General features: G+C 38.2%; 4 protein-coding genes and 1 non-coding gene across 10 annotated transcripts in view; 3 read left to right on the top strand and 2 right to left on the bottom strand.

The window, feature by feature from the left end:
* Positions 1-36039: 36039 nt before the first annotated feature.
* Positions 36040-36675, top strand: LOC121863630 (myomodulin neuropeptides 1-like). Its single transcript, XM_042362383.1, has one exon. It carries the CDS (start codon positions 36040-36042, stop codon positions 36673-36675), a length of 636 nt encoding a protein of 211 aa, XP_042218317.1.
* A 14391-nt stretch (positions 36676-51066) lies between these two features.
* Positions 51067-51139, bottom strand: Trnav-uac. Its single transcript has one exon. It is a non-coding gene; the product is annotated as a tRNA-Val (tRNA).
* Positions 51140-53733: 2594 nt separating this feature from the next.
* Positions 53734-93448, top strand: LOC121863513 (V-type proton ATPase 116 kDa subunit a1-like). 2 transcript variants are annotated; one of them, XM_042362192.1, is made up of 17 exons: positions 53734-53833; positions 56617-56773; positions 57160-57336; positions 57725-57853; positions 67846-67952; positions 78531-78657; positions 78981-79157; positions 79260-79472; positions 79664-79811; positions 80285-80424; positions 80832-80968; positions 82301-82513; positions 82710-82890; positions 83627-83797; positions 86310-86517; positions 88154-88331; positions 88840-93448. In XM_042362192.1, the coding sequence occupies exons 2-17, from the start codon at positions 56657-56659 to the stop codon at positions 88943-88945; spliced, it is 2529 nt and encodes an 842-aa protein (XP_042218126.1). In that variant the 5' UTR covers positions 53734-53833; positions 56617-56656; the 3' UTR covers positions 88946-93448. The 2 variants fall into 2 exon arrangements, with proteins under 2 accessions (XP_042218126.1, XP_042218127.1); XM_042362193.1 differs by lacking the exon at positions 67846-67952 and adding an exon at positions 72942-73027 and having other exon boundaries at positions 53789-53833.
* Positions 93449-95162: 1714 nt separating this feature from the next.
* Positions 95163-109281, bottom strand: LOC121863514 (guanine nucleotide-binding protein subunit beta-5-like). 3 transcript variants are annotated; one of them, XM_042362194.1, is made up of 10 exons: positions 109139-109281; positions 105376-105715; positions 102232-102368; positions 101262-101380; positions 99726-99852; positions 98771-98914; positions 98382-98522; positions 97907-98003; positions 97110-97276; positions 95163-96767 (listed from the first exon to the last, which is right to left on the bottom strand). In XM_042362194.1, exons 2-10 carry the CDS (start codon positions 105494-105496, stop codon positions 96756-96758), a joined length of 1065 nt encoding a protein of 354 aa, XP_042218128.1. In that variant the 5' UTR covers positions 105497-105715; positions 109139-109281; the 3' UTR covers positions 95163-96755. The 3 variants fall into 3 exon arrangements, with proteins under 3 accessions (XP_042218128.1, XP_042218130.1, XP_042218129.1); XM_042362196.1 differs by lacking the exon at positions 109139-109281 and adding an exon at positions 108884-108901; XM_042362195.1 differs by lacking the exon at positions 109139-109281 and adding an exon at positions 106332-106429.
* Positions 109282-112048: 2767 nt separating this feature from the next.
* Positions 112049-144179, top strand: part of LOC121863515 (neuroplastin-like) — a 33567-nt gene continuing 1436 nt past the window's right edge. Inside the window, exons 1-9 of one of the 3 annotated variants that reach the window (XM_042362199.1) lie at positions 112049-112217; positions 118285-118323; positions 132049-132154; positions 133984-134153; positions 134889-134999; positions 136215-136397; positions 137443-137578; positions 137844-137888; positions 141438-144179. The exon at positions 141438-144179 is cut by the window's right edge and continues 1436 nt beyond it. In XM_042362199.1, the coding sequence (XP_042218133.1) occupies positions 112166-112217; positions 118285-118323; positions 132049-132154; positions 133984-134153; positions 134889-134999; positions 136215-136397; positions 137443-137578; positions 137844-137888; positions 141438-141441 (846 nt within the window). In that variant the 5' untranslated portion in view covers positions 112049-112165 and the 3' untranslated portion in view covers positions 141442-144179. Of the gene's footprint in view, positions 112218-117460; positions 117601-118284; positions 118324-132048; positions 132155-133983; positions 134154-134888; positions 135000-136214; positions 136398-137442; positions 137579-137843; positions 137889-141437 lie in introns of those variants that run through there. The other 2 variants (XM_042362197.1, XM_042362198.1) reach the window with 2 other exon arrangements.

Genomic DNA, 144179 nt, shown 5'->3' on the forward strand with positions numbered 1-144179 from the left:
AAAGGGTAGTTCCGTTGTGCCAGTAAAATGAGTATGCTTAGTTTTTGATTATGAATATTTACTGCCGATATTTTTTTAGTTTGTATCTACAGTATATACCTAATACTGCATCATAAATGTAAATGAATAGAGATGAGAGACAAGAGTTGAGAGGACAGTTGGAGAAAGATATACAGTATAAGGGAAGACAAATACCAGCTTATCAAAATAATGAGAGAGAGAGAGAGGGGGGGGGGGGAGATGTCAGTATGGGTAGGTAACTTCGTAAACGATTGTGGAGATAGCCATGAGTGATGGTGTTATTCTTGGCCGTAATGTAAATGTTATCCGAGGGCGAGGCCCTCGACGGACGCCCGCTATGATGCACCCAGTAACCTCTTTAACCAAGACCGGAATGCTCAAGGTCCACGCGTTACATATTAATTCTAACTGAGATTTTAAGTGTGGATTTAGTTATCATTTAAGTCAAGGCATACTGTTAAGAGGTGGATATATAATATATTTCAACATGAATAAAACTCCATGAAATCAAATGTTACCCATTCCTCTCGTGCACATCAAATTTCTCCACAAAACGTCGACGAAAAACAAAATTAACTGGTGGAAAGAAAATAAACGGACAATGGAGAAGAAAAACCGGATAAGTGTGAGTGAGAGCTTATCTAGGACGATCGACGCCAAACCCCCCTCCATCCCACGGACACAGGAAACGTGTTACCACCGGAATTCTTCACCTTTTCTCAGAAAACTGGAAAAGGGAATCTTCTGAATGCGTATTTCAATGGGATGATCGATTACGTGCCCCTTTAACGCGGGTTTTAAAGTGCTTTAGGTAATGATAAAGTTTATTTATTCCGGATATTTGGTTAAACATACAATTGAATTGGAGATGAATATCCACAGAAAAAAACGCAATATTTAAATTACAAGTGAAGTGAGCGTCAACAATTTCTCAAGCTACAGTTTCAACACTTGGTAGCCGAGTCACTTTTTTTTAACAATGTTTAGTCGACATATACAAGATTTACTGAAGTATGAAAAGCTTTCAGGGCACTTATAAGCCCTTGACATTTTTGGTTTTCTACAATCTTTAAACTGTTTAAAGGTAACAACTATCGGTCTTTACAAGGAAGAGTGACAACGAGAACTCTTCATAACATTAGCACTTGGTGAGGCAGGACTCTCCATGGTCCGTACGTTATATTTCCCTCGTAACTGGATATGTGAAAATGCCTCTAACTGGCTGGCTTAAGCTAAAAGTAAGAACATAATGCCTAAAGTCCCATCAAAATTGCACTGAGACTGTCCCTCAACCCGAGATGTTTGCTGAAACCAAATACGATACTAAAATAATGTACAGAATATTTGCGGATCTGGACCCAGGGTAGGCTTGATAGAGCCAGCAGGCAGTAGGGTGATAAATGTGCGTGACCTTCGTGACCCCCATGACCCACGACACCGACGCGTCACCCTTGCTACACCTAACCTGGTCGAATGTAACACCCACACTATAGGTCGAAGGAAGGGAACACCGACACCCAGATGGACTAAGTGCAGTGAAATGTTGCTCTGTATATCTACCAATATTTAATGTTATTCTACCGTAAGTATTTCGAATGTTAAATTAGGATCACATGAATAATCTCCATCCAGCTTATTTCACCAAAAGATTAATAGCCACTCTAATGCTAACTTAACTAACCTCACCCCTCCTCCCCCCAAATAGCGTTAGGGTGGTAATCTTTAGGTCAAATAAGCAGGGATGGAGATTCCTTAAGTAATTCTCAAATTGTTTTAGTTATTTTACAGTCTCCAAGTATTCCAATAATGACACTAAGACACATCAATATGTTTGAAATTATACAACGAAATAACTCACCAGAGTAAAAGGAAAACTGAATTGAATTTGAATTATGCTCGATATAATTTTGAAATATTGGTTAGACAATTGTATTCCCCCATATTGTATAGCGTCAGGTCTCAATAGAGTATTTCTTTATTAACGGGAGACTGGTTAAAATACTGGATCATTTTAATATATACGCGATAAAAAAATTACTTTCTTTTTCAAACAAATTAATTAGTTGTGTTGCATTTTTTTTGCATGTGTAATAATAGTCTGGTCATTAGTTGATTATACAGTAATGGGGTTCTTGACAGAGGAGTGTGGGGAACCTGGTGGGTGTTGTGGCTTATGGGGCGAAGGGAGAGAGGGAGGGAGGGTGGGTCCTGACATGGGGTAATGAGGTTTTCTACTCCGCTCTCCTCTCCACCGTCACCCTCCCTCCACACCGCCTCATCCGCCATATTAACACCCCCTACACCACTACTTTCTCTCTACACCATCAGCCTTCCATCCTACAGTACACATCGCCTCCTTCCCTCCACACTGCCTTTCCCCAAAACTGCCTAAATAAATCAAAAGAAAATGGCGGTCAACGGAGTAACCCTACTGACCGACCGATACCATATGTGTGTGTGTGTGTGTGTGCGTGTGTGTTTTAAAGTCTTCAAGCCGATTAGCAGTGATGCAGTCACATAAAGGAATATACAAATTACTTATATATAAAAAAAGTTTCTTATGTTCTTAATACACAACTTGAAAATAGGAACGGGCAAGTAGAAATAACAGTACACAATGATTCATATTCTCAACTAATAGTATATTCCTTTCATACAATTCCTTCATACACACTGTAAATCCGACAGTTCGTATTAATTCACTGTGTATGTTAGTATTTACTATATTCTTTGATTACCAGTTAAAGGACCGTAAATTTCCACCCTCCCGTGTTAAATTGCCATGAAGCGTCTGCAGTTTTAAAGTATCTTCACTGGAAAACAAGGAGGTCATTTAACAGCCTAGGCCTCCCTGAGATGCACTTTACCAGTCCCCTAGATAGGCTTCCTCGCCCACCAGTTTGAATTTAAAGGTCCCTGAGGAGGCCGTTGGGAGGTGTGTGTTGGGGGAGATGAAGGGAAACACCCAGCGGCCAGGCAAGCGGTGTGTATGTGTCTGCCCCTGTGTGTGTGTGACGTGCACAAGTACAGAAACTTAACATACTGTATATTTCGTTATACCTACATACTGGCGATGGTACATTCGGCGATTTAATAAATAATGTGTTGTCTATATTGATAAAATGACGTAAGATCTACCATTCAGAGCGTTTTATTTACGTTAAAAAAACAAGAAACATAATATTTCTCAGCCTCCTGGGTGAGTGCATCGACTGGGAGGAGGGAGGGCAGGACACGTGTTGTGGAGCAGGCTGTTGGCCCAGCCCGTGAGAACAACAAGTGGGCACAACAATACACCTCGCCCAATGCACCACACACACCACTCATAACATTACACTAACTTTTCCGTTTCCTTTTCGCATAGTTTTTTGTTATGTTTCAATATTATTAAAGTATTCAGCCTAGGTGAGTTTTAAGTACATAGAGGTTATTATTCGAATTTAGATTTAGGTGGAATTAGGTAAACATTGTTTTGGAAACAGTTGTGGATGAAAGGAACAAGTCACCAAACTAATATGTTCTTATATATATGCAAGTAAATCACTGTAGGTGCGCGTGATCTAGGTATATGCTGATAACCACAAGGAAAGAAGAAAACACGAAGTTCCCAAGCGCTTTCGTGTAATTCACATCTTCAGGGGAGTGTGTGTGTGTAATGTGTAAACAAATACAGATCACTATTTCCCACAGGAGCGCATCAAGTGTTTAAAACCCTGGTAGGCTGCCCCATGCGTCTTCGCCCAAGATTTGAAATTAAAGGTCCAGCAGGACGGTCAGCCACGGCCACGCACTAGGGAAACTTGGGCCACGCGCCTCTCAACAAATAAACAACAAAATAAATATAATAAATCCCCATGTTTCTGTAATAGTAAACAAAGTTATTGCTTAATAAAACGAATAAGGTTTAAAATACTGTGGTGTTTCTCATAAACTGTGGGTGAGTGACATTCGGGCAAGCTTGTTGGAAAATGTGAGGGGTGTGTGAAGGCAGAGAAACTGTCATGGCCTCCCTCCACCTCAACCACCACACCCACCGTAATAATAATAATGTACAAAATACACACGTGAGGACACGAGTATTTTCAAAACTCTAGATATGTCAATACTATTAATATAAATTGAAATGATGCCTTAGCGTTGCTATATAGATGTAAAAAAAACACACAAAAAACGACGCACGGATTAACTTTCACTTAACGAAATCTGGGGATATAAAGGAAGGGTGTGGGGGAAGAAGTAGGGTCGGACCGTTTTTTTGGCTGTGTGGGCCACTTTACTGTGGGCAGCACCACAGTATTAGTGTGGGCGGCGGCTTTCCTCTGAAGTACGTATACATGCCTAGACCAGTTTTCACCAGCACGCATTGTAAAACGCACATATTTTTATGCAAATTCGCTTTATATTCAGTACAGTATATGCACGCACACGACACTAACAGCAGTCATTTACATTACTCCAATTTCCGAACTACACCTTAATGGGGTATAAGAGGAAATGCCACATGATCGTGGGACCCACACCGGTGAATTATGAATCTCAACCTTACTAACATGAGGTTTATGATCTGTTTTACTTTAAAAGTACATGTAACTGGGCGAGACTTTTCATATTTCATGCAAACAGTTGGCGTAGTCCCTTGCAGGCTGACCAGTGACTCTTGGTAATCAATGTCTCGTCGGTGTGGTGTACAACATGTGTGAATATATTATTTATACTGAAGCCAATGGTGGCAAAGTAAAATTTGTGAGCAGCACCTGGGGAAAACAGTAGGGTGGATCTAATAGATATGTGACCATGTACTTAAGTGAAAAATACTTGGTTTCTTATTTATAAACTTACCACAAATGTTTTTTTTAAACAAGTTTGGGCAATTATCCAAGCGAAACAGACGAATTGATGTAACTCACTCGATCCTTATTCTTCCTGAAGTTTGTATTACTAAGATTATAACTTTTTTTTTCAATAAATACTCAACTCGGACTATATATAGATTTTAAAATTACAAAGCAAAGGAATCTTTCTTTGTCAAACAGCCCGTCGAGCCGAGCATGTTGCAGACTGTTGAGCAGACATGATTAGACACGAACCTCAGGTATTTCCTACGAGGGAGCAGGTAGCCGGGTCCCAGAGTCTACCTTTTTACCTTAACTGTCTTACCTCAATTAGGACTGAGAACATTTTAGTTAAGTTAAGGTCTCTCCTCTGGTTCTTTTTGCACTCTTTTATTGAGTTTTAAAATGCAACAATGGAGAAAAATTCAGTAATTTTTATTTATATAAACGTTGTTTAAATTCATCTATGACGATAACATGTTTCGTGTAAGGACGAAGTGCAGAGAAAAAATAGATTTTATTTTCCTCGGGGTTTAGTCTTAGATTCAACAAAATCATTAATAAAAGCCAATATAAAAAGGTGCAAGCATAGTATGTTCACATAACTTGGCTCGGCTCAGAGCCAAAAGAGTGAAGCCCAAAAATATTCCCCTTCTCTAAAGGAGACAATAATTTGCAGGAAGTGGTTACAGCCCCGTCGACGGTAGTCTTGTTCTGGGGCCTTGATTCTTGGCCCGCCCGGTCCTGACTTTTGCCCCCAGTTCCTTTGTTGCCTTCAACAATTTCGCTGTGTTTTTGTACAATATTCCTGAACTTTTCTTTTTACCATGGAGGAGCCAATATGGCCGCTGCAGTTTCCTTCATCCTTATGTTCTTAATAGGTTAGCTTAAGTAGTAAATGCCAAGATGGTTGGTTAGCACAGTACAGTATCAACTGAAGGCAAAGCACTGGGACGTCCCCGAGTTATAGTTATAATACATTAAGTTTACCTTAAGCTTGATCTAGTTCAATATATTTGCAATTCTTCTAATTGAAGTTTCATTGTGATATCCTGTTTTTAAAGCAGAATACATGAGCCAACACACCTACCCTAGCAGGGTTAGGTCAAAGTTTGAACGGTTCACATTATCTGTTGCCATCTTGAGAGGCATTACTGAAAAAAACACTGGTCTATTTTTAGAATCCCAAACTCCAGCCCCTACTGCCAGGTGTTCACGGTGTACCAAATTCACAAGGCACGTCAACCAACACATTCTTTCAAACACAACATCGCTTTATGTAATATAATTATATACCCTTTACTATGGTTTAAGTGAGTTTAAAAAAACATGCATCGGAAACTCATTATGTATTAATAAATTTGTCGAATAAAATTCTAGTTTAGAAATAAGACTAAATTGAATAAGACTTGTAAATATGTACCTACACTTCAAAACGAGTTAAAAAGTCCTGTTGATCCCGGAGAATACAAACGTTTTAACTGTAGGTATAAGAACTGCTTTATTGAATGTTGTGTTACCTATTATAATTGTTATATACAGTGTATGCCTTGTATTTCATAATACTGAAAATATAACACGACTTTATGCTTCCAGACACATTTCTTACTTCTTGCTTTGGTGTACCATACTTTAACTTAGGGAGTTTTGTCCGGACCCCATACTAATTCCACCTTACTCTTCGGGGTTATTTCATGCGGTATTCCAGTGTTTTGTCAAGGAAATCGACCACTTCTCTATTCTCGTTGTGTTGGCGTGAAGGCGGAAAGAATAAACATTAATTAGAGTGAAGGAAGTGAATCTATTAGCTAAGCAGAAAAGAATGGCGTGGAAATATGAAATGAGATGCTGCAGATAGACTTTTGTTGGCGTTTTTAATTCATTACTCATTTTACCCTTTACATATGATTGGATTTTCTTTACATACGGAAAACGTTAAGGTGTGTGTGTGTGTGTGTGTGGAGTCAGAGCAGGCCAATAGGGGGTTGAAGCCATCCGTCTGTGGAGGTATAGTGTTCTGGTGGCCAACACTGTCTGACCACAAACCGCACAACAACCTCAAGACGAAATATTATCACCTATTTCTTTCTAAAGGACAACACAGGCGAGCACATCACTGTCAACTTTTAAATAGGTGAGCTAATTTATATCCCCGGACTTCACCGTACAGAAATCTAGACGCTAATGAACAAAGTTTATTAGGAGAGAGATCTCTAAAAAATGGTAGCAGTGTCAGCTGCCTGCTCGCTGCCGGGTTACGGGGGGGGGACATGACACCTACCGCAGTGACCCAATAGTAATAAAAATCCCTTTGTTCACTTTATGGCAACCAGAGGCACAAATGTCATACGTAGTTCCGTCAATAAATGTGGAAGATTAGATTCTATATTTGAAGTGCAGTAATAACAGTACAACATCAACGATCTTTGCAGTTTAAATGTTTTATGATTGATAGGCTTATTAACGTTGTGCTTTGAAACTCACAATGCTCTTCCAGATATTTTTGAAGTTGCGAAAAAAATACGTGTTAGGGACATGACGTCATGTTCCTGAAGCAGATTACACGACCCGATCAAACGTGGCTCATGGCACATGCTACCATTTTAAGAGACGTAGATAAGAATCTCTTACCTATTTTTAGAAACATGATCTCACGTTGAGGGACACTCAGTACCTTAACACAAACGGTTTTACTGCTGTTTGTGTAAGATTTATTAGAAATTGTTAACTCGGTTTTCTCCTGTGTTCGTTGTGGCCAAACAGGGACACCTAACTTTTCTCACCGAATTTGGGAGAATATTTTTTTTGTGTGTGTGGGATAATAAATAGTTGGAAAAAAGCAAGAATTAATTTTGAATATTTTTATATACTAGTGACAGATAATGATATGGTACAGAAGCACGACAAAATCCGTCCACACACGTTCAAACAACATACTGCATGTGTGTGTGTGTGTCCAAACATTGAATCGTACGTTTGCAGGCATGTGTGAACACGCGCGCTACTATACAGGTACAGACAGGCATGTACTTGTGAATACCGCTGTTGGAACATTAGCACAATCGAGTGTAAAGCCCCAGCAGCCACCTTTAATCCCCCCAGCACCAGTAGTGGAGGGGGAGGGAAGGAATGGTCAATACGCTGGAATCACAAGACATTGTTTCCAGATTAAGGCCTCAATTTTAATGTTGTTGCGGTAAGGTAGCAGCGCTGTACTGTACAACACCTGCACTTCATATTCTTGTACCTAACTGTATGACGATTTTGATTGAGTCTCAATGATCGCCTTTCTTGATAAACTGACTAACGTTATTTTCCCACTTTAACCCCTGGTGTATGTGCTCTCCTCTCAGCTGAATAAAATCGTCTGGCATTAACCAAATAAATATCAAAAGTGGAGTCCCCGAAGTGAAGGAGTTGAGGGAGTTTTTCATACAGATATTGGATAAAAAAAATCGCACCCCAGTTTATTTTACCCGATGATTCAACACCCTAATTCCATGGTGGGTTAGTTTAGGTTAGATTAGATTGAGTTTGCCTTGGCTCAAATTAGATTAAGTCAGGTTAGGTTAAGTTTCCACGTTGATTGGGACTCATGCAGGGAACCACTTAAATTACCCCTTGCCAGTACAGTATTTAGACGGAAGGTGGAAGTCGAGTTGTTCCACAGGAGAGATAAACAGTCGTGGCCAGCTGCCGGGAAAACAAGGCGCCAACCAGGTCAAAAACAGCTGACGGGGGGAGGTCAGGTCACCCCCAACGGTTATGACCGCCGTTACCCGGGGTTACAATGACCATTTTAAACCGTTGGTGACCTGAGAGAGAGAGAGTATAGTATGCGAGAAAGAGAGACGTTAAAATAAATATAGGAAGAGGAGTAAAAATAAGACATAAACAGACCGATGTAGAAACACAGAGGAAGGAGTGACAGAGATTAGGGACATAACCAAACAATCGGACATAATTAGGTATTCGGACATAACTCGTGCTCTGGACACAACCACAACATTCAGATGACCTTCCGTTTAGTGTGTGTGTGACAGTTTGGACCATAGGTTTGGGCCATAGGTCAGCCTAGTATAAATAACCTAACCTAACAACTCATTAGTGACCCGAATCTCAGGTCACGTTTCGTAATCTGCGATGTGACCTATTAAGACATTATCCACCAATATAGAAGAGAAACACTTGAAGCTCCACACCCTCGCTTAGTTCACCTAACCTGAGATGTGACTTGACCTGAGATGTGACTTGACCTAACTTAACCTGACACCTTACAAAATAGGGGCTTATACAATATATCTCTATCCCCTGTACGTTTATTCCTATTTATTTATTTCTATAACTTATTTATCGTTTCAATTGTATATTTATTCTTATTCCAATTCTCTTTTATTAATATAATTCGTGGCTTTATTCTTACGTATCTACTTATTTACTTTTTATTTTTCAATCTTATTTGAATTAGTCGGGTGTTGTTATAGTTTAACAGTTTGCTTTAAAGGATTGATTTTGAGTATTTAATTAATATATAATATATTCCTGCATGTGGGTCATCTTCTTTAGCCACCTGCTTCACCTTAGTTGACCCCCGTTGACACAGCTAAGAGAGGTCACGTCTAGGATGGGTCTGTAAAACGTTGCGTAATGGTGGATAGTTGAGTAATTGCCTGGTATATTTCGACGCACACACACACACAATAAACGCTATGGGCCCCACAACAAGCATATGGTAGACACACACACGTACCAATTAAAAGACTGAACTAGTAATTGTCTATGTAAATAAAGAGTCCCGCTAATTGGTAATGATTAATTATTCCCCCAGGTGAGAGCGTCACGTGTAAGGCGAGGGGAGAAGTAGGAGGAGAGGCGAAGCGGGAGGAGGAGAAGAAGGATGATAAGAGGGGCGAATGGAAAGAGGAAATGTTATGACCAGAAAAGACAACATTTTGGCTTGGTTAAGTGACTTTTTTACCTGTGAATAAAAATAATGATAATCTATTTTTAGTATTCGTACCAGGACTCATCGTTACCTACTGAAGGCGACACAAAACACACACACACACACACACCTCCACTGATCCTAGTGATAACGCACATTACAATATAGGTCACTCGGCTACCTTACCTTACCCACTGCTGTTGACTTTGAAACTTGGTGTTATAATGTATTCCTGAGCTATGTACTGTATGTATAAAGTCAATTTACAATGTACCTGAAACCAACTTAAAGCTACGGGTTATAGAATAGCTCCTTCAAGTGTTCATAATCAGTCTAATATTAGTTGTTGATATATATGGCTACAGTAATCGAATCGAATCACATTTTAACTCCAGGTCAAGAAGAGGTCATGGTGGATCTCATTAGTCACCTGAATATTTGCTCCTCCACCTTAATTCACCTGTAGTTTAACCACCTAACCTAACCTTGATGGAACTACAGCCCTCTTCAGACAATGGTGGACCTCAATAGTCACCTGAAGATTGGACCCCAAGCGTATCCCACCTTATTACACTGACGTCACTAGGGGTGGTTAACCTTCATGTCATATCATTAATCTATACGAAGATAGATATTCCGATAGACAGACAGACACGTTCAAAATTACACCAAGATCATAAATATATTCTTTGTAACTATTAATAAAATCTATATTGTGTTTCATGTTCCCTTGTGTATTATTATTATTATTACCGGACAGTTAGAACCCCCCAAACTGTAAACACAATAAATTAGAAAGTTAGAGAAAGTTGAGAGAGAGAGAGGGTAGGAGCGGTTAGTTGAGGAAACGGAACTTCTTACTGCCTAACTGATGAGGACTGAATTACAATATTTGTTCGGCGGACCTTGTTATTACCAGAGGTGAGGAGTTGGGGGAGGGTTACTTAGGGGGTAAATGAGGAGGAAGTTGGGATAGGGAGAGGAGAATTGAAGGTTATAAAGATACTTACAGAATATCACATGGAGGTAAAAATATACATGTTAAGAGGGTAAATAGGTAGATATATGGTTTGAGGGAGAGAGAGAGGCCTAGTGTTGGGTCTGAGTGGCAATCCATACAGGTAAGCCCAGGTTTATGACACTCACACCAGGCAAGGCTGGAAAGCTAAGGGAAAGAGGCCGCCAGGGTGTGTGGCTGGCTACTTTCATGGGCTTTAAAATTCATTGTTTGCCTTGAAATGTGTATCCCAGATTGTAATCGTGCGGCCATTTTAAAGGTAGAGGCTTCTGGCAGCCGACTTTACACGGTGGTGAACAATTTGGTTCAGTGGGTGCTGCAGATAAAATCAAAGTGGAACAAACACTGGTGCTGCAAATGCGTAATAACTTTGCGAGTCAAGCCTCAGTAGATTAGACATAGTTTACAGTATTTTCTCAATCAAATCACACGTAGCTATTAACAACTTTATATTTATTTATTTTTATTTTTTTATTTTTTTTTTATTCTGTACTTTTTTTTTACATTAGAAATCAGCTTTGAATTGGACCAATGCTAAGCCAAGCAGGTTTTAAACGATTTAAGGGACTTTAAAAAGACGTATGGGAAACGTAATGTTGTGATCGGATATCTGGCACGAACCGTTGCCCCCAACTGCCACAACCCTTTACGGAGGGACAAGCGCGTAATTACAGTGAGTTAGCACACTACACCAGGAAGACCGTCAGCGCCTGTCATCCTGTCATACATCTGTCAGACTCCTGATAGTCATCTTAAGCCACGGTCGTGAGGACAGTTACGGACGAGTTAAGGCATTTAAATCCCGGTGTGTTTACAGTCAGAGAGCGCGAGAAAGAAGGGTTTGTGGCGGGTTCAGTGCCTCTGTGGGAACCTGTGTGAGGGTGTCTTGTATATGACACCCGACCTCTTGAGACCATGGTAGGAATTTGTCCTCGTAACTCAGGTCAGGGTGCGGCTTTATAACTTGAAAACAAGTCCTCATGACCCATGGCAAGTACAGTAAACATGTAACGGATGTCATGAAGAGTCCGCATGTGTAAAGGGAATTTGATTAATAATTGACGATCTCCTGTTTTGATCAACGACCTTATTTTGTGTTTAGTCTATTCTGTCCTTCCTTTCATCTGACTTTCACTTTCCATTATATATTTATATTTTAATTCGCCTAACGAAAACAGTAATATATTTTAAAGGTTTAATAAATGTTTCTCTTTAAAACTTAATACTGATCGTTAAGATGATTTCTTTTGTAACAGACTTGTTTTATCTTAAATATTTTGTTACGTATATTAACGCCCAAAAGCCTCTCCCTCAACCCTGTTCTTGTAAAACAGAAAAAAATCAGTCCATTGAAAACGAGACAAAAGTATCACCCATTTAGTGACATTCTTCCTCAGATGTAACTCCACATATATTTTATCATCACTATTATCTTACACTGTTGTTCTCTTTGGTGGTTCAAGGGGACGAAGAAATCTCAACAAAGTCAACAGAATATATGATAAGGTGAAAGGCAAGTAAATCACGACAAGAAAGCGAAAGAGTAACATGCCCTTTCACAATCCTCTAAGGCCACTGTTTATAAAGTCATTATATCCTGGTTCATGTTTTACCATCTACTTTGACCTTCACACACCTCACATAATTATCTCATTTGACCTCTGGCTTCACCTCACCGCTACCTAACCTAATTGTTAAAAAAAAGAAAGATGACAGGACCAGGATTCTGCTTTTGATTTGACTAAAGTGAGGAATAGCAGAGTCTGAGTACAAAATAATTATATTAAATAATAAAGATAAAAAAATTAAACTTAACGAAGCCTAACCTAACTAAACAAATTTAAATCTGATTAGGACCAAATAAATTTTCCCCTATAACACATACTGATGATTGCTGTTTAACTATAAGGAGACTCGATTTTTCACGGTATTGAGCTCCTCTCACATGCCTCAAGTTATAGAATATTGTTAACAATTAGTAGTATAGGGACAAAAGGTTAGCTACTGTACCGGAGCTCATAGATAGCCTTGACACTTGTGTCAGTTGTCGATGGTCTGCCTGTTGGACTGGTCAGCTTGGCGTAAGCCCTACCACCCCCTTTAATACCTAACGGATTATACTGTTTACTCATCCTCTGAGTCTCTGTTGTGAGGGAATTTAAATGCCAGAAAAAATTATATTTATGAAATTTTCTGGATAATTTAGTGATTGTAGGAGAGATTCGAGTGTTTGTAAAAAAATAAACACTTGCTGTCGAAAGTAGAATCGTGGAAATTATTATTATTATTATTATTAGTAGTAGTAGTAGTAGTAGTAATCTAATACAGTATAAGAATAAAAAACGTTAAAAATGAAAATGAGTGAAAATATCCAATGAAAAATGAAAATCAATCCAAATTAGAACGCAGGAAAGTAATAAAATTCAGTAAATAAGAAAGACGGATAAAAATGAACCAAAACAAAGACCCACTAGCTATGGGAACACCACGAACCACCTCACACCACCAGACAAGAGTTTAAAGGGACGGGAGGGAAAATCGAATACTTTTCCCCCCTTCCAGGTTAGTAGGTCATAACGTATTTAAATGTCTTAGGGAGAAACATGTTTGTATCTCATGTGGGGAGGGAGGGAGGGAGGGTGGGGGGTTGACGGAGGAAGAAGGTAAATCGTGGGTTAGGGTTGGGGGGGGAAGGGGGAAAACAACAGGAGATTGGGGTGGATGATAAGGTGTGTGTGTGTAGAGAGGGTTGTAGAAGGTAAGTCACAAGAAAATAGTAATAGGAAAAGTCACAATTGTGGTTAGGTTAGGTTAGGTTAGTAAATGTTAGGTAAGGTAAGAATATGTTACAGAGAGAGAGAGAGAGAGAGAGAGAGAGAGAGAGAGAGAGGCGGAGGTAAGGACAGGTGGGTTAGGTTAGGCTAGAAGGTAAGGGCAGGTGGGTACACACAGTAACCCGATGGTCCAGTTTAACACAATAAAAGCACAGATAACACCTCGCCTAGACTGTCACCATAGACCCATTTGCCAGTAAGGTTTAAAGGGACAGATACTCGAGGTAAACAACACCAGAGTTTAAAGGGACCGAGTAGGAAACAACTTTTAAAGGGATAGATTAGGGGTTTAAAGGGACCGAGTAGGAAACAACTTTTAAAGGGATATATTAGGGATTTAAAGGGACCGAGTAGGAAACAACAAATTTTAAAAGGACAGATTAGGGATTTAAAGGGACCGAATAGGAAACAACAAATTTTAAAAGGACAGATTAGGGATTTAAAGGGACCGAGTAGGAAACAACAACTTTTTAAAGGACAGATTAGGGATTTAAAGGGACCGAGTAGGAAACAACAGCTTTTTAAAGGGACATTTTAGTCAATTTCTCGCAGTTTCATCTCATCACACCAGTCTAGGAAGATAACTGTGATTAAAGGAACAGTCATGAGAAATAAAGGATTTAACCTAACCTAACCTAAAAATCAATGTATATGTGATAATTTAGCTTGATATTACATTTAAAGGTATTACAGATGTGGCAAGAGACGGTAGCAGCTGCAGGACGATACAGCTGATGACTAAACAAAGGTTGTGGCTGAGGAGGAAGGAAGAAGAATATTGATGAGTGAGAGGAAGAAGGATATTGAGTAGGGCGAGGAAGAAGAAAGATCAGGAGGCAGGAGAAGCGGAGGGAGATGGAGGAAGGAGGTGACAGAGATGGAGGAGAACTCATTACTTGTGGGAGGATGGTCATGAAAGAGGAGGAGGAGGAGAGGAAGAAGGAGGAGGAGGAAGTAGAAATTAAACCCTCAGTTAATCATCAAAATATCCTCACGTCGTAAATAACTTATCTCGCACCTGGAGCCAAGGTGTATCCTGGGCCAGGCTGCCACGCCCCCCGTCACCCGCCCTCCGTCGCCCCCTCCTATGGGAAAATCTAATCAGCAGGTGTGGGGAGTTCCTCACGAGGCACAAAGGCGACGTCCCACACCTGCCCGGATGTGGCGCAGGACATTTAAACTTCCTTCACACAGTTGTCGGCCTCGAGACACCAACACCTGCACATACAACACCTGCTATAGCCAAGATCTCCAGCATCTGCATCTCTTGTCAGCGTTTTCTTGACTAGATACCTTCGTGGAAAATAAATATTGATTTTAACCCCAAATTCTCGCTACACTTGCTAGAGAAACGTAAAGAAATATATAAGATAAGTGTCTAGGTTTTAATAATCCATTAAAGGGGCCTTCCTGTGTCGTCGTGCAAGAGGAAATGACATTTAAGCAAGATCCGGTTAACCAGGAAGGGATTTTTTTGAAAGTTGGTCGTGTCGTGGTTTGCCATTTCAACAATAAGGTTCCAAAAATATGTCGGTCTATGGTGGCGTGTATGTGTGTGTGTGTCGCTCCCCTGACTTATCGTTACGGACCATAATATGAGATCTGTTGTCACGTAAGTTCATGTGAGGCTGGAGGACTCGTTCACGGGAGAATGTGTTCACTCCTGTAATGTATAGCGTGATATAACCTCTTGCTAAAATACCACTCCGTCCACACATAATCCATGAACTTAAATTGAACACATCGTACGCGTCGTAGAGGATAATTAAATCAACATAATCGATTTAATCTCTAGTGTGTGAGGTTTCAGTTCATGTCATCGGGAGTGTGATGGTCGGTGGTCCATGCTGCAGGTAAATACTTCCGTAAATAGACAGTGTGTGATGGTTACTGTCGATATCTGCTTCGACACGGTCTCTCTCTCTCTCTCTCTCTATCTCTCTCTGTCTCGGTCTGTCTGTCTGTCTGTCTCTCTCTCTCTCAAGATGTTCGTTAGAAATGGAACGATAAAAGTGATATAGAGAAAGAGGAAGGAAGACGGAAGGTGAGGAAGAACATAAGAATGGTGGAAACTACAGCGTGCCTATTGACCCATACTCGGCAGCCTTGTTTACAGCCAACCTATACCTGCACTCATACGCCTAACTTATAATTAAAACTTCTTAGCGAGTTTGAGTTAATGATGTTTAGTCATTTATTCCAGTCATCCACAGCTCAATTAATGTTTACTCCTGGGAGAGAAAAAAACTGGAGGATGAGATAAAGCAAGAGAGAGGAATAGAGAAAAATGGGGATGATGAGAGAAGGTAAAAATAGAGGAAGGAAAGGAAGGGGAGGAGTTGGGATGACCCATTTCACACTGTTATTAAGAACACCTTGAGTGACCCACCAGGAAGTCGTCCACCAGCTGTCTGTTTAAATACCCCAGGTCGCGTGTCCGGGGCCAGCAGCTGCACACACACACACACACACACACACACACACACACACACACACACACACACACACACACACACACATACATACAACTATTTAAGAATGAATCGTACGGTGGTCGAAGTAGTTAAGGAGCTGACCAATACAGTACCACCCATCCTTAATACGCAATTATTTACCTCTTAATGAAGGCAGCACTAATAGGGGGGGTCCCTAATACCTGTAATTAAGGGTTCCTACAGGTGAGTAGCCAGCTTCCGTCCCCTCCTGTCCCCTATACCGTCTTCACCACACCTGCCAAGACTGTCTACCCGTTTCTCTTTCCCTGTCTCTTATTTTCTCTATGTTAAAAGTCAATTAATTTAATTTTTATGTTGATTATGTTAGGTATAGGTTTTTTGTATCACCTGAAGATTAGCCACCCCAGCTTATTTTACCTGATGATTACGTTAGGTTAGTTGATGGTGATGATGATGATGATGATGATGATGATGATGATGATGATAATGATAACGTTAACGATGATGACGATGGTAAGGACGATGATGACGACAATGATGATGACTAAATGATAAACAAAACCGACAATAATATTAATAAAACGTAACCAATAACCAGAAGAAAAACAGTTGACAGCCACGAAAGAATACAAGTCCACGTTTAAAGATCCGGCAAAGGGAAAATGACCGCACAGACCAGTTTAAAGGTCCGGTACAGGCGGCGTGGTTACCGTACACACGCTAAAGAGCCGGTTCAGGAGATACATGATGTTAAAAATTCCGGCATATGAATGAATCTTTGCCGGATGCGTGAGGTGATTTAGCCGGAAGAGGGGAAGATCTATCTATCTATCTATCAATCTATCTACCTATCTATCTATCTGTATATCCCACCCGTGTATCCGTCTCTGTCTCCCTCTCTCTCTCCAAACGACCACACATAAGCTGCAAGAATTCCCCAGAGGCCCAGAGTGTGCTTGTGACCGGAACGTCTCATCCTGGAAGTCATCTGCAGATCATGTGAGGTCGGCCTCCTGAAGTGAAGCCTCGAGAGGTCCGTTGAGGAGATATGGATGAAAAGAAGGAAGGAGAGTACAAGGAGGAGGTACGAAGGAGGGCACAAGGGAGGGAGGTGCAGAAAGAGGAGGTACAAAGGAGGTACAAAGAGGAGGGTACAAGGAGGTACAGGAGGGTACAGGAGGTACAAGGAGGTACAGAGGAGGAATTACAAGAGGAGGTGCAGAGGAGGAGGTACAGAGGAGGAGGAGATTACGAAAAGACGAGGAGGAGGGTACAAGAGGAGGGAGGTGCTGATGAGGGATAATGAAGAAAGAGGAATAAAAGGAAATGGGTTGAATTAAAAGGAACCTGCTGGCTACCTTTGACACACACACACACACACACACACACACACACACACACGTACAACTATACACTCTCTCACGCACATTGTCCTCACACTACCATTCATATCTTGAGTCTAGTTCACACGCTATTTATCATTCTTCCTACTTACCATACTAGTGGACCTCAACTTGTAGTGGAGATATATAGATAGATAGATAGATAGATACCACTCACAGCGTTATGCCCGTGTTTATACTATTATATTTACAGGTTATGTGCGTCTCTTGCTCCCTCTCCTTGCCTACCTACATCCCTCCCTCCTTACCTACCTATATCCCTCCCTCCTTACCTACCTACATCCCTCCCTCCTTGCCTACCTACATCCCTCCCTCCTTACCTACCTATATCCCTCCCTCCCTCCCTCACCATAACTCCAGCTCTCACCATCATAACAACAACAACATACCCAGCACCCCTCCCTTCCCCTACAAGAACAAAGCCATCACCAACACCGGGTTTAAATCCCTTGCCCAGTCGATCTTCCCCCTACCCCGTCTCTCCCACCTACCCCTCTCCCCCTACCCCTCCTCTCCCACCCACCCCTCCTCTCCACCCTACCCCTCTTCTCCCCTACCCCTCCTCTCTCCTACCCCTCCCTCCTCTCCCCCCTCCTCTCCCACCTACCCTCCTCTCCCCCCCTGCCCCTCTTCCCCTCTCTCCCCTACCCCTCATCTCCTACCTACCCCCTCCCTCTCCCCTATCCCCCCTCTCCCCCCCTCTCCCCTACCCCTCTAAGTTGTTTGTGTCATAGCCCTTCCTGTGTGGGCCACCTTATCTATACACTCTACACCCTGAAGCTTCGTCTGTTAGTGTACACCGTGTTTATTTTCCAACTCGTTCGTGTTCAAACTCGTATAAAAAGCTTCGTATGGTAGCTATTAACTGTTTCATTCTCCAGGTTCTCAAAGCTTTGTTCATCAGTCACAGTTCTGGCTCAATTATTACGCCAGTATAATCACGCTATCTGTGCACCGCGGGGAATTTTAATCACTCAAACGTTCCCACAGCTCTAGATAATGAAGAGATTCAATTGAGAACGTTTGAAGGATTGAATTATTAACTTTCTGTAACGGGTTAAGTGATAAGGTATCTAGTTATCCTGGGTTAGACTATTATATAAACTTCGCGGCTACAATGGCCTCGAAACTACACTGAGACTGGATCTTTGGGGGAGAGTCCTGACCTTGTGAACATTACGAGGAAGATACAACCTGTCTGTCTCTCTCTTTAACTTAACCTGGTAGACGTTTGAGACTAAAGGAACATATTGTAGTTCTCTCTCTCTCTCTCTCTCTCTCTCTCTCTCTCTCTCTCTCTCTCTCTCTCTCTCTCTCTCCGCCTCAGTGACCCTCAGGAGGTAGCCAACACAAACACGGAAGTCCCTCACCTTCAGCGCCTTCTTCTTCCGTGTCTGTGTTAAGTCACCTCTCCTGACCACATCACGAGAGGTTATCACTTAAAGATAGATAGACCCTCAGTTTTCTTAATCTGTCTCTATACTCAAGGTTCCTGATGCTTGGTATTAACTTTGTCATCCTCCACTGAATAATTTCTATCGGGATTCAATTATTTTGTCTGTCTGTCTGTCTATTATTTATGTAATACTGTCTATATCTATCTATTAATTTATCTATCTGGTTGTCCTCTCTTCTCTCTCTCTAATTTTTGGTCTCTTCCAGTTTGTCATTTGGTTTCTCTCTCTCTCTCTCTCATGCCCACAGCTGCAACTTCTCACGTTTAATCCGAGAGAAAGGAAATCATCACTGGACGACGACAAAGGCGGCGCCCTTCCTATAAGCACCTCAGTCATCATCCGTGACACCCTGGGGCCACATGACCTCCTCCTCGGCCTACTGTGGCCCCTGGAGACGTGTCAGGTCAATCCAGGTCAATTTCCGGGGTCATGTTGCAGGTGAGGCCAGTGATGTGTGCGTGTGTGTGTCACTTGATCTGACTTCTACTGTCATTATTGATATGATTTGACTAGATGCAGGAGAGAGAGAGAGAGAGAGAGAGAGAGAGAGAGAGAGAGAGAGAGAGAGAGACTGATATACTCAACAAATAGACACATAAAGGGAGAGAGATAAGATAAGGAGAGACAGATGTGAGAACTCAAGAGACACAAGATACAGGATCGGTCACCCATATACGACTTTGTTTACACATGAGCCTTTAAATCCGGGTCCCACGCTGGTCTGTCCCTTTAAATTCCCCGAAATCAATCAGTGTTGCCAACGTCGATATACATCCTGACTGAATGAGATACAGAAAAAATATGAGGTGTTACTATAGCGTGCAGTTTACAAAGATATGTTTAGTCTAAGCTAACCTAACCTAATCTAAGCTAACCTAATCTAAGCTAACCTAACTTAACCTAATCTAAGATAACCTAACCTAATCTAAGCTAACCTAATCTAAGCTAACCTAACCTAACCTAACCTAACCTAACCTAACCTAACCTAACCTAACCTAACCTAACCTAATCTAAGCTAGCCTAACCTAATCTAAGCTAACCTAACCTAATGTAAGCTAACCTAACCTAATGTAAGCTAACCTAACCTAATCTAAGCTAACCTAACCTAATGTAAGCTAGCCTAACCTAATCTAAGCTAACCTAACCTAATGTAAGCTAACCTAACCTAATGTAAGCTAACCTAACCTAATGTAAGCTAACCTAAATATCTTGTAGACCACACGCTGTAGTACCACCTCATATAGTCATTTATCATAAATTAGGAGACTTAAATAATTCCACTATAGCTTTTACTTAACCAAATACATTCACTTAGTATCAGTTAGGAGACAAAAATTACATTGAAATAATTGTATAAATTTTCCTACGTCAGTGTACAAAATCAATGTATAGAACCCATATGAATCTTGAGTCCATATGAATCCCGAGTCCACATGAATCCTCGAGTCCACATGATTCGTGGTGGGGGATTAGTTGTCAACGCTGACGAAGGAGTAGCCAGATGATGACCTACCCTCGCAACCCAAGACGTCGTTGACCTGACCTCTCGACGAAATAAACACCCCTAATTTCCGGGTTTAATACAGATGACTGGACCTTTAAAGTGTACAGTTAGCGACGCGTGGCGGAGCTGGTGTGTGTGTGTGTGTGCGTGTGTGTGTGTGCGTGTGTGTGTGCGTGTGTGTGTGTGTGTGTGGTACCCTAACGCACTCTCCTAGTTCATCTACAAGTATGTTCTGTAAGTCTCTTAGTTTATCTATTTGGAGCTACAGTAAGTACCCTTCCTGTTAATATCCAGGTAGCTAGAGTATCCTCCCAGCTCATCCGCTAGGAGCCAGAGTATACTCCCAACTCATCCGCTAGGAGCCAGAGTATACTCCCAACTCATCCGCTAGGAGCCAGAGTATACTCCCAACTCATCCGCTAGGAGCCAGAGTATACTCCCAACTCATCCGCTAGGAGCCAGAGTATACTCCCAACTCATCCGCTAGGAGCCAGCGTATACTCCCAACTCATCCGCTAGGAGCCAGAGTATACTCCCAACTCATCCGCTAGGAGCCAGCGTATACTCCCAACTCATCCGCTAGGAGCCAGCGTATACTCCCAACTCATCCGCTAGGAGCCAGCGTATACTCCCAACTCATCCGCCCCAAGGCCAGGATACTCCCAGTTCATCCACTTAGGAGCCAGAGTACTCCCAACTCATCGCTAGGGAGCCAGAGTATACTCCCAACTCATCCGCTAGGAGCCAGAGTATACTCCCAACTCATCCGCTAGGAGCCAGAGTAAGCTCCCAACTCATCCGCTAGGAGCCAGAGTATACTCCCAACTCATCCGCTAGGAGCCAGAGTATACTCCCAGTTCATCTGCGAGGAGGAAGTAGAACCTTTCAGCTAATCTGCTAAAATCTAGGTCACCCAGGTCATCTGCTAGGAGCTAGGACACCCAGCTGTCCTTGGCCATGTGCTAAGGATTTGTCACGGAAAACAGTGTACCCTTGACACCGTCCAGGAATACAAAAGAGGCCTTCATTGAGTGAGCAGTTAAGAGTAGTTAGTGGGGGTAGTTGAGTAGCTAGAGGGGTGGTGATTGAAAGGAGGTAGAGGTGAGAAGGGACCATGCAGGAACAATGTGGGGTTGTGTGTCCTTGGTGGGGGGGGTGCAGGACAGGGACCCTAAGCCCTTGTTGGTTTAAATGTCTGAGTAAGGGGGAGGGAGGGCGGAAGGGGAGGGGGGGGTGACAATGGGGAAGGAGGAAGGGAGGTTAGAAGGAGGATTTAATGTTTAGTTCTGTATATAGGAGTTAACTTATTTACATCCATACATAAGGAGGGTTGGGAGGAGGAAGAGTTGGTGGGGAGGGAAGGAGGGAGGGAGGGTTACATATGGGGAGGAAAGATGGATGAAGAAGAAAGGGGGACGAAGAGGAGTGAGAGGAGGAGGGGAGGATGAAGATAGGGGAAATGTCTACAAGAGAAGAAGAGAAATAGGTGCGGGAAGGTGTGTGTGAGAGAGAGAATGTCACAAAAGCAGGACAGGACCCAGACCTTTTAGTTTATATAGATTTCTTCAAAATGTCTATTGAATATTTACACTTCATTCCGCAAACAAAAGTTAGGTTAGTTTAGCAATTGTTAGGTCACAAAATGTTAAATTCATCTGTTTTATATTGACTTTAGTTAAGAATGGGGGTTAATTTACAGTACAGGATATAATTCGATTTTGTTTTTTTCTTGTTTCATGTGATAAGTTCAGACAAAAACAAGACGATTTTCACCTATGAAACTTTTGGCGCATTTTACCCATAACCGAGATATCAGGAGTTGAAAATCAATAAACTTTTTTTTTATTGGGCACCCCCCTACATCCTTGTGTAAGGTGAAGCGCAGAAGCGTTAACAGCGCCCAACAGGAAAACATGCTAAGTTCATGCTTGCCTTTATGTCTCATGAGTTAAGGGCGTAGAAGCCTGAAGAGTCAATGGTTTATGTCTAAGCAAGTTATTGGAAGTTCCAACAACTTGTCCCTGAATACGAATTCGCAACTTTTGACTTACAGCATTAAACTTGTCACTCAGTTACAGAAGCTGGTGGGTCATGCAGGTCAACACTGACAATGAGATAACCTAACCTACAAGAGGAGGGAGAGAAGGATGGAAGCAAGAACGACATCTCTCTATGCTGTTTTACCCCCCATTCTTCCATCTCTCTGTCCCTCTTCCTTCCTCCCTCCCTTACCCTCTCTTCTCCGCCCCCCTCGTCTCCTCTCACTTTGGATCAGCTGGGCTTACGTCATAAACAAGAGACCAGTGTTACCGTCACGCCTGTTGAGTGGTCCATCAGCTGACACCCCTCCACTGTGTTATGTTCTCACGTCACAACAACATGTTCCTTCAACCTCAATATCTGTCAGGAGAGAGAGAGAGAGAGTGTGTGCGTGTGTGTGTGTCCCAGGAATGACTCGCGGATAAATACACCCAAAGAAAAGTTTACCCTCGTTAAGAAGTTTATCACAAAAGGAGGTCCAATTATGATCTCCTGCTCACTGTGTACACGGCTACCTGATGACCTCTAATTGGTTCATGTGAGGTCACGACCCACATCCGATAATATAGGTCAAGGAGATTGTGAGATGGCGGTCGTTTTTCTTCCGCTAAATCCGTCTTGTCGAGTCGGATTTGTTGGATTTACGATCAGCGAACCGTAGGGTGTCATTAAAGTCTTGTTATTTTTCTTCATTTTCACTCTTACAAACAATTTATTGAATAGGTTAAAGTGTGGTCAGATTCACAAGGATTCTATGTGCTTATCTTTTTTTGTGGGTCACCTGAAGATTAGGCACCTCTGTTTATTTCACTTGATGATTAAACACCATAACGCTACAAGAGGGGGTTGGGTTAGGTTAGGTTAGCGTACAGGTATTTAATCACGTCTCGGCGTAATTTTGGACGTGATCTTTGTGCTATGGCTTAAATCTTAATTAAATACACCTTTACCTGGAATACTCAACCGTACGATCTTTCAGGAATTCAGAGTCCCAGACGAACACAGCCTTCCATTTTATTCATTGTCCTTCATTCACCCATAAATAATGATAACTGATGCATTCTTCTATAGTGTTCTTTCACGATAAGACTGTTACTTCCCTCTGGTTACCATAACACGTTCAATCTCATTTTTTCGAATCACCTGAACATTAAACCCCCCTGCTAAAATTGCCTTCCCCCGCTTATGTAATTAACGTAACATTTATTGTAGAGAAATGAATCGATCTTATGAATGAAATTATACTCTTAATATTCATATATAAGAACATAGCAACATACCATACGTGTCATTAAGGGATTTTTGTGGTTAAGAACAGGTTGGTCATAAAGGGCATAGGATAAGACGTGGTGTGAGTGTCCTTTCATCCACTAAGCTAGCTGCTCGCCCTCGTCTCCTTACCTCTCACCAGCTGCTATGTGTAGCTCCTCCAGTGATCACGTGTGACTCTCTAGGGACCCCGAGTATAGACATGACCACCCCCCCCCCCGGCTTGTACCATCCACCACTTCTCACACCTGGATGATAAAATTTACCTACTACTTAATAATATAACTAACACTCATTATACCATTAATTTCATATAGTTATTCACGTAAATATTGTTTTTAAATAGTGTAATGAAGCGAGGGTTTTTATCCAGACACGACAGGTAAGCCTCCTTGATCTTTAAATGCCACAAAGCTTACAATCTGTGGGTGGACTTTAAACCCTCTCACCAGTGCAGCGTAGAGGAGGGTGACTCACGCGTCTACCTGCCAGGTGTTGAGGATCATCACTATCATTACTATCACAACAAAAGGTTACTATGCTACTCAGGTAATACGTTACTGAATTTATCTCAAGCTGTTTTCAAGGTCTGAGAGTTGCCGTATCATCATGGTCTTATAACAAAACTGATGCGTAAATGCTGAGTATGATATAAAATTATTACATAATTATATAGTTTCCAGTAAAGTGGTGGGTTTGATATAGAGTTAATCAGTATTGTACTATTGTTATTTCTTTCACTAAAACAAGAATTATGTGCATGTAGTACTAGTACTCAATGATCATTTTATTATTATTATTATTATTATTTACACTACATTACATCTGGCGTCGTGACAGCTAAGTAACGTCATCTCATTAGTATAAGGAATACCATTACTGTCCCTTGCTACCGGTGTGTGGGTGGACCTTGTATGGGTCACGTGGCGGGCGTGTGGGCGCATGTGTAAGAGATAGTGGGTACACGTGACTGGCTAGGGGTGCGGGGAGGTGCAGGGAGGTGTCATGGGTGAGTCCGCCTGCCGCTAACCGATCGTCCTCAGAGCTGATCCTCCATCCAGTGATAAGAGGGAGCATTGTCATAGCCATCAATAACTCACCGTAAAGCTAACCAGTAATCAGTTTTTTTCATATCCGGCAAGGTACTGTAGCTTAAGGTAATTGTTTAATAATGAAGTGAAATACAATGGGTGGGTTACTAATCTTCATGTGATCCGTCTATCAATATAAACCCTCCCCTTAGGTTAGGTTAGCGTGGTTAATCTTTTGGTGAAATAAGCTAAGGTAGAGACTCTTCAGGTGATTGGGATAAAAGTATGTAAATGTTTGTATTGTATGTTTGGGATGTATGAAGGTGAATTGTATGGTGTACATATATCTTCGTGTATGTGTACTGTATATGGTTTACATGTATGATCGTGTATATGTGCATTTGGTGTACATGTTTGATCGTGTGTATGTACGTATGGCCTACATGTATGATCATGTGTGAAATTAGGGGCAAGTTTCGTTACGCCATTTGCCTCTGTCTACCCATCAGTAATCGGGAACCTGGATGTTAATCGATTTATGGATCGTGTTCTGGGGTAATGGTTAGCCAGTGCAGTTGGCGAGTTGTCCGGGCTTCTTGGACTATTCCTTGACACTGGGTCATGGAACTCGTTAACTCAGGGTGTGGTTGTTGTGTTGGCGACAGATTTTGCACCTTAAACAAATTCACGCCTAGGTGGCCCTTGAGTCGGCCATCCTCGTGCGACCCATTATGCTAATATGAGTGAGCGAGGGTGAAAAGGGATGGTAATTGGCTGAACGGGAAAGTCAAATGAAAAAAATCAAACTTTATTTAAATACTTTTAATATATAAAGTAATAAAGCCGATTTTTTTTAAATTGGTGCACGTGTGATCCTGTGTATGGTGCACGTGTGTGATCCTGTGTATGGTGCACGTGTGTGATCCTGTGTATGGTGCACGTGTGTGATCCTGTGTATGGTGCACGTGTGTGATCCTGTGTATGGTGCACGTGTGTGATCCTGTGTATGGTGCGTGTGATCCTGTGTATGGTGCACGTGTGTGATCCTGTATGGTGCACGTGTGATCCTGTGTATGGTGCGTGTGTGATCCTGTGTATGTGACGTGTGTCCTGTGTATGGTGAACGTGTGTGATCCTGTGTATAGTGCACGTGTGTGATCCTATGTGGTGCACGTGTGCGATCCTGTGTACGTGTGTGTATGGTGCACGTGTGTAGTCCTGTATGGTGAACGTGTGTGATCCTGTGTATGGTGCACGTGTGTGATCCTGTGTATGGTGACGTGTGTGATCCTGTGTATGGTGCACGTGTGATCCTGTGTATGGTGCACGTGTGATCCTGTGTATGGTGCGTGTGTGATCCTGTGTATGGTGCGTGTGTGATCCTGTGTATGGTGAACGTGTGTGATCCTGTGTATGGTGCACGTGTGTGATCCTGTGTATGGTGAACGTGTGTGATCCTGTGTATGGTGCACGTGTGTGATCCTGTGTATGGTGCACGTGTGTGATCCTGTGTATGGTGAACGTGTGATCCTGTGTGATGATCCTGTGTGGTGCACGTGTGTGATCCTGTGTATGGTGAACGTGTGTGATCCTGTGTATGGTGCACGTGTGTGATCCTGTGTATGGTGAACGTGTGTGATCCTGTGTATGGTGCACGTGTGTGATCCTGTGTATGGTGCACGTGTGTGATCCTGTGTATGGTGCACGTGTGTGATCCTGTGTATGGTGCACGTGTGTGATCATGCACATGTGAGGATATATAAGGTGTGTGTGTGTGTGTGTTCCTCCCAGTCACGTTTCTCTCGTCTTCCTCACCTTTCCTCACTTCTCTCACCTGTATAACCATTTGTAAACAGATCAACATAAGCTGCATTTATATGAATATTTAGATTATTGTGGTTAAGGCGAATGCCCTGACCGCGTCTCCCTAATAACCTGTTGCTACTTGTTGATGACGCCATGGGTGCGGCGTCCTTGGCGGCGGCGTCTACCCGGAGTACTCTGTAATGACGTCACAGTCAACATCCGCGTTGCCTCACCCCCTCCCTCCCATCTCCCCCCCCTTCTATATCCCCTCCCCTACAGCCCCCCTCCCTTGAGAGAAATTTCAGAGATAAGGTTGAGGCACTAGGGGAGAAACTCAAGATAAGCTGATAAAGAGCTCATTGTCTTTATCTACTCGTCAAAAATTAAGCTTGATGGCAACTCACCCTCAGCAACACGTGACCGACAGACACACGTGGCGGCGGTTCTTGCATTTACAGTAAGTAGCTCGGTTTATCTTCGTGTAATTTATACTATTTTAATATTTTATTCCATGTTTATATTTTATTCTCAAAGTATTTAGAGAAACGTTTCAGTATTTTTATTATTATTATTATGAAACTAAGGACCGTTTCGAGTCACCGTGAGAAAGACTTGTTGCAACGGATACGAAACACCCCAGGGACTCACTGCTTACATCCGGACCCGAACGCTAAGATCGAACCCAAATCCACATAGTAAAATTGCGGGTTTGGCTCGGGTAAGTTAGGCTAGGATGTAGACAGATTAAGTTTGGTGAGGTGGGAAGGTGGATTAGGTTATGGTTGAGGGTGATTAGGTTAAGTTTAGTTAGGTTAAGGTCAAAGTATAGTGGGTTATGTTAAAGCAAGGCATCTTAAGGTACGGTAGGGTAGGACAGGTTAAATTAGGACAGGTAGGTTAGGTTAGGGTAAGGTAGTTAAGGTATGGGGGGTAGGGGAAAGGTTGGTCAGGTTAGATTTAAGTCCGGGCAGTATCTTACGGGTGTACTGTACCTCATTACCAGAAGTAATTATACGAGTATCACGTGACCACAGGAGGGTGTTGTTGTTGTGTGCTCCTGTGTACACCCACGCCAGCTGTCACTTAATAGTCCACCTGGCCACCAGCTGTCTCTCATTTTAAACGATTCAGTTTCGCTTTCAGGTTTACCTCTGGTTACCAGCTGTTCATCAACCATCAGAGCTGTCTAGCCATACTTCCTCTCTTTGTGTGTGACAGAGCTCACTAACTGTGGTGCAGGTACAGAATCCGCCATGTTGAAAAGGTGTAAACAAACTGCTGCCGTCTACTCACTATAGCTGAAATGTAAGGCGGCAGATTGGACAGGAAAGTCGGGTGATGTGATCAGCCTCATGAGAAATCATCCAGAAGACGAGTTGTTACGTAATCAACAGCGATTTGTTGATCAATTGCCAATTAAAGGACTCACTTGTATGGGAAGTGACGTCACGCCGTTTATAATCTGTGACTGTATCCAGGATTTGTGGGTCAACTGCTTCCTGTAAATGGAGTGTTGGATGAATGATCTTATAGGAAGATAAACGCTTTGTTCTTTGAGTTTGGATAAAGTAACTAAAGATTAAACCCTTGTTGTGCTGATTGACTAAAACCTTACCAACTGCCTGGTGCTCAAATCATTACCCGCGTTACCTTGCTCGAACAACATATTGTAGAGTAAAGTAATATACCCAAATTACCTGAAAATATATGTCACTACACTGATAACTGCTGGTGTGAGTCATAGTTATATAAAAGTGGCATAACAAGTGGCCAATACCAGGCTGTGACGCTATACAATAATAACTACAGTGGGATGATATAAAACACTGCTGTACTAAGCCCCCAGGTACACCGGAAAGCAGCGTATAGCCAGTACTGCACTCTGTCGTCTTCATTCCCCAAACTGTAAAATTAGGTACTTGTTTATAGCTGGGTCAACTTGGGGTCTTATGGGAACGAACCAGTGACCCTAAAGACAAGAGACAAGCGCACCCCTGTGTAGAATGAGACCACGTTATTTTCTGCGTCACTTCTTTAGAGACGGAGTCCGTCTTACTGATAAAGGGAACTAAAGTTACATCAGGCTCTCTGTGGTCTCCAACGGTACCTGTGTTATGTTCTTCAGACTGGTTAGGTTAGGTTAGGATCTCTGTCCCTAGGTTGACTCGAGGACAGCCTGATACTCTGCCTGAGGCTAACTCGTGGGGCAGAGTATCCAGTGTCCAGCTTCTTCTCCCTAAAGAGTAAGTATAGCATTACACTCCCCCGACCTTTAATACGACATCAACACGGCTACCATGACGTTGTGGTAACAGATACACAACAACTGGCACATGAAGGACTTTTATCACTCACATATATCTAAGTAACAAAATACTTTAATGTGTGAAGGTAATTAACAATATAAAAACAGCTGTTGCACGTGTTTTGTGTTTATGTAGTGGAAGTATCAAAGACCTAAGTCAACAGGAGAGGGAACTTTGCGATTCAATATACAAAATAAACGATATACAGTATAAGCCTATACATATACCAAAGAAAAACAAAAAACAATTACTGTATCCCATAATTAATCAGGTATTTCAAACAGGTGTTACAGGTGTTTTTGCGTCATGTTAATCAAGGTATCACGGATCAGGGAAGGTAAACTTGTGAAGCCATAGGTCGGGGCTTACCTACAGATATACGTCCACCGCACCCCACCTGTGCCAAGAACCTCACGCCAGGGGTATACCGAAGAAGATGCTACCTGCTGGGGGGAATTTTAAGTTTTAACCCTAAGCTGAGGTAATTTAAGTCATTTAAAAGGTAAAGACCATATGTTAGGATAAAAAAAAAGGGGGAAGAGAAATATATATAGTGATTTACGAATGAAATTGACGGAAAAGTAATGGATAAGTTATGGAAATGTGTGGAGCAGGACCGAGGGTAAATGACTCGTGGCTATCATCGAAGACCTGACTCACCCATTTACTGTTGTCTAGTTCAAGTCCAGAGTTGTATCTCACCTGATGATAACACCTGGTGAGATACACTCTACTCTAGTGTCCTGTGTCTCTCCTTCCCTCACCACTCTCCTTCCCTCATCACTCTCCTTCCCTCACCACTCTCCTTCCCTCATCACTCTCCTTCCCTTACCACTCTCCTTCCCTCTCCCTCTCTTCAAGTGTTGCCTCCCATTCATCCACCTTCTCATTGTTCATTATTCAGTGTCTTCCCCTTTCATTTTCCCAACGTTACATTAATGGTAAATATTTAATGAAGACAGACCACCATTACTCGTCTCTCTCAACACCAGACTGTCCTTACTGTTATATTTTATCTGTTATCAGTGAACTCTTGAAGCAGCTTGAGAGAGAGGGGGGCACACATAGCCCTATCCCAACGTGAATGGAGCCTGGGGTGAGACTGATATTAGGACATGAGTCAGTATAATTGTGACGTGAACTGCCTTTTAGGAGAGGGGAGGGGGTGGGTGAGGGGGAGAGAAGGGGAAGGAGGGTGAAAGGGTGGGTGCAGGGGAGGGAAGGAAGGGTGGTGGTAAGGAAAGAGAAAAGGAATATAAACAGAAGAGAGAAACTAAGAGGGAGAATAACAGGTGATGGCAGTAGGAATACAGAGAGACAGATCGAGAAAGTGAATAGCGGGAGAGGAAATGGCGATAATACTTCCCTCACAGATACTAAAAGCATTTATATGTTTTGTGTGTGTCTGTGTGTGTGTGTGTGTGTGTGTGTGTGTGTGTGTGTGTGTGTGTGTGTGTGTGTATGCGTGCGTCAATTATGGCTCATGGGTTATGAAAACTCTGCCCATGACAAGTCCGTTACAATACCAGGTGGACTGGGTGACTGTCATGTGCAACCACTGTGGATGGGGTGACCTTGAGGTGTGCCCGTAGCCCCTCGTGTACCAATATGGCGGCCAAGTGTTGCGTGACGTCATGACAACACGAGAAAATAACCGTGTTGATTGGCCACCTTCTGAGGCTACGAGACGCCCGGACTCAAAAGAACCAAACAGTAGCATGAAATCACACGTCCAGGAACAACCTCACACACACAAAAAAAAAAAAAAATAACACCCGGGAATTTAGCAGACTCACCAACTAATCTATTTATGGTGTGAGAGAATGTTACAGAGTCGTTAAAATGGCGACAAAAGAACGAGAACAACCATTGAAGACGCGGCCGTAACTTATGCCTTGTTAGCCCATAGAGCCTTGGGAGAGAGCGATGAATGGCCCACCTATAGAGACGAAAAAGGGATCAGGGGGTCCAATAAGAGGTTTTACCCATTAAAAGGTTGAAAGGGGATCGAGTCTAGTGGGTTACAGGATCGAGGAGTCATTATGGGGGTACTGGTGGATCCTAAGTGGGGGGTAAAGGGAGATCATGGTATCCTACACTCCTTCGGGTAATTTTTAAGGACTCGTTGGATGGAGCCTTTGGGGACATTAGTTACCGAGGCGGTGTGTGGGGTGTCGTGTGGGCTGTGATCTACAACACTGTTAGAGGAGATAACTCGCCCTGTAGTACTCCGTTGCTGTGTGAGATGAGACGCGAAGGGTGAAAATATGGAGGGAGACCGAGAGAGAGAAAAAGAGAGAAAGAAGGGGGAGGAGATAAAGAGAAAGAAAGAGAAGAGATACTTGCCCTGTGGGACTCTGTTACTGTGTCAGATGAGAAACGAAGAATGAAATAATGAGAGAGAGAGAGAGAGAGAGAGAGAGAGAGAGAGAGGTCAAGTAACCCACCTCGAGGTCTCTCAGTCCACCAACAACGTGAGGATGACAATGGAACTTGCCGTTTAAGTGTAAGACGCCGAGAAGTACTGTGATGTAAAGGTGTTTTTTAATCACTTGCTAAATCAGTGTCGTGTTGAGTCTCCTTCACGTTTCAGAAATGTTTTGCCTTTTTATATGGAAATGAGGTAGTTTTTGTTGTTACCATATACGGTATACTGATACACACACACACACACACACACACACACTGCCTGCAGGAACAAACGGTTTACTAGCATAAATTATGATCTCGTAGATATGGTGAGTCGAACTCTCTCTCTCTCTCTCTCTCTCTCTCTAAGGATGGACAATAAGGACATTAGGATTGGTTGGACAGTACGATCAACTACCTTTTCTCTATGATGAACGAGCATAATAAGGGGCTGATATTTTCCCAGGAAGAATAAGGACGGAGTAAAGGGAAAGAATACCATACGTTTCTCCCAGGACGGACAAGGGCAGTAAGCAATTTTTTGCTTTACTTCTATCCCCAGGAAGGACAAGGGCAGGAGGATATTTTGCTTGTTAATTTATCCCCAGGAAGGACAAGGGCAGGAGGATATTTTGCTTGCTAATTTATCCCCCAGGAAGGAGAAGCAAGCACACAGTCGGGGCTCCACCTATAATAATATGGTCCAATGGTGAGTGGCTTCCGCCCGCTGGAACAAGGTGACCTGCGCCTGCTGGTGATATTACCTAACAGATGGGTGACGGGAACCAAACCTGACCACTGTTTTCCACCCGTTGTCTACACCCTGTATGTATGTATGTATGTATGTATGTATGTATGTATGTATGTATTTGTTTCTAGTTTTATGGTTTGTCTTTTTGTTTTTTTTTGAACTATTTTCGGTGTTTTTCCTTGTTTTTTTTTATTTGTTATTGTGTTTTTGTTGTTTTTTTGTTCTACTTTATCTGTTATTGTAACATGAGGTGTTCTCCCAGGCTTCTTTCCTCAAGGAGATGTTCTCTTATCAGTTCTCTCCCACGAATTTATCTCCCACATTGAGTTCTCCCCTATACAACATTAACCTAAGTTCCGTTTTCTCTTGAATGGTCTTCTCTCCCTCTCTCCCTCCCCCCTCTCTCTCCCCTCCATCCCTCTCGCTCTCTAGCTCCCCCCTCCACCCCTCCCTTCTTACCTCCTTCCATCTCCCTCCCCCTCCACCCTCCCTCTAGCTCCTCCACCCTCCCTCTACCTCCCTTCCATATCTCTCTCTCCACCCTCCCTCTAGCTCTCCACCCTCCTCTACTCCTTCCATCTCCTCCACCTCTCTAGTTCCCCAGTCCTCCCTTCCCACTCATCTCCTCCCCACATCAAGACTATTAACACTCACACCCCCTTCCCCTTGCTACCTCCTCCTCTCCCCCTTAACACCACACCGACTTGAGTGTTCCTTAAAGCTCGGCTGTGACTGAGTGTGAGTTTACCTGTCGAGTTTACCTGTGTGGTGCGGTTAGTTCCCATGGTGATAGTCTTACTGTGTGTATATGTTAGAGAACTGAGCCAATAGTGGTAAATGGTGGTGAGTGGTGATGGATGTATGTATGTATGTTTTAGATTCGTTATTTCTGTCTGTTTGTCTGTGTGCCTCTCTCTCTCTCTCTCTCTCTCTCTCTCTCTCTCTCTTGTACCACCACAATAAACTCCCTACAACAGGTACAAGGAGAATCAGGCAGGCTGGGAGACAAGGATGAGGCCAATGGAGGTAACCTGTCTGGCAGCGACCTTAACGAGCTGATGGGGGGGGCTAACGAGCAGTCAACAGCGGGGTTAACGACGAGAGGGGAGGAGGTCAACGAGGTTAAGTGAATTGGAATGTTGTGGGAGGAGAGAGAGAGAGAGAGAGAGAGAGAGAGAGAGAGAGAGAGAGAGAGAGAGAGAGAGAGTCGTACCACCAATCAGTGTAGGGTGGTGGTGGTGTCGTCCTCGTCAGCTTTGGTTACCCTCCAGTTAGGCTTCACGTAAACTTTGAAATCCCTGACCAACCTTTTCCTCTTTTCCCCTTATTCATCCCCTTACCCTTAGGAACGCCCCTTTACAGTGTCATTAAGATTCAGTTTTCGGATCACCTGAAGAATCTCCCACCTCTGCTTATTTCACCTAAAGATTAACCACCCTAACACTATTTGGGGAAATATAAGAAGAAGGAGTAGTAGTTAATCTTTAGATGAAATAAACAGGTTGTGACTGACTTTATTATCAGTGATGTCAATTTAGGCTGTTATATATCCGCGTCTTCCCACCAATTCGTAAATTTGACTCACTGAAGCGACAGCCAGAGAAGGGAATAATCTAGTGTATTCCTGACTTATGAATGTAAATATTATACTACTTTCAGCCGTTCTTCTCCCTACACTCCATCGTAAAGGATAAAGATTCTATACTCGTAAATCCAACACTGGGATCACTTGTTCACTTCCTCCCTGTATAAGTATCGTCGAGGATTTTAGTCTTCAGATTTAAAGTTTAGTCGATTTGGGCATAAGTTCGTTATCTGTTCTCATTTAGTCCCACACTTCCACACTGACAAAGGTTCAGGTGGATACAGGAGCCTGTGTATGACCGCGACTGTGAGAAACGGAGAAGTTACCAGCGATCCGTCCATCTCAGAGAGGAAGAGTAAATGAGTGAGACATCGGGGCGAGAATAACCAGCTACCGACTCTGTTCGCTGGTTGTGTTCGCCGCCTATTGTGAACTGACTGGCCGGAATTGTCTCCTCTATGCACTGGGCCAGACTAATTCCCAGCCACCCGCCTGCCTGCCTCACTTGTTCCCTGAGCGGTCAGTGAAGCGGTGGGCTCATCCCCTCTATACTATACCGAAAAACGATACTTTGTGAACTCATAAGAGATGGATACTAGCCGCCACTCACACAAAAACATCCTGTGAAGGAATGATTCCAAGAAATAGTTATCTCGAGCCTCTGCATCTGTGTGTTTCAACTATCAGGAATATGAAACACCAAACATAAGACTAAAATAAAAATTACAGTCGGAATATACAGGGGGTATATCTACAGCATCTAATTAATTTACATTTGACTGTTGTTCATAACTAAATACAGGATACCACTGTAGTTGTACCGTTGCCATATTGAACCTGTCACCTGTATCTACGTTGCTAATGATTAATATTGGTAAGCAGTTGTCATTTTGGAATATTCATATCAACAGGTTACCTGAACTGTTGTTTTTGAAGTGCAACAAATAAAAATACTTTAATCTTGGTCCAACAAGATGGCAACAACACGGCACTTGATCCTTATTTTCTATTGTGGCAGCGACTAGGGGAAACTTAACCATTATTCTCCCACCCGTATTTACAAACTGAGGGCAGAGCAGGGCAGGGCAGGGGACACGCAGGTGCACCCCAGAATGGCCGGTGGGAACTAGAGGTAATTGAATAACGGAAGGAAAAGGCAGAGGACTGGGGAAGTGTAACTGGCTCGGAGAAAACTCAATACTTTGTTAGAATTTGACACCATCGTCCTACCCGACTACGAGTTTTTTTTTTTTTTTTAGAGTAAATGTTGGTAACCTAATCTAAAGATCTTCGGTTATTTTTAATTTGGTTAGGTTAGGTTAGGTTCAGTTAGGTTAAGTTAGGTTACTTCGTCTCATCTTCCAAGTGCGATATAATGTGCTGTTGTTGTCATAGGCGCCATTTTGTAAACAAACACTTGTCATATTTTCGTCTTACGGCTGCGACATTTTTTGATAAACCTTTTATTACTATTATTATTACTGTATTATTATTATTATTATTATTATTATTATTATTATTATTATTATTACTTGGTGTTGCTTTTCCTTTAGTAATTATGAGTAACTTATTTTAATCTTCCGCGTCTGTTTAACATAAATCCCCTTAAAATTATTTTCCCTTTACACTTTTCTCTTCAATCATAATTTCCTTAGTATGTAATTTTCTTACAAATACAATAATTATTTTCACTCAATCCCTATTCTTAACCCATGTTCTTATTCTTAACCCATGTTCTTATTCTTAACCCATGTTCCTCCTGAAGTCAGACCTAAAATATGTGATGAGGTTCAATGTGTAAGAGTTTAGCTGTACAGTGACGATAAGAAGTTACTATTACAGATGAATCACCATAAGGCGTGATGATGTAGCCGTTCATTTAATCGCAGTTATTCACGTTCGCTTCCATCTTTGTCCAGCTATACAATCTTCCAGGGCTCATTTATGAATACTGGAATTTTGCTCTGGAATCGCCCGACGTGATATTCCACAAGTCAGTTACCTTCTGTAGGTGGGGAGGGGGGAGATGCCTCACCCACCAGTCACCTCGCTATACACTCACCACAACTTTACATCTCGTCCAACAATTTTATTTTGTACATAGATTTAAGGATATTAAATATTTCAACTAAATTAAAAAAATGAACTTTTCGTTTCTATTGTTTTCGATATTTAGCTTATATGTGTTGACCGGGGTGTCGGGCCAACACGGCGTGGTGCAGGGGAACAACGCGTCCTCCAGCTCAGAGGAGCAGCTGACCCAGAAGAGTTCCTCTGAATGGAGGAACCCCTGGAAGACAAAATCCCTCAGCACCAAGCCACAGGAGACGAAATCCCTCGGCAAGAAGCCCTGGGAGAAAAAATCCATTGGCATGACGCCCCGGGAGACGAAATCCCTCAGCACCAAGCCCCAGGAGACAAAATCCCTCGGCAAGAAGCCCTGGGAGAAGAAATCCATTGGCATGACGCCTCGGGAGACGAAATCCCTCGGCAAGAAGCCCAATGAGACGGAATCCCTCGGCATCGAGCCACAGGAGACGAAATCCCTCGGCAAGAAGCCCTGGGAGAAGAAATCCATTGGCATGACGCCCCTGGAGACGAAATCCCTCGGCAAGAAGCCCAATGAGACGGAATCCCTCGGCATCGAGCCACAGGAGACGAAATCCCTCGGCATCGAGCCACAGGAGACGAAGTCCCTCGGCATCGAGCCACAGGAGACGAAATCCCTCGGCAAGAAGCCCAATGAGACGGAATCCCTCGGCATCGAGCCACAGGAGACGAAATCCCTCGACGAGATTCCCAAGGAGACGAAATCCTATGGCAAGAAGCCCAATGAGACCCTCTGCACCTTGAGTGGTAAAGGAAAGAGTGGTTACCCTTTCAAGTTCCGTGTTAAAATGTCTGATTTAGACAAAAATCTTAAGGACAAGAGCTTGGTGAAGGTGAATAAGGCAGGACCCGGGACCTTGTTGGTCCAGTGTAAAAGTCGTAAGTTCTTCGTGAAATGAGCTCACTAAGCTCTTCTTCATATTTTTTTCTTCGTTGTTGTTACTCTTCATATACGGAAACTCTTCAGTATTACTTACCATGAAGGGAGTCAACATGGATTCTCGGCATTATCATCCATAGCCATTTTTACCTTGTCTTAACTAACTCTTACAGTTCTAAGGTGTTGGTTTACATGACGACAGTACTTGCAGTTTTTTTCTTTAGGTCTCTCTCTCTCTCTCTCTCTCTCTCTTTCTCTCTCTCTCTCACCATCCATAACGTTCCCTAGTTCCCACTCTTATTATCCCTTCAATATCACAGAGCTCCGGAGACACCCCAACACAGACCAAACCCACACCACCAACACGGCTCACATCCCCACGACCCACGCCCCTATCATCACCCTTACGGCTCAGGGCGTGTGGGGAGCAGTAGGACGGGATGAGGGCACAGGTGAGAGAGGGCAGGTGTTATGCTACATCCTGGGACGGCTGCTGAGACATCCGGCCTCATCTCAGACAACACAGGTGCTGCCCAGCTGCTGCACAGGTGTGAGGGAGAGACCAGCGAAACACCAAACCTCCTTCACCCTCTTATCTCGCGTGTTTTTGTTTTGTTGCTCGTGGTTGCTGTTGTGTAGATATTATGTTCAATACAGTATACTCGAGTAGAAGAGGAAACGGATCATGCGTGTCTTTCATCAAGCGTTTTTTGTTTTGTTGTGATTCGTATAGGATTTTGTGTGTGTGTGTGTGTGGATTCTCTTTTCCGGGAATATAATTTACTCCTTAAAGTACAAGAAAAAAGTAAACATTGGAATTATAGTGTTTTGTTTTGCTTGTTCCTGTAAAAACTGGCAAGTAGCTGGCTGGGGTTTTCTCAATGCAGATATTTTTTATCTAGACAAGTTATTATACATCTTAAAAACTAGGAAAATATTTGAATCCCTATATAAAACACTTGTGGGATTCCTTACACATCAACAAGCGAGGACAATGCTGCTGTTGGAGTACAAACATTCACACAATCACCAAGAAAATCTATAAAGCACTCTGTATATTTTTTTCTGAGACACCCTGTACTGAAAGATACTAAAATGAAGAGCGGCGAAAAAAGAATCATAAACAACACGACGGATGAGAACCAACACAGCTGCCCAGACGGTTATAAAAAAAACGACGTAAAAATAGACATTTCTCGATAAAAATTTACATATTCTTACATAAAAATAAAGGTAAGAGTCATATAGTGAGTGAGTTTGAGTAGCTAACGAAGAGTGATAATTCGATTTAATAATCAGCAGATCAAGACAGGAATTCATTGTACTTGAGGCTATGAACATGTGTGAATATTTCTACGTGTTGTCTTAGCACTTTGTACTGTATAATATTCATAGAAGATAATGATAGACATAATTATAGGTTATGTATATATGTGGATATTCTGTTTGTAATCTTAGCGGTTTTGTCGTTTTTACCATATATCTTGTACAGTACGACTTTCTTCTTTCATTTCCCTTGTCATTGGGATTCACTTTAACCCCTTGTATCCCTCTAATCCACCTAATGGGGGCGAGGAGGAAGAGTTGATAGTGTGGATGATATTTACAGTTTGTTTAATGATAGGGTTAGTGGTGTGGTGGACGGGAACCGGTGCAGATGTGGTGATGGTTGAGGGTGGTGGTGGTGGTGGTGGTGGTGACAAGTGTGTGTGGTGGAAATATGCCGCCTTTTAACTTCTTACTTTCTCTCTCTCTTCATTTAACAAGTTTTTATATTCCTCTCTCTCTCTCTCTCTCTCTCTCTCTCCAATAATGAGTCTGTAAGTCTGTCTGTCACTCTCATCATCATCATCATCAACATCACTAACAAGTTCATTAGGAGGTAAGGAATACACGACCTTGACTGCGTAAGTACATGAGGACCAGCTCCCCCTCCCTCTCTCCCTCCCTCTCTCTCCCCCCAGTCTCGCCTAGCAGCTGCTCTCTTCGTGTCCCTCTTCTCTCAGCTCACTGCTCTCAGATGATCATTTCTTTCAGGACCCTTATTCTCAGCTCAATATATCTCAGTTCAGTACAAGTTTACGTACGTCTTTTAGCTCAGTATTCTCAGGTAAGCATATCTCCCAGCTCAAACACACACATATCTGATAGTTTTAAGGCAGTAACTCCATCCGTTTTGTAGTTAGAGCGTTAATAAACAGACAGACATCAGACCCGCGCCATCTATCGACTCGCGCCAGCCGTCGACAAGCGCCATCTGTCGACCTGCTCCAGCTGTCAACACGCGCCATCTATCGACTCGCGCCATCCGTCGACACGCGCCATCTGTCGACCTGCGCCATCTGTTGACCTGCGCCAGTTGTCGACGCGCTGCCATTGTTACCAGGTACCAGCCCCTAGCAACCCTGGCCGGGAGACAGTATTGCCAACCACCGAACAGTCAACCCACCAGTATCCTAGCTCCCCCCTCCCTGTCCCAGCCATCCCAGCCCGTGTCACAGCTCCCCACGTCCCAGCCAGAATTATCAACCCCAATGCCACAGCCCCTTACCAAACCCAAGCCATCCCTGGTCTAGAATCTCAGTCCCCACATCCCATCCACGTATCCCAGCCCATGTATCCAGCCATCCCATCCACGTACCCCAACACATGTATCCAGCCATCTCAGTCTATCCAGCCACCCCAATCCATGTATCCCAGCCGCCCCACCCTTAAGAAACACACACAAACCCCAACAGTCACTTGACCTCTTAAAAGTCGACAAAAAAACAGCCACTTTCTCCCTAACTTTCAACTGTGGTGCCGGGGCTTACAATGAGAGGCTGCCGCGGTGTGTCTGGTCACTAGTGCGGGTTATATTACTGTGTTTGTTTACTGCATGACGTTTGATACGATTTATTTACCGGGATAATACAAAGTAAACAACAACAGGTGATCATAGACAATTAATAGAGCATCAACAGGATTACAAACAATATTTATAAATGTTTGTGGATTTTACTGTGCTATTATAACCTCTGCTGTTCAACTGTAGTTTATCATACACAATATCTAATGAAGTTGCCAATGAAAATAGTACCAAACATTAAGTAAAGGAAAGGTGATCAAATACGTTACATTAGCGTGCACCGAAAACAACACAAAAATAATCCCACTCGAACTAAAATGTCCATCAGTCAAGGTAGAAAAGGCGGGTACCATGCTGATTTAACACATAATAGGTTAGCGGTTATTTTGAAAGACAATAAAACATTGCCTTGAAAGATTAAACAACTATAGGGTAAATACGTCTTGGTAGCACCTTAATTTTCAAACCTTTCCGTTGCTCTTTAACCCTGCCAGTTGGAGCATTTAAAGCTCAAACGTAACGCTAACGAGCAGATCAGTAGCGAACAGGATAAAAGTAAAAAGTAAATGTAAGTAAAGAAACCTGATAGCGTTGCAATTTTTCTCCACAGCTCATAGATGTACATTAATCATTTATGTGTATATTATTTCCCGCCTCCTGTTGTGTATAATTTATTAGACGACTGGTAAGGGATGACAAGTATATTAGCCTCTGGGACTCAAGTTGTTTTGGTGGGAAGATCAGCCCTGGGAGGGGATTACCGAGAGGGAGAGCGAGCGGTGTTATGAGGCGCTCAGGGGTAGGGAAAACATCTAATGGTAGACAGAATATTTGACGACATTTACCATCAGAATATAACAGTGAGGTGTAGTCAGAAGCGATGTAGCTAGTTAGGAGGGCGTGGGAAAGAAAAATAGAGGAAGAGGGACAAGCTGGGGGCGGATATCGGAAAAATGGTAAAAACAGGCCGGACATCAGCCAGCATCGTGCGCCTCCAGCTGCTCTGCTGTTCAAGGTGAGGTAATGGCCGCCGCCCCGTTAAACTTGCCGCGCCAAAATACAAACTTATTTACCAAGATATTAAGTAAAATATCATTCAGTACAGTTGGTAATGTCTTATATATCTGTACCATAATATATCTATGTAATCCAGAGTAAATGAGATGAGAGACACAGCGTTACGTTAGGGGTTCGGATGACAACAGACATCAACGTACGGTTACTGATCAATATTTGGCCCATTCACAACACCGGGGTTTAAGAGAAACAGTGTGGCAAGCGGAGGTATTCGGTTAATAATCAATATCTGGCCCTGAATGACAATGAGGATCGGTTAAAGTACCGTTTAAAGGGAAGCAAATGTGCGTGTGATAACTTACTGATGCTGGGATGTTTGCCGGTACCGGGGAGCGGCTGAGCCCAGATACACCACCACTACTACTACTACGACACACACAGACACACACACACACACACACACACACACACACAGACACACACACACACAGACACACACACAGACATACACACACACACACAGACACACACAGACACAGACACACACACACACAGACACAGACACACACAGACACACTACACTAAATTTTCCTCATAACTATAGAGAAAATAGCATCTCTAACCAACATTCTTGAAGCTGAAGCACCACAAAATTTATCTAACCTAACCTAACCCAAAATCCTATCGTGATCAACTGTAACTTGACCTTAACTTAGCATTGGTTGGGGATGAAATTATCACAACTTAACATTGATTATAACCACTTTAAAGATGTCAGTGTTTTTTGCTTATTTTTATTAATGCGGTACTACCTGACTCTCTCGCGTACATTCTTGAAACAATCCCTTTAAATATTTTGATTGTTTGTATGTCTGTTTCAGTATGTTGTTTGTATTTCTGTCTGTTGTTGTTTGTTTGTCTATCTCCGTATGCTATTGTTTGCATGTTTGTCTGTGTCTGTCTCTTTCTGTTGTTGTTCGTGTTTATGTCTCTCTGCCTGCTTATTAATGATGCTTGTTGACTGTCTGCGTGTCTGTCTTTCCGTCCGTCCAAATTACAGCTCAAACTTGTATTCAAACTTCTAATTACTCTATTTGTTGTTCGTGAGAGAGAGAGAGAGTCCAGAATCTAATTTGAAAATACGAACATATCATCAAACTACTCCTGTGACCTTTGACCTCTGACCTGTAACTTTGACACGTGACCCCGATGACCCCTTTCATCACAATCTAGACCCAGTGCAATAGGCCCCACTAGCCCATGATTCCACCTTCCTCTTCCCTATCCCCCACACAAACACAGGAGTTACCAAGAACGGATTATTTAAGCTGAATTAACTAGATCTATAAGAAATATCCCTCACTTTAAAAGATATAATTCAGTCAGGTCAGGAGAGTGATTTAGATTTTAGATTGACAAAATACAGTTGAAAATCCTGAGGACTCCGAGACGGGAAAGACAAAATGGACATAAAAACCGCAGAACACAAAGGAAAGGTTCTTGGGGAAACACAACAAACACGTGTAAGGAGGAAGAGAAAGTGGCTGTGTCCCGGAAACAAATAGGCTTTTCCAGGGAGTACTTTCACTGCTTTAAAACACGACCGTGAAAGTCTTACTAGCCCCCAGAGGCCTAGACTGACGGTTGGATCTCAAGGTCGACCGTCACAAGGGAGGGGGGGGGGTTGAGAAGGAGGTGCTGAGGTAAGTCTTGTAGAACCTTGAGGAACTTTGCTCTATTTGTGGTTAATTGTTGTATGTTATGAATCACCTGAAGATTAGCCCTCCCCCAGCTTATTTCATCTGGAGATTAACAACTATAACGCTAACCAAATCTAACCTAATCCAAAATACATAACCCTAACCTTACCCAACATAATCTAACCAAACCTAACCTAACCTAGAGAGAGAGAGAGAGAGAGAGAGAGAGAGAGAGAGAGAGAGAGAGAGAGAGAGAGAGAGTACAACAGGTAAAGACTGACAGGAGAAAGGACAGGGAAGGTACGTCATCGGCCATGAGGTCTTTAACCTTGAAATTAAACGTCGAGCGATAAGTGTTGTGTGTAGGTGGTGGTGACTGCTGCCTTCACCATCCATCATTGTCACCATCACCACACCGCTGCTCACGCTTTTAAATGGTGACTCTCCCTTGAAAATGAGCACAGTGCTATGTGTAAATGAGTGGCGTAGTCTGTAGCCTTTAGGTACTGTACATGAAGATTAGCCCCCCCTAGCTTATTTCACCTTCAGATTAACCATCCTAACGCTAATATAACCTAAACTAGCTTGGCGTGTGTGTGTGTGTGTGTGTGTGTGTGTGTGTGTTTCCCTCTAAAGTTTCTGTACCCATTGATCTATATACAGTATATATCAAGACGGGATGCGTTTATGAGTCCTCAGTAGTCAGGATAAACCCGTGAGAAAATGTTGCTGTGTTTAAAGGTCAGTGACTACAGAGTGAAGTCAGTGGGAAAATCTTGGGTTTCGCGTGAGACAGTAACCAGTAACGTCACACACAACCTTCGCACTCGAGGCCATCACCAAAACACACAAAGGATTATAGATTTTTTTTTCGTTCCCGATGAGATTAGCTTCTCTCTGGCGTGGCAGCCGAGTCTCAGAGCTTTTCACCTTGCTGTAATCTATGAATACGCGGGCGAGCACGGGTGGCAGCGAGCCGTCTGCTGATCCTCGGGTATAATGACAGCACCACGGTAGGCATTGGCCGCCGTAATCGGATCGTTGGTGTTTACTCTCACGTCTCCCGAAGACTTCCAAAAACAACTTAACGCCCAGACTCACAGGAAATTCCTTGTTTATTACACTCTGTGATGGTTGGTTGTGTGAAACAACCAGGATAAACCTGATAGATATTTGGGACCATGTTGTTGAAGGGAAGCACCATAGCAAGGCAATGTTTACTTCAGACCACCTTGTACTTTAGCTGCATAAAAGCTCGAAAAGGTGAAATAATTACACTTGATATTTAAAGTCGCAAATAAGTGAATATTACGACGGGGATAAACAATATTTTCATTAATTTAATACAACCCAGAGAAAATACTATTATCTAGAACATATATGTTTACATTAGGAATACAAGAGCTGAGAACGACAGTACCAGCGAAAATACGTTATGTGTATGGTGTAATTCATACTGTAATGCAATAGCTATTTGTCTGTTTTTGTTTGGAAGGCTGTCAGTGAGAATTTAGGTGAAGCATAACGTGGAAGGAAAGATGCTTGTGTGTACTGAGGGTAGTGTTGTGTACTAGGCCAAGATTCACACTAGTTAGGCTAAACCACTGAAATAACGTTTAAAAATGGCGTCAAATTTAGAATGAACCTCTACGTAAATATTCACTTAATAACAGGAAACAAAATGAACTTGGAGAATCTTTCCAAAAATTCTGTATGTTTAATATTAATCTCTTAACTGGTGTTCAGCGAATGTATTTAATTATTGTAGAGTTTCTGTATAATTTTGATGGCAATTTGTTAAGTTACTATTGTATTTTAGCTTAAATTAATCAGCTCGATGCATTCTTAGATCTTTGTTTACGAAGAATATTCATTTTACGAACGTTTGAAAATCGAGTCCCAGGGATCCATCTTCTCCCTTGGTTGTGTTTGGTGAATTCTACTCTTGCCTCTCCTGAGCAAATAAACAGGGTAGTGCTTCCCACAGCTTGTACTGTATTACACACGCAAACACGACATGCCTCCCTGTCCGTTAACCCCCCCTCACACACACACACACCTATGGACGAATACACATACATGCACTTACAAATATACAAAAATACATAAGTACACTACACACACTCCAAACACACACACAACGAATACAATCACAACACAAAAAACCCCACGTCCAAATCAAATTGTAGTGCCATTGAATTTATCTACAATATTATACGAAATAAAATATGTCGGTGTGATTGTGGTATATATATATATTATTTCCGCTCCTTTTCAATGTAGATATTTATCGGATGGGCGTCACCTTCGGCTTGCAGATGTTAAGAGGAGTTAGGTTAGGTTAGATTAAGGTCGGGGCAGGTTGAGTTAGGTTCACTGTAGTTTAAGTTGAGTTGTAGGCCAGATAAAAACAAAAGAAAAAAGTTTACGTGTTTTAGTTCGGTTATTAATGGAAAATTATAACGTCTCTCCACCAGCCAAAAGGATATATTTCTCCAATGGTTCGACTCTTATAAGATTCGGGATATAGGGAGTATGAAGAGTTAAGTGACCCTCATTTCCTGGCATACCGTGTTGTGACCCTGGCTTTAGAAAGAGTCCACGTTTTACTTTCCGTTTCCGGCTCTTAAACTCTTTTCCTAGTATAGCTGGACTCAAGAGCCTCATACATAGATTCTCCTTCACTTCATCACTCATCCATTATGCTTGTTCCCCTCCACAACTAGTCCAAACATTCTCCCCTTTCCTTGGTTATTCACTCTTACTGCTATGATAGATTATAGTCTCCTATGGTGTCCCCTGCCACACAAGGTCCTAAATATATTATCTGGTTTATCTCTGTCACTTCACACTACCCAGCACCACCAGACATTGTGATAATACCATAAGATTCGTCAATATATTGTTGAATGTGACTTAACTTTGGGATTATAAGAAAAAATAAACAAGCAACAGTGAGTCGAATCTTTAGACAAAAATAACGTCACAGTTAACGAAAGTGGAGAATCGGGAATGTGAATTTGATAATTCACATCTTCAGGTGAGTACAGACTGTACTCAACCCTGAAGATGTGAATTACACGAAAGCGCTTGGGAACTTCGTGTTTTTTTTTCTTGTGGTTATCAGCATATACCTAGATCACGCGCACCTACAGTGATTTACTTGCATATATATATATATATATATATATATATATATATATATATATATATATATATATATATATATATATATATATATTTGTCTCAATCTTCCAGGTGAGGTTAACGAACGTGGCGACTTTCATGGTTAAACAGCTGGAGCACAGTAAAGCACATGCTCTGTGGTAAGTACGCTCTACGTGTGTTATGGAACTTTGACCCTAAAACATCAAATACACAAGACTGTTTTTCCCTATCATCCTGTCGTGTTGTTTTCCTCGTCGTGTTTGTTTACGTTCGATCGCCATTACGGCCCTGAAGAAGGAAATGTAGAAAAACAACATAGTCCGGATTCAGAGGTTCGTATACGCTTGAAACCTTGAAGTTGGTGAGGGAATAATGTTTATAACTGACTCAGCTAATCTAAAGCACAAAAATAACGTTCACGGCATTACCAGAATTACATAAAGACAAGACGTTAACCAGACACCTTCACTTAACACCATATGGGAAGGAAACTAACGTACAGAATCCACTACACGATCATCTTGAGATTAGTTTCAAGATCTTAACAGGAGTTCTTACGTATTATAGACAAGAGACTAATAGTAACTGAAAATTTGATTACCTCCAGACAGAGAAAGCAAAGTAAATATAGCTCTAAATTAAGTCAGGCAGAGAAACAAGGAAGCATGTTCTGTTTAGGCTCCGATAACTCCGGGTCGCGCACCGGCCACCCGCCATAAAACCACTTAAAGATTTCAGGGTTCCATTCCGTGACGGCTACTTGTTAAAAGAGTACTTGAGAATTTCCTCTTCTAAACAGGCTGCTACATACCCGCGATAAACAATTTACAACGGTCGCCGCCACTCAGTAAACAAGTATATTTTAAGCCAGGGCAAATTTTAGGGACTTTTGAAAGATATGTGAGGTGAATTCTGGCTTATTTCTGTTACTTATTAAGATTTAATGACTTTTAAAGATATCTCCGTCATTTTCTAGATTTTACACCTGTGTCCAGATATTCATACACTGACTGAATTTGTAATGTACTGTACTGTACATGCACTAAAGGCTCTCTAACTATGTATGTATGTATGTATGTACGTATGTATCAAACGATAGTATGTCAAATGTCTTGGTTTTGCAATTTCTTTACTCAAACGTTGAAAATTTATTGCAGTGAAATGAGGCGAAACTGCTCTTAAAAAAATACATTATGTGGGTGTCATTGTCGAGGAAGCAGTATTATATAAATGCCATGGTCAAAAACTGAAGTATGGTTAAAATTATATACACACACAGAGACACTCACACCATCTGTGAGGAAATTACTACACCACGTCAGGTCCCTCATAACACCACCTGTCCACCTGTGAGGGAACTACTACACCACGCGATGCCCCTCCTAACACCATCTGTGAGGGAGTTACTTCACTACGTGTCTGACACCATCTGTGAGGGAGTTCCTACACTACGTGTCTGCTGTTCAACACCTCAGCGCACATTTCGTGACCATTGTAAACATTAATCTGTATGTTCCTTAACCTTTCTCTAGTGAAGGCCTTTGTTAAACCACCAATGTATGTAATAAGTCATTTATGTCCAATGTATATTTTCATCCTTCGGGCTGCAGAACTTTTTCAATAAACCGTTTATTATTATTTTTTTTACACACAGAAGTGGATGGTGATACTAGAGGAAGAGATATAACTATACATACATACATACCAAGGAGGGTGTCAGGACTAGCCAGACAGACCAAGCAATACGCGCCACCAAATATTTATACGCTGCTCATAAAAGTATTACATTATGGCCCCATGATGACCTAGAGGAGGAGGCAGCGTCACCAGGACCGTTGAGGGACGGCAGCCACCCTCTGTCTTTATTGTTTTATAGAAGACTTAAAGGTCCAGACATGACCACGGCAGCCCGCCCATCATGGCGCTATGACGAGGACCTGTATATTGCTGCCGTGTGTGTGTGTGTTTGTGTGAAGGAGTAAGGGAGGATGCACCTTTTGAGGACTACCGTATGTGTGTATGTATTATTATTATTATTATTATTATTATTATTATTATTATTATTATTATATATACGTTTGGAGGATTGCATGTGTGTGTGTGTGTGTGTGTGTGTGTGTGTAGAGTATGTGTGTGTGTATATGTGCTCGTATGTGTGTTCGTGTGCGTTCTCCATGTGTGTGTTTTGTATGCATTTTTTAACTTTTTAAATGTATGAGCGACCTGTTCTTTTATGACTGTCCCTTTAAAACAATTTGCAGCGTTGTTAAGTCATAAACACGTAGTATTAAAAGTCTGGGCTCTGAGGTGGGTGGGCAGGAACCCCCCCTCCCCCCCACCATGTATAATGTGTGTAATGATGGATTTACGCTGGGACTTACAGGGATTTATGTACGTACTGATTACTGGAGACATATACACACACATGGGATTATGTAAGCATGAAACGTGTACACAGTCAGTCATACATACATACATAAATTTATGCACGCACGAATTACGGTATACATAAACGGATTTGTGTAAGCAGGATTACAAACATACATTCAAGGATTTATGTACGCATGAATTATAGGATAAATGGACTTGTTTATTCATGAATTCAATAAGAAAATATCATATATTAACGTACTCATAAGTTATATAATACTTCCAGGGATTCATGCACACATTAAGCACACAGATTTAGGCAACTTAATTTAAAAACAACGTATAATTAGAGGTTCAGGTGTGTAATAGGCCTACAGGCTCAGGTATTTATGTAAGGTGGACTGTATTAATGTAGTGATGAAGTCGTGGTAAATATTCAACATACTCTCCTCACCTTGAACGTCATAAGCAATAAATAACCCAGGAAAGATAATCTGCTTCTGAACTGATAATGTTTATATTATTTTAACTGTTGTGCTGATAAAGAGTGAATCATCAGTGCCGGTATCTTGTGGGGCCTCACTGTAGGTATTGAATATGTCTTTATATAAATACTGTATATCTTATTGACTCATGCTTGTTTATATGTCCGTCTGTCACCTCCTTTCTGGATATGCGATTACACACACACACACACACACGTTACAGAGACATGAAGGAGGAGAAGGATCACCTCTCTTAGGTCAGTGTGGGGGTCAGGTTTACTACGTACGTCTTTATGACTTTATAACGCTGCAAATTGCTTTAAAGGGACAGTCATAAACCTCCACCACACGAATAAAACGGCCCAGATTTTTTCTTTCACAACGTGGATGGTGTTTTCCTCCCATGGCGGTGACTACTTAGTTTTTTATCTTATGAATAAAACCTTTAGTGTTTCAAAAGTTTGTGGCTCAAGCTCTCTCCACACGTCTCAGTTTCAATTATAAACAAACTACAAATAACACCTTTGAGAGAGACTGCAGCAGCCTTTAATACAAGTGCACACAAGTTTAATATGAGATCATTTTGTGGTATTGTTTCTCTCTCTATATATATATTTTTAGCATAATACTGTACTAAACTTTTCTATGTGCCTTAGTATACTTCCCTTCGAAGTTTCCATATAAGGTGGTAAATATTCTTGTATGTGTTATGATTCACGATAAATGTATAGTTATAAATGCATACAGGTTTATGCAAATACTATACATAGCACCATTAAGGACAGACATGGTACAAAGATACTGTATACTGCACTAGACAAATATCACAGTCGTGCGAGAGGTGTGTATGTGTGTCGTAAACTGAATCATGTGTGCATAATATCGAATGAGTACTGTGGAATATCGAATTGAAATTTGTTTTCGATTCTCATCAAAGTTGGGGAGGGGGGGGGGTGGGTGAGAGTTCTCGGTTTATATTCACTCATGAGATAAATCACTTCCCTACCTTTTTTTAGACAATTGTGTAGTTGTTTATACACGAGTCTCATATATGTGTGTGAAGGTCTCTTAATTCTGAGAGGTTCCTTTGGGTACATATCTTAAGCTAGGTAAGATGAGGTTAAGTTTGGGAAGGTAAAGTTAAGTTATGGTTGGGTTAGGTGAAGTTAGGTTAGGTTAAGTGAGGTTAGGTTAGGGCGTATTAAGGCTGAGGCCCATTTCACCTGTAACCTTACAGCTTTGATCACACAACACCTTTCTCCTCTGACCTGGTGGGCTACTGACCTTCTGCCCAGGACAAAAAATAAGAAACCGTTTATAAATCTCAGGAGAAGGAGGGTAGGAAGAGAGGCAAGGGAGGCAATAACTACCGGGGGAGAGGAAGGAAGGGAAGGAGGGAGGGTGGGTGTGTAGTAGGAGTCTGGACTGGTTATAGCCTGGGGGTGAGGGAAGGATAATGAGGGGGGAGGAAGGAAGGAAGTAAGGAGGACAAAGGAAGGAGGGGATGAAATGAAGAAGTGAGGGGGGAAGGGAGGGAAGGATGAAATAAAGAAGTGAGGGGAAGAAAGTAGGGAGAAACGAAGGAAGGAAGAATCGAGCGAGTAGGGAGGAGAGTGGATATCTGGATGTGGTTGGATTGAGAGGGTGTGCTCAGGGAGGGAGGGAGGGAAAATGCGTGTGTGTGTGTGTGTGTGTGCAACTTTAGGATGACGGTTTAATCACTCAAGGTCGATGGTTTAACGTTCTCAGGGAGTTAAAACGTCTCGCAGGCACACGTTGCTGGTTTACCAACATTGATGAAGAAGTCGTCAGGTTCCTCAATGACAGTTCACAAATACGGTGTCAGTTTCGTTTCCCGTCTATGAAATCTTCTCCTAAATAGATAGATGTTACACACACACACACACACACACATACACACACACACACATACAAACAGACAAGGATATAGATAGCTTGCATACTTTAAGCTATAGACAATGCGCGTATACAATGGTAAACAGTAAGTCGATTCGACCAAGAATAACCCAACACATGCAACATACGCAGCCCTATGCTTATTTCCTGTAAGAATTTTTTTATAGGTAACCTGTAATTTACTTTCATAGTCCTTATCTTTGGTCTAGTAACAAGTGTAGTAAGGCTTGCAATTTTCATTAAGAACTAGTTTATTTTTAATTGGCAAATGGGTAAGCTATTAAATATTCACAATAATTAAATTATAAATCCGATTATATTAAATTTTGGAAACTACTTTGTTGGCCTAAATATAATGTTTAGTCAAAAGTGTGAAATATTTCTTCTAAGTATTTCAGACTATTCTCTGAGTATTAGTTTAATAATATATTTAAGGTTATATTTCGTGTAGTACGTTTCATTTAAGTTAATTATGCTTATTGTTAGCCTTATTTTAACTATTTCACCTTTCAGCATTAGTTCTCTTCTTACTTTGTACAGGATGTAGAAATTCTCCTTTCTGGCGACTTGCCTCAGAGAATAATCTCGAATGCCAAATTTTCTTTAAAGGAGCCCCGTATACTGCATATATTAACTTTTAAATAAATCTCTTATTATTATTTCCTATTTCACTTAATATATTTTCACTTTAGCATTCATTAAAAGTGTGAGGTATCTAAAGTATCCCAAGCTAGCGGGAAATATGATTTATATTTCAGTGGAGTGTGTAATTTTATTTCAATAAACAACATCGTTTTTCTAAAACAGACAGTACTGTATTTATTTTGTACAGTACTTTATTTTATGATTTGAACTCCAGGACGAGTGTGTTAGTTAATGTGACTGAAAAAATAAAAAAAAACATTTGCTCTCGCCAGGGCTCGAACCTGGGACCTTCTGCGTGTAAAGCAGACGTGATAACCACTACACTACGAGAGCTAGTCTTTTGATATAAATAACTGTAGTCAAATAATACAGTATAATGCAAATAATTCAATAACGATGTGACTTCATGAATTTTGATAAAAGATCATTAATATCGTAAATCAAGTGCATACGTCACGTGTTCCACTTAGACGGTGCCGTTTTACAGAAAAAAATTACAAGGGTAGTCATTTCAACCAAGGATTAGGCTTCTACCATAACATAGCATAGCATAGCCTAGCCTAGCCTTATGGAAGGATGGTGCTACCCTGGCGTGCGGTCTACAACATACAGTATTTACACAATAGACAGCGGTCTACAATTTGTCCAAAACTTAAAAATATGTGCTTTAAAAAATTTCTTAGTGAGTTAGTATTTTTAGGTTAGGTTAGTTTAGGTGAGCGCAAATTTTTCTGTAGACTAAAGATATGTCTGTAGACCGCAGACTATAATTAGCACCAAAGATAATGTGTCAGTATGTAAAATCAAGTTGAGACGAAGGACAGACAAATAGATAGATACAGATAAGAGGCGAAAAAAGTCAGACAAATGTACAGACATAAAACGAAGTAAAGACAGAGACTAGAGACTACAAGTTGATTTATCCAAGGGTAGGCCTCTAAAGGCCCAGTCTAGTTTGTCTGTGAATTATATATGATGAAACTAAAAGTAAGTGAGCACAGTAAAAAGAGGAAGACTATCCATAGATTTTTTGCATTAATTTAAGCGGGTCACTTGATTAAGCTCCCTAACGCCTGCCTTTGGGTGTTAGGTTTGGTTTGGTTGAGTTAGATTTGTTTGATTATTTTACATGAAATTGAAATATGTTTGGATAGGTTTGGTTAGCGTTAAGATGGTTAATTGAAATAAGCTTGGGGTTTATCTTAAGTGATCAATTTTATCCCCAAATTGGTACCAAGTATCTAATTTCGGTAAAACTTCAGTGTAATTTCGAGGCCTCACAAAAGGTACTGCAATATGCCGGTTAGTTTTGCAACTAAGGTTCGCCTACTTACCTTAGTTCTTTGTTGTCACACCAAACCAGCCCTCTATTTTCCTTCTACACTTCCGTGAATATCCAGACACTACTTGGTAATTATCACTTCCTGATGAACTCTTACACCACACGAGAAGAGCCTAACTGTCACACCAGATAATGTAAACATTAATTTAAGCGGCAGAGGCTCACACTGGAAGCTCATTGGCTGGCGGCATCTCGATGCTTTTTTTTTTTTTTTTATTGGGCGCCCCCCTACATCCTGTGTAAGGTGAAGCGTTTACAGCGCCCAACAGGGAAACATGCTAAGTTCATGCTTGCCTTTATGTCTCATGAATTCCCGGGCCGGTGGAAGTTGTTTGGACTTACTTCCTAGCCCCCATTAGTCCCTGATCACCTAGCAGGAAAGTAGGTACCTGTGGTAAGTCGAAAGTTGCGAATTCGTATTCTGGGAGTTGTTGGAGCTTCCAATAACTTGATGACATAAACCACTGACTCTTTAAGCTTCTACGCCCTTGACTCTCAATGCTACGTTGATTGACCGCGCGGAGGATACTCTGACCCAAGGTCTATCGAAGACTGTGTGCTGACCCTCTCGGCCTAATACTGGCGGATTTCTACCCCCTAAACAAGAACGGAATATCAGTAAAAAAATGATGAGTAGCGCCCACACTAGTATCCGCTAGACGGCTAAAGTACAGACCTTGCTCAGGTAATCAGGATGTGCATTTTCACACATTCAGTTCCCAGGAACATTCACCCTACGAACCTTTAAAACTGAATACTGAAGAGTAATTAAGTCTGCATATAAAGTATATTTTAGCTTACCTTGCCTATTAATACATACACTTCAGTAATTTGTTAAGCTATAGACAGAATGGTTGTCGCTCAACTTTCCATTAATTACCCCACAACCAAGGATCATTTACAAGTCAATACATATAAATTAATGTCTTCATTCCGTACAAATAATATTTCAGATTTCTGGTCTTAAGGTTCAGTATAGTTCTTCAAGACAGTGACGGATTTCCCAGTACTTGGCACCTTCAATTGCAACACATTATGATTTAAGGCCGGCTATTTTGTTAAGCTTTAGATTTTATTTCCCTAACCTTTCAGGTTCTGAATCCCAATTTGTGTGAAAATAACACGTATTCATGTCAAAGAGTTTCAATACATATCTACTGCTTCAAATAACACCTTCGTCTGGTTCTTTCAAAAACTGGTTTGCTCCAGAAGTACCAGATAAATCACGAGCAGTTGGTTACATGTAAGCTGTTGACACGAGAACATTACTCACAGAATCTTTCACTCGTAATTCCTTTGCTGTACCTGAGTTACATTCGGTAAATATACCCGAAATAAATTAAATAGTTAAGTAAATTTGCACCAAAAAATTGGGAGTAATAATTCTCTTGTTCACCAGAATCAAGTGATGTTGAATTTCCCGCTTAGATAGTGTTCAAAGTAGGTTTCCATGTCTTCAATTCATTTAGGTATTTATTGCTAACAAATAAATGCTAGTGTATTGTTTAAGATACAAAATTGAATAAAATTTTCGTGTAAAATAATACGTAACTCAAGGCGCCTGCGCGGCTCTTACGTGACGTCACTGAACTTGGCCTCCTCTGTGGCCTGACAGTTGCATCGATTGCTGCTCTTGTGATGGAGTCGCAGAGTTGAATTTCTCCACTTTTCTTGATTATCCAACCGTATGTATCACTCAGTTTCTATTTCCCTCGTGATTAATATCTGTAGCTGCCCTACGATAATTATGAAAGAACTAATATGTAAAAGATAACTGGGAATTATCAGTTTAACAGGAAATAAGTCTTGAACTCAATTTCTTACTGCCAGCGTGTAGCTAAGAAGGTGACGAATACATTCAGTTTAGTTTGTTCTGCAGGTGAATGTGTGGAGGCCAAGGGTTGCCAGGCAGGCCGAGTGAAGTAGAAGACGTAGGCTAGTGGAAGACGGTGGTACACCCATCAGGCTGTTATGAGAAAATCAATCTGATCAATTAGGGAGACTTGTTGTGTTTGGCAAGTCTTTGAAGGAACAGTGTGCTTTTATGAGTTTGCAGTTTGAGAAAGTCTACAATGATAGTTTAGAATCTATTTAAATGTGGGTGGTATGGCTGGTGCATATGAAATGAAAGCTATGTTTTAAGATACAGTATACGAATATTCATTAGTTTTACGAGTCATCCTAATTGATCGGATTGATTTTCTTCAGCAGAAAATTTACAAAATTTTTCTTCTTTTTATGAGTCTGTTCTTTGGAGTACAGTATTACCCCTTTTTCTACAAACTTAATAGAAGAAACGTTACCCCAACTTTTTAACCAAGGTTACTCTGCTTATGTTCTAACATATTGTACGAATAATCTTTAGCTTTAAATTTTCTAGATACAGAGAGCAGGCATTACTAATACCCTCTATTGTAAATTACACAAACCAACTATTAAAATGAAGAATCAATTAATGTTGTGAAGGAGTGACACTTAACAGTGTACTGTACTAGCATTATATATTTCTTCCAGTGTTGGGGTTTTTGTTTGTAGAACATTTGATAATACCGTACAGTACTCTAGGACCCTGGTCCCGTCCCGGCGTAACCATCAACTTTAAACAGTTTTTCGGTCAATAATCGTTTTTTCAGTATATATGTGTGTTTTGGATGAATTTCGTGAACCCAAGAAATAAGATTGAAGAAAAATCCCATTTGACAAGTGGCATACAGAAGCCTCTTAGGGGCAGTGTAGGCAAGGGGGGTAATCTCAGAAGACAATCACTTGCCCAAAAACGCCTAGACAAAAATGGTTTGTATTTTATTTTAGATACAAAGAGAAATACAGGTACTGTACTGTATACCAAGTATTATTAAATCCCGAGTGATCCTGAAACGAATATTAACCATTTCTTTTTTACAGAAGATAATTTTTCTTACCATAAGAATATAAAAAAAGTGGCAGAATTGTATTCCCATTTTTTTATTTTTTCCTGAACATAAATCTATTGTCACACTAGCTCTCCTATTGACTGTTTACATTACAGCACTATATGATGTGTCATAGATAAGATGAACCAATAAAACCTACCTAACTTAGGGTAATCTAAGACCTACTGTTCTGTAACATTGTAAAGATATCTTAGAAAATCAGAAAAAGAATATTAAGTTGGTTCAAAGACAGTAAATTTACCCATATGTTAGCTTTGCCACACCTCGATTATACGGTTCAGTTCTGGTGCCCCTCTTATAGAATGGATATAAATTCACTAGAGTCGGTGCAGCGAAGAATGATAAAAATGATTCCGGGACTTTGAAACCTTCCGTATCAGGATAGGCTAAAGAAACTTAACTTGCATTCCCTAGAAAGACGAAGAGTGCGGGGAGATATGATAGAAGTATTTAAGTGGGTGAAAGGAATCAATAAAGGGGATATAGATAAAGTTCTTATAATATCCGAGCAGGATCGGACTCGGAGCAACGGATTCAAGTTGGATAAGTTTAGGTTTAGGAGGGAGATAGGAAGAAACTGGTTCACAAATAGGGTGGTGGACGAGTGGAACAAGCTAAGCAACTTTGTAGTAAGTGTGGGAACTCTGGAAAGTTTCAAAAGGAGGCTAGATAGATTCATGGATGATAGAGTGTGGTAGTAACTCTCGACAGGAGCTGCCATGCACAGGCCAACCGGCCTATTGCAGACTCCTTATTTTCCTATGTTCTTATGTTCTTTGGGTGGATTTTGTGATCTTGACAAACTTCCCATTTCTATGTTCCTCCACAGGTAAACGTATCAGTAAAGATCCCAAAATTAAATAGACATATTTTTTACTTAACTTTTATCCTCTTTGCCACTGATTAGCTCGTTAGCCGCTTGGGCGGTCGGTCACGTCTGTATTACGCACTGTTGGCAAGTACTGGGCATGCACCGGCTCTTGAATGTATCTGAACCTGCTCCATTGTTGGTCAAGTCTGGTCTTGAAACAGCTCACATTTGGTGCCGTCACAACACTCTCTGGCCCCTATCTTTTTCCTTTTCTTACTTTGTATTGAAATACAAAACCAAATTGATGGAAATTGGGTTGGGGGCACAACACCCAAATTAATTTCACAATAATCAAATTCTGTACTGTACAGTATTATAATTTCAAAGTTGACAGGGTCTAAAACAAATATGTTCTGTACAGTACTTTAGTTTCTTGGTGTAACATTAAAAGTGACAATAGACTTAATTTTCATACCAAAATAAAATATATTTTCATATCATGAGGTTGAGTTTGATTGATATATTGTCTGTTGTCATAACTGATGTAGGTATACCAGAAACTGTATCCTTACAGGTGTTTAAACTCAAGTCAGGATGTGACAGTTAATCCTTTATGTGGTTAACTGAGTAAAGTGCCATATAGTAATGTATACAGGTATTAATATGGGTAATTTTAGGTCTGTAATACAGTATATTGATTTCTAATGTCATCTTTTACTTTCAGGTATTAAGCTGGTGGCATTTGCCACTTAAGTTGGACAACTATGGGGTCGTTGTTTCGCAGTGAAGAGATGGCACTTTGCCAGCTCTTCTTGCAAAGTGAATCAGCTTATACATGTGTCTCCGAGCTTGGGGAATTAGGACTGGTGCAGTTTAGGGATGTAAGTAGGAGGATAAGTTGTGTTGTATTCCAAGCTATGAGTAGCTACTGTATTTAAACTGGAGATTATTGAATGAAAGTAGTTTCCCTTGATGGTGAAGGGAAGTTATTTAGAAAAAGGAAAATTTAGTCTGCACTGCAGAGGTGAATGTACAGAATTTCAGGAATAAAACATTTGGTCTTATTTGTTTGGACAACCATTGAGGAATTCTTGTAAGATAAAATATTGTTTATACAGTATATAATATTAGTGGTGTTGAAATACTTCACGTATTTTATTGGAGGCAGTATTATCAAACCATTCATTATCGGTACAGGTACAGTATGTGATGTGTGTAGCTATCCGAACATGTAGTTAATTAATGTATATGTTTATTTTTTCTATAGCTCAATCCTGATGTGAATGCTTTCCAACGAAAATTTGTGAATGAGGTTCGACGATGTGATGAAATGGAAAGGAAATTGCGATATTTGGAGCGTGAGATCCGTAAGGATGGTATTCCGGTCCTCGACACTGGTGAGAACCCTGAGGCTCCCATGCCTAGAGAGATGATTGATCTTGAGGTAAGACAACACTGGTATTTCCTCATTGTAAATGAAGATATTTGAATTACAAGTTTAGAGGAGTCCAATTATATTTACCTTTGAAATACAGTGAACTTGTTTCAAACTTTCAAATGGGCATCATGGGGTACAAAAAAAAGGGGGGTGAACTGGGAGTCATGGGGTACAAAAAAAAGGGAAACGGAAGGAGAGATTCGTGTAAGACTAATGTGAAAAGACACCAGGAAGGCATTAGCCAATTAGAGATATCGTGTGTATAACAAGGTCACCACTCTAAAATTTAATGATGTACTAGTTTACAGTTCATACATTAGTAAACTGCCACTATGTGCTTTTTTGAGCAATTTACAGTGATGTACATTATGGGTACTATACTATTATCCAATAGGTTAAGTTTGAGAAGCTGGAAAATGAGCTGAAGGAAGTAAACAGTAATGCTGAAGCACTCAAGAGGAACTACCTAGAGTTGACTGAGTTGAAGCATATCCTCAAGAAGACTCAGGTGTTCTTTGATGAGGTATGGTGCTGCTGTCTGTGTTCATAGTTTTGTTTTATGGTGTTTTGCCTATTTTTTAGTTGTAAATATAGACTTATTGAATGACACTGTTGCTTTCATGGGATTTTGCTTAGATGTCATCTTCTGTAATTTTGTGTTGGTTTAAAGGAATGTGTTCTGAAATAAGTAAGAAATTTTTAATGTAATCTCCATTAGCTCGACATAGATTCACATATGTAATCTACGTATATTCTATACAGTATTAATATAAAGTACAAAGATAGTCTGCAAATACTGTATGATGTGATGCTGTTGCCTAATGAAAATTCAATGTGGCTGCAATAATCTCAGCAATTCCTTTTTTGGTTGCAGACCCCTAAAATTGCAAAATAAATTTCATGTACCTTTTCATGATAAGCAGAATGCAAAAATCTTTCCCCAAAAGTGGGGCAAATGTTAATATTTAAAGTGTATGTGCTTGTTGAAATTATAGGTGCATTCAACGTAATTTATTGGAAAGTTGTTCCTCAAATTATTTTATCAACCCAGTGAAGAAATTTTATCATAAACATGATAAACTTCAGTTTTGCTGTCCGACTGACTTTTCTCAAACCTTGTCCTTGGCCAACAACTAACCATATGCCAGATTTCATTAGAATTGGTTCTCAAGTTCTATACATACATTTTACATGTTCAAAAACATACAGTTACACTTCAACCCTGAAGGTGGAAGTCAAGAAAATTTATTTGTAAGAAAAAATATTATTAAGTTATAATCATCCTTAATTGACCGATCCAAATACTGTATAGTACAGTAATGTATTTTTCAACCAGTTAGGCATATGAAGCACGTGAACAGTATTTGTTATTTATTGTTTGATGGTTAACAGTTTACTTCTAAAGAAAATACTCAAGTGTTTCAAATTTTGTTTTATTACTATTAGTATGGATCATTGCAAAGCTGTTGTAATATTCTCAAATGCATATATCGTATAAACTCCATGGCTTTCATTTCTTGTCAGTCATGTAATGTAACTTGAAAGTACAGTAAGTGCAATTATAATTTGGTCTGGGTCTGGAATCTAGTCATAAATTTGCCTTTGTGCTGGATGCACAACCACACCTGCAGCATGCCACATATGGGAGTTAGATCTGTACAATATTTACAACTGTATAGGTCTGCACCTGCATAACACATAGACTAATGAAATGATCTCATACACAATCTCCTCTAATGCATGCATGAGCCAAGAGCCCCATAATCAAAATTGAGTGCTAAGTTTAACATGGGCAAGTCATTTGCCCTGTACTAATATGGGAAATAGTTTGGTTAATAAGGTGCATAAGTCCCATTCCGCCCTCGGAGTATAGAAATTTTTATAATTTCGCTACTATCAGCTTACGAGCCATTTGGGTGGTTGGTCTATCCAGTGTTAGTACAGGAGAAAACCGGGCTCTGGAAAACCTGTGATGTTTGATAGGGTCACACTGGATAACACCCCTCTCATGTGTGTCTGGGCCAAGCAGGATTAAAACCCTCGACATATTGGTGAGATATACTGTACACAAATTACTGCAGATTTTCATGTTTGAAAGAAGTACAAAATACTGTACTAGTATCTTTTAATCATCTCTAGTTTTCTCCCACTTTTGCTTATTATGGAATGAGGGGTACAGAAGCTTAAAAGAAAGTGCAAAATAGTGTAAAATGTAGACAGTGACAGGAAATGGCATAGACAGTTAGTGAAAGTATATACTTACCGGTATGCAGACTTATATCCTCAACATTTATACTCAGTTTACAAAGTGAATCTTTTCCATCCACACTTATTTACAATGCATCTGAATATTTTTAAGATGTTAATAAATTTGTTCATGGTAAAACTATTACAGCGTATTTAAATCTGAATGTTGAAGAATTAAGTTATGAATAAGCTTTGATATTTAGGAGTCCTGTTCTGTAAGGTTGAGAATGGAAAAGTGAAACTTAATGTAGGAAATTGGGAATTGGTGGAAAAGTGAAAGAAAGTGATAAGTCATAGTATTGGTAATTTGGATGTAGCTAAGTGTAGATTGTGCAAAAAGCACTTTTGACTCGAGGCCCTCATTTATTGAAGTTGTACCCTCACCGTTCATTAAGATTAGTTTCATATAGAGAGACCATTGATTTCATTCACAAGGGTGATACTGGGAGTGACAGTCTTTTACAAACGGAGATATTATATAGCTTCTCATAAAAATACAGGTACCTATATTTTAAATTTTCATCGAGATGAAATAATCCCCGAGAAAAAAGTTTGTTATTAATCATAAAAAATCCTGACATATTAGAGAGTGAGTATTTGTTGAATACAAAAGTCCAAGTTTGTTATGTCTCCTTCACTTTCACTCTTGTGTGAGGAGGAACAAGGGGTACAAAAACCTCGGAGAAGGGGAAGGGAGGGGCTACAGGAGAGGAGGAGTTCATGACAGAAAAAAAAAACATTACTGTCTTCTGGTGACATGCTGCTTATCTGCTGTATCACAAAACTTGCTTGTTGAAAAAACTAACTTGCTGGTTCACATAAAAATTTGTGGGACTGACCAGGATTGATTGCCAAATTTTTATTGACATTTCAATTTGGCTCATCATGCTTTCCTAACTTAAATAAATTTTCATTAATTTTAGATTGTTATCAGGGACTTATGGTTATGGTGGTTTTCATAGCCTAAGAAGTTAAAACAAATGGAAGTACTGTACAGCACAGTAGTTATAATACACTTATCCGAAGATCTTAATTTTGTAATTGAATTTGCTTTTCAAATTTTTTTCTCCTTTTTGAGACAAATTCTATATAAATGGCAAGTGTTATATCACTGCCTTACTACTGGAAAACTTTATCTAACAGTAAGCCTTATTTTTGCAGGATTTGTTATTTACTCTTTGTAATATGTTTTTCTATTATTGGTAAAGTCATTTCTGTAAATCATGCAATGTGAAAGTTATCATCGCATTAGGGTGTACTGTATAGCTAACCCACATAAATGTGGAAAATGCCATGAATCATTGATGATGATGATCTATTATGTTTTACTTTAATGTTATTGATATACTGTATTGTACCATATACATTAGTCCAATTTTTTTTATGTTATACAATAATTGCGTTAATTTTGAGTATTTATCAGATTTATCAATAATAAAATTTCCTTGGAAAATTTTAAAAGTACATATATAATCACACTTATATTGTTGGTATCAGTAATTTTACAAGATTTTTAGCAAATTGCCATCAAATTAATGTGCCTATTCTCTTTGGGTGTGTGCAAACTTGTCCTGTTGTCTTTTACAAAACTTGTTTTAGGGTAACTTAAATAATGTAGGGTTGCATTTGCCTAGAATGTACTAATTTTGTGGGGTTATTGTGTATGATGATATGAATATCAGAACTGTATATGATGGTGTGTTGAAGATTTTTGTGAGGGATGACTGAACTGTGTTTATAAGCATAACACTGGGTTTGTTATTGTTCTTCCTTAGGTAACAATCTACTGTATTGTTGTGATAACTATAGAGCCTGGTGCTTTGTGAACAGTATATTGGACTATGTACAGTGTTTACATTAATTATTTGTCTTTCAGATGTAGACTGGAACTATTTTATCTATGATGTTTTAATATTTTTGAGTCCATAACTAAGAAGAAAATTCTTAGTTATACTTTACAAAGGTTATTTTAGCTTATAGCACATATTGGTGGTTTAGTCATTGAATGTAAGATACTGTTGACAGGGAATCCTTGAATCACTGTTTTTAATATACAGTAGTTGAAGACTATACTAAAATGTCAGTGGTCAGGCATTTTTTTATCACAGGTGCAAGCTCTTAATCATTATATAAAGCTGCTAGGTTGGAATTACGAGGAACACCCTCTTCCTCATTTATCATTACTCATTCTTTCATGATGCCTTAGTAGGTAATTTCTGCTATGATGTTTCCATTCCTGGTATACCCATTAGTGAAATAACATAGGTTAACCAGATGGATATGTTAAGGAGCAAATTCATCAGGGTTCATTGGGTTCATATGTACCTCTCCTCTGCCTTGGATGGCCTTGCAGTGACCCGTCATGATGTTGTTCATCACCATTGATGCACCTTGTTTCATCAGTACTGTATAAGACAATCTTAAGTGATGAAACATATGTTCACATCCTCTGCCCAAATGCAAATTTGGCTGTCACCCTTGGCTGGACTGCACTGTAGCTTTAGGTTATTTGACTGACCTTACCTGATTCTATGTTAATGCAGTCTGCACTGCATTTCAGCATCATCTCTCAAATATTAATCTGCAATGTGTGACTTTCATTCCCACTTATCCTCAAATTTTAAGACTGATTTTTAGACCTATTGATGCAAGGGCCAATGGCATATGTTGGAACCTCATGATGTATGGATGGATAAGTTTTAATGAAATATATTATTTATCACTCATAGCTACAAGCTTGTGTGTACGCTACAGGGTACTAATCATTTCACCATGGGTCCAATGAATTAACGCCCACATTGTATGGGGCAAATCTGAATCTGATTTCAGCACAATATTGTAATTCAAGTACTACAGTAATCCCTTTTGGGTCATCATTTGTGACCCCAGATGGCTCTTCCTGACATCCTGAAGTGTTCACTTCAATGCAGAAACATCACTCATAACCAGAGTTCTGTACACCTTGCTACCAGTATAGTATATTGTTATACGTATACTATAACTGGGTATATAATCCCTCTATCTTTTAGCAAGCTTACTCTTGCATTGTTGTAGTTCTTCATGTATTGTACAGTACTAGTGACACTAGTGGACATCTAGTAACAATGATCTTTTGCTCCTAGAGTCCTTTTGAAGTCACATTGAAAGATTTTATGTTGGGTAATTTTTGGGTATGTAGTGACATGTTAAGTGTTGTATCTGGGGAGGCATTACATTGTGGACGGTGAATTTTGGCTAAGTGGACATTGTCTCGTCACTTATACACTAATGCCTGCATAAATAAATGGCAGTGTTTTCTTCTCTGACTGCGATGGTCATACTATTCTGTTATACACTACTGCCTGCATAAATAAATGACAATGTTTTCTTCGCTGACTGTGATGGTCATTACATTCTGTTATATTCAACTTTTATGAACAGTTTCAAGCAGTATTGGTGAATATTATGTTGAGTCCAAAATACAAGATAGAGGAAGTACTGTAATGCAAATACTGTCCAATGGAATGAAGTTAGGCAGAAATAATTCACTTAGACATTAGTATGTCTTGAGACAGAGGTAAGGGGCTGTGATTCAAAATCTACATTTATTATACTGTATTACTAATATGTACATCATATAACAATATAAATGAATGGCATAACTTGATACAGCCCCACAAAGCTGGCAAGTGGTGGAAGGCAGTGAGAGATCACTCCGCAATCTTAATCTCATTGTGAGGTATATGGCAAGCTGCCTCAATACCCATTCCAGTTCATCACTATCTCCAGATTATTTACAAACTGGGTTTACTTATTTGTGGTGTAAATTATACAGTATTTACAGTATTCTACTGTAATTTTGGGAAGATTTCATTAATCTGGGCTGGCAGTGGCAGATGCAGCCAGTTGCCTTTTAGTGCTCGACATTCATATGCTCCTTGTGTGTTTTACACTAGATATACAGTATTGTATTAATATGCTGATTGTTTTTTTTTATTTTTCACGTACTCGGGAAACCTTGGATAAATTAATTATTTAATTCTTAGCCTAATTTAAATCAGTTGCTTTGAGGGCTAACCACAAAAGGTATAAGGTGGTGCAAGTGGTAAAGAAACAGCCACATACAGTGCACTGTATATATACCGTTCACAATATGTGTACAGTATTCACAGTGGTAAATCCACTAAAGGTATGGAATTACTTTACTGTATTTTGGTTGTCTCAGATTTTAGTGCACCATAATGTGGAGTTCATATTTTCTTAATGATCTAGAAATTCATTACATAGAACATTTTTAATTTTAAATCAACAAAACCGTTAAATTTGAGCATATTTCACAATGGTTAATCAAAGGTATATATTCACATAAAAATAAATTTGTTAATGGCTGTCAGTTTTCTTGTACTGTAGTACCTACTTGGTGAATTACCTTTAAAAATTCTTGGCTCTTCCCCTGTCCTTTGTAGAATGCTTGGTGAAGAAGTTACTAAAAAGAATGAAGGCAAAAGAGGGAGAGGCTGTACCTGTATTGGTTTTTGTTTCTGGACTCTCTACACTGTAGCAAAGAATGGCCGACAAGTTTATAGATGCCTTAAGTTTTCTTTGTATAACATAGGAATACTGTACTGTACAACACAATTAACATTATGGCTATTTATTTTTGTCATCACACACATTTACGTGCTTCTTTGCATTTACATACTGTGTTTATATTAATATATTAATATTTGCTTTACTGCTTGTACTGTACCTTAGTGTGTATGCAGAGTACTAGATTTGTATCAAAAGAACTAATTTCATTCTCCAGGGTCGTTGTCAATATTTTTTACTTTTACTTTGGATTTTCCCCCTGGATTTGGGTGAAAGCTAAACTTTAAAGACTTTTAATGCTCATGTACTTCATGTTACTGTTCTCGGTCAATTTCAACACATTCCATTTTTTAGGAGCCTCAGTTGTTCTCAAGCAAAGGCAGATGTCAGGAAAAATTCATATTTAGGTATAATTAAATATTACTTTCATATTCAACTGGAATAATAAATCATGATGGCCTGAGATGCTCATATGTTGCACAGATGCTGATTGTCTATTTCAAAGATTGCATTTTAATAATTTTTACCTGTGTGGAAATCTGCCATGCAGGTAACCTTGGCTAGTGCAAACAAGCTTGGAAAATGGCCAGAAAACATTGATGATGACCAGTTACTACCTGAAAAGATTTGCAGACAATTTTTGACACTGATGCTTCTAATTATAATTTTAAGGTTTCATATGGATTAATATTTTTTATTAACTTACATAATCATACCTGTACTGAACAGTTATAGTCAGATCATAAATTCCTTACTACCTATCCTGTCATCTCAATAGGGCTGGTAAACACGATATATAAAGAGTTCAATTCCAAATAGGGCTAATTCCATTTTTAAAGGTTAGCAAAATTTATTTATTTTTCTCAGAGGGTTAATTTATTGTAAAATTATCAGGAATTAAGTTTGTGTTTGTAATAAATTTTGTTATCCCTACGAACAATAACAAGATTCGATGATGTAAAGTCCTGTCATGACCTTGCCACTCACTATGAAAACTCTGGAATTAACCAGAGCAGCTGTACAGTAATTACTATTCACAGTAGCAATTGTGAAATTGTTAGGTGGTAAGCTTGTCCAAAGCCCATAATAGTTCTGTGGATTAGGTGTCATAAAGGCACTGATGATAAGTCAACATGATGGATCTGGTGGTGCTTATACAAAATATGAGTTTAATGTAATTGATGTTTGAATATTGTCATCCTATACTAGAAATGATTGACAGTTTATCAAAAAAATATAAATAATATTTTGTTTATTTTATGTTAATGATCTCATTTTTAAATGAACCAAAAGTAAGTCTTCAAAAACTGCCTGGTAACTTAAGATGTACAATATTGTCATCAGCTCCTCTAATGTCATTTAAGATTATAATATTTTTGCTTAATTTCATGCCACTGTAATCACATCAATATTTAATGCTTATTTATATAAACTGTCACCAAGAATTTTATACTTGTTTAATAATGTAACTAACAGTCAAAATGAAAAAAAAATTGACATTGTTGACATCATAATAAGCAGGCACTGAAATATGAGTTCCTCAAATTAATAATTTAACAAGTCCACAATTTGCTCAGGTTATGCTGTTGCACACTTGTTTACATTCGATTTCTGTTCTTTAATTTACAATAACTTAACTGGTTTAGGATTACTGTATACAGAAAAGGAAATACCAGTTTAAAGCCAGATGCGAGAGCTTTATACATCTTTTGTTGATGTGTTATATTGTACGACACCGAAGGGGTAAAGGTAATTTATGATCTGACCGTATTGGGATGGCTCACTGTTTAACTTTTTTAAGACTAATACTCTAAGGAAAATGAGGAGTGCTTTTAAGACTTGTCATTGTTATAGAACTGTTTTTAGATTACGAGTTAAAGGATAAGATTTACTGCTTCAAATATGTGTAGATCATAATTATATCAATACAGTACTTTATAATTTAGTAAGAATTTATGGTGGAATGAAACTCTGTGGGTACTGTAGTAGTTTACTCTCTCAATTGAGAAATGCTTTAATTCATGGTAATCATTATTCATGGCAACATGATGCAGTTTCAACATTATTAGATATTTAAGTACTGTAACTACATAATCAGTTTTAGATTTATAATGTACAGTACTGTATCATATTAGATATTGGCTGTTATGTTTGGGATAAATTTTACTGTTGTGTACACAGCTTCCCTCTAGTCACATCAGTGCCCTGGGCTGAGCTAACCTATCTTATTTGGGATCTGTCATCCCACTTTGTGCAGGAAAGGGTATAATGGATTTCAACAAATGCATAATGTGGAGTTTTTATATTTTTGATAAGTCTCTATACAGTATAAGAAGAATTTGACTAATTTGCCAGACCAAACTATTAGTTTACAGTAGTTGACACTTATTCCCCAATACAGTACAGTGACCCCTCCGTTAACGAACTCAATCCGTTCCAGAAGGTCGTTCGTTAACTGAAAAGTTCGTTAACCGAAACCATTGTTTCAATGGGTTTTTGGGTAATTGGTTCCAGCTCACCGAAAATTTCCTAAATTCAACAAAAATGGTAGAAAAGTTCACTTACTTTGAGTTGTGTATGTAGAAGGCTCCTGGATGATGATGATGATGATGATGGGATTTAGAATGGGGGTGGAGGAGAAGTCACCCCATGGCACCATTTCACCCATAAAATTTTAGCTCTGGTGTAATTCAAGATTATTTTCTTTAAATCAACACTGCACTGCATTATATATTGTCAATATGTAATATATATTTCAAAATGACCAATAATTTGCTTGGAAACACAGAAAAAAAGCATTTAGTTGAAGAGAGTCTCAAGCAAGATGTTACCTCCAGTGAAAACAGAGAGAGACTAACTCCTGTTTGCTGTGTTAAAAGGCTGGATGCCGCGCATTAAACTAGTCACTTTACCTTCAATTATGTTCAATAATTGTTAAAATGACTAAAAAAAATTGAATATTAAACTTTTAAAATTATTGAATAGTATAAACTTCTTGATATTTACTAAAATAGTAAGGAATTTAAGCCCTAGAACCGATTAATGTATTGGCGGACTGATACTAAAGCTGGTTGCCCGGTCAGTGCAGGCGAAAACATGTTGAGGTCGGTTCGTAAGAACTTCGTTAACCGAATTTTTTTTCGTTAACCGAATTGAAAATCCTTATGGAAGGCAGTTCGTTAATCGAAATTACGTTAACCGACGTGTTCGTTAAACGAGGGGTCACTGTATTAGCAAACTAATGGAAATAGTGAACCCCATAATGCCCCATAAATAGCTAATTGGGAATTACTGTTATATGAATATTTAATATATTAAAACCTGTGTGTGTGTGTGTAATCATTTTATTAAAAAAATGTAGCATGTCACAGGTTTAGAGTTCCGTCATATCCTTGTACAGTATATAATTAGTGTGCATGTGATGTATATACTGTAGTTATTAAAAATTCTGGAATGGGCTTTAGTACCCATGAGAGGGTTAGAAATTTGTACTCTTGATTTTTTACTTTTATTTGTAGTAATACTTATGTTTTTTCCTTAAGGATGTGCCATAACCATATTGGATGTTTTTTATTAGTGTGACTGCCTCACATATTTACACAATTAATTACACAAGTAACAGTTTTTGTAAATCTGTTGAAACCCCGTGGCGTGTTTTCCACTCGAGCACTGACGAACCCCAAACCACCATCACCACAGGCTATGTACCCTCCCAACCTTCCTTACGACCAAGATGTGTATTTTGACGATGAAGAGCGAGTTAATCTGCTGACGGACTCATCACTTCACCAGCTCAAGCATATTGGGTAACTAGTGTAGTGTGGTGATGCTTCTGTTTTCGAGTTCCTACCGAAGTCTTCCTCTACTCTTCTACCATATGTGACAGGTTGACTCTTGGTGTGTTTTGAGTTGAATTGTATCTGGTTAGTGTAGGAAGTATTGTTTCAGAAATAATCGGCTTTCAACTCAGGTAAGATATCTATATTGGCATCATTACAAGACCACTGTGATGACATTTCTGTGTTGTATTTAAAAGTCACAAAATATAAAAAAGTTGCACCTCAGTATTTTGCTATTTAAACTAACTAATTATTTTCATTTAAGTGAATAAAATGTACAAGTATCTTCTTACATATCTATAATGATTCTTATGTAACAGTAATTTGTTATATAATAGAGGGAAAAATACTTTGGATACAACTAGATATGTCTGCAATCACCACTGGTATGTTCTAGTTGGGTGTGACCAGGTTTATTCATCAATCACACTTGGATCCTGTTAATACTGTACAAGGAAACTTAGTGACCTTTATTGCTGTTATCTGTCTCTGGGAGATTTAGCCACAATAGATTACCAAATGTATATCCATCACACAATATATATTGTTACCTGCACCTCTGACCAACATACAGTACTCCTATTCTGAAGTAGTACAGCTAAATAATTTGTCTTAATTCTTGATAGCGTATTTGGAAAAAGAAATGCACCACAACCCACTGCATGACACAAAATTTACGTTTCCTAATTTTCAGCTTTGTGTAAAAAAAAAAAAAAAAGTCGAGTATCCAGAGAAAACCTTTGTAATTCAAGAATACCATTAAAGAATTTGAAAGCATTGAAAGTTGAAATGAGTTATGTTGAGAATATCATGGTGAGACAGGTAACCTAAATACTCTACTGTAGTAGTTGATTAAAAGAAAAGTAAGTTTGGGTTCTGCGTAGTTATATAACATGCGGCCATTTATTGTAGAGGAATTTTTCTCACGCATCACCTTAGTTTTGTAAGTGTCATCACCAATAAGTTTTTGCATCTATTTCTCTTTATTTCTTCACTCAAACTCCTTCAGTTGGTTTGCTTTATAAAGAATATTACGGCTTTTAGTTTAATTTATTTTACTAGTGTGCACATCCTCACTACTGGAAGATTGAAATTGCAGTGTCTGAAGATAAAATAGTCATTAAGATATTTTTGTAAGAACAGTATAACAGCAAAAGAATCCAGCAAATAGCCACAGAGAAAGAAATTCTTGAGCCTAATGTGTCACAAACCTTCAGGATTAAATTGATTTGGTTAACGTGGTCTTATAATGGTGACAATATTTTATTGATTTTTTCTTAGTGCTTTCTGACAATATTTGAATGGCAGTTTGGGAGGTAAGTGGAGTGCAGCTTGCTAAATCCAGTTTAATCTTTTGACATACACTTGAGCATTTTAATTTTCCATATCTTCCAAGGCAACTTATAGCACAATCTGGGATGTAATATCCCTCTTTGCTTTAAGTATTCACCATTTTTTAACCTTGAATGTAGTGCCACGACAAGGGTAGAGATGAGATTTTATTTCAAGAAAAACATCTAAAAAAAAAAATGCATGGGCTTTTCTAAGTTACACAATTGTTTTAGTGGAAGAAAAAGTAGTTTTGTATTTTTTGTTTGAGATAATTTAGCAGTATTGATCCAACTTTATATGCTTCTCTGCTTATAATGTTGTTTGTTAATAGAAAACATGATAGAAGACTCATGGAGTAAAATTTTATTTGCTTTTGATAAACCATACTTTTATGATTTTATTTTTTTTGCACAAAAGCCTTGTAGACAACATGCTGGACATTTTGAAGGGATCATCCTACACTGAATGATAATACAGTAATGCCCTATTTCATAATTTTATTTTGATGAATAATTTATGCCCAGATTTCCTCTGAATTTTCAAATACACGGTCCAGCCTTAATAAGGTTGTCACAAAATTTATCGGATACATTATGGCATATTGTGTTTATTCCTCTCAACTTTAGTGGGGGGATAGATCAAGGGGAATTGGGACAGTTGAATGATATACCTGTATACGGTAACAAATGTCAAACAAATAAGGACTAAAACAAAAACTAAAAAATTATGTACACTGTACATGTGGTACTTGTACATCAGCTTATATAATGGGGTGTATTCCTGGTAAATAAAGTCAGCTGCTGAAAAAAAAAAAAAAATATGCTGCTTAAACTATTACGGAATATGTTCTGTATTCATGGAATGTGGCAGTCGAGTGAATACAGCACTTGCCTCCTCATCCATGGATCGGTGGCTCAATCCCCGGGCACTCCCAGTTCACCCAGCTGCAGATGAGTTTACAACTTGTGGAAGGGAATGCAATACTGGCCATGCTGCCTCCTTGTATACTGAAGGCTTGGTACACAATGTGCTGTAGCTTCACTGTTTGTAATGGGCAGTCCATACCTGTAGGACCCGCTTTCATTTTGTCAATTAATGTACCCCTGTACTATTATTCATATACAAAATTAAGATAAAAAATCTCTAAGAATATTTAGTTATATTGGGGGGGATTAAACAGGCAAATATGTGTTTTGAAACTGTAAAGGGAATTATTATAAATCACCCTTGTAGAGCTTTTTTACCCCTAAGCTGGAGCTATGAATTATTGAGTTTTAACTTGATTTTTTTTTAATGCTTATGGCATATCTTCTATGACGTTATGTTGCACTAAATTTGGGTTTCTATTAAAATGTGAAAGTAAATTATAATTATTGTATTTAAAGCAGTACTATTTTGGGCACCTCAGATATTCTCTACAGAAAAAGTTATTAATCTTGATTGACAAAAATCCGTCTGAGATAGATTTTGTACTTCTGGCTCAACAAATCAAGGGGAAAAAAAAGTCCTACTATATACAGTAGATGGAGGTGTCCTTATGATGGTATAAGCTTTTTTGTTAGTAATGGCATGGTATAAAATGGTGATGAATTAATAAGTACAGTACAGCCGTTTTCAGTTGAACTCAATTATTTCATCTTCCCACTTCAAAAACCACAGTATTGTACAGTTCTGTAGTGAGAGGACCATTTTCAAAATCTCATGCAAAATTTTTGGAGCTCAAAGTGAAGGAAATGTCAAATTTGAATTAAAAAAAATTACCGGGTACATTAGGAACAGTAATTTACTGTACAGTATTATGATCTGTAAGCTAACACATGGCACTTAAACCACCAAGTCACTTATTTCATTTTAATACAGTACTGTACTCCAGTAATTGTGTATGACAGAATTTTGTTATACTGTAATTTTCCTGTTGAGTGACTAGACTGAAACACCATTTATTAAGGTTGGACTTTCGTTCCTTTTGTGTGTTTACAGAACTGTGTGGATTTAGGCACAAGTCTGTGTGTTGTTGTTTGTTTAATTGTTGGATATAGGGTTACTGTACAGTTGTGTGTGTGAGGGAGATTTCAGTGAATGTAATGCATGCATCCTGGTAGTTCTTGGGTAAAGTTTTGTCAGCGTCACTTCTTAAAACCAACCCTCTTGATTCACAAATTTACAAAATGGATAGGAAATTTTCCCATTAAAGTAGCCACAGTATGAAGTAATTGAGGTGAAGTTGATGAAAACTGAGGAATATACAGAGCTTAAATTTGTAAGTTAGAAAATGTAGTTAGTAAAGCCAAAATGGTGTATGGGGAATGGCAGTGAATTGAAATGATTTAAGATATTGCACTCATAAGGTTAATGGTGATTTGAGGTGTTGCACTAAGATGAATAGTGAACTTTTGATATTGCACCCAGTATAGTAAAGTTAAAGCAAATAAGGTGTTACACTTAAAGTGATTAAAAATAAAATGTTTACACTTTAGTAAGGTGGATAATGATGCATGTATAGATGAAATAACGGTTAGAAAAAAGAGTACAGTACAGTATTGTATTTGGGTAAGGAATGGAAATACAGATGTGTAAATGCTTGGTGAAGGAAAACCCAAATTACAGTACATTATTTGCATGGAGCACTCTCCTTTCACTAAGGTATCAGCTTCAGTATTATAGGGTGAGTTATTTACTTGGAGGAATTATTGGAGAAGTTCTTAAAGTTGTAGAGGTGCTGGTCGACTTCATCCAACCTCAGATGTTGAGTGAGTATCATTCTTGTTGCTATTAAAGTTTGCTTCTTCCTTGTTAGTGCTTATAGAGATCAGTGTTTTGCCATTTTGTTTTTGGAAAGTAGAATACTGTATCATGTTTAAACTGTGGTCTCCTGTTCTTAACAAATGTAAATGTATTTAATTCATCACATACTCTAACTATACAATTAAAGGCTGATTTCTCTGCTTGATGTTAGAAAATTTAATATCATAAATATTCCAAAATGGTAATAGAACTTGGCACATAATGGTAAGAAGAAATTCTCCGAACATAGTATTACTTTATACTTGTAATCTTTCTTTTTCGTTGCTGGTTGTTAGCAGTGCTGTGACACTGATTTCACTTCAGAAACTGAGTGGGGATGGTGCATTTACATCCAGAGGGATGGAAAGGAAGTAAACAAGCTTGCATGGTTCATGGATCTAGTTTTGGCATACTTGTGCTCTCTAACCCTTGTCTCTTCCTTTTGCATATCCTCCCACTGGCATTCTTTTCAAGACTGGTTTGTATTCTTAACCTTCCTAACAAGCATTCCCACCCATGTTTGCCTTACAGTTCAAGAGTAGTATGCTGCTCAACACCGTATAGCCAGCTGCTAGTGGATTGTGGGGTAGTAAAAAAATAATTGACAGTTTTGTAGGTGAAACAGGACAAGTTTGCACCCTTGGTTGGTTTGTAAACCATGTAAAAAAAGCCCATGATGTTTTTTTTTTTATACAAATTTTGTTATAACAAATAATTAAAGAATTGTTTCCCCCTCAATTGTGGCTCACACTCTACCCTTGTCGGAAACCACTGTGGACACTCATGGGCCTCCATTTGCGGTGGATCTTTTGATTTCATCGAATATTATTGAATGTTCAGCGAGAGGGTAGTCTGGAGTCTGGTGGGCAAACGAGTCTTACTCAAAACCTGCTACCAGAAGACTCTAAGGGCCCCATCCAACTTGGGTATGTATGTCTTATTTACTGTTTCTTTTTGTTGTATAAATGTTTATGAGAGTGTTTATGATGAAACAAAGGTACAAGTCATCAAGATCAATTTAAACGTAATACAGTACATTATATTACCTGTACTTGTTAGAAAAAATGCAAAGGTAAATAATGGAACAGTAGCTCATATTTTGATTAGTTTATTAACTCTAATGATTATTTACTACTCATTATGGATCCTTTATATGAAAACCTTGGGACTGATGGTGTTTTGAATTTCAGATACCCGGTATATTTATTTTTTGGATGTCAAGGCTAGCCTATTCAGGCCCGGAGCCAGACCTCTGGCCTGACCACCGTTTCTTTGCTCTTGAATATTGAAATTTTTACAGTAAATGTGATTTTGCTTAGGTATTTTTCACTGCTGTAGGTTCTGGTCAAGTTTGGTTTTATATACTGTCCTAGTACTGTAGATAAAACAAGACAAAGTTACAGCAATGAGATTCTCTGACCCACGCACACCATCGCTTCTTGCCACGCACAGTTGCTGCTGTTCTAGTTCTGTTTATACTTAAGGAAAGTTTTACAGTACAATAATATGTTTTTGCTTTTTTTCCTTAAGGCTTAGCTGTTATTAGTGTGTTTATAGAAGTTTAAGGGTAACAGGATCAGACATGGAAACAGCAGCAGCCAAGTTATTTCACTGGCTTATCAGTTGCTCTGCAGACTTGACTTACATTTTCCTATGCTATTACAACTTATTGTGTGTTTCATTGAAATCATAGTTATAACCGAGTTGAAATACAGGGGGTTTGGATGGGGGTCATCCAGTGATTGCAAGACATACTAAACATAGTGGAGAAAATGTATGGATTTCACTTTAACAGTTTCCTCACAACCATATTTTACATGTTGAACCTGTGTGCTTGCACACACAGTACAGCTTTTCACAAATCTAAGTTGTTGGTGTAAAGTTTATTGGAGTACTGTACTGTATCTTTATCTGTTCTTCTTCATTAATATAGATGAATTTATTATTGATGAAAAGTTAAACTGTTATCAGTATCCGTGTGATGGGTCAAGTTCGGTGGGGGGAGGTGTCTTGACCCTGGAGTGTACCTGGTGGTGGAGACAAAGGCGGGCACAGGCCAGCTTGGGATACTGGCAGTGAGTACCTGCAGTATGTTTAGGTGGAGACCAGCAAAGGTGAAGTGTCAGGTGCATCATGCCCTCCTTTGGGGCTTTGCTGAGCCATAGTGGCTCTGGCTGGTGGAGGGGCATCTTTCCATCATTTGCTATACAATAGGGTCTGGATGTGTCTCTTGGGCCACTGTTCCTCTGCATCATGTGGCATGCTGCATATGTATCAAATGTGGTGTCCAAGTGGATACAAGGTTTCTATCCTTAGAGTCGCTATTTCATCCTAGGGCACACACTGTCGACCCAACTGTAAATGGGTATCTAATTGTACATATTGGGGAAATGAAAGCGGTCAAGTGTGGTGCTGGCCACGCTACAGTGTGCTGTATCCTCATTGTCTTTAATGGACAGTCATGTCTAGGAATCCTCTTTTCCTTGTCGTTATCCTTTCATCCAAGATACATAGAGATATGCAAAATGTCAGAGGGTGTCACCTTTGATTGGTTGATTGATACTCGCAAACAGAAGGGTCTCTTTGAGAAATGGGTCCCATAAAAAAATGAATTTGTTTAGAAAAACAACATGATTTGGAGATCTTTTCAGTTTCTCTAAATTAAGTATAAAGGATCTGCGATCTGTAGTATAATGATTGTATTATCAGAACAAGATTAAAGAAAATAATAACATAGACCTTATTAATAAATGTGTTTCTTTATACACCTTTCTATATACTGTACTGTATACTGTTTTTGCTATGTATTTGTCTCCATTTTAGTAGTGTACCTTAAGGATAATTCGTGCTAAGATTTTATTTTATTTTTTAATCATAATGAATTAAAATACAGGGTGCTGTTTTAATTCATAGGATGAACTAGGGGAATTTATGTAGATCAAACGAGGTGGGTTTTTTATGAGTGCGAAATATTGCATTTTTATAGGTTTCCTGTAGAACTTGTTAAATAACTGTACTGATCAGTAAGTTTATTATTTATTTGTGAGCTTGAAATTAAAAAAAACTGATGGTAATGGTGGAGCAGATGGTTAGCTCCAGAAGGACTTTATGGAATTTCAGAAAGAAAGTGAATATATAATGGTCTTGATACAGTGGTAAAGTTTTCTACAATATCTTTTGTTATTAGTCAGGATCATGTGGATGGGAGATGATAGTTGTGTGATGTATATAAGGCATAAGTGTTTTATGTGTTGCTACAGTAATGTAATGTGTGTGTAGTGACCTAGAATCATTAGTTACTGAGTTTGGCATGAAGAATGGCTGTTTGATATAGATTTTTCTCTGAACACTTGCACCAGGTTAAACTTAACGTAGACTCGTGAGCAAATTAGATTTTTCTGTTTCTTTTGTTGGATTTATGTAGCTTAGCTTGCAGGTATATTAGTCATCCTTAAGTTTTGAAGTACAGTACAGTCGTATTTTTTACAGTATTTGGTAGATCTTCATTTAGTAATTCTGAAGGGTTGCAATTTTATAAAAGATCAAATAAATACATAAGTACAGAACTCTATGTGAAGTCTGGTAGTGAGATGTGGATAGAGTACAGATAGAAGTTTGGTATAAACATTAAGATGTATCAAAAACAGTATTTTTAGGTTATTTTTATGGATACAGTGAACCCTCACTTTACGCGGTTAATTCAACCCACGGCGGCCTGCGTAAAGTGAGAAACGCGTAAAGTGAACAACATAACATGGGATTAATTGAAATAGAGACTGGGCCGACCCCCAAACTCCACTTTTTCACGACACAATACGTACGTTTTACTAAAAAAAATATCTTGACTTAATGATGGTATTCACCCACATAATATAGAAGGGAACAGTCAATAAACTGAAGGTTAGGTTAGAAAAAAACAAGGTTGGGGTTTACACTTACGTTAGTAGAAGAGATGGGTCGGCGTAGGGGAATGGAGGCTGGTTCCGAGGCAGAGGGCAGGCTACCGGCCCTCAGGTGAGTCTTCATCGGTGTCATCCACACTTACTAGTGCCTCCCTGACAAATCCCTCAAAGTCATCATCACTGTCTCTGCCTCTGTCACTGTAACTGGCTTGGGCTGGCTGTGGTGGGTTGCGGGCGAAGAACTCTGTTATGCTTTGCTGACGGCTGGTGTTTATGTTGTCGTGATAAACCTTGATGTAGGGCTCCATAGTCTGCAACAGCTGGGTAGTGAAGATTTCATACCTGTTTGCGTCAGGGTCGTCGGAAAGGAGGAGCTTGACTTTCTCAATACATTCGATGGCACCCCTAATATTACTATGGGATAAGCGGCATTCTTCTTGGGATGACGCACCACCTGCCTCTTCACTGACGTCATCATCATCTACCATCTCGTCGGTAGTCACATCAGGATGTCGTCGTTGGTGGTCTCGGAGAAGCCTGCAGCTGTAACACTCTGCGCAGCTTCTCTGGCAAGGTCCACTGCTACTGCAACAGTCTGAACCTCACCAGTCACAGATTTACTCTGCCTAACACCCGGAATGCCTTGCAACACATGTCTCCATGCGTGACGAACAGTTGCAACAGACAGCTGATCCCATGCCTCCACCAAGAAGTCCACAGCTTTCTTGACGTTGAATGTTCTCCAGAATTGTTTTAAAAGTACTTCTTGCTCTGCCAACTGTTGATCCTTGTCGTCTTCGCTTTTGCTATCGGTGTTGGTGTCACTCAGGTTACGCAACTCTTCCTTTGTGTTGGTGTAGTAGTTCAGTCGGTTGAATTTTTTAGCAGAGAATGCAGCTTTTACATTACAGATCAATTCTTGGTCCATGGGTTGTATTATAGACGTAGTGTTGGGAGGAAGGAAGACCACTTTTATGTTGGGGTGACGATCTAACAGTAGGGGCGAGTGTCCTGGTGCGTTGTCCAGCAGCAACAAAATCTTGAATGGCACATTCTGTTGCTCACAGAATTTCTTCACATCGGGAACGAAACAGTCATCAAACCAGGAGAGGGACAGTGTAGAGAACATCCACGCCTTACGTGCGGTCAGCCAGTGGACATTTAGCTTGGTCATGTCCATGCTCTTGTAGGCTTGCGTGCTGTGTGGATCACCGATAACTTGAGCTTACAGGTACCGGAGGCATTGGTGGTGAACAGGACGGTGATGCGCTCCTTCTGCAACTTCCGGCACCGACACTTGCTGGCATTCTTCACAACGAAGGTCTTGGAAGGTAGCTTTTTCCAAAAAAGACCAGATTCGTCCATGTTAAACACCTGGTAGTCGGTGTACTGTCCTTCCTCCATAATCTCATGTAAAAACGGAGGAAATTCCCTAGCCACAACACGGTCAGCACTAGCTTCTTCACCACCAATGTTGATATTGGTGATCTTGTTTCTCTTCTTAAACCTCTGTAACCACCCAGGAAGCATTAAAGGGTTTGGGCTCTGTAATTCCCATCTTGCGTGACACTGCAGCATACAGTTCACGTGCGTACTCCTTAACTGAGCGCGTGTCCACCGCCATGTTCCGTCGCGCCTGACGCACCAAGTAGCTCACAAGTAATTTTTCCATCTTGAGAAGCACCTGGTTGTGGAAATATTTGATCATAGAAGCACCTGTAGACTTTGTGATGTTCATGTGCTCCTTTATCTTGGCTGCATCCTTCTTAATTGTCCTGATAGTTGATTTGTTAACACCATGCTGGCGCGCGAGATCAACCTGTCTTGTTCCTTTCTCCAACTCTTGTATGATCTTATATTTGATTTTGTAGCTTAAGGAACGTCGTGTCTTCTTTGGCTTAGGGCGGCTGGGTCCAGGTAATGCAAGGTTTATTTGTGGTGGTGGTGGTCCGGTGGAAGCCATTCTTATGGAACAATGGATACCGATATACTCGGTGTAGCCTGGAGGGGTGTAACTGACGCGGTAGGTCAAGGGGCTTGAACGCTCCCGCGGCGGGGCACGTCATAGTACTAAATTAAACCAATCACAGCTAGCAGGGAGGGAAGTAAGGATGCTTTGCCCAATCACAGTCCGCTACGTCATATGACGTCACCGATAACGCAACAAAGACATACACTGCACAACCTACTTGCGCCGCTTACACAACATGGCGGATGGCCGGAGGTTTGGATCCAAAAATGGCGCGGCGCGTGAGGACCGCCAGCCGCTCTCCGCGTAAAGGGGTACACGCACAGTGGAAAGTGAGCATTCCGGTTTCGGCAGGGTACTGCATAAACGTGGAAACGCGTAAAGTGGGACCGCGTAAAGCGAGGGTTGACTGTAGTTGATAATGCATTGCTTGTTAATATGCTAATGCATAGGATGCTTATTTCTCTGTGATATTGGGGGCTTGAAGTGTATTCAGATATATTTTTTGTTATAATGCAATTATCTCAGCCTTTGAGGAATATCACTGTTCATCTTCAGGTTTGTTGCTGGAGTAATCCTTCGTGAAAGAATTCCTGCATTTGAACGGATGCTGTGGCGTGCGTGTCGTGGCAATGTGTTCCTTCGACAAGCTGAAATGGATGATCCATTAGAGGACCCAGCCTCTGTGAGTTGTAATACTTAAGTTAGATGTAAGGCCACATCACAGTATCCTTGTAAGAATTAGGATAATTAAGAAATGCTTGTCAAGGCATCTCATTTTCTCAGTCAATTACTTTACTTACCTGTGTTTTTCCTTGAATTTTATCTTATTCGTTCCTTTATTTTTTGTAGTACATTTTGGTACAGTTGAATTTGGTATGTAGTTCCTCATTTGCCATTATTCTTACACTGTGATGATGCAGTTAATACTTGCATAACCATACTGAATACTGTATGTGTTCTGTACTGTGTATCAGCTTCCTCAGGCAAATAAAAATTATCTCTCAGGGTGAGCAAGTCTACAAGTCGGTGTTCATCATCTTCTTCCAAGGAGATCACCTGAAGATGCGTGTCAAAAAGATTTGTGAGGGTTTCCGAGCTACCATGTACCCTTGTCCTGAAGCTCCAGCTGATAGACGTGAAATGGCTATGGGGGTTAAGACACGTCTAGATGATCTCAATACTGTGAGTACTGTAAGAAAAAAAAGGTGAGCTTTGGATAAATTTCTGAAAATTATTTAGTGGTTCCATAAATGGTACTTATCATGACACATCAATTCTGTACAGGTATTGAGCCAGACACAAGACCATCGTCATCGAGTGTTGGTGTCTGCTGCGAGAAATATCCGGGCCTGGATGATGAAAGTTTGGAAGATAAAGAGTATTTATCATACACTCAACATGTTTAACTTGGATGTCATCCAGAATGGTCTGATTGCTGAATGCTGGATCCCTGTTGCTAATTTGGAGGATGTGCAGTTGGCTCTTCGGCGAGGCACTGTAAGTACAGTATATACAGTACTGTGATAAACCAGGCCACTTGCATAATATGCACCAGTACTGTAGAAAGTCCCTCACACTACAAGGACAGTAATGAAATAATTACACTGTAAATTTTGTACAGTATTGAATCCCATGTACTATAAATATTTTAAGTCACATTAAATAATAAGCTGTTACTTCCTTTTCAGGAAAAGAGCGGGAGTTTACCGGCAATTCTAAACCGATTGAGCACACATGAGGCCCCACCTACATTTCATCGTACAAACAAATTTACAAAAGCCTTTCAAACACTGATAGATTCCTATGGTGTGGCTACGTATCGGGAGATAAACCCGGGTAATTAATCACTTGTATTTTAATTTTTCCAGAAAAATTCCCTCAACATTCATAATTCTTTTGTTGATACTTTGAACCATCCTGAAACATTAGCTTAGACCATTTTTTTCTTATATATATATATATATATATATATATATATATATATATATATATATATATATATATATATATATATATATATATATATATATATATATATATATATATATATATATATATATATATAAAACTATAGTTTGGGAGGTATGAGAACAAAATTAGGCTTTATTTTAATAGCAAGTGATAGGAGAATGATAAGTTAGTGGGTTGGAGAATTTAATCAATGATGAAGTAAAATAAAAGTGAAACCATAACTTGTTAAAGAAAGAATGTGAAGGAATGAATATATCACTCAAAGATTTATGATAAAACCACATGACAAAGAATGTTCAGGCTGCTTTCCAATAGAATGATCTAATTTCTTTCCTCAGCACCGTACACCATCATAACATTCCCATTCCTGTTTGCCGTTATGTTTGGTGACGTTGGACATGGAATAATTATGGCACTCTTTGGGGGTTGGATGGTGTGGCGAGAAAAACCGCTAGCAGCTAAGAAGACAGACAATGAGGTATAGTATATGAAGTGAAAGAATTTATTTGAAATAATTCTTTTGGGTGTATTGGTGTATTTAAATACTGTATTATCACATGATCTGGTTTGTTCTTAACTCATTAGAGAAGCTATTTGTCTTAGATAAATTGTAATGCTAGAATTTATCTTAAATGTTAATGTTCTTAACTTTGTTTTCGAATATGTAGAAATTAGGGTGCCCAAGATTTAGTCACTAGAATTTACTGATACTGTACAGCTAAATGAAGTTTTCAATTGTGATATTTCTGTAGAAATAAGAAATTTGTATTTGAGTGTGTACAGTATAGTATATTGATTACTACTGTATAATATTAATGTTGATGGAAAAGACCACTTCAAATGGATTTATTTAAGAAGCTAGTTATAAATGTGTCATTATTTCAGATCTGGAACATATTCTTTGGAGGTCGCTACATCATCCTCTTGATGGGTCTGTTCTCCATGTACACTGGACTCATCTATAATGATATCTTCTCCAAATCCATGAATTTATTTGGCTCTTCCTGGCATGGAGTCTATGAGTGAGTTTATTACCAAATACAATACAGGAATCTTAAAAAAAATGTCATACAATACCTATCAATGTAGATAAAGATGAAGTTAATACTTGGTAGTCGTGCAGTTAGTAAGTGTCACCTATACCTTTTTTAAGGTACCAGTGTCATTTTTTCCCAGTGAAATGACATTGTTTTAGCCGAGAATTGTTGTCAGAGCAGTACTGATACAAATGGCAAAGACATACACCTCTGCAACTGCCCTGCTTGGGGGTTTTAGGGGCAAATGCAATACAGATGCAGCTGTTCATTAGTCAGGTGATGGCTTTTGAGATGGATATTAATAAAGTAAAGAGATGTGGTTTTGGAGGATTTTCAGCACAGTGCTTGTTGATGTCCTCATTTTGGTTAAAATACAGTAATATCTCAGTTAATCGGAATCCCTCAAACCCGGAACTCTCCGATAGCTGGAAGGAATTGAAATTTTCTCGGAAAATCGTTCTTAATGCCGTAATTTTCCGGAAAATTACAGCTTTGGGAATAATTTTCCAAGGGGCACATTTTCCGGAAATTCAGAGAAAATTTTTCTGGTACCCTGAAAATTCTGGGGATAGGGGATGCTTTTCCGGGTTCGAGAGATGATGTAATGGGCAATTTCTGGAACTTCCGAGAAAATTTTTTCATTACCAGGAAAATTCCGGGGATGAGGGATGCTTTTCCAGGTTCGAGAGAGTCGTCTCGTTACCCGGAAGTCTCTCATTCCCGGAAGTGCTCTGCACCAATTGTTCTGGCTAACGTAGATAACACTGCTATGGCACTAGCTTCCTTCCTGGCACATTCACATTTCAGTAGTATCAGCTGTTGTAGTGACACAGAATATTTACTGTTTCATTATTCTGTTTATGGATATTTAATTATCACTGTGTACCTGACTTATGAGTTTTATCTTGCACTCATGATATGTGTTTTATCATTCTTATCGTATTTTCTTTCAAATCTGCATGATGAGGTTATCCCATAGACACTGTACATCCTTTAATCTTCATCTCGAAATTTCTTTAAAGTTTCATCTCTGTATTTAATCCTAAAAAAGATTTAATGACAACAAATGAGGGAGGGGATGGGTTGTCCAGTGTCCACCCTACAGAACTGAAGAAAAAGGCTTGCAAGAGTGAAATAAATATCCTTTACATCCTTTTCTGTGCTTTCACTTACAGGTTATCAGAGTCCTCTCACATTTCATACTTGTCTTGCACTAATCTCTGTTTTGTGATCCACCCCACTTGAGTGTGAGAGAGGTAAAGGTAATGAATGGATTGATGGAAATACTGTAGTAAGAATATTGTGCTTCCCTTACAGTGAATCTACCATCGAGCACAACAAAGAACTCATATTAGATCCAGGAAATCGTGAACAGTATAGCCAGACCCCATACCCATTTGGTCTGGATCCCATGTGGCAACTATCCACCAATAAAATCAACTTTTACAATTCCTACAAAATGAAGATCTCGATTATATTTGGAATTATCCACATGATGTTTGGTGTGATCCTCAGTGTATGGAACCACAGGTAAGGCTTGCTTTTGTAATAGTTCCTTAGTGAAAAAAAGTAAGATAAAATATGCCCTTGAACCATTTAACTCACATGTAAGCCTTGTAATTCTTGGTTATACAGTACAGTATTACATATTTTGTTTATTTCTATTAATATCTATGCCCCTGTATCTGAGTATGCATATATCTGAGTAAATCTTTCTTGTCATCAGATTCTTCGACAGATCCATGAATATCTACTGTGAGTTCATCCCCCAGGTGTTGTTTTTAACCTGCCTGTTCGTGTATATGGTCTTCCTTGTGTTCCATAAGTGGGTATGGTATGGTGCACTTGGGACTGTGTCACAGTCTTCAAGTTGTGCACCATCCATCCTTATTACCTTCATCAACATGGTGAGTTTTATGGTTATTGTATAGTTTAGTGCTAGTAGAGGGAATTGTTCATCCCTAGTCAGAGAGATTTATTTACCTCTTGAGAATTTTTATCATTCAGATGGTTCCACAGGTACTTGGATGGGAACCTTCAAGACCAGACTTGGTTAGGGCTTCAGTTATCACACAAAAGAAGATTATTTTCTACTTAAGCAATTCTTAAAGAAAACAGTTTAAGTGATATAGGTTTTTAATTAATGAAGAATTTTTGAGGAAAGCAGTTTTAATAACTTTTATATTATTTTAGCCTCTTTACCCACAAAAGACAAGTATGATTTGGAGGCTGTGTGATAGATGTTTTGTTGAAGCTTTAATTGTAATAATGGAAATGAAAGCGACTCACATAATTTAAAACATTTCTATTATTTTTTTATCATTAAGTAAAAATTTATAGAACAGACCAGAAAGAATAATTGTAAGAACCACTTTCCTTGATATCTAGAGATTATGTCTCGTCCTCAATTTATAGAAACTGATAGACAACTTGACATTGAGAAATGATGGCTTGTCTACCATATGTTGTGTGTTTTGTACCACATTGGGAAGGGAGATGATATTTGCACAGTAAAAATATTGGCAAGATTATTTTGAACATGGGAAATGTTATGATAGAAAGAAAAGAAGTTGGTACAATTGTAGTTTTTCTGATACATGAATAGAAAGAACATCTTCACTACGGTTAATATTTACTTTTTAGGTACTGGTAAAAGGATATCAAGATCACGAGGGTGAAGATTGCTCGCCGTACATGTTTGCTGGACAGTTTGGAATCCAGAGGTTCCTTCTTATAGTTGCCCTCCTATGTGTACCATGGATGCTGTGTGTCAAACCATTCCTTCTCCATCGCAATAACAAACGAAGACAGCTGGTACGAAATTTGTCTTATGAAATATAATGTACTATTGCTGTGGGTAAGGGAGAGAAAGAGAGAGAGAGAGAGAGAGAGAGACTGTTATACTGGGGAATTATTGAATTGAAATTACTGTATTTCCTTGTGGGTATGAAGCATGGATTCTGGGTACAAGAAGAAGCAACAGAGAAGCAGTGGCAAGTGATACTCCAGGTATGTGAGAACAATATGTGGGATAGATAGGATGCAGAGGATATGATGTATGGAAATGGGTAGGTGTCAAAGGGAAGGAAGTGGTGGGTAGAAAGTGAGTCAGGGCCAGCTAGCTCCAGTAGTATGAACATATTGCAGGGATGGACAGTGAAAGATTGGCAAGATTTTATATAATTTTTTTTTATTATTATTATTTATTTTAATTGTAAGGTGGATAGCCAAAAAGAAGTGTTTATTTTATAAGTGGATGGATGGATGGTAAAAAGATTGTATGATTCAAATGTGGATGGGAGGAGGGAAAAGTATAAGACGACCAAGAAGGAAAGATGGGGTGAAGATGCACCAGTAATGACAGGGATGGACTTACAGGAAGCAAAAGAGTATACAAATCAGTGGCAGAAAAGGTATGGTGTTGGTAGGTGATGTTGGTTCATATGAAGGGAAAGTTTAACCAGAGATATTTAGGCTGTGGAAGAAGAGTACCAAAACAGAATCCATCTTTTACAACAGGAAGAATGAATGAATGACAATGGAAGAAGTGAGAATGTGTGTGTGTGTGTGTGTGTGTGTGTGTGTAAAACATGGATTTGGTGATATCAAAGGGATGGCCTGACAGAACAGAATGCCCCCCCCAATAACACGACACAGAGTACACAACGCTCACTTTTGATGTCTATTTTTTTTTCCCTTGCACCATGATGTTTTCATTGGTGGTCAGGATCATCAGCTTCATTGTTTATGGTCCTACCGTGCGCGTACAGAACAAAGCGTTTGTTCCGTCAATCTTGTCATTTGTGATCATCTTTCCAACCAACTTTCTGTCTGTCCATTCGCTACTATGTTAGGATTTTTCCTTTATGAAATGAAGTTCTGCAATACTGTATAGTACAGTAGTTGTTTGTTGTTTGCAAGACAGGAAATATGATTTTATGTTCTTAAATATTTTTTCAGGAGACTAGTACAAAAAACAACTTGTCCTCAAAGACCAACTTTCAGGGTAGGTGCTATAGACATCGATCAGAATTGTTACAATCAAAAGAGGTTAGAGGTAACAAGAATTCAGATGCATTTATTGTTTGTGAGAAATGTGAATATAGCAGTAATATGAAACAGAAGGAGAAAGATTATCAAGACTATGACAAGGTATGTTCAAGAGTCATTATTATTATATCTGTTTGTCACTGCTGTAGTAAGGGAAGATTTTCATCATGGAAACCAGTTTAGTTTGGATTGATTAAGTTATGACTGAAAATGTTGTTTTGCTTTTTTAGGGGTGGACTTACTGGCATTGGGTGATGCTAGGTTGTGTGAAATAATACGGATAAATCAGATTGAACTCTTAGGGCCTCTTTCTGGAAGGGAAATAAAGAAGCAGAAGATATTTGTTACAATAGTCAGTATGAATGAATGAATGAACGAATGAATGAGAATTACAATGCACAATGCATTATAGCAGGAAACAGCTTGCAAAATTTGGGGGGGGGGGGAAGTCTTGTTTTAACTTTGTAAATATAGAATACATGTAGCATACTTTATACTGTAGAGGTGAAATGGAGTATTCCCTTTGCTGTCGCTTGGAATCAGATATGACAATCATTCACTGATGACACAATCATCATCACAGTTTTACAGCCATTTTCAACATTCATTAGTGAGCTCAAAGGTGACTTATTAAGGAAAGGTATAACTATCTCAGCTAGCCATTGATTTTCTCTACCCATTGTTCATAGCCCCAATTAAATTAGAGTTTGCCCCCTGAACATGTTTCTCTGCCCATTAGAATGTGGCTTAAGGGAAAGAATCTGGGTGTGTCTTAGTGGACATATTGAATGTACCCAGCAAGCAGAAGCACTATTTGTTTGAATTCAGTGCTTGGCAGGAATGCCAATCATCCTGGTTATATCAATACTGTACCTTTAAGCATTTAATTTTATCTCTAAATTAATATATTTTCCAGTTATTTTACATTTTTAAGAAAGTTTCACTCTAACAAAAGATGAGACCAAATGAATTTGGCAGTGATATGTAAACTGGGAGGGGAAGCGGCAGAGGAATACGTTAGTTGGTCAGTGTTCTAAGGCTGTCAAAAGTAGACTGCCGCTGTTGTATATCCCCCCCCCCCCCAACTTATAGGAAACAAATCATAGTGATGTAAAGCTGCATATTTGTGTCCTGCCTGAAGAATTTAAATGTTTTACCCATCATTTCCTGTAGCTCTAGTTGATATTGATTTGATTATTTTTTCACCCAGCTTGAAATTACTCGTATACTTGGGAAGATCTTGCAAGAAGTACAAATATTATAATTTTCATTGCAGGTGACACAAGCCAATGGAGGTGAGGGAATGGTGGAGGAAGGTGGTGAAGCAGCAGCTGCAGCAGCAGCAGCAGCAGTGACAGAGGAGCTCCATGACATGGGTGAAGTGATGATTCACCAGGGCATCCACACTATTGAATATGTTCTAGGTTCTGTGTCACATACTGCTTCATATCTTCGACTATGGGCTTTGTCTTTAGCTCATGCACGTAAGTGTGGGGTTGAACTGATTTCTTGCTGAAATTTGAGATGTCTGTATTAGGTGAAATTAAAAGAGAATGTAAATTCATTAGTTATGAGTTGCAACTTTCATATTTGAAATCTATATGCTGTTAAACAGTTTTTGGATAGACAGCATCTTCTGACACTACACACTTTTTTTTTCTTGTGTTAACTATTGTAACTCTTTATGGGTCTGCCTACCTAATTATCAACTGAAGAAAGTTCAAACAGTGTTGAACAGGGTTGCCAGGCTTATTTTTGCTTTCCCACTGAGGACTCTCACTACCCCCATTCTTGATCAAATTACATTAGCTTCCAATTACAGTTAGGATAGAGTTCAGACTCTGTCTAATGACTTTTTAGACACTAAATTTTGGTAAGCTCAAGTATTTGGCAAACCAACTAATTACACGGACTACACATTCTGAAATGATTTTGCATAGTAGTGATGATCCTTCATGCCTTGAGGAGCCTAGAACAGTACTGGAATGTTCTTTTTCTGCTCCATCCTTTTCCAATACATCACCCAGATTGTACAATTAGTTGCCTGCACCCATGAAGCAGCTGACTTCTGTGGAAGCCTTTAAGAAACAACAAGATCTTTCTTTTTTTGAAAGACTATAATTCTGAACAGTGAGAATTACAGGGCTTGGGAAGTTTATGAATGATAGAAATTGAACTGTCACTTTTTATGATCTTTTATTGAAGTATAATTTTGAAAAATTTGAAAATGGCTTGAAAAAATATATTTTTTCCCAGTGACATCGGTACTGTGCAACACTCATTGTTCTACCATCTTCATATGGCACTAGCTGTGTTGTGTTTTGTGTTGTCCGTCAGTGATGGTTAACGGTTTTCACTAAGTCACACCGCGACGGTTACAACACTTAAACTCAACAACCCACAAATACAGTGAGTGCCATGGTGTGACCGAGTGAAAACAGTTAAATGGCACTGATGGGTCACGTGATGCCAGATAACCCTCAGGTTCATGTCACGTCTTTTTGTAAAATTAGGTTACGTTTACACAAAATATTAGGTTCCTAACTGGCATACAGTAGTTTATAGTGTATGTGAATTATTTAGGATTCTCGAATAAAAAAAATCACCCTATACATGAAGGGCTACAATAACCTGCCAGCCAGTGGTGTCTGTCTGTAACTGCACTTTAATTTTAGCGTAAAAATGCCTCTAATTATGTGAACGGGACCAGTATTTTTTGCGGACACTGTAAATACCTAATATATCGTACGTGACATGTAACCAATGCTGTTCCTTGTTTTGTTTTTTTATTATTTTTCCTTTTTTTACTTTAATTTTTCTGTAAAAATGTGAAATACTTTTTGGCGAACTTGGCATGATTCGCAAGTAAAATTGACACAAAGTAAGCCAGTATTTGAAGTTCTTTTCGGTGTCTTAAAAAGGCTCAGAAATCAGGAAAGGGCTCCATTTCAAACATTCTGGATTCTCAAGGTTGTACTGTAATTTATTATTTTTATTTATGTATTTATTTATTTATTTATTTATCTTGTCTTTGGGGGAGGCAGGGGAGGAGGAGTACGTGGTTAAATATAAAGTTAATTAATGTAATCATATAAACAATAATTAATATTTTGTTGCCAGAGCTAAGTGAAGTACTGTGGTCAATGGTGCTGCAAATTGGACTAACCTCTGGTGGTGAGGGTGGAAGTGGAGGTATTGTCATGTACTTAATCTTCGCTTTCTGGGCATTTCTGACTGTGGCTATCTTAGTGCTGATGGAAGGCCTCTCTGCGTTCCTCCATACACTTCGATTGCATTGGTAATTTGTTTGTTTTACCTTAGTACAGTATCTAGGTTTTGGATTATAAATAAAAATTCAGTGTTAGACATTCTGATGTGTGTGTAATTAGCTACAGTACTGATTAAAATAAAAACAGGTTGTGTATTGAGTACCCAGGGGGAGAGGTTGGACACAGGTGTAGCTTCCATGCGATATCCAGATCATTGACTGACTATCATGGGAACACACTCGCATGCCTCTCTCAGCATTTTCCAATGATATAAAAAATTAGCAAAAATTTTGTAGTTTTTGAAATTTGGGTCATATAATAACGGTACTCTTATGTTCATTTCATGATATTTTAACCATACTTACCATCACATCTTCCTTATTATTACCAATAACACTTATATTTTGTATTATACACTCATTATATTATCTGTGAAGTTTCTGCCATTTCTCTTAAATTTAAAGTTTTCTGGAAAGCTCCATATGTTAGTATCCTAGATAGACTGTTTTCTCACTAATGCATTCTTCTTTTTGCCAGGGTGGAGTTCCAGAGTAAGTTCTACGGAGGCACAGGTTATCCCTTTGTTCCATTTGCCTTTGAAACTATTCTTGATCAGGCAGAAAATGCTGTAGTTGAACAGTAAGTTGGTGATCGGAGAAAATGCTTAACGGAGAATGAATCTTGCAACTCGAATACCTTGGATGTACTGCTCTCAAAAAACAAGGTACGACCACTGCTTAAGTATATTATTGTGTTCCTATAAAATCACTTATCATAGGTCTTGCAAGGAGTTCTCTAAAACATTTAATATTTGCAAAGGATTTCATTCTGACATTAATCAGAACATTTTATGAGGAGTGTTGAATAGCTGTATAAAGTCAACAGTACACTATTACTTAATTAAAACAATGTAAGGTGATTTACACACCTCTCTCAATACCCCGATCTCTAACAAGTTGACCTATACACAGCTTTTACACTTATGATCTCCAACAAGGTTGACTTGAGCACATCTTCACTATTTTTTGACAGGTTGACATTAACAGAATTTCACTATCATCATCTTTAACAGTATAACATAAACATTTATGTTATACTGTAAAAGATGATGATAGTGAAATTCTGTTAATGTCAACCTGTCAAAAAATAGTGAAGATGTGCTCAAGTCAACCTTGTTGGAGATCATAAGTGTAAAAGCTGTGTATAAGTCAACTTGTTAGAGATCGGGGTATTGAGAGAGGTGCGTAAATCACCTTGCCAGGGATCATTACTGCAAAAGGTGCCTTTGAAATAACTTATTAGAGATCATAATAGTGAAAGGAATGTGTAATCAACTTGTTGGAGACCTTGAGGGGTAAAAGGTGTGGTTTTATAAGTCATCCATTCAAAGATCATGGTGGTGTTTCTGGAAAGAACATGACCACATTTCAACAGTACCCTCTATTTCCATTTTTGTGCAGTGCAGCCGATTTCATTTTGCTTGAAAGTCCAGAACTTTCACATGAATTGTACACATTAATTTTTCTTTGTGCCTGTTTTTGGGTTTACCATAATGAATAAAGCTTCTGTAACAGAAAAAAAAATATGAAAATAAACTTGATATTTTGACAGTGGCATGCAGCATTTTAGTAAAAAATGGAGAGTTGGACAAATTTAGATGTTTTATTCTGTTTATTTAAATATCAACAATAGGATGGGGACTTGGGGCTTATGTATAACTTCACAAAAATTTAGTCATCCACTTAAAGTTTATAGTAATCATTCTTCCAGCACCATATTACATAAATTGGGCTATTTTTTGTCATTAGATATAAAAAATGGTGAAGTAGCATGTTATCTAAAACACAAAATGATATTATCATTGTTTGAAAGCTACAGTACCAGTGATTAATTGGATGTATGGTCTCTGAGAATCATAGTTATTGAGAAGAATGTTGTATATACCAGTTCTTTTGGGTTTGTCAGAATAGTTGTTGTATGCTTTGAGATTATAAGTTGTGAAATCTAGGTCATTTAAACAATGTGTCCTTAGCTCCTTCATCCTCTGAAAGTCTGGTCAGACTTGAAATATTCTGCTGTGTTTTTATGGTTCACACTTTACATGCACATACTGTATATGCTTCATATACTGTAATGAAATGTTGATAAAATTTGTACAACTGCTTACCCATTTATTAAAATACTGGTATATTCAAAATTTGTCATAAATATACAACTTCCATTCTTATATAGCTACAATACTGTACTGTATACTAAATTCATGAGAGAGAAATTGCTGTCATGTTTCATTCTACAATATTGTTCCTGTTTGCACTTAATAATTCTTTGCTCTTGATGATTTCATATACTGTATTTTATTTTGTTTTGTGCACAACTTATAATTTTTATACAGAGAATATCCATAAATATGTGTAAATGAAAATGATTTTGATATTTTATACTACAGTTTTAAAATATATTGTCACACTTGGCATTTGCCCAAACACTCACATTCTTTGACACTTATATATGCAGTCCTTATTTTGTAATTATTATATTTGAAACTGTTACTCATAATATCTCTAAAGCTTTTTTTTCACACTTGAATACAGTATTCTGCATACAGAGAATGGCATGTGCTAAATCCCAGTTTCATGAGTACATTATGTTCTATGTTAATATAAGGTAAGTACTGTAGAGCTGGAAATTATTTCTTGTTGATCTAGATGTACCAAGTTAGTGTAAAAGATGTTTAAGTACATAACCATAAACACTTACAAGTAGTTGTATTTACCATAATAAAATTTCATTGTAAGAACCAAATATACTTACTACAATACTGTACTGTATAGGTGCAAAGAAATTACTTCATGCCCATGAACATGTTATCTTCAAAAACTAAATACAGTACTCAAATGATACCTCAAGCCTACCAAAGGATGTCTGATATGATCTACAACATGTGTTATACAGGTTGTCAATCCCTTATCCGAAATCCTTGGGGCCAAAGGCATTTCGGATTTCGTAATTTTTCGGTTTTCAGAATGTTTTTTTTTTTTTTTTTTTTTATATACGTGAATTAGCCCCCCAGGCCCCGATGTGGGTCAGTGATCTATGCCCGGGTGGGCTAATACTTGTTTAAAAAGAAAAAAAAAAAGTTTTGCTCCACAAAAAGAAAAAAACCTTTCGGTTTTCGGAATTTCGGTTAAGCAGTTGTCAACCTGTAGTATTTGCTCTCATGAATACTAAGGATATAAAGATATATTTTAAAATAATTTTTATTTACCACTTAGATGTTCAAGAAAATGGTTAGGTTATGATGTCTAGGTAGGCTGATACAGTACTTTAACTTAGACATGTGATTACTCAGGCTTTGGCTTCTTAAGTATTTATTTTTTTTATGTGTAAATATACAAATCTTTTATCATTATTGATTGGGAAAGGTGATACATAAAATTATATTGATTTTATTTAACAAGGCTTTCATTTTCTAATTGTAAAATCTGTGGTTTGGTGAAGAATCCAGTAATTGAGAGTAGGTTTATTAAACACAGCATATATTTTCTCATGCTCTGAAAGAATGCTCTTCATCTAAATAACATTCTTGTAAATCATTTCAAGTTACTGCACTCATCATTGTATAGACATACATTTTAAAGATTTTATTGTTGCTTATAGATTATTCCTTTATAGAACATATATTTATGGACTTCATTGCATGTCAGAGGACTGTAAAAGCTAATTTCCTGGAATGTTGTATTATGAGTATTAAATTTAACATTTAATGGCAAGATTGTACACAAAATTTAGGAAAATTAGAACATGACAAAACACAGGAGGGGTTGGAGCTTATGGATTTAAGGAAGGGAGGTCCAAACATGGTTTATTGACCATATATGTAAGAGGTTAACAATAGGCAATCTATCCTCAGTGTGAGGATTTTATGGAATGCCATTTTGTTCATCAAAGGTTAACAAAATTGTCATAGCACGATACAGTCTGAAGACTAAAGGGAGTGACATTCTGTCCCTTAGAGAGGATAATGAGACGTGCTATGAGATTGATGAATATGAGGCATTTAGTCTTGCAAAGAGAAAAGTCAGTGTGCTTCTCTTTTTACCCAGTAGTTAAACAGCTTACCGTGTCATTCTTCCCACCAGTCACAGGGCTTAATATATGGCAATATACTCTGGAGGAGAGGCTAATTGTCACTGCTCCCCTCCAACCAGTTTCAGTAAGAGGTTTGCTAAGGTGCAGTATTGTCCCTTTTTGTGAGTAAAAAGGAAAAGTAGGTAAGTAATATTTTAAAAGTATAAAAGTACAAAGGTTATCAAATCATAAAATTTTCAGCAAAGGTAATCATATATTAGCAGAATAATCACAATTAATTGTACTGTATGATGTATCATGTTCCAGAGGATGTTAAGAAAAATTATTCACTGTTGTTATTTTACCTTGTTATTTATACCTTGAAAATGCTTTACATTGTAGCCCCAGTTTAATAGGTGTAAGGAATTGATTTCGCTCCATTGTGATGTTCACACTTGAATATCTTGAAAGCAGTAAATATTAAGTAAGAGAAAACTACTTAATTAAAAACTCAATGCACTATTGAGTATTATAACATCCAGGCTACGGTGGACATGCACACATACAGTATATGGAAGAACTAATTGACATAGTGTTCCTCTTATACATAAAATGTAATGGTTCATGATAGATATTAAATTCATTGAAGTATATTTACAGATTACCCTCTGCTGCTGCATCAGAAAGGAATTTTATTTAAGTTGCATAATAACATGTCCTAAAAAATGCTAAGTTCAGAAATATAACATGTAGTATATCCCTTTATCATTATTAGAACTTTGGTTGCAATTAGGTACAGTACTGAAAATCAGACCTAGAGAGAATATTACTGATGTGTCTTATAAAACTTTAGTCACAATTCATGATGAAATGTTATTATTTTGCTCATGTACTATACCATTGGAGAACAAATATGAAGACTTAGCAAAAATTGGATAATGTAAATGGAATTCCTTCAGTTTGTAAGGGTGAACCCTTCATAATTTTACTGGTCAGAAAATATGTAATCCCTAGTCATTAGATTGGCAGTCAAGAAGTCTAATTTATCTTGTATATCAATAAATTAGTTAGAAAATTATAATGGTTCTTCATTTTACCTGTTATTACCCTGACTGAAAATTGGCACAGGATGCGATGATGTCTCTCTGCCTGTTTGTTTTCTGTTTAAGTTTTCATAAATTCTTTCAATTGATATCAGTTTTGATGTGAATGTGTGAGAGAATTGTTCAATATGAAATGAGACAGACAGTCTAGGAAGAAATAGAAAATTCTTGGAAATAATATTTTATTTGATTCTTGAAATAACATCCCTTCCTTCCCACTGCTTGTCCCAGTCATAAAATACTAAAGAAATACCCGGTAGTCCTTTGATGGTATGTTCAACATACTGTACTTATCTGGTGTTATTAAGTTCTTTGTCAGATGGAAAATAGCTGTCTTAATGCCATTTTTTTTTTCAGAAAATAGAAAAGATACAGGGAATTAAGTCAAGTGAGTGGAGGAGATGGGCAATCACTTCAGTATTTTTTGGGGCAAACATCACGGATATGCTGTTTTAAAGAGCCGGGTTTATCAGTTATTCAATTCGAAGCAATGTTTTCACCACAGTTCTTTCAGCAGGTAGGAATGGTAATTTCCAATAACAGTATTTTCTGGGTATGCAGTAGTCATAAGTTCTTTTTTATATAAAAATATATATATCACCTTTGCATCATTGCAAAATACAGTACTTTTATCTTCCTGGGATGTGACCCCATGTGGGCTCCTTGTGTTAAAATTTTATTCCATTTAATACAACCCAATTTGAGATACAACTTGATTTTTTCATGATTATTGGTTCACATGGAGAGTTTCTGTACTGTTTCTTTGCTTCCAGCAGAATTTGATATTTGCCATTTGCTCAGTTTGTAATTCTGTATTGGGAAGACTTCAATGAACACATCACTACTGAGATTAAATGGGCAAATGAAACAACCATGTAACTCACTGAATCAGACAAAATCTTGTTTTCCCTTGTCCTTTTAAGTTTATTCTTGTTCACTAATGAGTTTATTGTCATGGACCCAATCATCCTACTTACTGATCTTCCTTCTTTTTATGGCAGGTTCTTGTTTGTCAGGGTGTTAACTGTGATACAGTACCATACTAAAGATTTTAGTGATAAATTTTTGGGGGCATTTGGCATTATTTTTTCTTTAAGGGTGTCTGTAATAGTGCTGAAAATAGATTCACATCTTAGGAAGTTGCATCACCAAACACCTTTTCTATATATAATCTCTTTCATTATCTACCATTACGGTATTTATTATCTCAACTACAGTACTTCCAGTTGTTTACATCTTTTTCATATCATATTCTCAGTTCACTTTCTACTTCCCACCCCACAGATGTGGACAGAAAATGGCATCAAATTTCAATAATCGATTCCAGGACTAGAACTCGTGACTTAGTGGTGAGAGATGTGTACATTGCCATTGTACCAGCAAAACCCCTATGAGTTAAACCCGTGACTTGGGGCTATGATTTATGAGCTGCCTTGTTCTGGAATCGGCCATAAAATTTGTTTTCAGGATCAATCTTTCATTTCTTATCCTGCAACAGTTGTGGGATGGAGGATCACACTCTTCTGGACATATCCCACAACTGTTGCAGTATATATTTCTTGTTGGCTCAGTTTAAATTTCCCATGCTTTGTTTTGCTGAATATTTTGTGGGGGCTTCTGACAACTGCCACTTACCTATCCTACCCTCCACAGTGCCTTCATATCAGTAAAGGGTAACAAAACTTAGTCTGATCAACATACATATATTTACATATTTTTATTAAGTAATTTTTATATATTGTATGTACTATGTGTATGAGTGTTTGGACATGTATGCATTTATGTAATGCAAGTACAGTATTTTGTTTGTACATGGGTGTGCACATATGCACATCTAATTATCTAATATTTTTTAATTTATAATATGTATCATTATAATTTCCCCAAAATATCATAATATATTTAAGACTACAGTACAGTACAGTACAGTAGTTTCAAAGCTTGTGGTACCCTGGTAACATACTATAACCCAGCTATATCCAAGTTACGCACTTATTCTGAATATTTCTCACACAGGAGTTAATTAAACTGACCAAAATCAAGAGTAAAGTAAATAAGTTTGCTTATGTTTATCAGCATCTTCAGGTACAGGTATCCTGCTATTGTTCTGCCACTATTACATTAATATTTTGACAATATACCACTAAAAGACACAATTGCTCTTAAGTAATATTAATGAATGGTAATGTTCAGAGCAATCTAAATCTTACAAGCCAGCAGTACATGTCTCAATAGGATATGGGTGACAAAACACATCAATGGGATAGGAGTGAATTATAATATGACAGCTGAACACTCTTCTGTCAAGATGTGTTTGTGACTAAAACATCAACACGGATTATTGTATATAACTACAGTATCTATCTTTACACTCTTCTAGACCTTTGACAATACTGTTTGTGTTTCTGTTGATTTTATATTTTTTTTGGGTGTACCCTGTATGTCTCAGAAGATGACAGGATGTAATGGAAGTGGTTTACTGCAGTACAAATTATTGGCATTAAAGTTAGGACACAGTCAGTGCCTCTTGGTCCCTTAAAGAAAACAAAAATGGAATACAGTACAGTACTCACTCCTACACTGACAGAAAGGAATTTATAGTTCTTTTTTTTTCCTCACTATGTATCTTGATAATTACCCTATGTGGTGTGTGCAAAAATGGCGAAGGTTGAGTAATGGATCTTGGTACAAAGAATAAACAAATGTGGATTACTATACAAACTCCACTAAGTCAAAGGCCTGTTACTTTCTAATTCCTGCTGAGGAAAGTTCAATCTGACCCTTGAGTCTTATGTTATATGTTATAAGTATGATCATATAACAAAAGGACTACCGTATTATCAGCTACACGATAAAATGATAAAGTTTTACTTTATTGTCAATTATAGTGACATTATTTCTGCTTTTACTACCATACAATGTATTATAGTGGAGTACTAATGTCTTGCTTTATGATAAAAAGATTAGAGTTGTCAGCAAGTATTCATATTCTTGGTCCACATCACTCACCCTGTATGGCTAGATGCTGTTCTGCTAAACTCTTAGTTGGCTACTGCTAGGTGTTGCTCTCCTGGTAAACACTTAAGCTGGCTACTGCTAGGTGTTGTCCTCATGGTAAACTCTTAGTTGGATGCTGATACATGATGCTTTTCTGATAAACTCTTAGCTGGATAATGCTAAGTGACATTGCCTGGGTAAATTCTAGGTTTGTTGGTAATTGCATCTGTCATGGCTCTGCAGTAATGAAACGCCTCCCATTTTTCTGCTGATCGACTGCTGGATTTATGCCCATATCTGGTAATACAAATAATTGTAAATAAGTTTTATTTAAGAATATAAAACCTGTATGGCAAAAATATGGCCATGAGTTCACTCGGTGTTTTCATTCATGTTTGCGGTAATCTACAACTAAGATACTGGGATCCTCTCGCATCTAAAAGTCTTTATTACTACAGGTAGTAAGATTTTTGGTTTGAAAATATAGTGAGTTTGGCACCCATAACAAAATTTAAGACAGAGTTTTAGTATGTTGAGTGTTAAGTTGGACAGTGTCATCTTGAATATAAAGATTATCAGTATTAATACAAGTATGAAGATGTACCGTATTACAGTGAATAAGAAGCTGGATATAATTACCCTGAGTGTGAAGTCCCAGGATCCTGTAGATATGGAGGTACCATCTGGGGACATCTTAAGGCAGGAGACTCTGTTCTCATGTCCATAAAGGATGGTCAAACGATGGCATTTTAGAGTGTCCCAAACATTGACAGTATAGTCATTGTAGCCCGCAAACAGTAGCCGTCCTGTATTGTAAATAAAACACATAAGTATATTACATTTAAACATAAGCATTAAACTTTATTACCTTATATATGAATAATTTATTAAAGCGTCAACACAACACACAATTCGTACACATATCATGCTCACATTATACCTTAACATAACACTAAAACAAAATTACGTAAAAATATTAACATAACATACGAAAATTTGGTGTACAGGTACCTTACTGCCCCTCATGTCACTGTTGATGTATTGTTTCTCACTGCCACTTCCTCTTATGATTGACAGCCATTATACTATCCCTCACCTCCCCTCAAAATCATTTGCTGATACGTCTCATTCCACTTACCGGGAGTCAAAATGCCTTACAGTTTGCTATTGATATACCTGCACTGTCTAGGTATACAGCATTGTCATTTACAACAAACTCCATTATTAATACAGTAACACACTCAAAAGAATAATAAAAAGTAACAAAATAAACATATAGATGCACAATTCAGCTCAGCCATCCATTTATCCTTACTCCTCCTAACTTTGTGGCCAAGCACTAACATATGCATTTCAAACTTTGCCATAAATAATGAGTTATTAATTATTGGTAATTTAAAAAGGGGGAAAGCCTTAAAAAAATTATTTTTACTCACCACTGACAGAGAAGTCAACAGAATTTACACCAAAAATGATGCTCTCTTTGGTGTAGACAGCAATCTCTCGATCAGCACGCAGGTCAAACAGTCGACACTGTCAATAGGAAACAACTTTGTAGTGGAGTTAACAGGACATAAGATATAGTAAAGAGATGGATGTTCGTGCTGGCACTCTCACTTTCTTTGATGCAACACAAATATATGTCTACTTGTAGTTTATTTGTCCATGCAACGTATTCAAACATATACGAGTATGTACTGTAGTTTACTCATACAAGTAGCTTGTTCATACATGTAGCAAGTTATGCAAATATAGTGTATAGCTTCTTCGTAAAATTACAGGTAAAATATTTGTATACACACAGTAATTTGTTTACACAGTACTGTATATCTACACTTCAGGTATACAGTACTGTAGTGTAGTCACACACAGCTCATCTGAAATTATTCACAAGGTGACAAGTGTACTTACTGTTGCATCATCAGAGCCTGTGGCAATAGCATCTCCCGAAGGGTAGAACTTGACTGTATTGATATCTGATTCATGGCCCTCAAAATTCTGCACACACTGGCCTGTACGCATGTCCCAGATCAGGGCCATCTTGTCACACCCCTGATGACATCAAGAATAATTTATACAGTAGGCTATTCATCACATTCGCATACTTTACATGTATGTTTTTGCACTCCTGGAAGCAATTAAAACACATTAAAGGCTCCTTGTAACACTGTTGGCCACTATCAAGAAGAGCTAGAGGAGCAACTATTGTACAGGTACCTGTACTTCAATAATAATAATCACAATAATAATTTGAATAAAGAAGATTACGAGGACGTAAGAGTAGTGGTGATGGTACTGACACCAGAGACGAAGGTGTTGCCAGTCTCTGATGGGGCCAGGTCAAGGGCCATCACATCACCCTGGTGGCCATGGAAGCTCTGAAGCATCATCCCTGACTCCACATCCCATAATGCACAAGTTGAGTCCCCAGAACCAGTCAGGATCTGTGGGTCACAAAATGCCATGGATACAATATTTGAATCTCCATTCCCTCTACCCAATAATGAGATTAAATTTGAGTTAATACAGTACTGTCAGTTATCTTCCCAATAGCCAGAATCCCCGATCCCCGAAACTCTATAATAGCCGGAAAGGATTTTGAGCTTTCTGGGAAAACAATCTCCACTCCGAGAATGGGAACAATTTTACAACTTGAAAATACGTAAATTGACAAAATTTTGGTACAACTGAGGCGGTCGTTTGTCCGGGTGGTCGTAAGTCGAGGAGTAGCTGTACATTATTGTATGTTTACAGTGGTGTTTGCATAAATAAATACATCTCTGTCTGTCTGTGGGAGATGCATAATTTAGACTCTTGAAAAAATTCCTCCAGCACCTGGAAACATTCCGGGGATGTGCAGTAGTGTCTGTCCATGCAAGATGCTTAGTTAAACTCAGAAAATTTACCCCAGTACCTCGAAAAATTCTGGGGATGTGCGATATATTACGGGTATGAGAACTGAATTTTGTTTCAGTTCCTTGAAGAGCTCTGCACTAATTATTGCAGCTAATGAGGATATCACTGTACAGTACTGTATTTACTATCAGTTAAAACTAGATCTAAAAAAAGTACTAAATGTTCCACTTTACTTGCAAATCTGAAAAAAAAAACAATTTAAAAGGTTTCTCCCTGACTCACCAATTGGCATTGGGAAAAATGCAACAAGGGAGATCCTGATTCATCAGCTGTTCATCAAGAAAGGGTTTGACTCACCTCTTGGTCAAATCAGAAAGGGTTCAAGAAGATAGAACTTACCTGCTGATCAGAATAGGGGAAGGTGCAGCAGGACATGTAGGAGGTGTGGGTTCCGACAGCCTTCTTCTTCTGAGTGACATCTTCATCGAAACTGAGAGGATACACTGTCACCTTGTTGTCGAGGCCCCTGGTGACCCAATTGAAAATAGGGAGGTAAGTTGATGTTGCAAGACTACTTGTCTTCTTTTATTCACCTCTGGGAGTTATTTATAAACACAGTAATTACTTCTTAGATCCAATATACCTTCCTCGTATAGCGTACATACAATGTAAGCCTTCTGCAAGTGTAGACAGTTTAGTTGCTTCTTAAATAAGTTGATAGAATTTGCTTTGAAAATTAAAATTTTCTTGAGCCTTCCTGTATATCTTACCCCATCCTTTCCACAAGTTTCCCTGTTGCTGAGTGCAAACAACTAGTGGCTGGTTAATTTACACTAGGCAAACCATGCCATCATTACTACTTTTACTTTTATTACTTTTATCCTCTTCGCCACTGATTAGCTCGTTTAGCCGCTTGGGCGGTCAGTCACGTCTCTGTTACGCACCGTTGCCAAGTAATGTACTGGGCATATCCACGCAAGGATGGAAAATAGCCATAAAATGGTGATAACGATGATGAAACCAACTTATAATAACGTCTTCAAAATCTGTTATTTATTGCTAAAAAAAATTTTATATTCAAAATGTAGAGGTTGGGGTAATATTACATAAGGCTAAGCTGTCAGGAAAAGGGAGCTCTTACTGTGAACAAACACCATTAATGTAAAGGTAACTCAAGGATGGTGATAACTTTTCTTATATTGAATTTTATAACATCTTGCATGTTACCATATTACACCCTTTAAAGCCTTTTCCCACTATGTATAATGCAGGGTGGCTAAAATCAAAAGGAAACTAACGCTACCATCCTTTGATGTCATTCGTTCACTCTTAACTGCTGAAACAGATGTGTTCTGCGATGATGTTCATCGTACTGTATACAGTATTGTACTGTACGAGGTTAGTGCATATTGTATATTCTCTCAATCCATCATATGCTATTACTGTGTTGAGTCTTCTTGGATTAATTCTACTCATTACAAATTTACTAAAGACAACATTGTTAGTAAATGTTTGTAAACTTTCACTGTTCTCCTAAATACTGAAATACATGTATATATTATTGTACTTTATATATGAACAATGGTGAGTACTGTACTGTGAGAAAGAAAAATTTTTATTTCTTAATTTTTAATTTATCATTAACACCGGTTATCAGCTTACTAGCCATTCAGGTGGTCGGTCCGTTCTTCGGTGTTAATTCAGGGAGAAACCGGAGTACCAGGGGGAACACCTGTACAGTTTGGTAAGGTCGCTGAATAACGCCCTTATCACATTCAACCAGGGAATTGAACATGTGGTGCAGTGAAAGGTAAGCACACTACCATCATGTTTGTTTGATGATTACAATGAGGTAAAAAAAAAGTTGGGTGAGAGAAAGATTTGTTCAAAATGAGGTATAGGTATGTAGTTGTGAACCAGGAATTGGATCAGTACCCGCAGGCGACCATGGAACCGGTGGGGGAGTAAGCGCAAGCCATGACCCAGGTGGTGGGCATGGTGACAGCATGTTCCTTGTTGGTGGTGAAGGCATCCCAGATGATCATCTTCCCATCCTGCAACAAACACATCCTTTCATCATCTGCTGCACAAACAACAAAATACTTCATTAACGGTTTCACAAACACAACACCTCATTACTTGCTGTACAAACACAACACCTAATTAACTGCTACACAAACAAACCCTCATTAACCATTACACAAACACAACACCTCATTAAATGTTACACAAACACAGTATGTCATTAACTTAAACACACACAGTATCTCATTAACTTTTACACGCACACACTGATAAGCCAACACTCCTATTTAGTCATTGTGACACATAACTCCAAACCTAACCTACAAATATGATGTAATCCTGAACAGTTATTATATGATTACAATGGCTATGTCACACTAAATTCCCTGCACACCTGGTTCTGTTATTTTAGTACAGGTATAAAAAAAAATGATAATTTGATATTACAATTCCTGCCTATACAGTATAAGCTTTTTGGTGTTTCAACTGCAGGAGTCATTAAGAAGTCATGTCACTTGTTCAAAGTTGGCACGATAATATTTAACCTCTTAACCTAATGGCTACCCAAATTAGAAGTGGCCATGCTGAGGGAAGAAGGCCAGTACAATCCTTCTATTGGTCTTGACAGTCTTGAGACAGTTTGACCTGGTACACTGTTCCATAGGTATACCACTCTCTGTGTGAAGAAGTATTTCCTTATTTTTGTCCTGAATGGCATATTGGCAAACTCGAAGTTGTGTTCCTTCATGTTGATGGAGGAATATATAATGTAAGTTACTGGGACTAGCCTTATATAGTTCTGTGAAAAAGTGCTTCACTGGTACGAAATTCAGCAATAGGTAGGGAGATTCTCTCTCTCTTTCATATGAGTAACACTCACCTGGGAGGAGGACACGAGGTGGCGCTTGTCGTTGCACCAGTCGGAACAAAGTACCTTGCCCTGGTGGCCCTTCAGCACACGTCGAGGCTTTATGTTGAGTTGCTGCAGGTTCTCCAGCCGCGCTGCCACTGTCGTCACTGTGGGCGAAGCTTTCCTGTTAATCTAAAGTGATCAGATAGATGGATAGCAGTAATATAGTCGAGACCACTAAGAGTGAGTACGAAGCCTTGAGACCTTCCTTCTGAGACAGAGGTTCCTAGAAGTCAAAACCAAGGATGAGATAGAGGTCAATCGCAAATTTATCATTTATTTATTAGCCTGTGCATTCATCGAGATTTTAAGATAAATCTTAGTGAAAAAAATTGAGTCTCGGTTTGTACAAGTAATTTATTTTGATCCTCAGCAGATTAGATACCCAAATGCTACCTTGGGGAGTTACTGTAGGTTTGTTCATGTTATATTTGTTTGCTTAGCATTGAAATGTTTAATTATCACATGAAATAAGGTGGGGAGTCTAATCTTCAGGTGTTTCATAATATTTTAGTGGTTGAAATCTACAGAGGATGGAAATATTTATCAACTAATACAGCATGGGCAAATGTGTACCAGCTACCAAATGATTGTATTTTTATTTTCAGTTTCATGATACGAGTAATGACATCTTTGTCTGGGGGCTCAGGGGCTTGTTTGTGTGGTGTGACATGGTCAGGTCATCAGAGACCGACGCAACATGCCTATCTAACCTGTCAGAGTTATCAGCACTGATACAACAACATAGTATCATAGGCCAGGTCAGGGTCAGTCCTTGGGGGGGGGGTGTGCAGTAGTGGAAGGCACCCAGGCCACCAGTAGAGGTTTGTCCAGGGCCCCATAAGTGTTAAAAGTGGCGTTGGGTAATAAAGTATACTGAATCACAAATTCAGCGTGAGTCAATAATCATGTGCGGTCACATAAATTATACATGGAGTCAGACACCTAGGTCACCTTGCATAAAAAAAAGAAAAAAAGAAAAAAGACTGACTTACATGATGGTCAACATTTCCTAGACTCAGGTAGTGACCTGTGGTGAGGTAACTCCCCCTACCTGAACCTAAACCTAAGCAGTTCAACAATCCCTTCCAACACACCTGAATATTAATGAATAAATTATTGGTCTCGGGCAAAAAATCGAGACCAAAGATGTACCGAAACTGAGACCTGAGCAGCCGAGACCAAAATTAAGAATATATATGTGTGTGTGTGTGTGTGTGTGTGTGCTGATAACCACAAGCATATACCTGGATCACGCGCAACTACAGTGATTTACTTGCATATATACTGTATATATATATATTTTTTCACAATCATCAATATATTGCTACTCTAATGCACTCAACCAAATTTAACATTGAAGTGCAGTAAACATCCAATGTAGCTGTCCTAAAAAAGCCTGGGAGAGGTCCCCTCGAGAGGAATGTCCTAGGGATTTAATTTACATGAACACAACTGTGCAGTTTAAGTGTTTCAAGGTGAACCAACAGTGCTGCTCGACTTTCAATCTTGTTAAATGTGTGTTGATTAAGTGAGACCTAGCGCTTAATATCATTATCTGTTTCCTGATTAATAAGCACAATGAAAATATTGCAAAATTGAGACCATCAGAATACATGTACAGTTAAAACAACTGCATCCATCAGGCGGTACAAGGCCTGTCAATATATACACAGTTTAAAGACTGGTAGTAAGCTGTTATATACTATATGTGACAACCGGGGAACCGGTTTATACTTGACTAGCTGTGACGCCACTGGTGTTTACTGCGCCAGCTGGGTACAAGTAAACACACTTCTCGACTTATGCTCTTTAAACCGTATTATTTCATTTATTCGTTGACTTTTTGTATAATTCTTTATGGTTGTGTATGTTCGTCTGTACCAATATAAACATATCTATATGTTCACTGTACGATCAGAATTAAGAAACACACATTTTCCCTTTAGTTACCGTCATTCTGTCCATGGTATGAAGTTGGTTTACCTCACCATCCTATACGGTGCACGGACAAAAACTCACTGGTTAGAGTTCAGTTAGGCGAGTTTTTGTTTGGGAAGCTTTGTCCTATCTTCTGGTGAAATGATGGTAGGATAGGGTGGTGATAGATTAAGGTGATGACAAGCTAGGGTGACGGCGGGCTAGGGTGATGACAGGCTAGGGTGGCGGCGAGCTAGGGTGACGGCGGGCTTGGGTGATGACAGGCTCGGGTGATGACAGGTTAGGGTGACGGCGGGCTAGGGTGATGGCAGCCGAGGGTGATGCCAGGCTTAGGTGATGGCAGGCTAGGGTGATGACAAGGTAGGGTGATGAGATTTAGGTGATGACAGGCTAGGGTGATGACAGCCTAGGGTGATGGCAGGCTAGGATGATGACAGGGTACGGTGATGGCAGGCTAGGGTGATGACAGGTTAGGGTGATGACAGGTAGGGTGATGACAGGGTAAGGTGGTGGCAGGCTAGAGTAATGACAGGGTAAGGTGACGGCAGGCTAGGGTGATGATGGTACGGGTGATGGCAGGCTAGGCTGATGATGGTACGGTGATGGCAGGCTTGGGTGATGACAGGGTGGTGATGGCAGGCTAGGGTGATGGTACGGTGATGGCAGGCTAGGGTGATGATGGTACGGTGATGGCAGGCTAGGGTGATGACAGGGTAAGGTGATGGCAGGCTAGGGTGAGGGCCACCTAGAGCTGACTAGGTAGTTCCACACCACTGCTTAGCACCACCACACCCTGGGGCTCATTAGTGACAATTGATTATGAATGGGCCCCCCCATCCCCTCACCCCCTTTGCTCTCAGCTTCTTAACACATTGAGAGAGAGGAGAAGGAAAAGGGATTAAGAGATAGATAATGGAATGGGGGAGGGTGTCCTGGTAATTTCATACCTTTCAAAATTTATTTAACTCACATTTCATTTAGTACATACAACTTTTACCCTCACTCCCTGAAAAACGCTTAACCCTTCATATTCTCCCATTGGGTTGTGTGTGTTTGGTTTCTTGTGTTATCTTTTATGCTGGGTTGATAAATGCTCACACCCCACTTGCCCTCTCTCTATAAAAAATATCCCAGATCCTTCACTGTTCCACCCCCCATGGTGGTAATACTCACGTGGGACATCGTTGAGTTTCTGCCGCTCTTCCTCCAACTTCACCTTAAGTCCTTCAGCTTCCCTGGACAGTGCCTCCACACTCTCCATGGGTTGCTCCACCTTCAGCCCTCCGTCAGTCATGGTTCCGCTGGTGTCACGACCCACGATCCCCGTCCAAATACTACCTCCACTTGGTGGGTCTTCTGCTTAGTGAGTCCTGGCCGGCGTGAGAAGGTAGTTCAACGCAAGGTGATGAGACTGCGGGTGAGGCTGGGGGGTGCGGGGGTGGCCGCACTAGGCTTCAGGGTACCGAGGCTCTAGCAACGCACATACCTTTAGGCTGATTTCCTCATGTTATACCTGTAAAGAAGTATTTTATTTTCAGGTTTTTATTGAATTTTCTTTAATGAAATTAACTATATGTGTATCAATCTATATTCTTTATTCCCCTCACACTCTTTGTTTGGGATCGATAAGGGGGTACAGAAATTCCGGACAATATAAAATAATACGAGAAAGTGATGCCCCCATACTGATAACAGTACCTCCCAACACATCACTGTCTCTATAATAATAATTATAACTTCACGAACACACTTATCGCTCCGCTTCCTGTAATGTGGAGTAGTAACCTCTTACATCTCACCGTTACATGGACGAAGATGGTGTAAAAAAAACTCCAAACCCTATTATACACACCAGTGCCCTGAATATCTTCCCCACACTGCACACCACCTGTGTTTATACCCACTACACTGAACACTATCAATGCACACTTTACCAGAGTACACAGCAACTTTTACATTGCGATATTACCCTACAGGGCTTACACCTTAATCATCATCACACTACAGTCTACAGCGTACAGAGAACTACACTACAACTCATATCATTACACTAGTTCACCACAATGTACACACAACCATAAGACACCCCAGAACATAAAGTTATCGCGAAACACCAGGTTTATGTTTACTAATGGTGAGAGAGATAGAGGGCGTGGTTAGACGTTAGGACATATTATCTACTGCGTTTCCTGTCACCAGTCGTCTCCTGCCACTGGCTCCTCCGTCCCGTCAGTGTGTGTGTTTTGTTATCTTTAGTTTGATGATGATGAGATGGAGAGAAGAGAGCCGTTTGCTCTGAAGATGGAAGACGGTGTAGGAGGAAGGTAAAGTTAGGAAGTGGAAAGTAAAGTAGGAGATTTGATAGCAGGTGAGCTATCCACCTTTAGTATGATGATAGTGTACCAGCATATTATATGTTGTGTATCATAACCTAACTTGATTAATTAATTTACCTTCTGTCAGGAAGTTGGAATACGATAAGTTACTCTTATCCTAAACTTAAATTGCTCTGGTGACGTTGTTAATCTTATATAAACGTTTCTATGAGAAAAAATCGGTAGCGAAAAAAAAAAGAATTACAGTAATGTACATTGATTTTTATGCCACTTTTCCACATATCAAAAACAATCATTGTTTGGTCCACTGTATTGTTCCATTTTGAAAGATGCACGTTGGGTTCAAGACAAATATGACATGAGTTTATAAGATGCTTCATGTCATGTACTGCACATGTACTCCGTAACTCCGACACAGCTACTAGAGCGTGACCAAATTCTTATTATAGTCTTTGAGCTTGACAAAGGATTGACGTAGGATGAATGTGGAAACTGAATATGTAACGTTTTCATGCTTCTATAAATATATAGTGGTATTTTTTTACTGATGGGTGGTTCAGTGGTCATTATAATGCATATTTGGTTAATGTTGATGTGTTAGCTGCTACGTCGTTAGGTTAGGGACGTGGTGCGCTCATACCTACTTAAGATTACGGCAGTCTAAAGCTGTGTGTGACCAGTCCAGTCACTACTATCACACTTTGGAGTAGTAGCTTGCTGTATTGCTAATAATACTCTCCCTCCATGTGTGTCTTCAAGTATTGTGGTTTAGTACCTGAAGAGAACAGAATTGCGTCTAGTGGTATTTCTCTTTTTTACATTTTCCCACTATAATGCATGTTGTTGGGAATCAAGACTAAAGATACATACATTCCTTTTATTTGCTGTTATTCAGTTATTCTTATTACTGTAACACTGTTGCGGTTATACCGATAATTAAGGAACATTGAGAGCCCAATGTAATTTTTTTAGCTCTTCGCCATGAACACTTCCAAGAAAATACGATTACAGTTACAAAATAAAAGTACGGAGTACGATTTCATTTACTGGAAAGAGAGAGAGACATTGAATCCCTGCAAAGATAACGTTTCATCCTACAGCGATGGAAGGAAACGTGATATTGTTATCTTTTCACTATACTTCAGAACTTCCAATCGTAAAAAAGAAGCTAAAAGGAAATAGTCATGTTATAATGCATTTCATTTCTTTATAAATAAATTCATCTTTCTAGTTGACAATACACTCGATTTATTACAATATTCTCGTTATATTACAATACGTTCGGTATAATATAATAATCGGTATATTGCAATACACTCGGTATATTACTGTACTCGGTATATTACAATACACTCGGTAAATTATGATACGCACGGTATATTACGATACACTTGAGATATTAAATAATGATCACTATAATTTTAAATTTTACTATTGTGTCCTTAACGATGAATTATTTTTTAAAGCGTTTTGATACATAGTATAGTACCGTACGTACAGTATATCTGGTAACGAATTTAGGAAAAAATTACTAAATTTACGTTAGAAGCAGCAAGTAGGAGTTTATTAAGGCACGCTTTGGCTATTAGAAATACAACTATCACTGAATTATGATACGAGCAAGAATGAACTACTAAACTATTGAACCAACGAGCATTGGTTCATTCCGGCTAAAATCTTAACTGCTACGTGATACTGTGACCGTAGCACCAGAGTAAAAGCAATGACCAACTTGCACTCAGCTTAATTCAATTAAAATTCACCTTTCCCTGTCCCGCCATCATATTTACATTCCTAGTATCATAACAAAGATTTTCTTCAAAATCCAAGGAAACAAGTAATTATAAAGAGCACGGGGGGAAACTTCAAAACTACCATAATTAGTGGCTAATTAATAACACTCGGGGATTAATTCTGCAATCGTTGTTTGCATGAAAGGAATGTCACTCATTTTTTTTCTCATTTAAAAGTTAATAACTGTTCAGATACATCTTAAAGTAAATAAAACGGCTCTTGTTCATGTCGCCGTGGAGTCTACAGTCAATGCTATTTTCAAAAAGCTGGTGAAGATTTGCATGTAATCTCTCATACCATGCAGTTATCGGTCAAAAAACCATTAAAAAATATGAAAAAATATGCATATCATATATTGCATCTTGGTTTCACCTATTGATTATTACTGTATGGAAGTATGTGTGTGTCTTATAGTAATGGACACAATGTGACTCGCACCACAACATAACGCATCGCAAAAGGAAGGAATTAACGATCATGAAAACATACAATGTAAGATGAATCAAATTAAATTTAACACATTCCTATGTCTCAGCTTGATGGATCCTTACAGTAGTGACAGTGTGTGCATCAGTGTGTCAGTATTCAAGCAAACGCACATCTTACAGTGGGGGAATTTATCCTCACAGTGGGTGGGTGATGCACCTGTACCTCACCCCTGGCATGACAGATTTGGGAGTTTGTTTGGGTTTCTGCAGAGGCTTGGTGGCCTTCTTGCTTTGGCCTCTCCGTATTAAATCACAGCCAATGAATATTAGCTTTAACTGATTTATTTTTCACTCGCTCCGGTGCTGTTATTTACTCACAGATGTTATACAGGGGTGCGAGGTGCCGTCAGTGGGTAGCAGGGATCATGGGTAACGGCGGTGAGCTGTAAGGCGTATGGTGAGGGGAGGCGCGCGGTACTGTCTTCCACTGCGCCAGGCGGGGCCTCTCACTGCCCAGGCGGCGCAGATCAATTCTCAGCGGCGCGCTGCCAACGCCTCGGCTCCCCAGCTGCCTCCCAACCTGCCCCTGCCCCAGGGCTCCCTCCCAGCTCACTTTCTGCATGAACGACTTGCCCCATTTTGCCCCCTGAACCACTTTCCCCCAATTTGTCCTCTGAACCATTTGCCCTCTGAACCAGTTGTCCCCAGCCTACAGCATGAACCACCTGCCCCTCAGCCTGTCCCTTGTTTCAGCTGCCTTCAGCCTGCCCCTGCACCAGCTGTTCCCCAGCCAGCCCCTTGCACCAGCTGCCCTCAGCTTACTCCTACACCAGCTGTCCTGAACTTACTCCTTCACCAGCTGTCCTCAGCTTGCTCCTGCGTCATCTGCACCAAGCACCCTAAATTACCAACCCCCTGCCTCAACCAATATTGTTGGCATCACACCACCTATTCCATCACAGGCAACATTTTCGATATTATCACTGGTCCATGTTCAACTTATAGCCTTCCTCACCCCATGCCTAACTGTTAATATTGTCACTGGTCTTTGAGAACCCCCTCATAACTTGTTTCTCTGCAGGGTCCAGCTCGTAATAGCTTAGATTAATTTATTCAACATTGTTGGATGTCCAGATCATCGATATGAACCTCCGTCGGTTTTACTTCCATACTGAATTTTTTCCTGCTGAGCATCTCTTTAAAGTCGTCCGTCAGAGACTAAACACTCAGAGTCACGAAACGCCCTGACATATCTGAACCTGTCAATATGTTCTTTATTGTATCATTTTATTCATGTATCATCGTTTTGAGTTTGCTCTCTTTCGCTTCTCTTCATTCACCTTATCTCCCCTGATTTTATATTCACGCTGTCTTCATCACTACATCGTCTTATCTTCGTTTTTTTCATTTTCTTTATTATATCCTTTCAGTGACTTTATCAGTATTAATCATGTTTTCATTGGTTTTCATGATCTGTGTCTTACCATCATTTCTTCCATTACCGGATTTTCATCTGAAGACCATTAAAGCTTTGCAATAATGCATTTAAACTGCCTCGTCTCGTGAGCGGAGATTGACTTTTAATAATAAGGTCAACCCGATCCTTGTTGTGGTCCTGTGTAAGCTTCCCTTGTGTTAACATGTAAAACCAAATTGATGTACAAAAATGTAACATGTGATTTATCTTCTTATTATGTTGTATGTTGATAATGTAAGAATCTCATATATATTTTTTATGTGTACCTGACTGTTAATTTCATGAATTTATTTACTCGTGTCTGTATTCTTTTATTATTACTCATTTGATGTGAACAGATTTTTTCTATGTATGTGAAATTATTTGACATGTATGTATTGTTTTGAAGATTATGTGATCACTGTAAATGTTTTATTAATTATATCGCGTAATATGATTCTTTGGGGAAGGAAAAGCTTTGTACTGATCAGAGTCATACTTGTTAGCTCACGTAAAATCAAACGAATCATAAAAGTGCAGCTATAACTTTTTATTGAGTCACCCATCTGAGGCGTCCGTTTTCTCTCGCGTGTTACAGAGCTAATATCTCTTAGTATCTCATGTCATTTTTTTTTATCTTCTTCACCACTGATTGGCTCGTTAGCCGCTTGGGTGATCGGTCACGTCTCTGATTACTTTTCCTTTTCTTTTATCCGCCTCACCAAATGATCGGCTCGTTAGCCGCTTGGGCGATCTGTCACGTCTTTGTTACGCACTGTTGGCAAGTACTGGGCACGCACTGGCTCCTGAATGTACCCGAACCTGCTCCAGTGTTGGTCAAATCTTGTCTTGAAAGAGCTCACACTCGGTGCCGTCACAGCACTTTCTGGTAGAATGTTCCAAGAGTTTACAACCCTCACTCCGAAAAAGTTTGCCCTCACAGTTTTCTGGACTTGCGGCTTCTTCAATCTTGAGCTGTGACCCCTTGTGGGGCGAGCGTCCATCAGCTCCAAGTAAGGACACTCAACTGAGTAGTGCCCCCTGAGATGCTTATACACCTCAATTAGGTCACCCCTTGCCTGTCTCTAGTATAAGCTAGGCAAGCTCAGGCGCTCCAATGTCTCAGGGGAGCTGAGGTGCCGAAGTGCAGGCACCAGTCTGGTGGGGGTCCGACTAATTACCCAAATGTACCCAAATGTAGCCAAATATAGCCGGAATGAAGTCAAATAATGGTCCTACATGAATAAATCGGACTGCCAATCACTTCTCGATTATTATTTGGTGTCACGAAGTCACAAAAAATTGGTAAACTTAATTTAATCTGAGTTGTGTTAGGTTAGGTTAGGTTAGGTACATGCACTCGATCTATTAACTCAGATTAAATTAAGTTTTCCAATTTTTTGTGACTTTCTGACACCAAATACTAGTCGAGAAGTGATTGGCAGTCTGATTTATTCATGTAGGACCATTATTTGACTTCATTGCGGCTACATTTGGGTACATTTGGGTAATTAGTCGGACCGCTTAGCATATCTCGGGGACCAGACGGGGTGACAGTACTCCAGATGGGGAAGCACTTCACATCTAAAGAAGACTTAAGTTGAGTTGTGGATTGTTAATCATTCAAAATTCCCTCCTATAAACATTGACATAGAGCAGTGTGACGTAATACCTAGTGCCAGATGTTGAAGACTTGAGAATCACGTATGTGGTAGAATAATCGTAAATTATGATAGATTACCTACAAATGAATATGAAGGAAAATGAATATGAAGGAAAATGTCATCAAAGTGTCCTGTGAGAGGCGAGAAAAATGACGTCAGGCACACTTGGCACCCCACCCCCCCCTTCAAGCAGACGACATCATCTGTGGCACAAGTAAAGGGAACCTCCTCCCTCGACCTGAAAAGTGTTCATTGTTAAGTTTTCTCTTGTATATCCCAGCCAAAATGAAGTCTATTGGTAATTTAGTATTCCTAGGCCTTGTAGGTCTATGTTTAGGTGAGTAAGATATACTGTGGTGGTTCAAATAGCTGAGTAGAGAAGTAGCGAGTGTCATTAGCTCGGCCTAGCAATGAGTGCACTAGAATCAATATTTCTTGTTACATTTGTTGCTTGCTGGACGTCGTAGTTTAGCTATGGTTACAATATGTCTTTCTATGCTGATTTTGTAGTTTCTTTTATATTTAACCATATATATCTTACATGCATGTGAAATACCAAATGTCAATTATTTCGCAATACAGTAGAATGATGTAATTGTTAGAAACTTTGCTACTAGCCATGACATATTGTTGTACAGTACTAGCAAATCTTATTTTTGGTAAATATTTACAAGTTGCCATGCACGGAAATTGCTAGAAAAAATAAGTTTGGTAATGTATTTTAAAAGAGGTGACATTTACTAAAACCTAATAGAACCTGACCTAACCAACTTGAGAAACCTACCTAACCCTACCTAACTTCCTAACCAGGGGGCTCCAAAGCCCCTGAACCCCCAGCCATATTAAACAGAAAGTACTTACTGTATTTTGATATATAGTACCAATAAAAGCAATTTTGTTGAAGCATCATGCTGTAATTTTATTTGTTTTGTGGACATGAGAGTACGCCTGGACCGAGCGGGTTGGTTGTAAACAAACGGCAGAAAACAACACGCGGTGACTGCAGATTTTTTGGTTGCTTATTTACGGTAAATAATTAATTTCTTCATGTAGGAAGCACGTAGGAACATCATTTTAGGGAAGTGGTTCCCAAACCTTTGAACGTGACGCCTTCTTTTGCTTTTTGCGAAGTCCTCACGCCCCCCCCCACTCCCCTTATATTTTTGTATGTGAAATCCACTTAGATTTTATTTGTTATTATAATTATATTTTAGTATTGTTGAGGATCAGATAACTCCTTGTGAAAGATATGAGTAGTGTGAGAGTCAGTATGGTATCCATGACATGTACAAGATGCGTAAGGAGAGAGAGATGAAATGATAGACAATGGATAGGGGGTGACTGCTATACTTTGGTTTTGCACGGATGTGTGGAAGATTCAAACAGAGAGAGAGTTACTCCTGAAAGAAATTCTTCATTATATTCTTTTTGAACAAAATAATAGCAAATTTTGGCAGATGGCTTCATGCCTCCCCTGTACCCATCTCACACCCCCCCAGTTTGGGAACCAAATGTTTTAGGGTAATTATTGACGAGTTACTCGCCGCTGATTTTTCAAAGAAAACGAGTTTAGAAATGCTGCAATTTCACTGGGATTTATAGTGGACACTGTCGTAGTTTGTGCAAATGTGTAAAAAAGTGGTTATTTCTCAATTAAACCTAACCTAACCTAGATGATAAGAAAAACAAGTGGCAGAAGTGTTATTAGAAGACTGTACCAATCTAACCAAAAGAAACATACCTAACCTAACCTAGCTTCCTAGCTATGAGGCTCCGTCCCTTTGGACCCCCCCCCCGACATTAAACTAAGAAATTACATTGATAGAGTGTAATTTTACGTTTTGGGTGGATAAGAGCAGCCGCCCGGACCAAGCAGCTCGTAAACATACACTGAGCATAGGCGTCGATCAGGGCGCCAGCAGAGCACAGTGGAATGTTTTGAAATACCCTGTACATCAATGTGATTGCCTGCTTACATCTGGGATGCGGCATCACTGCCAAGACAGACAAAGTATTGCACAAGAAATGATTATCATTATCAGAACTCACTGATGAAAATGTAGTAAGAAAATAAACATAAAAATAAATAACATGTCAGTGGGTGTCTTGTCAATATTAACCCATTTTAGTGCATATTAATAGTATTTCACCTTGTTTTACCTCGCAATTTCCCTTATCCTTTATACCCTGCCCTCTGCAGCTGATTTATGTTCGAAGATCGAGGGAAAAATGGTTATAATTAAAATAGGTTATCACCTCTTTAAAAGTACTTAGTATAATGATAAGAACATTTGTGGAAAAAAATTAATGGAGTCAAACAACTCCTTCTGGTGGTAGTAGTATTCTCATAAATGACCATAAGTTTTTATAGTGTATTTCATCTTGTTTCATACGAATTTGACCTTCATCTCTGTCGGAAATGAGTAGTTATGGAGATTTGACCCCCTTCCAATTACCAGCATGTTAGGTATTATTTTACTTTCTGACAATGTGGGAATCATAGGAATTTTATCTTTACTATACGTAGTTACGAAAATTCTAAGACACTTTTTTCTATGACATTTCCCATGAAATCAACCTATATGTGCCATGGGGGGGGGGGGGAGTTCCCCAGTAGGAGGTTAGGTTAGGTCATTTGTGAAGGAACTATCATAGATGGAATGTGTCTTAGAATTGTCTAAACTATAAAAGATAAAGTTCCTAAGATTCCGGTGTTGTCCAAAAGTAAAAATTTACCAAATGTACGTTGCACAAAGTAAGCAGGGCTTTGAAGTAGAGGGGAATTGTGGGTAAAAACACGCAATAAACTGATGAAACGAAACTTACTAACCAGAGAAACCAGAAGGACCTGATTTAACCTAGCCAGGGGGCTATATCAATTATTCCAATCTTCACGAAACTGAGTCTGAATCTCACCTTGGACACTTGACTGAAGAAGGGAAAACACCATGAGCCCTTAAAATGTCAACAGCTCTGGTTTCGTTCTCAAAAACTTGCCAGAAATGCTGAAGAGTAAAGTATCGATATTTTTTTTCTATATCTCCCTTTATAAAAATCAATATAGAGGTCAAAGCGTATATAGGAATTAATATAGAGTTCCATGCTTGGCAACTAATAAATATTAACCTTTTTTTTTTGGTTTATTAATTTTAGCAAAGGTGTAGAAAAGGGTCGTCACTTAATTTTTTTTTTTTTTAGATTCTCTTTAATGCTCAATTGATAAATATCCAAATTAACTGCATATTAATAATGGTTTACAGGTATGACCAAGTTTTAACAAAAACTTTTGTTATAATACATAGAATACAATTATAATCGGGAACAAAGGGAAAAGTAGCTATGACTAATAAAAAAAATTAATGGTAAGCAGGCCAGAGCACCTTTGTAACTCCTGCAAATGTAAGCAAACTATCTGTGATGGTGTCTGATTTAAGTAGGAATTAAACCTAAAAACAGATGAAAGGTGCAGAGGCCATGTTATGACCTACTGGTACAGTTCCTGCCTTAATAATAAGAAATTCTTAATAACTTTATTCTAGCTCATATGCTATTTGTAATCATAAAAATTTACCTTCCTTTTGCATCATAAATAATGAACTGTACATATTTGAAAATAAAAGTGATTACTTATCTTCTTACTACTCTACAGTTTTACAAATCAGGGGATCACCTGAAGCAGCTCCACCCGTTTTTTTCACTAATGATTAAACACCCTAATGCTAACCTAACCTAATCCCCCCTCCCCAATTAGCATTAGGGTAGCTAATATTTAGGTGAAACTAGTTGGATGGCGATTCTTCAGGTGATCTGTATGTCAATACTTTTATTAAATGTAAATCCAGTGAACAGTCATTGAGTATCATCAGCATTTTATTCCAACATTTTAAGAAATTGATTAAAGAATGAATCACTTTGACAAAATGAACTAATTAAACCCGACAACCTAGACAAAATGAACTAATTAAACCCAACTTAACCTACTTAATTTAAAAGAATTATAAAATAATTAAATTAGGCTAGGTTAGGATGGTTGAAGACGTTGGTTAACATCACAGTTTGATAATACAGTAGTATAGGTAGTAAGAAATTTAACACATTGAAATTAAACACACCTTATATTATTAGTTCATAAATGTTGTGAATGATAGTGATCACAGTGCCTGTGATGGTTATTTTTAGAATATTTGAATCCTCTCTAGCAATGCTCTGCAGCAGTTTATTGACTTTATTTCAAATTTACATTACAGAGTACGTACAAGTATTTAGAAGTCTCAATTTTTGACACATGGTTCATAACAGATGTTAACAAACAACTTTTATTCTGATAAAGTGTTCAAACACAGGCAACAGTGTAAATGTAATGAAGCTATTGTACAGTATTTTGAATTAATAATTATTATTATTATTATTATTATTATTATTATTATTATTATTATTATTATTATTATTATTATACTATTTCATCACTTAACAGCTTACTAGCTGTTTGGGTGGTTGGTCTTTTCTGTTACGTGTACAGTACTTTGTTATGACTTTTACTGTCCAGTGTTATACATTAAAACAATAGTTTTTGTGAAAATTCCAAATAAAACAAACTTATTAGTACCTTTTTGAGTCATTCTTGACAATTAATGTTTGTTTTAATTTAATAGTACACCTCAGCAAAAGCTGTGATGTTAAAAGTAGTCAAATTTTCTATCACCTTAATACCATAAAAGGTTGCTAGTTAGAACCAGTAACTTTAGGGCATTTCTCCAAAGAAGATAAATGCTTTCATACCTCATGGCAAGACAAAAATGTGGATGAGGAAAATGTTTTCCATAATATAATTTTTAAAAGTTTTCCGTTCTGAACACTTATCTGTGGCTGGGAGATCCATTCTCTGATGCCATTGTGGCTTTCGTTTATGTTTAGGATGGTTTGATGGTTCCTCTCACCAACAGTTTTTTCTTTTAGATAATAGGTTAGGTAGGGTTGAGTTGGTTCATTTTGCCAGACCATGGTGAAAGAGTCCACTAGTTACTCACGGTAACTGCTGGTCTATATTGACACCCTTACTTAACCTAGAATAATATTTATCTTCTATTAAAAAAAAACTGTCCATGAAAGGAACTGACGATATATACTAGATAGTACAGTATACAATAAGTAAAGGAGTGTTGGCATTGTTGGGGTAAGTTGACAAATAACCATTACAGGACTATATCTGCTTATAGCAGAAATTAATCTGTGAGTTATGTGTGACCTGAAGTGTTGCAATACTCTGTGATCTGCTCTTAGTACAGTCAGATATGGATCCTTGATGAGTTTTTCAGTCCCTTGAAAGCCATGGCTTGTGCTCATTAAGCCTTTGGGTACTTGGCAGGCTGAATTTCACCAGGTCACTCATTTATTCTCAACCATAAAATGGAATCTATCTCTCTCTCTCTCTAATTCATTGTAAACAAAAAAGGACAAGGGTTCAATAATGTTAAATTTCCTTGATGACTTTCTAAAGAAATGGAAAAAAAAAAAAAAAAAGAGGTAAATGGCTAACTTAATGTTGGCCACCACAGGTCAGGGTTTTGGAGGGATGCAAGCTGGGGGGGAGGTGTTGTGGACAGAAGACTATACCATTGACAACATGGGCTCCTCCCCCATCATAATAGCAAGTGATACTGGACAAGTAAACTTTCCTTTCTATAGAGAGTTGCCAACCAGTACCCCAGCCCCTCTGGGGGGTGAGTCTGAGGCTTGCGCGTGCTCCATTATTTGTCCTATATTTTGAAGCAACAAGTTGGTGATGATGTGAAAATAACCTTCCTTGGATAAGAAAATGCACATACTGTATCTATATTGATTCAGATCCGCATGGCGTGTCCATATACAATCAGTAATCATTGAGAAGAATAATTTTTGTGCAAGTGAAAGCTTTGGTCCTCCCCATCATACAACTGAAATTTGTCATAATTTTTATGCATTGTTTGAGTGTGAGTTATGAATTTTTATGAGCAATTTTGTTTGTAATGGTAGTAATGATACTGTCCCATGCATGAAGAAGCATGAAGCAACATTGTTACCTTGCACCTCCTTTTGCTTTATCTTAATTTGACTTTTGGGTGATTTTAATTTTACATATGTGTAACTGATTATTGAAGTACCTGTACAGAACAAAATTTTATGCAGTAATGGTATTACAGACTCTTATGTTAGCACAGCATATGTTGTAAAATTTATTGAACGACATTATTTTGATACTGAATTATCCATTGCAATTTTTTCTTCAGGTTATACCTCTGATTATTATGATCTTGAAATATTGTCTAGTTAAATAATGTTCAAATGCTTTATATAATTTTGGGTTCTTTTTGTAATAATATTTTTTTGTGCAGTATAAAAAGAATAAGTTAATTCTCTTTCATCAGGTGTTGGTGGTACAGATGGCACAGAAACTGACGCGAAAGGTGAGTCTTGGTCTCCACATGTTACGTACAAAGGCAAGCCCTTTGTAGCCGAGAGAGAGGCGTTCTCCGTCTTGTGTAATCTCACCCTCTTCGACCAGCTCAAGTGGACGCACAATGGCAAGCCTGTTGTAGCTGGGGAGGGGGGGTAAGGGAAACCATGACTTTAGTCCATCTTTGGATAAACTACTCAGTATCTAATTAGAGGTATAAAATACAGCATTTAGGCTTGCTAATATTTAGAAAGTGTAATTTTTTTTAATAAGGGGGTGATAAGCTTCCTTCCAGTCTTGGGTGAGGGGTACATGATGATAGATGCATAAAATAGATGTCTTCCTTACCTGTGCAAGGCTCAATGATTATATTAAGCTCATAATAGTAATGTATTAAAAAAAAATTATTTCAGCTCCAGTCCAAAATAACAATCCAAAAGTGACCTGTGCCTAAAACCTTTATCTACCAAGAATTTAATTGGTTGATTGATTCTTTACACACTCAGTGGACAATTTGCTTATGGATTGCCTCAAAAAACTACGAATACATGCAATAGAAGTATGAAAAATGTTTTATACACTCATTAATACTGGGTATGTAAGTTGTAAAATTAAGATACAGTACCTGTAGTGGCTTCTGTGGACAAAAGAACTATTACCTAAGGATCAGTTTTAGTAGAATGTTTGTTAAATGCTTAGAAAGACTTGTAGCCTAATATTTTGTTAAATGCTTAGCCAGTTTTAGCAGAATATCTATGAATTCCTTAGATAGAAAGCCTAAAGAGGATTAGGAGTGACTTTGGATCAAGGGAACCAAGGCTGTACAGTATTCCAATAAATGAGGCAAATTACATCGACTCCAAGTAATGAAATGAAAACAGATATACGGCAGGTGAAAGTGTGTTTCGTGGACCTGTTGGTCTATTAGGGATATTGTGGGTAAAATACACTGCATACAGTACTAAGCTTTTGGTGTGGGAGTAGGCAGTGTGGCCAGCACTTCCCAAATGTAAAGTTAGGTACCCATTTACAGCTGGATAGACTAGGGGTACAGTAAGTCCTTACCAACAACTAGGAAACAGGGCAAACATTGCATCCACTCAGCCACTTTTAAGGTTGAGTTCACAATTTTTTCTTTTATCCGATGGATGTTTTCAGTACGGTGGTCCCTCGATTAACGAACGGTTCAATTAATGAAATTTTGGTTAACAAATTAGCTCCCATAAGGGTTTTCGGTTCCATTAATGGAAAAAACTTTGATTAACGACAGCTTTACGAGAAACACGCTTTGTTGTGCGCATCAGCTGATCGGCTTGTCCGCCAATACAGCATTTGGTTCTATGTTTACATTTGTTTCCAGTGGAGTAAATATCAAGAAAGTTGTGCTCTTGAATATTTTTGCATTTTTTATATTAAAATTATTGGTCATTCTGAAATTTACCGGGTAGTTAACATATTGATAATATACAGTGCAGAAATTATTATGAAACATGAAGATGGCATTAGAACCAATGCACTCTGTAAAGAATATGGCATGTCATCATTGACTGCCTCTACAATCAGCTGTTTGATATGTGAACAAAGCTGCCGGGAATACGACATATACACCTCAAAGTAAGTTAAAATACACTACAGTATTCTCTTGTTTTTTATTAATTATTGTACAGTATACTGTACAGTACAGTACTGTATTTAGTTTATATTTAATGTTTTGTTAATTCTATTACCTTTGTACAGTACTTTGTATGTACGGTGATCCCTCGGTTAATGAATGCCCTGGTTGACGAGATTTCGGTTAACGAGTTACCTTCTATAAGTTTCTTAACTTCGGTTAACGAGCAATCCCTCGATTAACGAGTTTTTTACGAGCCGACCTCAACATGTTTTCGCTTGCATTTGGCGGTCCACCAGCTGTAGTATTAGTCCGCCAATACAGTAATCAGTTTTAGGGCTTAAATTCCTTACTATTTTAGTAAATATCAAGAAGTTTATACTATTCAATAATTTTAAAAGTTTAATATTAAATTTTTTTGAAATTTTAACAATTATTGAACATAATTGAAGGTAAGGAAACTAGTTTCATGCGCGCCATCCAGCTTTTTTCTGTGTTTGCAAGCAAATTATTGGTCATTTTGAAATTTATTTTACATATTGACAATATATAATGTAGTGCAGTGTTGATTTAAAGAAAATAATCTTGAATTACACCAAGTGAACGAAAATTTTATGGGTGAAATGGTGCCATGGTGTGACTTCTCTTCCACCCCAATGCCTTCTCTTCTCCCTTCTCCTCCACCCCCATTCTAATTCCCATCATCATCATCCAGGAGCCTTCTACATACACACCTCAAAGTAAGTGTACTTTTCTACGTTTTTTGTTGAATTTAGGCAATTTTTGGTGAGCTGGAACCAATTACCCAAAAACCCATTAAAATGGTGGTTTCGGTTAACGAGCAACATGCTGGAACGGATTGTGCTCGTTAACCGAGGGACCACTGTATACTGTTTCTGTGAGTTGGAACCAATTACCCAATTTCCCATTGAAATAATAGATTCAGTTAACGAAATTTTCGTTTAACAACCGACTCTGTGGAATCAATTGTGTTCGTTAATCGAGGGATCACTGTATAACTAATACAGTATACTGTAACGGTAATTGATTATGAAAATCTTATACTGTATCAGGAAGATTGCTGTTTTATATGTAACTGGTCTTGCTGGATGATAATATTGTTTGTCTTTACTCTGATCTCTCCCCATTACTGTACAGTACCTTCCCCAGATTTATCTGATCTATGGTGACTACTCCATCTTTCATTTAAGTCAGGAGTTCAATTTCTCTCTATATTAGCAAATGGAACTAATCCATTTCTTTCTGTAAGTCACTCAGTTTCATTTTTCTTGTAAGTCAATTTTTTACTATTAATTTCCTTTTTTCAGTGGCTAGCTCAACACACCATAGCCAGAGTACTGTAATGTCCCATCAAGTGTACTTGCCCATGGCACTGGGGGTTAGGGGTCCAAAGTGTTACAGTTATGTTAAGATTAACTAGAATTATTGTATAGGTAACCATTGTCAAAGAGTGGACTGCAACCCATAACATGAGGTATGGGAATCCCATCCTATTCTGTTATCGTTTCCAAAGTTTATACAATCATACTCAATCCCACATAATTATGAGATCAGAGTTATGATATAATTTGGTAGAAAAGGTACTGTACAGTAGTACAGTATGTATAGATAAGAAACATTGCATTCAGAATAATCCTGCTTTACCCTCTCTGAAGTTTCACAGAGTTAGGCTCCAAGCCTATTCTTTCATTTTTAAGCCTATTCTTTATGTAAAAAGTACTGAGAATACTGTACTACCATTTTTCTGGTAATAATGGGCTCAGCATCTTTTTCATGACTGATTATCAGCATCTTGCCATGACTGCTGACCGCCACCATTACCAATACTGTTGGAATCACCGTTGCTAAATACCTCATTACTGCTGCCAACACATCCTCGGATACTGTTAACAATTCACAAATGTTGCCAGCACCATTACCAACTGTACTGCCAGTACCTGTAGCAAGTGTTTCTGATGGTACTACAGTACTGTATCTGTATATTAGCAATATTGTCTTCATTATCGGCCATTTTTTAAACATTCGGGTTACTTATTATTATCCCAAAAAGTGCCCTTCGAGCCGTAATTTATTTTTTTAAGCAAAATATACGTGATTTGGTTCGGGTTACTATTTAGTGATCTGAATTGTTATTGGAACATTTCGTGACAAGTCTTCCGGCCATTTTTTTTTTAACATTCAGGGAGGCAAGTCCAAATAGCAATTCCGAATGTCGGGTTAAGTTTTAGTAACCTGGCAAATGGATTTGCACATAATTTTGTTGTTTAAAAAAAATAAACCTTAGAAAATAATTCTCAAATAGATTAGTTTATTTTTTTTGGAAAATTATAGTGGTTTTTTCTACAAATACATGATTTTGGCTGTGTTAATTTATAAGAAAATATATTATTTCCGTTCAAATACTTAATGTTTAGTCAGAAAGAAGTATTATTTTGATTTTGTAAGCAAAAATATACATGAATTTATTTAATCTGTAAAAGTGCACTAGGTTTCTCAGTTTCATGTTTTTTTATTCATAGAAATACTGAATTTTCTCATAAACACGTGAGCTTTGATAGTTTTGATTATTAATCCCATAATTATCTAGAGTTGTAGATGTCCATATGGAACTGTTGAAAATTTTCACTCATTGGGTATGGGGGGGGGGGGCGCCATGGGTACAGGGTTGGCCAAAGGGGGGCGCAGTGCCAATAAGGTTTGGAACCCTTGGTATAGAGTGACCGGTTTTACTGTTGTTTGATGAGTATCAGTTTTTTTTCATGAAATATATGGTGGATATTGTATGTGCTGACACAATTACTGTATCACTAAATTCATTTGCAGAAACTAGTCCACACATGAGTTCGAACAATCCAAGCAACAGTAATGCAAACATAATATGAGGCAGATACCCGTTACATCTTAGGCTACAATATAATTTTTGAACAGATATAATGAGGGACTAGACCCATTGATCTGACAGTAAAACAATGGCACATGATATTTGGTGGGTAGATGTTTGTACTTGCATTTTACCTTGTTTGTCGCAAATGGGTGCGTCATTACTTTAGATATGAAATACAATACAGTATTAATGTAGCACCAACCTACTGTAATAAGGATGGTGAGCATAGTACAGGTACAGTACTGTAGAGTATGGAGAGTGACGTAGTGAATGTATAGAAACAGGACGGTGTAATGTCTTGCCCTTCTCTTCTGTTCTCTTTTTCATGTCCCCCTGTACTGCATATGAAGGGTATACTGTACTGTATATGTAGGGTATACTGTACTGCATATGAAGGGTATACTGTGCTGTATATGCAGGGTATACTGTGCTGTATATGCAGGGTGTACTGTACTGTATAATAATAATAATTAACGGTTTATTGAAAGAACATGGCAGCCGGAAGGCTGAAAATATACAGTTACATAATTGGGGAATGGGTCTCTTGATTGACAAATAATATACAACTAACATAAGTAATTCAAATATGATATACTGTATAATGACTAGGTGGGGAGAAGGTCATACTACAAGGCATTTCAACATAGTGACAATGCAAAAAGGTAAGATTGACTGGTAGTGAATACACGGTTTGATTACAAGTTATTGATAATTTTTACAATGGTTGGAACTGGACTGTTCTTATAGCGATCAGTACGTGCTCGTATGGGCTGGATGCGGTTGTGGTGTCAAACAGCAATTCTCGGACGAGGGATCTCGGGTGATAGTAGGAGCCAGTTTCGAGGATGGTGCAGAAGCTTCGCGCCAAATTTGCAGATAAGGTCGTGGTGATGGTCAGAGAGAGCCGAGAGGGTCAGTGTGTTGAGCTCTTCTTGATATGTGGACTAGGAAGGGGAGAGAATTATCTTGCATGCCCTCTTTTGCACTTTTTCTAGGTGTTTATGTTGTGTGGCATTTAGTGAGGAAGACCAGGTGGGGGAGGCATAGGTGAGCTTGGGTAGTATGAATGTTGAGTAAACACTGAGGAGCTTAGGTGCGGGAACTCATTTTTAGACTACAGTATTTAAGTTAGTTTTTAGGCTATTGTTTTCTAAAATGGACTAGGAAGCTTGGTTTGCAGTAGTAGTAGGTCTGATAATGAATGATAACTTAATTTTTGCTAGAGAGTATATGCAGGGTGTACTGTACTGTACTGTATTGACTTACACCTATTATGTACTACTGAAAGACCATTCAAGCTTGTGAGCATCATCCAGTTTAGTTCAGTTAAATTATGTTGGGTTTCTTTTTTGTATATTTGGGCTACAGGATTAGCTTTTCAAATTGTTTGGCTCCATTGAACTTTTCTATACCCATGTATATGTTTTTTTTTTTTTTCAAAATTTATTTTCTAAATCAAGTTTCCCCTAAGAACATCTTATTACAACACAGGTCAACAGTGATTATTAAATTATGTTATCTAGCATTTCATTTATACTGTGCTGTGAAGTTTTTTAAGAAAAGCCTCATTTCAGAGGTTTCTGGACTGGTCTTCCCACATTGTTTTATTTGTACTGTTTTAAACATGATAAGGACTGATCACTTGCTAAATTTATGCACTGTTATAAAGACTGGAGGTAGCATCTCAGTACCTGTATTCACGTTAGTTAAGCTGAAGCTAACCATACCAATCATTTAGGATTGATATTAGTGCATTAGAAGTGTGCTGCATTAGTTTGGTAATACTGTTACAGTATTTAGTAGAAAGAGCAAATAATAATGTAGACTTGAGTCTCTTGGCATTCTTGAAGAAAGTTCATAGATTATGTCAGTATACTGTAGAATGCTTTGTGTCATCCATTTTGTCATTTAAGATTCAAAGATGAGAATGTGGCTTTATGGCCATGTGCTGAGGTATCTGTTGTAATCTACAGAATACCACTAGGCAATTCTGGATGAGACTGAAGGTTATTTTTGTAAATATTTTTTGTGATTTGTAGTTACGAGTCAATTTGTTATTATGTTTTACTCAAATTGCAACAATTAATAACAACATTCAAACCATTAAGACGTGTAACTCATTTTTAGACCATTTAAGTTAGTTTTTAGGCTATTATTTTCTAAAATGGACTAGGAAGTTTGGTTTGCAGTATTAGTAAGTCTGATAATGTATGATAACTTCATTTTTGCAAGAGAGTATCCACAGACCCTCTAGTCTTAAAAAAGGAAATGGCTTATAGAGAAGTTGATATGGAATTCTTGTCATTTTGAGTATGTTTAGATGCTAATATTGTGGGTTTAACAAATATATTTCCTTGGGGTAGATATTTTAGTGATCATTTGAAGATATACAAAGGATATGAAATTCTCTGGCAGTAGACGATGCCGAGTGTTTAGATGCATTGGCATTTAGAACTGACTCGGTATTTTATTTATTTTTTTATTTATTTATTTATTTATATTTTTAGTTGGAGCAGAATATTTAACAAGTTTTCAGTGTTCCCTTCCTTCATTGCTGCCTCTTGTAATACCAGGTATTCGATGACGGAAGAACCAGGACCCGAAGGGTTTATAACGAGCCGTTTATCAGTGGCAAACGCTCATATGTACCACGCAGGACAGTACAAGTGCACGTCCTTCATCCCCCGATCTCACACTGTTTTCGTTCTGAGTGGTAAGGCTGCAGATGAGGGCTTGCGGTAAACATAACTGGCTGCCAACCTATTACAATAATTAACCATCTTCGTTGTACTATGCAAAACCCAGTTACACCCAATTTCCCCAGTTATTTTTTGTTTGCTTTGTTCTCTTCTTATTGTAATCCCACTCTGAGTATTGTAGCTTGATTTTTCTGATATACAGTATTGAAGTTACTTTAATTTTTGTTTGCTATTAAGACACCTGAAGTGAGTAAATACATAAGTATTATAAAATCAAATAAAGAAAGTACGTAATGGCAGTACCAGATACTACCAATGCTTTATCTGTATAGCAGGATCTGATATGCTGCACACCATTTGTTTATAGTGTGAGCCCCAAGACTGTGCAACATGTAATTCATATTAAAGTGGTGGGGGGGATAGAAATCAAACAATCACCTGTTTGTCATAATAAAGGGAAAACTTATTACCTGCAATGATATTTAGATGGAATAGTTTTGTGTGCTTTTGTTTCTTCAAAAGATTAAAACTCATCCACTAAGTAGAGGCATCCACTATGTGGAGTGTTTAGTAAAGAGAGGTTTTTCTATTGCTGGATGAGCACCAGTTTTTGTGGGTGAAATATATGATTTTTTTTATGTGCTGACACAGTTATCACTGAATTCATTTACAGACTTAGAGAATTTTGCATACATTGGAGACTCTTATGGATAACTGGAACCATGTGAAAGATCAGTAGTTGATATTCCCACTACTCTTCATTAAGGGACTCTTGAGTTGTAGCCATGAGTCCTTGGCTGTAAACTGGGGTTAGATCTTAGACAAGACTTGGACTATCATTAATTCATGAATTAGTTACACTTACTTTTCAACTGTCACCATCACAAGTAAGAAGCAACAAGTAATTATCACCATGTCAGGAAACACTGAACTTTACATTTATATGTGTAACCCATACAAGAATTGTCAGGCTTGAATCACTTATTCACTAGGAATTGGATCTCCCATACCCTAATTGGGACACTTGAGTGCATTACCTCATTCATGAGTAGTATTTAAAGTACAGTTCTGTACAGTGTACTGTATTGGGCTGATCCATGTACGGTACTGTACTGTAGTGGAGTGGTGTGTTTATTTACATGGCATTAAGCAGGCTTATTATTTTTTCAAGAGATTATTTATAGGTACAGCAGTCAAGAAATGCAATACTCAAGTTGGGTTGCTTGGTTTCTGTGTTTGAAACCATTTTGTATTTTATGGTTCTTTTGTGAGGTTTCCCCCATTTATTCTTTTTATGGTGGAGAGTAGTACAGTATGTATTGCAGTGAGCATGCATGTTTTATAACCTTAAATAGCTTTACTCCTAAGTGGGTAATGATAGTGCCATATAACTTGATGTTGTACTGTCAGATGTACAGTATTTGTCTTGAATATTCATATAAACCTTCTCTGGAGCTAAGGTTTCAGAAAGATAAGAATTCAAGCTAAAATCCTCTTCTAGGCCATCTTCAATTCATAAGAGGTCAGAAGCCAACTTGGGGAATCCTTGTAAGTGAATTGGTGTTCTGTGTAAGGGGCTCATTATCACTTGTTATTTTAGAAGTGCTAGATCATTGGGATGGTAACTATTGTACAGTATTACTTTGATGTCCAACATACACTGCAAAGCTGCATGGATGTTAAGAGGGATTTGGTGAGGTTACTTCATTCCCTACTAATATGTATACTGTACGTATATATTTATGTACATTATAGGGTTAATTCCCCTAATGGGTTGCATACCACATTTGTAGTTTGAAACAGTTAAATCACTTCTTATTTTCTAGCTTGGTTCATATTCATAAGTTGCCGAGTGAAGAGGGTTGGCCAAGAATGAAGGATTAATCCTGGAATCTCATTTTATGGCTAAACCAGGAAGTAGAAACTTCCCACCCCTCCCTCCTCTTATTGGCTAGCTTGGAAGTCAACTCAAACTACAGTACTCAGATTTTCACATGACCTTTCTAAAATGGCTGACCCAGGTGAAGGTGACTGTTGTTTCTAAATACCCTTTAGTTGTTACAGGGAATCATAAATAAGTCATAGTATTGTCCCAGTTATTGGTGTCTAAGGGTAACCCAGGTTTGTACCTCAAGATTTTGGGCTATAATTCACAAGTCATGTACATACAGTAATTCTAGGCTCGGCCATAAAAGGGGATATCAGTGTCATTCTTTCGTATTTCCTGTTGGCATCGCTTGAATTGTATTACAACATTTTGGTAATATCCTTGACTTATTTTTTTTAACATACTTTGATCATTGTAGCTTTAATGCAAATTCTTACACTATCTTATAAGCACAAAACATTTAAAAGTTTAAACACTACCTGGTGTTATTGTCAAGTACAGGTACAGTAAAATCTCCATTAGCCGGAATCCCTCTTAACCGTAACTCTCTGTTAGCCAGAATTTATATTTTCTCGGAATTTTCCGGAAAATTCTGGGTTGGGAACGATTTTCCAGGGGGCGCATTTTATTAAAAATTCCGAGAAAATTTTCCTGTTACCCGGAAAATTTCGGGGATGGGGGATTTTTTTTCATGGTTTGAGAGATGAAAATCGGGTGCATTTAATAGAAATTCCAAGAAAATTTTTGCGGTGCCTGGAAAATTCCGGGGATGGGGGATTTTTTTTAGGCTTTGAGAGAGTCGTCTTGTTACCTGGATATCTCTCCTTCCCGGAAGTGTTCTGCACCAATTGTTCTAGCTAACGGAGATATCACTGTAATTAGAGCGAGTGTTAGTGAAAATTTGAATCCTTTATATTTCTGTTTAATAGTGGATTTTTTACTTTTTTAATTTGAGTAGAGGAGTGGAGGAATTTATACAATACCTTTTAAGCACAATTCAGTTACTGCATACTTCCTGTGTGGAGTCATTGTCACACTTCTAACCTTGTGCAGTACTGTATTCTGTGTGTGTCTCATTATGACTTTTGTACTAATCCAGCCTATTGTCTTCTTACATCCTGCTGTTTTTTGGGTAAATTTATCTATCATATAGCCTGAGATATCTGAAACACACCAACAGTTTTATAATAATTTTACTTTTCTATAATTGATATATCACATAAAATAAACTACAGTATACATTACTTCTAACATGTTATTGCTTGGACTTGCATAGTTGTTGTTTATTAGGTGACCCCTGTAATTTTTGGTTAAGTCTCCCAGATAATTGTCGGGTCTCCAGGAAGTATCCACAGGGTGCCAGATTTCATTCTGAATTTCTTAAAAATGAGAGAGCACACTTTCATGTCGGCTGAGCTGGTGGCATTTAGCATGTTGAAAATTGTCTGCTTGAAATTGTTGTTTGTCCTCCTCCATTGACCAATCTGGCTAAGGCTGATTAATAGCAATTTATGCTAGAAAATATTTTCCATTGTTCTTATAATACTATTGTTTATTTCTTTAAAGATGTGTAAAACTGAATTAGGTTTCATGGGTATGTTTATTTGTGTATGTATTCTTTTCTCACTTCTTGATATCTTGCCTTATACTATATAGTACTTTGATGACATTTTTAGTTTATGAGAATGGTATCCTGTTGTGCAAGTTTGAAGAGCTCAGATTTCAGAATAACAATCACCTGATTACACTTCTACTTTGATATTCATCTGTAAACAATCGGTTTTTATTTTCTATGCTGCACTGATGTTCTTTATGTTTATTCTGAATGTAGGCATCCAGGTATTTATCCATTAGAGTCTTATTATTTACGTACAGTAATTCTTAATATAATGGAAAGAGTATTTCACTTGGGTATGTGCTGAAGGTACAAAAGATTTAATACAGTAATATGCTAGTGATGTGAAGATATTTACTCATCTTAGCCATATTTGCTTTTAATTATTTCTTTCATTGTATATTTTGCTCTCCCTGCTTTATGTTGTTATCCCCCACCCCTTTTCTTTTATTGGGATTAACAATTTTATCAACTCTGTGTGATATACAGGTACAGGGTATTACCTTGTTTCATAATTTCTTGTGTGTACCCTATATGGGTTTTTGTAGCTTTGAAAGTGGTGCCCCAAGAGAGGTAGGTTAATAGTGTACCTGTATGTCTGACATCTCAACTGGGTATGGACATTCTTTGTACAGTATTGACATATCACATGAATTTTAGTCTCTATAAAAGGATCAGAAAGCAATTTGTTTTAATAAAAAGTATAGTACAATATACTGTAATACTTTACGTAGGAAGGTGTGTGGCAGGGTGGCCTTGAGTGTGTTGATGTATAGATATCTGGTTGGATGGATGTACAGTTGCAAGTAAGAATGTGTATCTGTGTAAGAGTCTTTTTTATTTTGTGCTATGCACAGTATAATCATGAAGATTCATAGTAGAACTCTGCTACATGTGATCCCTCATCCATTTTGTTAATTCTGCATTCTGGACAGTTTTTTTAACAACAAAGGGGGGGGGGTATTTCTAGTATAATACAGTTGTGTTTATTTATTTTTTTTTTCCCATTTCTTAGAATATGGGGGCATATAGCTTTTTTTTTTATATCATGAATATCTTTGCCGAGTTTGGTCATCAGCATTTGGCAATTTTATATATATACAGGTACTGTACTCCATACTAGTTATTGTTCCTGTTGAACCTAATTTTGGGGGATGGTTTACACCAACTTCATTGACAGTGTGGTTATTAAACTTTTTCACTAATTTATGTTGCAAAATTAAATTGTTTACAATGAAGCCTCATTAATTTGGCCCTGTAACTACTGTACTAATAAATTAATCAGAGTTTAAACTATTACTTCAGTATTTTGAGTGTGGCCAGCAGCCCATTATACTCACATCAGTTTTACATGCCAACATTTACAGTGGGTGAATGTGCCCCCACTTATTTCATTTTAATTTTCTGATTAACCAGAGTCACATTTTTCATGAAGGATGAGAAGGCTTCTTTAACCATTGGAGTAGGAGGATTAAGTACTGCACTGTGCAAATGTCTTGGGCCTCAAGATTTAAAATAAACGTGTAGTTATTGAGTACTGTACTGTGCTTGGAAACTAGGGTAAAGTTGCAGCAGGTGATTGTTGAGTTTAGCTAAGAGTATATTATTGTTATTTCTTACCCTTTTTACATTGTACAGTACTAGGCCTACATAGGTAGATATGCTATAGGACTTCATGCAACAACATGGAGGTTTCATTGTACTTCTTTTTAAGTTTTGTGTCTCATTGTCTCTAACCTCATGGTGGGAGGGGACCTGGAATTACACGCTGTCCATGTATTGTATGTAACTTGGTACAATATGTGAATACTGTATAACCCAGCAGCACTCAAAGGAGATACCAGTCAATATTTTTTTTTCTTACAGTATTTTATTTCTGGCTGTATTTAGGTGTTAAGGATACTTATTATTATTATTATTATTATTATTATTATTATTATTATTATTATTATTATTATTATAATTATTATTATTTTTATTATTATTATTATTATTATTATTATTATTATTATTATTATTATTATTATTATTATTATTATTATTATTATTATTATTTATGAAGGCCCATGAAGTTGTTATGTATACAGTATATGCAATTCTTAGTGTTATTTCAGTACAATATTAAGATACTGTACAGTATTTTGAACCCTTCCAGATTCACACTTGTTAACAACCCTCCCTGGTTACCATAGAAACACTGTAAAGAATAACTACCAATTTGGGAAAAGTGGGTAATTTGCAAATAATTTAGGCATCTTATTTTAGCTACTGCATCACTTGCCCAAAGTTGATATTGAGCAAAGAGGAAATTTTCCTGCTTCTAATAAAAAATGCCCTAGTTGGTTTAAAACTGGGTTTATAACAAGCACAAGAGCATGAAGAGGGTGAGAATTACCATCTGTTGAACTGTTATCCCTATCATAATCCCCATTAATTTGTTGTGACTCCATGAAGAAGGTGAGTTTTGCCTTTTTTATTTTAGTTGAACAATACTGTACTGTGCAGTCAAGTTGTCCACAAGAGAATCATACAAATTATATGTGTTCTAATATGTGATATACTGTATATGTATCATTTTATGTACATATTAGTTATATTCTGTAATGTTACACTGTGCTGTATACCAGTAGCTATGTATTTTATTTATATACTCTACTGTACTGTACTATTATGTGAAACATACTGTACATGTTGCATTGTGTGTCATCATATGTAAGATTGTTTTGTGGACATCTTGTAAATTATTTATGAATTTACGATAATGTCTTTTAAAGCTGTAGGAACTAGTTCTCTCTCTCTCTCTTTTCTCGTCTCTGTTTGATCTGCCTTCCATTATAGGTTTAGGTGTTAAAATATTAAACATTGTACAGTATTAGCTTGATTTATAGTACTGTAAACACTAGTCCTATTTAATTAGGTACAGTAGTATATATAAATCTTTTAATGTTTTAAAATTAGAATATCCTTTACAGTAACTCCTTATTATTGTTATTTATTGTTGTTATTTTTATTTCAGCCAACAGCTCGGGCACGGAATCTGTCCAGGTGCTATTTGTTGGCTATCCCATGAGGTTGTCGTGTAATCTGACCAACCAGGTGAATACTTCAATTGAACTTGAATGGTAGGTGGGATATTGTTAATACAGAATGATGGTGGGATGGAAAAAGTGCTTCACCTGACTTTAGTTTTGTCATGGAAAACTAGATACATTGTTTTTTCTCCATATCAGTGTTAGTAACTGAAAGAATTAATGATAAGGTAAATTTTTCAACATATTGCTGACAAAGTTTATCTATGGTTACACTTTGTTTTGTTTTTTTCTCTACCTGGTGCAGTACCATGAAGTCTTATAAAACTGATATGAATATTGATACACTGGTTATACAGATGGAAACTTCATTTATAAGATTAAATTTGTGGTGTGTTAGAAAGACAATCTAGAGATACGTATACCATTAAAAAGTAAATGTAGGCGATGCTTCTTATCTCATTTATGATTATTAACCTATAAAGTAAAACCTCCGCAATTCATAAAATTATGAGATTTTACGAAATATGAAGGACATCTCTCGAGTAGGGGGGGGGGGTGAAACCGGTACTTATACATTATCTGCCTCAATCAACTTTAAATGTTAAAAATTTAGGTGCTTGGTCCAGGGTTATCAGACATAATGGCTCAAACACTGGGCAGTGATGGAAAAGCAAGTGGGAAAAAGTTTGTGCGGTAGACCGTTGATGTACTCTCCATTACTGACCAGCATATGACCATGACCAACAAGTACATGTTTATACTGAGTGGGCAGTCGGCGGTTGCATCCCATGGCGACATGTGCGTCATATATATTTGAAAAAGTCTCTTAATGAAAAATTTTGCCAAATATTACGAAAATTGTAATACAACTATAAATTTTTTAACAACAAAACATTTTGCATTATGAGTGATTTTCCATCTGGGGGGTTACGAATTATGGGTTTTTTACTGTATATACGTTGTAGCAAGTCATGTCAGCCAAGATTTTGTATGTATTTATACCCTTGGCCATTTAAATTTTGTGCCCGGTCAAACTCAAAAGAGAACAATCAGGAAATATTAGAAATAACAAAGTGATAATTGGCACCTCCTGGATGATGGCCTATGGTTACTTCCTGCCTCTTCCTCTCAGTATTTTTAAAACAAATTTTTCAACCAGAAATGGGTTAAATTAATGTGGTGTAGAATTCACGGTAAAATGAATCATTGCATTGCAATGTCTAGAATATCTTCAGTCTTGGAAGTCCGTGAAGAGAGATCAAGCTCAATGATTTAAAAAAAAAAATTATGCGAGTGGAATCGAGGCCAGTCAGTCATCAGTGGCCTACAGCTAACTTATTTCTTATGTTTTACAGGGAAGAAGTGTCCCATTTGCCATTTCTAGTTTTATCTCATATATACCTTGAGACATAAGATGGTGAAAAATAGAAAAAATACTGAGTTTGGTATTGTCAAAGGTTAGTTTTAAGAAAATTCATAAATTTGTTTTGAAAATTAAATATACTGTAGTTTGGTGTTCCTTTGGAAATCTTTGTGTACAGTATTGAGAATAAACAAAAGTTAACTTGGGGGGGAGGGGTAGAGGGTTAGGTTTGTTTGGATTCAAAATATATACAGTGCCTGTACAACATTATGCCAAAAACATTTTGCACATAAGTAAATACAGTATGGTATTTTTTCAGGTTGGACAAGTTTCAGTTACTGTACTCTAATTGTAAAATTGTTTAATTTCTTTTTAGCCAGGGGATACCTTAGAGCTGGGTTGTGTGTTTTATCAAAATAACTGTACTGTATAAATTAATATCTTAATTATTTGTGAAATGTAAATGTGAGAATCTTGCATTTGCAAAAGACTACTGTGTACTAAACTTTAATGTGTTGTCAAGTTTAGAATGTACGTACAAAGTGTTCCTTTTCAGGTATAAGGATGACGAGAAGCTTGAAAGTGGTGACCATATAAAGATCTTCCAAGAAAACTCATCACTGTTAATTAACTCACCAGTTCGGGAAGATGTTGGGATTTATAAATGTGAGACAGATTCTGGAATTCCTCTTGACAAGCCATTCTTCAAGACAATCCAAGTCATACGTAAGTCTGAAACTTTTTCATATCAATGAAACTGTTGATAATGTTAATAATTGCAGTCTTTGGGGAAATAAGTATAGTTTTGGGCAGAAATATTCTGAACAGTAACCAGCTAAATTCTACTCAATTTGTAATAGCTACTTGATTGAGATATTGACTTTTATTTTCATATTTCCCATCTTAAGGTTGACTGTTACAGTGGGAAGTACTGTAAGGGATTCTTACCTGTCAGATAAGTTATCCACCCACCAGTGTCAAGGGTCTGTTGAGCCTAGACCTGGAGGCATGGTGAGAGTAATACACAAAAGAAGAGTTTTGTTGCAATGAACCAGCTCCTCTAGGCCCAATTAAAGCATAGAGTTGCTCTCTCTTACTTTATTGAAATTTTGATTAAGGTTAGTTACATAAGAGCAGATATATATCTGAGACTTGACAGTGTGAAAATGGTCAGTGGCCAAGTTATCCCCCTTGACCTCTCAAAGGGGAAAATTAAGTATAGTACATTATGGAGAGAGATAATTAGTTACTGTATGTGAGGATATGAGTACAAGTACTGTGTTGTATGTTGAATACAGGTAGAAAAAACATTCTCCTGAAGTTTGAAGAATTATATCATAGAACTTTTTGATGTGTTCACTGTTAAATTAAAAAGTGAGAAAAAATATTTCTCCCTGCTTAGAATGTAAGAACAACAGGTGAAGTATGGCTAAAGATGACATTTAAATCTCTTCTTTCTAGATTTTGAAATCAGGAGGATGGATAAGTCTATGAATGTAGACATGGAGAAAGACATTGTCTTAATATGCCCTGTGGAGGGTAAGCCATACCCCAATATTACATGGAAAAAAGGTGAGTTGGCACATGCTAATTCTAATGGGTTGACTGTGCACTTCCTGCAGGACAGATAAAAAGGAGATTGGATACTAGCAGCATAAATTAAGGTCACTTAATGCATGTGTTTGGAATTCTTTTTCAGTGATGCCGAGTTGATTAAAGTTTGTGAAATTTTATCGGCTGGCTGTGACCTCTCGTTATGAAAATATGACTTGAGTATTGGAAGTTATTGGTAAAGTTGTTTCTAGAAATGCTTAATTTTTTTGTTTAATTAGGTAATTGATAATTGATGTGATAATTGTGCTTGTAACATTGTACAGTATACAGCATAATTGTAATATCTTTGGAAAGCCTTGTGTGACATTCCTACAGTAGAGTAGCTCATTGACTAGCATTAGGGACCACAAAAACTCTGTTACATAAAAATCATAATGCATATAACTAATTTCATTAGAAGAATAAGAACTTGGGCTGAAGGACCAAATATACACAAAGAAATGCTCAGTAACTGTATTAAACAATTGTAAAAGCTAAACAGTTTGAACAGAAATTGTTATGTTTGAATATAGTACATAATAGATTGATATCCCCATTAGCCGGAATAATTGGTGCTGAACAGTTCTGGGATTGAGAGATTTCTGGATATGGAGACGAATATTTTGATCCCCAGAAAAAATCTCTCATCCCCGAAAATTTTCCGGGTACATATTGGCAAAAGTTTTCCGAGACTCTAAACTATGCATCTCACACGGACAGACAGTCTCCCATTACATTTAGGCTGCGGTCACGAGCAAAAATATTTATGGCTAGCGAAAAAGTGTATAAATTTTTATCCACAGCATCTGTTCTAATTGTGTTTGAGAGATGAATTTGGTACATAATGATCTGGAATAAATTATCTACAAGGTTGTTCAATAAAAGATCCTTAAACAATATATTTCAACACGATATAATAAAAAAATGTAAGAAATGTTTAGACCGGAGTCTATAAAATCAGTTCTATTTAAATTTAGAAACCCCATTTTTTTAAAACTAAAACATACCTGATTATTTTATCTAAAAGTTTAAATATATATACTGTATACCGAACAAAACGAACAAAAATCTATATGACACAGTTTCAAGATCACTCTTGAATATTGGTAAGATCAATGATTGTCATCCAGAGATGGTGGGTGATGATTAAAACTAATAAAATGATTAATTTGCATTATTGGGTTACCTTTCCAGATGATAGGCCAGTCACTGAGCTCATCAACCAAACAAGAATTACTTATGAACCTAATGAACATGATGTCCCAAATTCCAAGATTATCATCGCCAGTGCTGGATGGGCTGACCGTGGCAATTATACTTGTGTCATTGATTCTCTGTCAAAGACATTTGAAAGATTTACCTTTATTAGAGTTAAAGGTAAGGGTGATTTGACTTTGTTTTGTTAAAAATCCTTTTATTCGTGTACTGTATGTGTATATGTAAAATATCCCAAACTAAACCATAGTCAAACAACAGGGTCACTGATTACCTGTTAGTTTACTGGCTGCTAAAATATTTCCTCCAATGGTTACTTTGAACATTTTATTCTAAGTCTTACTCTTTTTCTTAACAGTTTTTTTTATTCCCAAGTCATTTTAGATAAGCCTAGGTTATAAATAAGGGATTGATTCCAAAATCACAGAATACAGTATAAGTTAGTCCTGACTTTCATCTTTGGGTTTTTCAAAAGAAGTCATCGGGAAGAGTGGTGATGTCTCCTACTTTATAACTGTACATGAACTGAGTGGGTCACATATGGGCTGTGTGACACTCATGACTTGTTAATTCCAAACCTATCAAGCAGCTACAGCTTCATATGCAGTAGACCCTTGCCATTCACGAGGGATAGGTTCCAAGAATTGGCGCAAATAGGCAAAACCACGAATAGCAACTTATACTACCTTAGTGCACTACTGTATACTTATACCAAACAACTGACCAGCTGCAGCAGCACTCGTCCCCTCTTTTAACTTATCTAATAATAAAACTTTCTTTGTCAAGGCCATCACTGACTTCTGCCTTTACATTTCACTCCACTAGCATCACTAACACTGACACTAGGCAGTCTTTGAGGGGCCATTTCATACAAAAACAAAAAAGTTTTAAGAGTACAACACGAGATGCTGCGCGGGTGACTCGTTGTGCTGCTGGAAAAGGCTTGCAAGCTAGTCACCATAGCCACCATTTGCTTACTGCAGATCGTTGAAATTGCAAACTCGCAAATGGCTTTTTTTCTGGGCTTGAGTTGTCCAGGGGAATAAGATTTCCCTGGGTTCCTCAACCCTAAGCCTATGGCAAGCATATTTGGGATCAATCTTTCATTTCTATATCTTTTGATCCACCCTACATAAAGATGGAAGGTGAGTAAAGATAATAGAGAAAGAATGAAAATTTTTATTTGCAAGTTGATGCTCCTTTCTAGATGTGTATGCTGCTCTTTGGCCATTCATTGGCATTGTGATAGAAGTCCTGCTACTTGGCATTATCATCTTCATCTTTGAGAAGCGACGAGTCAAGGCTGAATTTGAAGAATCAGACACTGACCAGGGGAATGATCAGTGAGTTAGATTTTCTTTGTATTCTCTGTGTAATGGTTTATGTAAGAAAATGTACTGCTTAATTTTTTGTCTTTATAGCTGTGGTTATTATTTACGTCTTTTTTTTCCCGCCGTACTTTTATTTTTTATTCATTTTTTATTATTTTTTTATTCGTTTATTTTTTGTGGTTGTTGAGGCAAACAAGCATAAAGGAGCAAACTGAACTTATGAAAATGCTCAATATTAGTGTAGGACCTTTAACCCGAGAGTCTGCATCCTTTACAGGAAAAACACAGCTGAACACAACAAGGATCTTGTGCGACAACGAAAGTAAGTAGAGAACAACAAGGCAATATTCACACGACTACAGCTGAATAATTGCGTCACCAAATTAGGGTATAATTTTTTTTTTTCATATATATACCCTTATGAGTAAATGTTTTTGAATACAAATCTTTAAATATTTGCCTCAATCACGCTACCATCTGTGTTATTAGAAACTCTGGTATAACAATATCTATTTCATTTGCAAGTAATTAAAACGTGGAAATTTTTCATTATTAAGAAAAACTAAGATCCACTGTGACACCAGATCTGAAGTCACCGTAGAGCCACTGTCTAGGGCTATCACGGCTTTAGTGGCTGGTAATTTTTTACCTAAATAAATAAAGTAATATGTTAAAGTGGTTAATGATATTATGCTCTTATTTTAAGCCCTTCATTAATGTTGAAGATGGGCTTATATAAGTGATATTTTTAGGCCACAATGATCCTTGCCTTCATCAGCATTAAGGATGACAATAACTGCATTTTTTTTCAGTACTGTATAGCCATTTTTTATTGCAGTATTTCTTCCCATAACTGATGTTATTTTCCCCTCTTTAGTCAGTTTCTTCAGACGAGAGCTTATAGAAAATATACCTTTGAGCCAAAGTCTTTATTAGTGTGTGTGGGTTTTTATGTAGGAATTGCTGCTTGCTATTCTTCTTAGGTACAGTTATTGAAAAATTAATGTCTTTTATTGAAGGTCTTGTTATACCAATTTAGTTTCTACAGCTTGTTAGGTCAGAGAAAGGTGTATTGAAACACCCATTATGGATAATTTGTCCCGAACTTATTAGGTGTGAGCTTTTCAGATTTGTTGTAAAAAGGGACAAAAATATGAATGTTTTTCCAACTAGCTTAATATATATATGTATAATATAATATATATATATATATATATATATATATATATATATATATATATATATATATATATATATATATATATATATATATATATATATATATATATATATATATATATATATATATATATATATATATATATATATATATATATATATATATATATATATATATATATATATATATATATATCTTTGTAATGTCTTAATTTATATGAACACTTTCATGTATTCTAATTTAATTGATAAAGTGTATAGTGTGTTTATCCTTTTTAAAGTGGGTGTCCATAGGTCTGAGGCCTGTTAGAGGCAGTATGGGAACAACACACTTCAATACATAAAGAGATCAGCATAGCTGTCACTGTACTGTGCTGTACCACCTTTTCACTTTCCCACTTGTAAAGTTAGGTACCACTGGGTAAACTGGGGGTGCCCCATTAAGTGACCAGCTATGGGACATGATTGGTGGCTGTTGGATCTGAATATGAGGGCTATACCCGCTCACCTGCTGTACCCTTTTACAACTAATCAGTTAATTAAATATATAATAGTAAGCTTAGTAGAATGATATTTAATTTGTGTAGTTGCACTAGTGAGTAATTATTTGTAATAAGTATACAGGTACAATATTTTCTAGCCACAAATTTTCATGAACATTGCCATCAGTCATGGGAAGAGTCAGGTAACTACTTATTAGCATACAAAGTTAATAGAATTTGCCAAGACTATTCATGCCTAAGGTTGCAATAGTGAATTAACAAACAAGTTATAGCTAACAAGACACTGACTACAGCTGGAATTCATGTAGTCAAAAGATTTATTTACATCATATAGTAACATTAACTCATGAGGGAGATTTTCTCTTTAATTAGTTGACAATTTGAAAAATTCACACATGATATAGGTTAGGGACAGAATGTGCCAATTGAATTTTTCAAGAAATATTCTAAAATTGCCTAATATTCTGTCTATATGTTTATGGCATATACTGTATAGCCCCACTGCATAGTATTAAATATGAATTAAAATAAACAAACTACAGTAGTGACTAGAAGCAATAATTGATCTATTACAGTGAGAAAACTTTATACAATACTGTACTATAAATTGGCTGGAAGTTCCTTTTTCAGTTTCTGTAAGAGGAAAATAAACTGATTATCTAAAAAAAATATTTTAAAGGTATTTATTTAAGCAGATGTACATCATTTGAATTCGTAATAGTATCAGCATTGGAATATCTTTAAAGGGGATAGAGTAGGGACTTGGAGCAAGAGAGTGTATACTGTATACGAGCTGGCAGTGTGCTTCATTTTGTAAGAGCTTCAGTAATTTAGATGTTCACAGAAAATTTTACTGCAATTTTCTTAGTGTAATGGGTCGAAAGGGTGGGCGTTATAATGTCAAGGAGCTAAGCTAATCACATCCTTCTTGCTTTGGAGTTTCCATACTTTAAACCCTGGGGGATAGCAACATGAGGGATGTTGAATTGTTTGTTTGTTTATGTTTGGGGATCATGTAATTCTGTGATCAAAGGTTTTAGTAACTGCGAAAGAAACGAATTTTACGTGTTTAGAGCTAATGGGAGGAATAAAAGGCTAAGTGTTAAAAGGTCAAAATATCTTTCATTGTTATTGGAAGGACACTTGTTTATTGAAGCCTATAATACATGTTGTTTGCAACAATGAGTGTAATAGAAGTAAACGTGTTTAAAGAAAGCCATAATATACCATGCGATGATAGGAATAAATTGATGATCAGTGCTTATGAAGGAGGCCATTGTACACATGGTTTGCAATAGGAAAAATAAAAGAATAAGTATCAACACATTTCACTTGTTGCTGAGAGGCACAATTAAGTAGTAGTAAATAATATCTCATATTATATCCATTATTTATGGTACCGGTAAATATATAATTTGAAGCGCATGGAAATTTTAAGAATTTGTGAAACGATGAGAGTGAGAGCATCAGATATTATCATGTGTAGACAAACCTACATAATTATGTAATGATGTGATGAACATTATTATATTTTATATGGGTAATTGGTTATGTATTGGGTAAAACATCAATTCAGACCAAATTAAGTTGATCACATTAAATGTTAGATGAATGATGTAAAAATAATACGGGAAATTTCAGCCTGTGAATAGTTCTGTGCGGTACTGTAACAGAATCAATAATGCACAACATTTTTGTGTTTCAACACTGAGAAACAGTCTTTCTCATTTATCTCTACAAGACATTTAGTCTTTACATATTGATCATAATTGTCTCTGAATTATTCTGAAATAAAAGTTACTTGATGTTATTTGAATGTAGACATTTTATAAACTTGTTATGGGCAAATTTGTAGAAATTGATGAGTAGAGATTTCCCTACAAGTTTACTTGAAAACCAAAGAGACAGTATTTTAAATGAATCTATTGATAAATTGTCATTTTGGCTTTTGGGGAATCACAGCTCATTATATTTTGTTACTTTACCTTTGCCTTTATTTCGTTTAGATGATTATTCCTTAATTCTGTGTTTTTTTTTTGGTATTGCTTTGTGTGTAATATATACAGTATAAGGAAGAAGTGCCCCAATATTTGTTAGTTGTAGACTTAATTATCTTTGCATGTGTTGCATTTTATATAACTCAATTTAAACACATTTTGATTGTATTATATATTTATTAAAACCCACAGATAATGACAAATTGAGGGAAGAGTGTGTCCGTTTCTGCCTGAATATCCTGAGCTCGCCATGTTCCTCATACGTAGCAGATACAGCTTATGCCTGTATCTGATCAATGATGAAGTCTGCGTTTGAAATAGATCTAGTTCAACAATCAAAGTACAGCACCTTTGCTGTTTGATTAGAAGAAACCTTTGCACTACATTGAGTGTGGATACCTGCTCAATGGTACTGTCATAAACCATGTCAAGGGCTGTTACCTCTTACTAGATTGGGTTTTACTCAGACGCAGATGTTTCTGGAATGCCAGTTATGAATTTGAATTTTCATTGAACTTTTTTAAAATGTATATAACAAAATCCCCTGCATCTGATTAAAATTTCCAGGCATGAGATAGCAAGGGTTATATATGAGTTTACATATGAAAGTTTGTAAGAGGAGAGTAAAACATGTCACATTTGGTGGAGAACTGGAGTAATTGGTTTGGTTCTTAGATTTAACCTTGCAGTCAAGCAAAGATGTATTATTTGACTATGGTTGTTCACTTTTAGTATGTGATAACATAGAGAGGATGTTTGTTAGTTTTCACAGTTGAGTAAAATTTATATTATGAGTGAAAGTTGGTTGTGCATTTGAATGATGGGTTGCTGTAATAGATTTAGATAGTAAAGAAGTTTAGAAGAGAATGAAAGAAGAAACATAGAAATATAAATTAAAGTCAGGTGTTTTTATGTAAGAAATTTTATTAGATAAACCTAAAATGGTGAGAGAGCAGAATCTTAAATATTTGGTGATCAATTAGTTTGAAGATCAGTTGCAGAATTAGACATATTTATATAGATAATTTAATACTGTTGGTGCCTGAAGGAAATAAAAAAAGGAAAAGAAGTTCGTAAGTAAAGGACAAACGATTAGTATTACAGTATAACTGACTTTCTGTGCAGTAATAAGTCTGAGTTGAAGGTAGTTGCAATTGATGGTGAAAACTTTAAATGGGTTGGAGTATGTTTAGGTTTACCTCAGAGCTCAACCCTCAGTTTGTTTCACTTTCATATCTTAAGTGAGCAGTTAAACAACTTATCCTTCACTTTATGTACTATTGACACCTGCTTGTAGCAATCTGTGTCAAGTGAAGAGAATATGATGATCATAAAGATCATCTAAATGCTCTCTACTCACAGGCCTTAGAGAACAGCATATTCTATGAAGCTAAGTTTGTAATGTTGTGGTATGGATACAACATCACCAGGCTTCATGCAAATCCCCTGATAGTAGCACCATCATTCAGTAGGTTTAGGAATTACTGTAACTTTGTCAACATATTGAAGAAGTAGTGAGCTAGGTCTTCCCAAAAGGTAAAGAAATAATACTTACAAACAGTTGAAGTGAACCCAGTTTTAGATACAGCTGTTCTTTCAGGTTTTCAGTAAGCACAACATCCTTATAACACCTAGATGATTATAAGAGAATTTTCACAATAAATGTGAGGCCTACCATGGCCAGATCATCCACATTGTTGATTTTATCTCCATGTTCTCAACCATCAGAGCTTGAACTATGGTGTGAGAGGTATGCCATCCTTGTATGACTTGATAGCACTCAGCAGTTACCGAGTATGTCCCTAACCTAGACTTTGTGGTCAACCACAATTTATGGACTTGACTTTGAATCACCCTCCTCTCCATATTAAATACTGCTTTCCCATCTGGTTCAAGAGGAATTACCAGGACAGGCTCATATTGTATGGGCTGCAGCCATTCAGCTTGCAACCAGTCAAAATATGACAGCCTTCTTTACTCACAACCATGCCTTTCTGGGGAGGGTTCTTGATGATCTTTTAATGTTTTACAAGGTCTAACTTCCTGGTAGACCAGGTCCAGCAGCTTACCTAGGCTTAAACTGTACTTAAGGGCAGGATGCATCTCTCCCTCAGGAGTGCCCAAAAACTGCAAGGTCATACTGTACATATTGCAGTATGACTTAGCAATAGGTGGAATATAATTTAAGGTCAGTTTATTAATTACCAGTCAGGATTCTTACTATTTAAGTGGAAGAATCAAAGGATAATTTAAGAGGTTGGGGACTAAACATGGAACAAACAATGGTAAATTTGAGTGATGTAGTAAATACAGACACTGTCCTGTATATTAACCAGATAACCAGAGTTAGGATAGTAATTTGTTATATCAGTCATTTGGCTGGTACTTTAGCTCATTGATAATGACAACCCTAAAGATACAAATGAGATTTTTTGTAAAGGATAGGGTAGCGGGTTGGCTGTAAAGTTTTGGAGATTAGACACAACACACAATGGTAAGGAATGATATCGTGCCAAGATAGGATTAATTCCTAACGTGCCTGCTTTGTTCCACATGGTGAGAAACTAAGAAAGTTAATAAAACTAATTCATGAAAATAATATATAATGCTGAGGTTGTAATAAAGAGTTTATTTTACCCTTTCTTTCTTCTTTCTTCTTAATTCTTTATTTATGTCTATTTACGCACTTAGTTTTACTCTTTCTCTATATACTCGTGAGATTGAGGAGGGAGGAGCAGCAGCAAGGGAGGCGGGAGCTGAAGGCTGGTTTGTGGTTAGGTCGGCCTCACACCCAAGGGGAGAGGGAGAATAAGGGTAACATGCGGTAACTGGGATGCTAGGGGAAACAGTTAATGGGTGCGTTGTTACTCAGGACTCGCTGTATACCACCAAGACACTTATAATAAATAAACTTTTCTCAATACGGGGTGGGAT

The sequence above is a fragment of the Homarus americanus genome, unplaced genomic scaffold (genome assembly GCF_018991925.1).
Source record: "Homarus americanus isolate GMGI-L3 unplaced genomic scaffold, GMGI_Hamer_2.0 scaffold41366, whole genome shotgun sequence".
Lineage (NCBI taxonomy): Eukaryota > Metazoa > Arthropoda > Malacostraca > Decapoda > Nephropidae > Homarus > Homarus americanus.

Bases quoted from the DNA above. Each gene is read 5' to 3' on its own strand.
- LOC121863513 (XM_042362192.1), top strand. From the start codon at position 56,657: ATGGGGTCGTTGTTTCGCAGTGAAGAGATGGCACTTTGCCAGCTCTTC. The intron at 79,812-80,284 runs GTAATTAATCAC...TTCTTTCCTCAG, and splicing joins GTATCGGGAGATAAACCCGG to CACCGTACACCATCATAACA. The intron at 88,332-88,839 runs GTAATTTGTTTG...TCTTTTTGCCAG, and splicing joins CATACACTTCGATTGCATTG to GGTGGAGTTCCAGAGTAAGT.
- LOC121863514 (XM_042362194.1), bottom strand. From the start codon at position 105,496: ATGACTGACGGAGGGCTGAAGGTGGAGCAACCCATGGAGAGTGTGGAG. The intron at 101,381-102,231 runs GTGAGTGTTACT...TGTTTGTTGCAG, and splicing joins ACCTCGTGTCCTCCTCCCAG to GATGGGAAGATGATCATCTG. The intron at 98,523-98,770 runs GTCAGTACCATC...TGATGTCATCAG, and splicing joins GCAACACCTTCGTCTCTGGT to GGGTGTGACAAGATGGCCCT.
- LOC121863630 (XM_042362383.1), top strand. From the start codon at position 36,040: ATGACGCCCCGGGAGACGAAATCCCTCAGCACCAAGCCCCAGGAGACA.